The following is a 144,179-nucleotide window of genomic DNA, read 5'->3' as shown; positions in this document are numbered from 1 at the left end:
TCAGCCTTGTTGCTAAGTGTGGTACGAACATTTCCTAGTAATTTAATGAATGACCTTAACTGAGTACTGTCCTGCAGCGTGGAACATCCAAGATCACTGATGCCTTCTTATGTTCTTTGGACAGATCGTCTTGGTCACTGATAGTGAATAGGAGATTTAAAAAATTCGCACTTCTCTTTCTTGACCCTGATATTAGGTAACCGTAGCCTTGCAAGAGTAACTTCTAAGTTCTTGACATGCTCTACATCATTCGAATCTGTAATAAAAATGTCACCCAGGTAGCTTTGCACACCCGACATCCCACTCAAGATCTGATCCATAGATTGTTAAAAGAGAGCCGGTGCTGACAGTATCCCGAATTAAAGTCTCCGATACCGAAACAGATCCTTGTGTTACTATGTTCAGTAATGGTCGAGACTCATTAGCTACATTCATTTGCAGATAGGCTTGGGAGAGATCAATTCTGCCAAATTATTGACCTCCTGCGAGGCCTGCAAAGATATCTTTGGTAAGTGGTAGAGGGTACTGGTCAACACATAATACTGGGTTTATGGTCATTTTAAAATCCTTGCATATTCGTACTGAACCACCCTTCTTTAAGACTGGAATGATTGGGGTTACCCAGTCACTGGTGGTAACAGGTTCACTGGCTCCTGTCTTCAGTAACCGCTCGAGGTCTTTTTCTACTTTAGAGCAAATAGCATAGAGTATGACACCCACTTTTTAATACTTAGAAACGCTGTCTGCCTTTACCTTGAGTTTCACTTTGACCCCAGTCATGGATCTGAGTGGCACCTCTCATATCTTTGCATACTGTCAGGTGGATGTACCTTTAAGAAATGGGTGTTTATCAAATAGCTGCAGTGATGTCAGTGTGTGGGTGGAGCTGGGCTCTGCTCCGCTTTTTACTTCCGTTTTGTGCTGAAAGCTGGTTTTGGCTCTGTGTTTAGTTTCGCTTTCAGTTGGAGATCTGCATGTGAGCCAAGCAGATGTGTGTGTTGATCTTCCTCTCTGCAATCTAAAGATCACTTGATGATTTCAGAGTAATACCTGTTTCTGTAGAGAATTTAAACCTGCTGTCTTTATTTAAAAAGGGTTTAACTTATGGATGTTGTTAGGGAAGTTACTAAGGGTTACTTATAGAGTACTGTATCTATTTGGGGGGTTATCAGGGTTGGTAGTTGATAAACTGTTTACTGTGTGTTTATAAAATGTTAACTAGATTCATAGAATAAACATTGTTTTTGTTTAAAAATACTTTTAGTTCTCTGTTGCATCACACCTGTAAAGTGGGCCCTTGTGCTCCCCATAATCAAAATCTATTAAAAGTTGTGGGTCAGGTGAACTCCATGATACACTTTGGAGTTTTTTAAACCCTGGTCCATAACAATACCTTCTCAGAGATGATGGAAGATCATTTGTAGAATCAACAAGTTGGTTCACGACAGCCCAATTTAGCTTAATCTTCCTTGACCAAGATCTCCTAAACAATGGCGGAAAGATTCCATGAACAAAGGGAAGAGACAACTCCACTTTCTGCTCAATAATCTCTACAGTCACATTGATGAAGCCCTTCAGCAACACAACACTTTTCCACATTGTATTCCATCTGCCACTTCTTTGCCTACTCTCCTAGTCCCAAGTCCTTCCGTAGCCCGCCTGCTTCCTCAATACTACCTGTCCCTCTACAGATCTTTGTATCATCTGCAAACTTAGCAACAGTGCCTTCAGTTCCTTCTTCCAGATCATTAATATATATTGTGAAAAGTTGTGATCCTAGCAAAGAACCCTGAGGCATACCACTAGTCACCGGTTGCCATCCTGAAAAAGACCCCTTTATCCCCACTGGCCTTCTGCCAGTCAGCTAATCCTCTAATCCATGCAGGATCTTAACTTATTTAACAGTCTTCTGTGTGGCACCTTGTCGAAGGCCTTCTGGAAATCTAAATAAATCACGTCCACTGGTTCTCCTTTGTCTAACTTCCTTGTTACTTCCTCAAAGAACTCTAACAGATTTGTCAGACATGACTTCCCTTTGACGAAGTTTGCTGACTCAGTCCTATTTTATCAGTCCAAAGATGTGCAGGTTAGGTGGATTGGCCATGCTAAATTGTCCTTAGCGTCCAAAATTGCCCTTAGTGTTGGGTGGGGTTGCTGGGTTATGGGGATAGGATGGCGGTGTTGACCTTGGGTAGGGTGCTCTTTCCAAGAGCCGGTGCAGACTCGATGGGCCGAATGGCCTCCTTCTGCACTGTAAATTCTATGATAATCTATGATGATAATCATGCACTCCCAAGTACTCCGTGATTTCATCTTTAATAATGGACTCTAAAATCTTATCAATGATCGAAGTCAGGCTAACCGGCTTATCATTTCCCATCTTCTACCTCCCTCCCTTCTTAAACCGCGGTGTTACATTAGCTACTTTCCAGTCCTCTGGGACCCTTCCTGCCTCCAGTGATTCCTGAAAGATCACCACCAATGCCTCCACAATCTCCTCAGCAATCCCTTTTAGGACCCTGGGGTGTAGTCCATCTGGTTCAGGTGATTTAGCCACCTTCAGACCTTTCAGTTTCCCAAGAACCTTCTCCTTAGTGATGGCCACTACACAGGTCACCCATTTAAAACAGAGATGAGGAGGAATTTCTTCTCTTAGAAGTTGGTGAATCAGTGAAATTATTTCCTGCAGAGAGCTGGAGAGGCTGGGTTACATATGTTCATGACTGAGATAGCCCGATTTTTAATCAGTAAAGGATACAAGGGTTATGGGGATATGGCGCAAAAGTAGAGTTGAGGATGATATTATCAAGTCAGTCATGATCTCATTGATTGACGGAGCAAACTCGATGGCTCGAATAGCTGACTTCAGCTCCCACATCTCGTGGTCTTATGTTCTAACAGTGAACAATGAATTGAACAGGCTACTCTTTAATTTCCCAAATTTTCTGTAATGTCAAGGAAACAATAGTGGCATGTTCAAATCAATAAAAAATTCAGAAGAAACTTCCTTAGCCAATGAACAATAAAAATGTTAAACAGACCACCAGAAGGAGTGGTTGAAGTGAATGGTAGAGTTGAATTTAAGTGGAAGTAAGACAAATATGTGAGGAAGAAGGGATAGGGGGTGGAGATTTAGAGGAAGAAAGACGGGAGAAGGCTCAAATGGAGCAGAAAAACTGGCATGGACTGGTTGGGCCGAGTGGTCTGTTTCTGTGTTGTATATCTATTGTAATCCTATGTAGTTTTGATTAGATGCAACCATAGTGAAACCTGACCTACTTTCAGATCACAAAAATCCAAAAGCATCCTGGAGAACGGTGGAAAACAGATGGTCGGACTTGTCAGCAATGGCCACAGGATGAATGCAAACCAATTGTAAAAGCAGGGGGAATAATTGTACCTGATCAGCGTGGGCTAACTGCATTGAAGAAAAAAATGTTAGTTTGAGCTGGACAGAATGTAGGTTCCTGCAATAAAATGCAATTGGATAAAAGATCATTGACTGAGTTTCATGCACTGAAGCTCATATTTACTCCTGAAGCCCTAAGACTCTATTTTGGTGAAGAAAGTTTAATCAGCACATCCTGTCACTTCATTCATGGGGTTGATTTAATTTAATTGTGGCTGAGTTGATTCTTTTCAACACCGTGGTAATCTTTACCTGCTCTGTTTTTGAGTTACTCATGTGTACTGTCGTTACCCATGAACATACAGGCGAATGTCAACCTGACCAAGTTGATATCCGTTCTTTGTGTACTTATGTGCTCCAAATGGCACCAGTAGTGGAGACCTTCCTCTCTCAACCTCTTTTCTTTGTGTTCCATACCAGCGAAAGGCTCCCCACTGTCTGGCAACAGACCATCGGTCACTTGACTTCTGGCAGTCCAGACCCAGCTCTTTTCAAATACGAGTTCGAGGCACAGCACCATTTTTTATTCTGCTGCAGTATTTTACCCCTGTTGCGGATTCCAACAAACTTATCTTGTATCTTCTAAGCCACTCATGCACATCCTGGCCCCAATTATTAATCAACATTTATCCATCTACAAGCTCATTACTGCTTATCTGATTCAAACATGAAAAATTAAACTAATTTCCCCAGAGGAAATGAGTCGGTTTGGTTCACTTGAATATTCTGCTGACGGTGTGCTGTATTTGTCACAGGGTGATTCTTCAATCATTATGAAAGAGCTGTTTTAGCAATAATGAACAAAAGGATCTCTCTTTATGTGGTAGATAACATAAACTAGAATTCCTTGTAGCTCAAAATGAATTGAACTGCCTGATAGCTTTCTGTAGCCTGAGGTCATTTCCATCATTAATTTTGTGTTAAACTTTTAATGATATTATAACAGTGAAATCAAATTGTTTTGTTAGGAAATGTTAAATGTGCCTATTAAGTGACAGAGTTTAAATTGGTGTGAAGTGGGTTCAACTTCACATTGCTACATGCCATGTCATTTGTTGGGGGGGCGCGGGGGGGGGGGGGGGGGGGGGGGGCGGTGAGCGTGTGAAATTCATTTTGAATAAGTTACAATAATGGCAAAGTTTAGATATTTTTTAATATTCACAAGGTTTGTGAAACCACCAGTAGGAGGTGGTCTCACACTTTTATAGCTGCTGCAGTACAATTGCAGCCAATGTGGAGACAGTTATAAAAAGTAAACATTTGGCTCCTTAGCTAGAAAACAATGTGGCACCAGCAGCATAGTTTATGTCTCCCAACCCTTTGTCACCATCAACAAGTACCAACCTTAAACTAGCACTGAGGGGAACAGCAAAAGGGAGCCGCTGGAAAATTTCCAACTGCAGTTTCCCAGTCCAAGATGACTGCTCTCAATAACTTGTTCACCAGAACAAGCTTTTACAGGAATCAAGTAGTCACGGTCTGCTATCTCAACTGGCGCGATTCGTTTTCTTTTTGTGGTTTTCTTGAAATAGGCATTCTTTGTTCTCTGTTGAGCCGATAAGCGGTACATGGCTAACAGAAATGTTTTCATTCTGCCCTGTGAGCTATTGTTCTTTGGTCTAACTGTACAAATTAACTCTTTGATTCCGGCAGGAGATCTCAACTCATGGCCAGAGCGCAACGATCAAATATTTCACAACAAGCGTCAGTTATCTCAGAAATATGAATTTAACAATTGTCATTAAGAAGAGTAATACTTACCTAAAAATGACACCCAGAGAGGAAGAAAGTAATTTCAGGTGGTGGCGCCAAACTGGCATTGGATCAGCCGCACATTATTTAGAGTTTTTGACATTCATTCCATTGCAGTCACTAAGTTTAAGTATTAGATGCTGTGTACAATTTGGTGCAGCTCATTTTTCTCCACCACCAGTGAAAAATTTGTGCCCCAGGCCATATTATTGCTAGAACAGTGAAATAAAACAAGTTGCCAATGAAATTCAGTTAATAAGTTCCAAATCCCCTTGGCCGTAGAGGGGTGGCGGTGGGCGGGGAGGTTGTTCCGTTGAACACTTTCTGTAACTCTGGCTGAAATCCAGTAGAACCCATCAGAAAATAGCAGGAATCTGGTTGCACTGGGTCCTTTCCATTTCCAGGGTTTTCTGGTCAATCTTACTGGGCAAGGCCTGTAAATCCTGTACACCAGGAGTTTCCACCTCCCTAGCTCAATGCAATGGAAGGAAATGCAGCAATCGCAATGAGGTGGATCGACCTCAAGATGGGTGGAACTGAACACCCACCAGTTGGGTGGAAGACAGGTTGACAGGTTTGTAGTAAATGCGAGCAATGACCAGTATGGTGTGGGTTGGTAATCTCTGGCTGGGAGCTCCTTGATAAAGTGGAACCCTTTGCCTTTCCTGGAGATATTTGTATCATAGTCAAGTTCCCAATGGCAGCACCAATCACTTCTGTACTTTCAGAAATTGGACAGTATGGTCTTATACTGGAGCTGTAGCATGCTGCTATTAAACTGAAATAAAAGTTGGTTCTGCTGAATAAATCTGACACCCTCGATTGGATATTTATCAATAATGAAGATATTCACAATTTTATCCTCAAAGGAACCTCAAGCATAAAGCCCACGGTTACTGTAATAACCAACAAAGGACTTACGGTGTGGAGATGATTGTTTTCCTGTGCTCCTTGAGGAGTACGGGTTTCCCCACTAGGGACGGGGCAGCTTACCCGTACTTGCACAAAAGGTCGACCAGTGTGGAACCGACCGATAGGAGAGAGAGTACCCGGTGAGGTTCTACTGGTACTCATGTAAATAATTGTTGTAAAATAAATGTTGTTTACTTTTACTCACTTTGAACTCCCCGAGCCTTACTAAAGTTACCTTGCTGTACCATCCTTATGTTCGAGGTTATCTGCAGATGTGAAACCTTTTCTCCATAACTATCCCTCTGCTAAATCAAAGTCTCCAGATATGGTGCTTCGTAAGATGACAGGGAATCAATAAAGTAAAATCACCATCATAAATTGCTTCCTTCCAGCTCAAAAATGGCAATAGTGTAATACTTTGAATCAAAAATTATTTTCGGCATATATCTATGATATTGAAGTTCTACTAGTGCTGTTCACTAATTGTTAGTCTTTCCAATAGTAATAACCACATTTCTTACCAAAGGAGCGATTATAACATTCAGAACAACAAAAGTTTCATTCAAGCTGTCACATGCCCCAAGATTTCTTTACTCAGAACTAAACGATCTTCATTTGCAATTGCTGCAATACATTTGTCAGCTGCCACACTGATGCCAACTCTGGGTAGCCATCAGCAGCCAGTATTTTCCATACATTATTTAGGAACATACAGCTCGGAATTCTCCGACAGTTAGGATTCCCTTTACCGGTGGTATGGGGTGACTTCAATGGGAAATTGACAAGCAGCGGGAGTAGAGAATCCCACTGCCAGCGAACAGTCCACAGTATTGATTCTACAAAACATTCCAGAAACTGAATTGGAAGGCGGTAATCCCATCTCAAATGACATTTCCTCGCTGTTCAAAGCTTCATGTTAACAGTTTAGATGCTACCTGAAACCCTCATGGAGTTTGTGGTTTCTGCTGAACTTTTATTGCTAATTTTGCTTTTTATGTTATTAATTGAATATGACTAGTGTTCCGAAACCAGTGAAATGAATAATGGCAGTCAGCTGGGTTGCAGCCTTGGATCCATCACAATTAAAGCAATGCTTAACTGGTGACAGATCCAAATAAAAATATTCAATGCCAATTTGACCCTTCAAAAACACACACCTCCATTTAAAGGAATTTAAATGGTTTATGTAGATTTGCAGAAAATACAACACTGAGTCACGCCTGGGATTCCAGTGAAATCCCAGTGTTAAGAGTTTGTGCTACAGTATAAAAATGTGTGAATAATATACCCTCACATTTTGATGTCACACTTTGGTCATCGCCAATGCACATACCAGAGATTTATTTTGTCACATTTGCACCTAATTGGTTCAAGTGTTGCATTTATAAAGCAGCAGCAAACCATAATTGATGACTTGAAAAACATGCAGAACATAACAAATAACTGGCAAAGGAAAATGTAAACTGTAATGTTCTTGTCGAATGGCCTGATCTATATTTCAAGAACACTTGTAACTAAAGCTATAAACGATTTATTAACAGTAACTGCAGGTCAAATATATACAAAACAACAGATGAATAACAGTATGAACATACACAAGCAACCTCTCTCCCAGCTCCCTCGTCAGTGTGAGGTCACCTGACTCTAACATTCACTTATATACTAATGAGACTCCTAGTGGTCAGTCAGTGAATTACAACACAACCATGATATCACTACATAAACAATGAATGCAGCACCAACAGTCAGTAAAATTGATCAAAGAAAGGAGTTCAAATCGCATTTAAAATATTTTTGAAATCTCCGCTGCCAATTTATTTATTTTTATTAAGGTGAGAGGTTTTGCACTGGAAATAAGCTTAGTAGTTTATTAAAGACATAAAAAGTACAATATCTGGAAGAAAATCATAAACTTACCTATACTGCAGCATCTGTGTGCAGTATTTGTAATGTTTTAAATTATATTTTTCATTAGAGGCCTGGGCTACTCTATCTGGTGCCTTGAATTTATTTTGATATTCCAGAACTATCTTTCCTAGTTTTTATTTAAATATTTTTATTCTCCTTTTCCACATTTTCTCCCAAAATTACACCCAACAAAAAACAACAATCAGTACCGAATGCAATGTCAATCCCCATAACAATAACAACGATCCCATCCCCCCACCAAACCCCCAAACTTTAGCCCGTATGTTAACATAAACAAATGACAAAAAGGAATCAGGAATCACCCATAGTCACCATTAACACATACGGTCCCCCTCCCCCCAACCCTTCCAGCTCCCCCCCCCCTAATATTCGATGTAATCCAATTCTTGAAAGTGCATAATGAATAACGCCCATGAATTGTAGAAGCCCTCCATCGTTCCCCTCAGTTCAAATTTGACTTTCTCAAGAGTCAAGAATTCCAGCAGGTCCCCCCGCCACGCCAGGGCACAGGGTGGAGAGGTTGATCACCATCCTAACAGGATACGCCTTCGGGCGATCAACGATGCGGAGGCTACAATATCTGCCTCCACACCCATTTCCAACCCCGGCTGGTCCGACACCCTGAATATGGCCTCCCGAGGGCCTGGGTCCAGTTTCACATGCACCACTTTAGAAATTACCCAAAACACCTCTTTCCAGTAATCCCCCAGCTTTGGACAGGACCAAAACATATGAACGTGGTTTGCGAGGGCCCCCCCCCTGCAACGTTCACACACATCTTCTACCCCCTCAAAGAGCTGGCTCATCCTCATCCTTGTGAGGTGTGCTTAATTTACCACCTTCAGCTGTATCAGCCTCAACCTCGCACACGAGGTGGAGGTTTTTACTCTCTGGAGCACCTCACACCAGAGCCCCTCCTCCATACCCTCTCCCCACTCTTCCTGCCACTTTGCCTTGATCCCTTCCAGCGGTGCCTTCTCCTCTTCCAAAATAGCCCCGCAAACCGCCGATACTACCCCCTTCTCCAGTCCCCCTGTCGTCAGTACCTCCTCCAGCAATGTGGAAGCCGGCTCTACTGGGAAGCTCTGTATCTCCTTTCTGGCAAAGTCTCGAACCTGCATGTATCTAAATATTTCCCCCTGCTCCAGCCCATACTTCGCTCCCAGCTCCTTCAATCCTGCAAACAGACCCCCAAGAAACAAATCTTTTGGTGTCCTAATTCCTTTCTCCTCCCATCTCTGAAAATTTCCATTCCACTTCCCTGGCTCAAACCTATGGTTTCCACGAATCGGCATTTCCCTTGACCCAGCCCCCAACCCAAAGTGCTGGCGAAACCGCCTCCAAATCCTTAACAAAGGTCTTACTAACGGACTCCCTGAGTATCTCCCCGGGACCGTCGGGAGTGGCGCTGTTGTTAGCGCCTTCAATCCCGACCCCCTACACAAACTCTCCTCCATTCTGACCCATTGGGAGTCAACCCATTTGACCCAGCTCCGGGATTGAAGGCACTAGCAACAGCACCATTCACGATGGCCCTGGGGAGATACTCAGGGAGTCCGGTAGTAAGAGCTTCATTGAGGATTTGGAGGCAGTTTCGCCACCTCCGTACCTTCTCCACATTCGCCACCCAGTGATAATACATCAGGTGCGGAAGACCCAAACCCCTGCCTGCCTTTCCCTCTGTAGCAGCATCTTTCTAATTCTGGCACCTTCCCTCCCCATATGAACGAGGTAATCATCCCTTCAATCATTCTAAAAAATGCCTTTGGCAGGAAAATCGGCAGGCATTGGAAAATAAACAGGAATCGCGGCAACGCATTAATTTTAACCGCCTGTACCCGAGCCGCCAGTGACAGAGGGAGACCATCCCACCTTGCCAGATCAGCATTCACTCTCCCCACCAAATTAGAAATGTTGTACCTGCAGAGACCCCTCCCACTCCCGGGCAATCTGCATCCCCAGGTATCTAAAGTGAGTCCCTGCCCTACGGAATGGCAGCCCCTCCACCCCTGCCCCCACCCACGGTCGAGACACCACAAAATATTCACTCTTGTCTAGATTTAATTTGTACCCCGAGAAGGACCCAAACACCCGAAGCAGCTCCAGTATTCCCCCTCTTGACTCACTCGGATCCGACATGTATAATAACAAATCATCGGCATATAAGGACAACTTATGCACAACGCCCCCCCCCCCCCCCCCCCCCCGCACTATCCCTTTCCATATCCCCAAACTTCTCAATGCGATGTACAATGGCTCAATCATGAGTGCAAACAGCAGGGGGGACGTGGGACATCCCTGCCTAGTCCCACGGTGGGGAGGAAAGTATTCCGAGCTGATGCTACTTGTGCGGACACTTGCCCTCAGCTCCTTATATAGTAGCTTTACTCAGTCCACAAATCTTGGTCCAATCCCAAACCACTCCAGAACTGTCATCAAGTACCCCCATTCTACCCGGTCAAACGCTTTCACGGCATCCAATGCCACAACTACCTCTGTTTCCTTCCCCTCCGCCAGTGCCATAACCACGTTCAATGCCCTCCTACTGTTCGAAAAGAGCTGCCTCCCTCTCGCAAACCCCATCTTATCTTCACCTATCAACTTCGGGAGGAAGCCTTATCTTTCCTAGTTAAAGAAACTCTTCCAGGTAACAAACTACAGCTATGATGGTGCATCTGTTACTATGACTCTGAGACTTGTTAATATTTGCACCAAGATCGGCTGGCCACACAAAATGGCAGAATTTGCTTGCACTCCCTCTTGCTAAATGCTCGCAGCAGGGAAGCCATCTTTGGGTGTGGTGGAAGTGACCAGAATTTGGGTTTGCTTTGTATAAAATGAAGTAATCCATTAACATTTTTGGGAAGTTCTTTCCTATATCACACTTGAAGCTCCAATTTTAAAGTTTATGCCCCTTTGCTCTGCGGGGAGGGGGTGGGGGTGTCTCAGGACATTAGAGATCCCCCCACCGGTGGTCATGCTCTGGGCAGGGTGGCAGCCAGGCACCTTTTTTAAAAAATGTATCTTGGGCGAAATTCTCCCGAAACGGCGCGATGTCCGCCGACTGGCGCCCAAAACGGCGCCAATCAGACGGGCATCGTGCCGCCCCAAAGGTGCGGAATGCTCCGCATCTTTGGGGGCCGAGCCCCAACATTGAGGGGCTAGGCCAACGCCGGAGGAATTTCCGCCCCACCAGCTGGCGGAAACGGCCTTTGTTGCCCCGCCAGCTGGCGCGGAAATGACAATCCCGGGCGGCGCATGCGCAGGAGCGTCAGCGGCCGCTGACAGTTTCCCACGCATGCGCAGTGGAGGGAGTCCCTTCCGCCTCCGCCATGTGGAGACAGTGGCAGAGGCGAAAGGGAAAGAGTGCCCCCACGGCACAGGCCCGCCCGCGGATCGGTGGGCCCCGATCGCAGGCCAGGCCACTGTGGGGGCACACCCCGGGGCCAGATCGCCCCGCGCCCCCCCCCAGGACTCCAGAGCCCGCCCACGCCACCTTGTCCCGCCGTTCAAAAGGTGGTTTAATCCACGCCGGCGGGACAGGCAATTTATCGGCGGGACTTCGGCCCATCCGGGCCAGAGAATCCAGCGGGGGGGGGGCCCGCCAACCGGCGCAACCCGATTCCCGCCCCCGCCGAATATCCGGTACCGGAGACTTCGGCAACCGGCGGGGGCGGGATTCACGGCAGCCCCCGGCAATTCTCCAACCCGGCAGGGTGTCGGAGAATGACGCCCCTTATTCCAAACATGTGTTAAAAACCAGCAGCTTACACAAAATCACACTCCACTGTAGTGATCTCTATATGTGCATGTACACAAGGGGTTAATGTGTAATCAGTAGCACCACATGATCACTAGAGGGCCGGACCAACAGGGGTATAAAAGGCAACCACATTGGGTCTCGGGTCTCTCTTGGGTGCACTGTGACCAGGGCAATAGCAGAGTAGTTCAGATGGCTAGTGGAGTTACGTATAGTTACCGTAGTTAGATCTTGTTAACCTTATCACTAGTATCAAAGTTAAAGTAAAGAACTCATGCAATTATTGTTTTAGTTCCTCAAGAAACCTTTTGTTACTACTGGACGAGTTCAAATCTTCTTCATCGAGATTCAGAAGACCTCATCACTAACCAAGGTTTGAGTAGCACATATTACCTACCATGCGGTAGCAAAACATCCACAAACTTACAGTCCTCAGTGTTGACAATTTTTCACTTACTCCCCCCTCCCCTCCCCCCATTCCCCCTCCCCCCTACCACCCCTGCGATGAACAGTTCCTCAAACATTGTCATGAACAACCCCCACCGTATATCAAAGCCCTCCGCTGGCCCCCTCAACTCAAATTTAAGCTTTTCCAACCGGAGAAAATCTTACAAGTCCCCCAGCCAGCCCACAACCCCCAGCGGCGTATCCGACCTCCAATTTAGCAAGATCCTTCATCGGGCAATTCGAGAGGCAAAGGCCCCTTCCAGCAGCTCCGGCATTTCCGATACGCCATAGACCGCCACCATTGGGTCCGGCCTGATCTCCACCGCTACAATCTTAGATAGCCTCCCAATCACTGCTCCCCAGTATTTCTGCAGCTTCTCGCAACCCCAGAACATGTACGCACGATTCGCCGGCCTCCGCCCACACTTCTTGCACTCATCGGCCACCCCCTGGAAGAACCTACTCATCCTCACCTGGGTCATATGCACCCTATGCACCATCTTAAATTGGATCAAGCTCATCCTTGCACAGAAGGAGGTTGAATTTACCCTCGCAACTTAGTCCCCAAACTATTTTCCCCTCAACTCCTCTCTAGTTGGCCGCCCGCCCCGCCGCATTCACCGGAAACACCTCACTCTTCCCGCCATTTAACGTATACCCAATATTCCCATGATCCTACCCATACTCTCCAGCATGTCCAACACAAACAACAACAGGTCATCCGCTTACAATGACACCCGTTGCTCCCAGCTCCCTGTCATAATCCTCTCAGCCCATGACCACGCTCAGTCTCCAACTCTGTCATGTCGTAATCCCCCCTCCTCCGTCCCCGCACGTCCCCCTCCCCCTCACACCTGGCCTCTGTTCACCAGCATTACCTGCCAATGTGGCAGCTCACACTCGAAGGCCCATCTGCACACCCCTCTGCACCCCCCCCCAACAGTACCCCCTACCCAACTGAATGCCACGGAGCCTGGGTGGCACTGCCAGGCTGACAGGGGCACTTCCAGGCTGCCAGGCTAGCCATGCCAAAGTGCCCAGGTGCCAGTTTACTCATACCAGGGATGAGCCCGGCGTGTGCCTTGCCCTTAAGACTGGGTGGTTTTAGGATCCCGTAAGAGGCAGGCTGGATGCAGTGAGGAGGATGGTGGGGCGGTCCAGAGGTCACGGTGGGGTGGCTGAGCAGGGTCATAAGATCGGGCAGCATTTAAAAATTGCTCCCCGATCCGTGAGTTGTCTTCCTGCACTGGCAAGGTGAACGCGTCAGGCTGGATCTTAGGTAAGTGCAGCCTCAGTGAGGCATTCGTCACTGAGGCCAAAAAACCACCAAGTCTTGTTAAATAGCGGTGTCATTAAACGCGCACAAAAGGGGCTCTGTTTTTGTCCCGTTAAATCGCGCCCAACATGGTACATTTGTTACAAATTAAATACTTCACTTTGGATTGTTGCCAATATTTAATTTATTTTTATATTTTACCCTGTATTATGAATGATTATAGAAGCCTGATTATTTTGTTTGGTCTATCAAGAGGGTTCAAAAGCATTCAGTTAAAACAAACAGTAAATTCTGGAAGGACTTTACCATTATTCAAACATGGGTTGAAATATATGGCCATATACCGGTGGGGGAGGGGCCCTAAAATGCAGCAAGCCGTTTAAAACTGCATGGACTTCGGCGTGACTGGAAGATCCCGCCAGAGGGAGCGGCTGTAAAATTCCGCCAGTGACTTTTTAAATACTTAACCCGAACAGTAATGCTAAGTACGTTTGCCAAGGCGTTTGCTAAAGGAGGGAAGGTATGAATTAATGTTATTTTTCTCTAAATTCTATGTAGTCCTTGGCCTTCATTATAAAACCTTACATTTTTGACAGGCGCATAGTATAAATAACTCAATACTCTCATTTTACATACAGAGCTTATTTACCTAACTTGTAAGTGATAAAAATAAATGCATTTATTCATTTACTTGCAATGGGTAAGGAAAACACTGTACCCCAGAAAATAAATAATCAAAAAGTATCCATTTTACTTCCTCTCAGTTTATATGTTACAGACTCTTTCCAAATCCTAATAGTAAAATTGTTCACTACCAGACTCAAAATCATCCCCTGCAACAACTTAGCTTCTGATTCACCTGAAACACCAAAAGATCTGTTGGTGTTTTTTTTTTAATTTACAATGCCAGGTGTGATGAATGTAAGAATTTCAGATATAATATACTGTAGGTATTTGGTGCAGTAAGGATTAAAAGCTTGGGTTAGGAGTGTTTTAAAAAAATCCTGGGTAGAATGATTTTGGGAACCAGGGGTGCAATTAAAGCATCATAAAAGCTTGGGCTAATGGAATGTTGATTGGATTAAGGAGATTCCCTGTGGAGTTAATTAGATTTCAACTTGGTAAGATAATGTAATTCCTGGGCGGAGCCAAGGTATCAGGCATTTTGCAGAAAATCAATTTTAGTTGAATGTTAGCTGGAGATGTGAGCAGAAATTAAGCATCTCAGTTCAGTTAAAATAGATGTCTGTAGCTCGATTAACTGTTTCTTTCCAAGCAGTTCAGGAGAGTGGTTAGAAAGTGAGCGGAAACAAGGTGAAGCAGCTTCTGAAGAAATACAGCCAGGGTTTCTGCATGGTTCTGACAGAATTCAGATCATTCCTTTAAATCAGTGTTGAAAGATATATTTTTCTCAAAGTAGAGAATCCAGATATCTCTGTGAAGTAGATATTCCTGATTACTAATTGTATTTAACAGTGGATTAAGAGCTGAGACGGGATATTCTTTGCTGTTTGAGTGGGAATAGAGACAGCAGTTAGGGGTTACTGTATTCACTGTATTGATTAACATTGTTTAAGGGGTAATTGTAAGCTATTTTCTGGTGTGGTATTAAAGATATGTGAATACTATGTTAGTAATAAAGTTTGTTTTAATATACCAAACCCCTATTTCTTTGTGAAATCACTCCTGGAGTGAGGTATCCTTTCCATACAATCTTAAAGAACTAAAGTATAATATTGGGGTTTCTGTCCAGTATCCCAGCCACTGTTGGAGTCCGGTCCTGGATCGTAATACCAAGACACATTAAATATAAGTTTCTGACTTTGTATCATTGACAGGATGCCTCCTGCATTGGATGCAGTCATCTTACTTTGTGCACCTGTATTCCTGATGCGGCTTCCACAATATCTCCCAATGGTTTAAGATTAGAAAATTATCCCTTTAAAGTGAGTTCAAAAGCTGAACATTGAATATGGTTGAATTTTAGTGCTAGTTAATGAATGGTTACTGCCTAAATGTAGAAGACTGAAACGTAGTCCTGATGTCGAGAATCAAAAGAATAATGTTGGTGGGCGATTAAATAAAATATATCTGTAGAATTAGGTATGTTTGGTGAAATGGATAAAAGGCCCCAGGGCCCCTTTATAGGTGAGTTGGAGCTTTGGGGAGGTTCCGGGGGTCGCGTCGGGCAGGGGGAGGGTCGAGAGATCGGGCGTCATTTTTAAATGCTGCCTCGAATCCCCTCAGTGCAGGAAACGGGACTAAGTGTGGCCTCACCGGGGCTTTCCCTGCTGAGGCCCCGGATTGCAACAAAGTCCTGTTAGATAGCGTGGTGTTACTCGGTGCTGCGAGCGCTGGGATGCACCCGGCTAAACAGAGACGACACGGGACCCTGTTGCAATTTGGTTAGATCGCGCCCATTAACTTTGTTTTTCTGTCCACAGATGCTGCATGACCTGCTGAGTATTTCCAGTATTATTTTGTCTTTATTACACTTTTTAATTGTTCTTTTTCATATATTTATAATTTCTTTTTAAAACCAGTAAGGATTCTTCCACGGCCATGATTTATGGTAGGCTGAGCCCTAACAACACTGTGTGTGAAATAAAAAATCCATTTAACCTCAGTTGATGATGGTCTTAACATATCACCTTTAGTTACTAACTCTCTGGATTGTGACATAGGCTTTTTTCCTATTGATATTATCAAAGCCTCACATATTTTGGAACACCTCAGTATACCTTCTTCTAACTGCCTTTGTGCCAATGTAAACAGCCTCAGTTTCTCTCGTCTCTGCTTAACATTTGAGTGATTTTCTTTTGTACCTTTTTCGTGACCTTCACATCATTCAAACATTTAGGTGTCCAGATTGGGACAAAGAACTGTGGCCTAGCCATGAAGGACTGCCTCTTTTTTTTGTATGATGTACCCTCATTCAATAATAATAATAATAATCTTTATTGTCACAAGTAGGTTTATATCAACACTGCAAGGAAGTTACTGTGCAAATCCCCTAGTCGCCACATTCCGGCGCCTGTTCAGGTACACAGAGGGAGAATTCAGAATATCCAATTCACCTAACAGCACGTCTTTTGGGACTTGTGGGAGGAAACCGGAGCACCCGGAGGAAACCCACGCAGACACAAGGAGAACGTGCAGACTCCGCACAGACAGTGACCCAAGCCGGGAATCGAACCTGGGACCCTGGAGCTGTGAAGCAACAGTGGTACCCACTGTGCTACCATGCCGCCCACGGAACTACTTTGGAACTTTCTGTTTGTACTTTAGTATTTTATTTTTGTCAATAGCGTTATTATTGGTTTTGAGACCATCTGCATCCAGAACGATTTTGCATCAAAATAAAATCAGTCATATAATTGGCCCATGAAGTGTTCCTGTGGGCAGATCCAATTTATAAATAATTTGCCATTATTAATAGCACATGGAAGCATTCATAGAGGCACTATATTTATATGGTGGCAGAAATTGTGTGTTGCTCTACTTCACACAATTTCCTGTCCGTGCTGATCTCTGGGATTAACGTTCAATTCCATGCAGTCGGTAGCTTTGCCAAAATGTTTTGATTTTCTCCTGCCTGTAAGCAGCAATGGATGGGAGTCAGTAATGGGTCTGTGTTGGCTCAGTCGAACTGCTGATCCATTATTCAATTTCCTGCTGCCAAAGACCATATGGAGGCTGCAGCGGTAAGACTTGATTGAAGTTAAGTCTTTTGCCAGAGCAGAAGACAGTCAGTATTGCTGATATTGGAACATTGAAGCAAGAATGGCTAGACGTTGGGTAATGAGAGTTTCAGGTGATAGTTATGGCCACTTGCTTATTTCTTGATTAAGACTTGTACATTTAGAAGCAAAGAGGTCAGAATACTCAGCAAAATAAAATAATTTTTAAAAATGTATCAGTTATAATAACAGAAAGAAATGTGGTTCATAAAAGTGATGAGGTTGAATCATTACTGCCCCTTGCTTGTTTAGTGATTCCTGCGGCTGGATTCTCCATCCCTGTGACTAAGTGTTGACGCCGGGGCAGGATTCATGGACTTCCACGACAGCAAAACTGGCACCGCACCTGAACTGATTCAGCGACAGTTAAGGGACTAGCAGCAGCACTATGCGGAACACAATCGATTCCAATAAGAAATAATGCCGGATTTGCCGGATTCACCGGATTTGCGATTGACACTTGAGACCAACAAGCATATGCAGCTGCATATACACACTTCACTCCGCACACCCACCCTAATCTCAACCAATAACTGGTTATGCTAGAGCGCGCCCATTTGGCTGATAGGTTGGCTGGGGCCACAGGGTGCCTAGGGGGGGTGGCCTGAGGGACACCCCTATGACCCGTGGCCCTAAGGTCACAGTAACCCCACAGCCCACCTCCTGGCCACCTCCCAATACTCCCCCCAACCTTGGCAGAACGCCCCCCCCCCCCCCCCCCCCCCCCGGCCAGCGGCACAACAGTCAGCAAACTATAGCGATGTTGGACACTTTCCGTATCCCCTCTCTTCCCTCAGGAACCATGACACCAGTTTCACAATTTTTAAAAGCACAAGTGAACCTTGCCATTGGGAACTCGGCCATCGGAGGCGGAGCATCGCAGAGGCCACGGAGAATGCCGGGTTGGGTCCGCTAATGACAAGCAAACGGTGTTTACAGTACGTGCGTTCCGGAACGCATTGACACCGCTGTCGAGGTGGCGGAGAATTGTGATTTGGCGTCAAATCGGCTCCCGCTGTGATTTTAGCGTCTGAACCAATTTGCCCAATCGCGTTTCACGATTTCGGCATCAGCCAACGGAGAATCCCGCCCCAGGGTGTCAGTGTAGAAACTCATCAAGTTTTTGGCCATAGTGCTCTCACCAATGTAAGTGTTAGAGGCATTTTTAAGTGACCTTCGTTGATTGGAAATTTTGCCCTTATTATCAGGGAAAGATTTCACCCAGTCAAAGGACCAAAGGAAGCATTTATTTACATCCTTATATCTGTAACATGCTGCAAGGCTTCAGGCAGCTGTGAGCATTCTTTGTCGATCACAATGTAACATAAATTGATCACAGGGGCAGGGATTTAAAGATATTGTGAGAGTTATTAACAGAGACAGGTATTTCCTATTCTCAGCATGTGCAATTTCATTCCTCAGAGGCCACTCCATCTTCCTGTTTGAATGTCAAGCAAAAAGTAATTGAATTAAACCACTGGGACTTCGACAAACCAAAACAAGAATTGGACAGAATAGAAAAACAAGATACTGTAACGAGGCAGTTTATGATATTATTACAAAACATTTGATTGTGTTACTTCCTGCTTTCTCCTTCCTATCTTTGTTCCAGATGTTATTTTCCCATTTTTTCTTTTCTTCTCAAAGTCATTTTCTCCTAGAGGAAGGTGCATTTCATTGGGAGTCACGCACAATATTAGTTTTCATTGGGAATGCTGTGATGAACAAGACTGCCTGGTTTGTAAGGAAATTTGAGAAGAACCACAATATTTTGCTAACAAGGACAAACTTCAGTGAAGCTATTTTCAAAATGAAGCAAAACAGATTTCAACTGACTACATAGTTTTATCTGGTATAAAGTGACCTTCACAAATAGTACAAATAACCTAAAGGGCTAAAGGAGAAATGGTCTCTTCACCACAGAAATACCAAAACAAAATACACACTTCAAATCAACATTGTTCACTTTAAGGCCCCAGAGAGCGATTTCACTTTTTGATTGAAAACATACATCATAACTTGTATACACTGACCATCTCCAACAAGAGAGAATCTCAACATCTCCTTGACATTTAATAGCACTAGCATCACTACATCCCACCATCAACATCCTTTGGGGCTTAGCATTGGTCAGAAGCTATATGAGATAAGCCATATAAATACTGCAGCTGCAGGGCAGTTCAGAGGCTAGCAATTCTGTGGTGGGTAACTCACTTCCGGACTCCCCGAAGTCTCTCCACCATCTACAAGGTCCAAATCAGGAGCATGATGGAATACTCTCCATTTGAATTAATGATGCAGCTCCAACAACATTCAAGACATTCAACACCAGGACAAATCAGCCGTTTGATTGACACCCAATCCACCAGAGTCTCATGGGCAACTGGAGATGGGCAAAAATAGTGGCCTTGCCAGCAGTGCTCACACCTCATGAGAAAGTTTTAAAAGGACCCTGGTTGGAGGAAATGATGGTAAAGTTTAACTTGGGCTGGACACATGGGGATGGATTCTCTGCCGCCCGCTGCCGGGAGCGGGGTTCCCAATGCAGCAGAGAATCGAGCGCCAGGAGTAAAAACAGGATAGGCACGTGATGCTCCTGCCTCCCCCGCTGGTGGCAGAATGGGGGTTCCCACCCGTGTGCCAGTGGGATGATGCAAATGGGTCTTAATGGCCTATTTGCCTCCGCTTAGTGGGCTGGGCACCAGAATATCTGGGTCCGCGTGATTCTCCGGTCCTCTGGGCTGGGAATCACGTGGACGCGGATTACAACAGGTGACATGAAATGAAATGAAAATTGCTTATTGTCACGAGTAGGCTTCAATGAAGTTACTGTGAAAAGCCCCTAGTCGCCACATTCCGGCGCCTGTTCGGGGAGGCTGGTGCGGGAATTGAACTGTGCTGCTGGCCTGCCTTGGTCTGCTTTAAAAGCCAGCGATTTAGCCCAGTGTGCTAAGCCAGCCCCCAGGTGTGGATAAACATGGCCCTGACGTGGTAGACATCGGCATGGGCTAAGGGGGTAACTTCCCCCAAAGTCCACCTGAGGGCCACCCTCCTCTCCACAATGCCAGGCATGCTCACCTGCCACCACCAGAATCCCCCTACACCCCCCCCCCCAAACAAAGAGACCCCACATGGAGACTGCCTAAATAAGGGGACCTCACAGAGCCCCCAAAATAAAGTGACTCCCCCAGAGACCCCTTAATTAAAGTGACCCCCCCCGAGACCCCTTAACTAAAGTGACCCCCCTCCACCAGCGACCCCTTAACTAAAGGGACCCCTCCAGAGATCCCCTTCCTAAAGTAACCCCCCCCCCCCAGAGACCTCTTAACTAAGGGGATCCAAGAGGGTCCCTAACTATAGGGATCCCCTTAGGGACCCCTTAACTAAAGGGAACCCCCCACTGGGACCCCCCCCTAACTAGAGGGATCCCCGCAGGTACCCCCCCCCCCCCCCCACAGGTACCCTCCAGAAAATAGATCCTTGTCCGGAAGCTAGAGAGCTCCAGACAGGGGCAGTGAAATAACTCACAGTTGAGTATCTGGGTCCGCACGACGTGTCCATTCCTGGAAAGAGAACAGCTGTGACCTGTGCTTAAACCCCTTAGATCCATTAACTGCAAACTATTCATTCATTTCTCGTAGTGGACTGTGATTGACAGCTTCCACAAAACAACCTTACTTCATTCATCTTCTTCACTCCAAGTGCTGTAACCACAATGTTTACAAACATCAACCACATCAAAGAGAGTTAAGTGCTGTCAATTTCCAGCTCAGCACTTCAAAATCACTCAAGCGTGAAGGGGCGTGATTGGAATGCACTTAACTCTGATGTAGTGCGGGTGGGGGGGGGGGAGGTGGTGGTAGCCAGCCAAGGGACTTTGCTATCGGGCCAACTGCTCAAAATGGCGGCTGAATAGCAAGAGTCCCAAGGGAATCCCTCGTATTCCTTGCCATGCATAAATTTGCATGGTGAGGGAACTGAATTGCTTCCTGATCTGTACTCCCAGAGGGAGGGCAAATCAGTAGCAATTCTCCTCTGGTGGGAGTACATTGGGCAGGATTCTCTGTCCCGCCACACCCATTTTCTGGTGTGGCACACCCTTGCTGGCAGCGGGATTCTCCGTCCTGGCAGCCAGCCAATGGGGTTTCCCATTGTGGGCACCTCCACACCGTCAGGAGCTCCGTGGACGTGAGTGCGTTGCCGACGAAACGGAGCATCCTGCCGATGGAGAATCCAGCCCATAGTTTCTCAAATGGAGAATCCTGCCCTTGTTCAACAACTCCTCAACTGTGAATTCAGAGTGGCAGCTAATATTCTCCAGGCTATCGCTGAGTACCCAATGGAGAATCCATGGATGAACTACCATCAAAGGGAGAGTTGCTACAAGTAATCAAATGTATGGGAAAAACAAAACCTATGGCCCTGATGGTATTGCAGCTGTGGTCTTCAAAACTGATAGGCTTTTTCTCACATTATGACTCCATTCACTTGTTCTATGAATTTAGATGAAAAAAGAACACCCCCCCTCCCCCCCCCCCCTCCCTCAACTTCAGGAATATGATAGTTGTAACTATCGTCAAGAAGGGAGAGAAATCATGTTGAAGAAACTATCCAGGTAATTCACTCTTGTCCATAGCAGGGAAAATCCTGACACGCAATTCCCTGAATGACCTACTTCCTGCGGCTGAGGAAATCCTCTCCGTGACATAATGTGGATGTAGCCCTTCCAGAGCAAGCTCAACATGGACTTTGTTGCCGGACAAATCCTCGAAACATATCGAGAACAACACCACAAAATCTTCATTCTGTTCATCGACCTGATGAGAGCATTCACCTCAGTAAATTGTGAAGCTCTGTGGATTGTGCTCCAAAGATTTGGGCGTCCAAGCAACTTCACCACAATCCTGCAATTGCTTCATGATGATATGACTGCAGATGTATTGAATGAGAGATCTGAAATAGATGCCTTTTAAATCTGGATCAGGGTCAAGTCAAGCATGTGATAGCTCTCATACGATTTACAATCTGCGTGACAGTGACTATTCACATCAAAGATCAACCGACTTCTGGTGTGAGTATTAAATACCTCAATGGAAAGCTATTTAACATCAGTCACCACCATGTCAAAACTAAAGTGACCACATAGGCATACATGATCTTCAGTTTGTGGATGGCTGCAATGTTGATGCTCATCCTGCACCAGATTAGCAAACCCCTCTCGCTCTTTTCAATTCTGGAGATAAAAAACTTGTCCTGTCCTTGAATGTTGCCAAATCAAACTGATATATATCAACCCACATCCAGTCATCCTTACATTCCACATCCCTTATCTGTTGAAGGAGATACTCTGGAATATGTTGAGCATTTCCCATACCTTGGAAGACACTTCTCTCAAAAGACCATCATTAATGTGGAAATCCAACACCGGATCAACCTTCTACAAACCACTGCAGTGAGCTTTTGACAACTATGACCTCTGCAAAGTCAATAAAGGTCTAACTCGAAAGAGCAGTCATCATCATCACAATCCTGTACTGTGGTGAGACATGGACTGTGTATCCAGGGCAGATAAGAGGGCCAGAGAAACTCCAGAGGCATTTCCTCTGCTTTATCTTGTGGATTCAATGGGAGGACAGTTGAACAAATGCTTGTGTACTTAATGAAGTCAGCTCCACAGGCATTCAGGCAAAACTCATGCTGGACTGGACGTGAAGTGTTGAGCTGCAAATTGATGGCTATTTAGAGGAGGACACCCACTCCCAGTGGCTGTCAAGGTGATGGTTGCCCTGAACTTTTATGTCTCTGGGTCTTTCCAGGGGCCGAACGGGAACCTGTCTGGGATCTCTCAGATGCATTTGTGCTGTTACGGGTGCCCTATGTGCCTGGGCAGTGGTCCATATAAACTTCAATCTGAACCAGGCACACCAGGATGCCCGTGCAGCAGGATTCACCACCATCGCTGGCATACCCCAGGTCCAGGGGGTGATCGATGGCATGTATGTCAACCTTTGAGAAACAGCTCATCAGGTGGTGCCCTTCATCAATCGGAAGGGGTTCCACTCCCTGAATATGCAGTTTGTGTGTGACCACCAGCTGCACACCATGCACCTCTGTGCCCAATACCCAGGTAGTGTGCACGACACATACATCCTTTCGAGCTTGTCGGTTCCAGCACCTTCGAGGTGTACCTTTGGGTGAGCGGTTTGCTCTTGGGCAACAAGATGTCCCACTGAGGTCTTGACTAATGACGCTTATCCGCAGGCCCCAGACTGAAGTGGAGACCTGTTATAATGACGCCCATGCAGCAACCAGGAGCATCATTGAGCGGTGCATCAGTGTCCACAAGATGCCTGGACCACTCTGGTGGCACGGTCTAATGTAGACCCAGAAGGGTCTTTAACATCGTGCTGGCCTCCTGTACTTGCACAATATCGCGCAGCAGAGGGGGGACATGCTGGAGGAGGGGGAAGAACAGCGGTTCTCGTCTGATGAGGAGGATGAGGGGAATACATATAACTCCAGGTCCACAGCAATGTGGGTGACGCTTAAATGCCCTCAGGGTTGGGCAATAAGTACTGGAACAGCGAACACCACTCACATCTCATGAACGAATAAAAGAAAATCCTCCCCGTCCCTCCTCCCTTCCCTGTCCCTCCTCCCTTCACTACACCTCCCCGTCCCTCCTCCCTTCACTCCACCTCCCCTGTCCCTCCTCCCTTCAATCCACCTCCTCTGTCCCTCCCCCATTCACTGCACCTCCCCTGCCCACCTCCCTTCACTCCACCTCCTCTGTCCCTCCTCCATTCGCTGCACCTCCCCTGCCCACCCCCTTCACTCCACCTCCTCTGTCCCTCCTCCATTCGCTGCACCTCCCCTGCCCACCCCCTTCACTGCACCCCCTGTCTCTCCTCCCTTCACTGCACCTCCCCTGCCAACCTCCCTTCACTCCACCTCCTCTGTCCCTCCCCCATTCACTGCACCTCCCCTGCCCACCTCCCTTCACTCCACCTCCCCTGTCTCTCCTCCCTTCACTCCACCTCCGCTGTCCCTCCCCCATTCACTGCACCCTCCTGTCTCTCCTCCCTTCACAGCGCCTCCCCTGTCCCTTCTCCCTTCACTGCACCCTCCATCTCTCCTCCCTTCACAGCGCCTCCCCCGTCCCTCCTCCCTTCATCCACCTCCCCTGTCCCTCCTCCCTTCACTCCACCTCCCCCGTCCCTCCTCCCTTCATCCACCTCCTCTGTCCCTCCCCCATTCACTCCATCTCCCCTGTCCCTCCCCCATTCACTCCATCTCCCCTGTCCCTCCCCATTCACTGCACCTCCCCTGTCCCTCCTCCCTTCACTGCACCCCCCTGTCTCTCCTCCCTTCACTCCATCTCCCCTGTCCCTCCTCCCTTCACTCCATCTCCCCTGTCCCTCCTCCCTTCACTCCACCTCCCTGTCCCTCCCCCATTCACTGCACCTCCCCTGTCGCTCCTCCCTTCACTCCACCTCCCCGTCCCTCCTCACTTCACTCCACCTCCTCTGTCCCTCCGCCATTCACTGCACCTCCCCGTCCCTCCTCCCTTCACTCCACCTCCCCGTCCCTCCTCCCTACACTCCACCTCCTCTGTCCCTCCCCCATTCACTGCACCTCTCCTGTCCTCCTCCCATCACTCCATCACCCCTGTCCCTCCCCCATTCACTGCACCCTCCTGTCTCTCCTCCCTTCACTGCACCTCCCCTGTCCCTTCTCCCTTCACTGCACCCTCCATCTCTCCTCCCTTCACAGCGCCTCCCCCGTCCCTCCTCCCTTCACTCCATCTCCCCTGTCCCTCCTCCCTTCACTCCATCACCCCTGTCCCTCCCCCATTCACTGCACCTTCCCCGACCCTCCTCCCTTCACTCCACCTCCCCGTCCCTCCTCCCTTCACTCCATCTCCCCTGTCCCTCCTCCCTTCACTACACCTCCCCTGCCCACCTCCCTTCACTCCACCTCCCCTGTCTCTCCTCCCTTCACTCCACCTCCGCTGTCCCTCCCCCATTCACTGCACCCTCCTGTCTCTCCTCCCTTCACTGCACCTCCCCTGTCCCTTCTCCCTTCACTGCACCCTCCATCTCTCCTCCCTTCACAGCGCCTCCCCCGTCCCTCCTCCCTTCACTCCACCTCCCCTGTCCCTCCTCCCTTCACTCCACCTCCCCTGTCCCTCCTCCCTTCACTCCACCTCCTCTGTCCCTCCCCCATTCACTGCACCTCCCCTGTCCCTCCTCCCTTCACTGCACCCCCCTGTCTCTCCTCCCTTCACTCCATCTCCCCTGTCCCTCCTCCCTTCACTCCACCTCCCTGTCCCTCCCCCATTCACTGCACCTCCCCTGTCGCTCCTCCCTTCACTCCACCTCCCTGTCCCTCCTCCCTTCACTCCACCTCCTCTGTTCCTCCGCCATTCACTGCACCTCCCCGTCCCTCCTCCCTTCACTCCACCTCCCCGTCCCTCCTCCCTACACTCCACCTCCCCTGTTTCTCCTCCCTTCACTGCACCTCCCCTGCCCACCTCCCTTCACTCCACCTCCTCTGTCCCTCCCCCATTCACTGCACCTCTCCTGTCCTCCTCCCATCACTCCATCACCCCTGTCCCTCCCCTATTCACTGCACCTTCCCCGACCCTCCTCCCTTCACTCCATCTCCCCGTCCCTCCTCCCTTCACTCCACCTCCCCGTCCCTCCTCCCTTCACTCCATCTCCCCTGTCCCTCCTCCCTTCACTCCACCTCCTCTGTCCCTCCCCCATTCACTGCACCTCTCCTGTCCTCCCCCCTTCACTCCATCACCCCTGTCCCTCCCCCATTCACTGCACCTTACCCGTCCCTCCTCCCTTCACTCCATCTCCCCTGTCCCTCCTCCCTTCACTCCACCTCCCCGTCCCTCCTCCTGTCCCTCCCCCATTCACTGCACCTCCCCTGTTCCTCCTCCCTTCACTGCACCCCCCTGTCTCTCCTCCCTTCACTCCATCTCCCCTGTCCTTCCTCCCTTCACTCCATCTCCCCTGTCCCTCCTCCCTTCACTCCATCTCCCCTGTCCCTCCTCCCTTCACTCCATCTCCCCTGTCCTTCCTCCCTTCACTCCATCTCCCCTGTCCCTCCTCCCTTCACTCCATCTCCCCTGTCCCTCCTCCCTTCACTCCATCTCCTCTGTCCCTCGTCCCTTCACTCCACCTTCCCTGTCCCTCCTTCCTTCACTCCATCTCCGCTGTACCTCCTTTTACTCCACCTCCTCTGTCCCTCACCCCTTCACTCCATCTCCCCTGTCCCTCCTTCCTTCACTCCACCTCCTCTGTCCCTCGCCCCTTCACTCCATCTCCCCTGTCCCTCCTCCCTTCACTCCACCTTCCCTGTCCCTCCTTCCTTCACTCCACTTTCCCTGTCCCTCCTCCCTTCACGCCATCTCCCCTGTCCCTCATTCCTTCACTCCACGTCCTCTGTCCCTCGTCCCTTCACTCCACCTTCCCTGTCCCTCCTCCCTTCACCTTCTCTGTCCCTCCTCCCTTCACCCCACCTCCCTGTCTCTTCTCCCTTCACTGTACCAACACCATCCCTTCTCCTTTCACTGCATCTCCCCGTCCCTCCTCCCTTCAATGAATCCCACCCCCAGCTCTGCCTCCCCCACTCCGAGGGTCCTACCAGCATCACGACAGGATGTTGGCCCTGGCTTGGTAGTATCAATTGGTCTTGTCCACAGGATGGAGGAGGATGACGACTCGCTGTGAGATGAGCTCTGGTGCTCCTCATCATTTGACAAAGTCTGTCTCCTGCCTTCAGGATCACATTTCACTCAGGGTAGCATGGTTGTGCAGTGGTTAGGACTGCTGCCTCACGGCGCCGAGGATCTGGGTTTGATCCCAGCCACGAGTACTGTCTAAGTGGAGTTTACACATTTTCCCTGTGTCTGCTTGGGTCTCATCCACACATCCCAAAGATGTGCAGGTTTGGTGAATTGGTCACACTAAATTTCCCTTAATTGGAAAAATATAATTAAAGAACAAAGAACAATACAGCACAGGAACAGGCCCTACAGCCCACCAAGCCTGTACTGGTCATGATACCAACCTTTGCCAAAACCCTCAGCACTTCCTTGTGCCGTATCCCTCTATACCCATTCTATCCACATGTTTGTCAAGATGCCTTTTAAACACAGTGAATGTATCTGCTTCCACAACCTCCCCTGGCAAGGCGTTCCAGGCATTCACCACCCTCTGCGTAAAAAACATCTCCTCTATAATTTGCAGACCTTAAACCTATGCCCCCTGGTGACTGACACTTCCTCCCTGTGAAAAAGTGCCTGCCCATCCACTCTATCCATGCCCCTCACAATGTTGTAGACCTCTATCAGGTCACCCCTCAACCTCCGTCGTTGGAATGAAAACAGTCCAAGTCTACTCAGCCCCTCCACATAGCTAACACCCTCCCAACCAGGCAACATCCTGGTCAACCTCCTCTGCACCCTCTCCAAAGCCTCCACATCCTTCTGGTAGTGTGGCGACCAGAATTGTGCGCAATATTCCAAGGTTCGACACAACTATAGCATGACTTGCCAGTTTTTGTACTTGATGCCTCATCCAATGAATGCAAGCATTCCGTATGCTTTCTTGACTACCTTGTCCACTTGTGTCACCACCTCCAAACATCTGTGGACATGCACGCCCATATCTCTGTGACTTTCTGTATTCCTAAGAGTTTTGCCATATACGGGGTATATTTCCCCTCTATGTTAGACCTACCAAAATGCATTACCTCACATCTGTCCGGATTAAACTTCATTTGCCATTTCTCTGCCCAAGTCTTCAACCTATCTATGTCCTGCTGTTTCTTCTGACAATACACAACACTATCTGATACTCCACTAACCTTGGTGTCATCCATGAACTTACTAATCAGACCGGCTCCATTTTCCTCCAAATCGTTTATATGTACTCGAAAAAAATGTTTTATATAAAGATCACGTTCCACTCTCCGCCCTGGTGTTCCCTTCACGTGTGTCGGCAATTCCATCTCATGTGCTCATATATCTTTTGGGGGAGGTGGGGGGGGGGGGGGGCTGCAGTTATGGGGATGGTGAGTGGTGAAGGGTCACTCACTGGGTAATCTGTCTAACAAGGCAGCCTCACGTTTCTAGCCCAATTCCACTGTCAGTGTCAGAGGTCAGTGCCTTTCCTGGAGTGGTGCTGCTGGGAATTTGGCTGGGGTGAGGTACCCCAGACGGGGTGGCTGATCCTGCAAGACAAAAGACAAGGCACATGGTGAGATCTTGGGAAGGAGTGGTCTGGGGGAGAAGGATGACTCACTTGCTATAGTGTCATGTGAGAGTACTTTTAAGACATGGATGTTTAAGCAATGTACCTTTAAGAAAACAGTGATGTCAGAGAGTGGTTGGGGCTGAGGTCAGGTCGGCCATTTTGAAGTTTAGTTTTGCAGGTTTTTAGTTTCAGTTTTGAAAAGAGCTGGGTGTGTGTCTGTGTTTTGCAGTGAACTGGATATCTGCCATGAAAGACTATCTCTGGATCATTTTGGTGATTTCAACTTATAATAGTGAAGCCTTTAACCTGATGTGATTTTGTTTAAAGGTGTTAAGTCTCTTGGAAGTTTGAAGGAACATTTTAAGGAATTATTTACTGTTGCAATATTTTCTGAGTTATCTTTGAAGTAAGGGGTGTTAAGAGAGCCAATGTTTATTTAAGATGTTAAGTTGAGTTCATGGAATAAACAGTGTTTTGTGTTTAAAAACCCACGTGTCCATAATTGTAATCCCACACCTGGGGAAAAGCCGTGTGCTTGGAAAAGCAACAAATCCATTAAAGGGAGAGGTTGGTTGAACTCCATGATACATTTTGGGGTTCTGAAAATGCCTCGCCCATAATAATTGGGGGCTCGTCCGGGATAAAAGTCTATCTATTGGATTGGCTTTTGTGAATTTAAAGACAGTGAAGGATTGTTGCTTTTCCGGTGTGGTATTTTAGTTTAAGTGGGGAGAGTGTTGTGAACAATGGCTCTTTCAGAGGCTCAGAGGTTTTTGGGGGTGGAGAATGTTACACGTATTACTTTACGGACAGAAACGAAAAGCAGACTGTTAGATTTGGCAAGAACATTGCAGTTAATATTACCTGACAAAATGGGAAAGGTGAGGTAATTATGGTGGTGGTTAAGCATTTAAAGTTTCCTGAGATAGAGTTTGACTCATTGGAAATGGCAAAAATTCAGTTGCAAATTAAACAAATGGAACATGAGAAAGAATTAAAGCGGCTGGAATACGAGAGTGAGAGAGAGGAGAAAGAAAGAGAGAGAGGAAAAAGAAAGAGAAAGAGAGAGAGAGGAAAAAGAAAGAGAAAGAGAGAGAAAAAAGAAAGAGAAAGAGAGAGAGGAAAAAGAAAAGGAGAGAGAAAAAAGTAGAAAAGAAAGAATAACCCCAGCAGAACAAAAAGAAAAAGAAAGGGAGATACAGATCAGGGAAAATGATAAAGAGAGGGAGTTTGAACTTCAGAAAATGGCCATGAAACATGACAATCAGTTAAAATTGGCAGACGTAAAGGGAAACGTACAGTTGGATGATAGTGATGAGGACAGTGAGAAAGAGCATCATAGTCGAAGGCTTGGTGGGAATCTATTTAAATATGTTCAAGCATTGCCAAGGTTTGACGAGAAGGAAGTTGAAGCCTTTTTCATTTCATTTGAGAAGGTAGCTAAACAAGTGAAATGGCCACAGGACATGTGGGTGTTACTGATTCAAACAAAGCTGGTAGGAGGAGCTAGTGAAGTGTTTGCATCACTACCGGAGGAGGTATCTGGAATGTATGAGGAGGTGAAGAAATCCATCTTAAGTGCATGTGAGCTAGTGCCTGAAGCTTACAGACAAAGGTTTAGAAATTTAAGGAAATAATTTGGTCAAACATACATGGAGTTTGAAAGGCTCAAACAGAGTAATTTTGATAGGTGGATAAGGGCTTTGAAAATAGACCAAATGTATGAAGCTCTCAGAGAAATTATACTTTTGGAGGAGTTTAAAAATTCAATTCCTGAAGTAGTGAGAACTAATGTGGAAGATCAGAGGGTTAAAACTGCGAGATTAGCAGCGGAAATGGCAGATGATTATGAATTAGTTCATAAATCAAAGATTTAAACATCCAGAGATTCACAACCTATCGAAAAGACAGAGAGGTGGGCAGAGGGGGCGGGGTTGCCTTGTTAATTAGGAATGAAATTAAATCAATAGCACTAAACGACATGGGGTCGGATGATGTGGAGTCTGTGTGGGTAGAGTTGAGGAACCACAAAGGCAAAAAAAACATAATGGGAGTTATGTACAGGTCTCCTAACAGTGGTCAGGACCAGGGGCACAAGATGCACCACGAAATAGAAAGTGCATGTCAGAAAGGCAAGGTCACAGTGATCATGGGGGACTTTAATATGCAGGTGGACTGGGTAAATAATACTGCCAGTGGACCCAAGGAAAGGGAATTCATTGAATGTTTACAGGAGGGTTTTTTGGAACAGCTTGTGATGGAGCCCACGAGGGGAGAGGCCATTCTGGACTTAGTGTTATGTAATGAGCCAGACTTGATTAAAGATCTTAAAGTAAGGGAGCACTTAGGGGGCAGTGATCATAATATGGTCGAATTCAATCTCCAATTTGAAAGAAAGAAGGTAGAATCAGATGTAAAGGTGTTACAGTTAAATAAAGGTAACTACAGGGGCATGAGGGAGGAACTGAAGAAAATCGACTGGGAGCAGAGCCTAGTGGGAAAGACAGTAGAACAGCAATGGCAGGAGTTTCTGGGAGTAATTGAGGACACAGTACAGAGGTTCATCCCAAAGAAAAGAAAGGTTATCAGAGGGGGGATTAGGCAGCCATGGCTGACAAAGGAAGTTAGGGAATGCATCAAAGCAAAAGAGAAAGCCTATAATGTGGCAAAGAGTAGTGGGAAGTCAGAAGATTGGGAAGGCTACAAAAACAAACAAAGGATAACAAAGGGAGAGATAAGGAAAGAGAGGATCAAATTTGAAGGTAGGCTTGCCAGTAACATTAGGAATGATAGTAAAAGTTTCTTTAAATACATTAAAAACAAACGGGAGGCAAAAGTTGACATTGGGCCGCTCCAAAATGACGCTGGTAATTTTGTGATGGGAGACAAGGAAATAGCCGAGGAACTAAATACGTACTTTGCGTCAGTCTTCACAGTCGAAGACATGAGTAATATCCCAACAATTCCGGAGAGTCAGGGGACAGAGTTGAATATGGTAGCCATCACAAAGGAGAAAGTGCTAGAGAAACTAAGAGATCTAAAAATTGATAAATCCCGGGGCCCAGATGGGCTACATCCTAGAGTTCTAAAGGAGATAGCTGAAGAAATAGTGGAGGCGTTGGTGATGATGTTTCAAAAGTCACTGGAGTCAGGGAATGTACCAGAGGATTGGAAAATCGCTGTTGTAACCCCCCTGTTCAAGAAGGGAACAAGGAAAAAGATGGAAAATTATAGGCCAATTAGCCTAACCTCAGTTGTTGGCAAGATTCTAGAATCCATTGTTAAGGATGAGATTTCTAAATTCTTGGAAGTGCAGGGTCGGATTAGGACAAGTCAGCATGGATTTAGTAAGGGGAGGTCTTGCCTGACAAACCTGTTAGAGTTCTTTGAAGAGATAACAAATAGGTTAGACCAAGGAGAGCCAATGGATGTTATCTATCTTGACTTCCAAAAGGCCTTTGATAAGGTGCCTCACGGGAGACTGCTGAGTAAAATAAGGGCCCATGGTATTCAAGGCAAGGTACTAACATGGATTGATGACTGGCTGTCAGGCAGAAGGCAGAGAGTTGGGATAAAAGGTTCTTTTTTGGAATGGCAACCGGTGACTAGTGGTGTCCCGCAGGGTTCAGTGTTGGGGCCACAGCTGTTCTCTTTATATATTAACGATCTAGATGACGGGACTGAGGGCATTCTGGCTAAGTTTGTCGATGATACAAAGATAGGTGGAGGGGCAGGTAGTATGGAGGAGGTGGGGAGGCTGCAGAAAGATTTAGACAGTTTAGGAGAGTGGTCCAAGAAATGGCTGATGAAATTCAACGTGGGCAAGTGCGAGGTCTTGCACTTTGGAAAAAAGAATAGAGGCGTGGACTATTTTCTAAACGGTGACAAAATTCATAATGCTCAAGTGCAAAGGGACTTGGGAGTCCTAGTCCAGGATTCTCTAAAGGTAAACTTGCAGGTTGAGTCCGTAATTAAGAAAGCAAATGCAATGTTGTCATTCATCTCAAGAGGCTTGGAATATAAAAGCAGGGATGTACTTCTGAAGCTTTATAAAGCATTAGTTAGGCCCCATTTAGAATACTGTGAGCAATTTTGGGCCCCACACCTCAGGAAGGACATACTGGCACTGGAGCGGGTCCAGCGGAGATTCACACGGATGATCCCAGGAATGGTAGGCCTAACATACGATGGACGTCTGAGGATCCTGGGATTATATTCATTGGAGTTTAGGAGGTTGAGGGGAGATCTAATAGAAACTTACAAGATAATGAATGGCTTAGATAGGGTGGACGTAGGGAAGTTGTTTCCATTAACAGGGGAGACTAGGACCCGGGGGCACAGCCTTAGAATAAAAGGGAGTCACTTTAGAACAGAGATGAGGAGAAATTTCTTCAGCCAGAGAGTGGTGGGTCTGTGGAATTCATTGCCACAGAGGGCGGTGGAGGCCGGGACGTTGAGTGTCTTTAAGACAGAAGTTGATAAATTCTTGATTTCTCGAGGAATTAAGGGCTATGGAGAGAGAGCGGGTAAATGGAGTTGAAATCAGCCATGATTGAATGGTGGAGTGGACTCGATGGGCCGAATGGCCTTACTTCCACTCCTATGTCTTATGGTCTTATTGGTTTCCGACATCAGTTTCGGCCGGTGAGGGATAGAAACTGGGGACATGAAAAATACTCAAGGGGTAAAGGTAAAGGTGATCTGATGGGAGACAGCAAAGAGAGTGTACCTCAGATTAAAAAAGAAATCCAGGAGGGTGGAAAAGAAATGAAAAGTTTCAAATGTTTTCACTGTAATAAACTAGGCCATGTAAAGTCACAGTGTTGGTGGTTGAAGAAAAGCACTGGGAAGGCTAATGTGGTAAAACAGGATGAGAGAGTGGGGTTTGTTAGAGTGGTAAAGGAAAGCCCAAGGGAAGCGAAGGAGGTGCAATCGATTGTACAGCCTATTCAAGAAGTAATTGTTGAGAAGGTGCCAGATGTCTTTAAAGAATTTACTTGTGTGGGTAAAGTTTACTCATGTATCAGGAGGAGCAGGTAAAGAAGTCACAATTTTAAGAGATACAGGGGCTAGTCAATCTTTAATGGTAAGAGATGAGGAATTATGTAGTTTGGGAAGAATGTTGCCAGAAAAGGTGGTGATATGTGGAATTCAGGGTGAGAGGAGTAGCGTTCCATTATATAAGGTAAGGTTGGAAAGTCCAGTGAAGAGTGGTGAAGTGGTAGTAGGAGTAATAGATAAACTATCTTGTCAAGGAATACAGTTTATCTTGGGTAATGATATAGCTGGATCGCAGGTGGGAGTGATGCCTACTGTGGTTGATAAGTCAGTGGAAAATCAGTCAACTGAAGTGTTGAAGGACGAATATCCTGGGATTTTTCCGGATTGTGTAGTAACAAGTTCGCAAAGTCACAGGTTAAGACAAGAGGAGAAATCAAAGAGTGAAGATGAAGTTGAAGTGCAATTATCAGAAACGATTTTTGATCAGATGGTTGAAAAAGAACAAGAACAGGTGGAGGATGAGGCGGATATTTTTAGTTCAGGAAAATTGGCGGAATTACAACAGAAAGATGTAGAAATAAAACGGATATATCAGAAAGCATATAGGGAAGAGGAATCTGAGAGTATACCAGAGTGTTATTACTGTAAAAATGATGTCTTGATGAGAAAATGGAGACCTGTACATATGCAGGCGGATGAAAAGTGGGCAGAAGTTCATCAAGTAGTATTGCCGGTAGGGTATAGAAAGGAGGTGTTGTGAGTTGCACATGAGGTGCCAGTGGGAGGTCATTTGGAAATAAGGAAAACTCAAGTTAAAATCCAGAAACATTTTTAATGGCCTGGACTACATAAAGATGTAGTTACATTTTGTCAATCATGTCACACATGTCAAGTGATAGGGAAACCTCAAGCAGTGATAAAACCAGCGCCATTAATACCCATTCCAGCATTTGAGGAACCTTTTACAAGGGTCCTAATCGATTGTGTAGGACCGCTTCCTAAAACAAAAAGTGGGAATCAATATCTTTTGACTGTAATGGATGTGTCTACTAAGTTTCCAGAGGCCATTCCAGTACGTAATATTACAACTAAAAGGATTGTGGAGGAGTTACTTAAATTCTTTACTAGATATGGATTACCCACAGAAATTCAATCGGATCAAGGATCAAATTTTACTTCAAAGTTATTCAAAGAAGTTATGGATAGTTTAGGAATAAAACAATTTAAATCAACTGCGTACCATCCAGAATCGCAGGGACCGTTAGAAAGGTGGCATCAGACATTAAAGACAATGTTGAGGGTGTATTGTCAAGATTATCCAGAGGATTGGGAAAAAGGAACTCCATTTGTATTGTTTGCAATTAGGGATGCACCTAATGAGTCTACCAAATTTAGTCCTTTTGAACTAATTTTTGGTCATGAGGTAAGAGCACCACTTAAATTGATTAAGGAAAAATTGGTGGGTGAGAAATCGGAAATTACACTATTGGATTACGTGTCAAATTTTAGAGAATGATTAAATAGAGCAGGTGAATTGGCTAGACAACATTTGAAAGTTGCACAAAATGTGATGAAACGGGTAGCGGACAAGAAATCCAAAGTTCGTAGTTTTGCAAGTGGGGATAAAGTTTTAGTGTTGTTACCAGTGGTAGGGCAGCCTTTAAAAGCTAGGTTTTGTGAACCATATCAGATTGAAAGGAAATTAAGTGAGGTGAATTATGTGGTAAAAACACCAGATAGAAGGAAGACTCACCGAGTGTGTCATGTGAATATGCTTAAAAGGTACTTTGAAAGGGAAGGAGAGAAAAAGGAGGTTTTAATGATTCTAACTCAAAGTGACGAACCAAATCCAGATGACTGTGAATCTGCCAATTAAATTGGAAAATGAGGATGTTCTTAAAAATTGGGATGAATTGTTAAGTTACCTTCCAGAGGAAAAACAAACTGACCTGAAAGAGTTATTGATGTCACATGGGCAAGTTTGTAGAGATAAATTGGGAAGTATGAAAATGGCTATACATGATGTAGATGTGGGCAATGCTGTTCCTATCAAACAACATCCATATAGACTTAATCTTTTAAAATTGGCACAGGTTAACAGAGAGATTGAGAGTATGCTGAAGAGTAGCATAATTGAAGTGGGTTGCAGCCAATGGAGCTCACCCATAGTGATGGTACCTAAACCAGACGGTACCCAACGGTTGTGTGTGGACTATCGAAAGGTGAATACAGTTACAAGAATGGACTCTTATCCTATCCCACATTTGAAGGATAGCATTGAGAAAGTGGGACAATCTGCTTTTATTTACAACTTCCAGACATGGAAAGAACATTTAAAGCATCGTATGGAGTTCTTCGATCGACTTCAGGTGGCGGGTTTGGTGATGAACCTAGCCGAAAGTGAATTTGGAGAAGCCCGAATCACTTTTCTTGCGGAGTTTCCGTTATCCTCAAGACAAAGGGAAATAATGCGATTTCTTAGCATGAATGGCTTTGATCGAACCTTTGTGCAAAAGTTTTGTGGCGTGATTATTCCACTGTTGGATTTGCTAAAGAAACCTAAAAAATTTCAGTGGACAGCGAACTTTCAACAGGCATTTGACTGCCTGAAAGCTGTGATCACCAATGCTCCTGTATTGGAGAACTGCAAGGGGCTCTGTGGTCAGATTGAACTAAAGTATCTGATTCCAAAGAGAAATGCCGAGGAGTAGAGGAATGGATGGATCGTGCAGAGACTTTGTTCAAAGAAACTGTCAATCGGGAAGGATTTCGGTTGGAGGAAGAAGAACAAATAAAAATGGACTATATTATTATACCTGTTTGCATGTGTTGTTTTTTTTTAAAACAAAAAGGTATATTTACTGTGTACATTTCTTAGTGGATGGTGCAAAAGTGAAGAATGAAACCATCTTGAAGTTGATGGTTTGGTTTTTTTTCTTGGGGGGAGGTGTCATGTGAAAGTACTTTTAAGACATGGATGTTTACGCAATGTACATTTAAGAAAACAGTGATAGAACAAAGAAAAATACAGCACAGAACAGGCCCTTCGGCCCACGATGTTGTGCCAAACCTTTGTCCTAGATTAATCATAGATTATCATTGAATTTACAGTGCAGAAGGAGGCCATTCGGCCCATTGAGTCTGCACTGGCTCTTGGAAAGAGCACCCTACCCATAGTCAACACCTCCACCCAACACTAAGGGTAATTTTGGACACTAAGGGCAATTTATCATGGCCAATCCACCTAACCTGCACATCTTTGGACTGTGGGAGGAAACCGGAGCACCCGGAGGAAACCCACGCAGACACGGGGAGGATGTGCAGACTCCACACAGATAGTGACCCAAGCCGGAATCGAACCTGGGACCCTGGAGTTGTGAAGCAATTGTGCTATCCACAATGCTACCGTGCTGCCCTTAAGAACAAATAAATCTACACTATATCATTTTACCGTAATCCATGTACCTATCCAATAGCTGCTTGAAGGTCCCTAATGTTTCCGACTCAACTACTTCCACAGGCAGTGCATTCCATGCCCCCACTACTCACTGGGTAAAGAACCTACCACTGACATCCCCCCTATATCTTCCACCATTCATCTTAAATTTATATCCCCTTGTAATGGTTTGTTCCACCCAGGGAAAAAGTCTCTGACTGTCTACTCTATCTATTCCCTTGATCATCTTATAAACCTCTATCAAGTCGCCCCTCATCCTTCTCCATTCTAATGAGAAAAGGCCTAGCACCCTCAACCTTTCCTCGTAAGACCGACTCTCCATTCCAGGCAACATCCTGGTAAATCTCCTTTGCACCTTTTCCAAAGCTTCCACATTCTTCCTAAAATTAGGCGACCAGAACTGTACACAGTACTCCAAATGTGGCCTTACCAATGTTTTGTACAGCTGCATCATCACCTCTCGGCTCTTAAATTCAATCCCTCTGTTAATGAACACTAGCACACCATAGGCCTTCTTTACAGCTCTATCCACTTGAGTGGCAACTTTCAAAGATGTATGAACATAGACTCCAAGACCTCTCTGCTCCTCCACATTGCCAAGAACTCTACCGTTAACCCTGTATTCTGCATTCATATTTGTCCTTCCAAAATGGACAACCTCACACTTTTCAGGGTTAAACTCCATCTGTCACTTCTCAGCCCAGCTCTGTATCCTATCTATGTCTCTTTGCAGCTGACAACAGCCCTCCTCACTATCCACAACTCCACCAATCTTCGTATCATCTGCAAATTTACTGACCCACCCTTCAACTCCCTCATCCAAGTCATTAATGAAAATCACAAACAGCAGAGGACCCAGAACTGATCCCTGCGGTACGCCACTGGTAACTGGGATCCAGGCTGAATATTCGCCATCTACCACCACTCTCTGACTTCTATCAGTTAGCCAGTTCGTTATCCAACTGGCCAAATTTCCCACTATCCCATGCCTCCTTACTTTCTGCAGAAGTCTACCATGGGGAACCTTATCAAATGCCTTACTAAAATCCATGTACACTACATCCACTGCTTTACCTTCATCCACATGCTTGGTCACCTCCTCAAAGAATTCAATAAGACTTGTAAGGCAAGACCTACCCCTCACAAATCCGTGCTGACTATCCCTAATCAAGCAGTGTCTTTCCAGATGCTCAGAAATCCTATCCTTCAGTACCCTTTCCATGACTTTGCCTACCACCGAAGTAAGACTAACTGGCCTGTAATTCCCAGGGTTATCCCTAGTCCCTTTTTTGAACAGGGGCACGACATTCGCCACTCTCTAATCCCCTGGTACCACCCCTGTTGACAGTGAGGACGAAAAGATCATTGCCAACGGCTCTGCAATTTCACCTCTTGCTTCCCATAGAATCCTTGGATATATCCCGTCAGGCCCGGGGGAGTTGTCTATCCTCAAGTTTTTCAAAATGCCCAACACATCTTCCTTCCTAACAAGTATTTCCTCAAGCTTACCAGTCTGTTTCACACTGTCCTCTCCAACAATATGGCCCCTCTCATTTGTAAATACAGAAGAAAAGTACTCGTTCAAGATCTCTCCTATCTCTTCAGACTCCATACACAATCTCCCGCTACTGTCCTTGATCGGACCTACCCTCGCTCTAGTCATTCTCATAGTTCTCACATACGTGTAAAAGGTTTTTTACAAAGATTGTTCATGCCCTCTCTTAGCTATCCTAATCCCTTTCTTCAGTTCCCTCCTGGCTATCTTGTATCCCTCCAACGCACTGTCTGAACCTTGTTTCCTCAGCCTTACATAAGTCTCCTTTTTCCTCTGAACAAGACATTCAACCTCTCTTGTCAACCATGGTTCCCTCACTCGACCATCTCTTCCCTGCCTGACAGGGACATACATATCAAGGACACGTAGTACCTGTCAGAGAGTGGGTGGAGCTGAGGTCAAGTCAGCCATTTTGCACTTTAGTTTTGCAGGTTTTTAGTTTCAGTCTTGAAAAGAGCTGGGTGTGTGTCTGTGTTATGCAGTGAACTGGATATCTGCCATGAAAGACTATCTCTGGATCATTTAGGTGATTTAAACTTATAATAGTGAAGCCTTTAACCTGATGTGATTTTGTTTAAAGGTGTTAAGTCTCTTGGAAGTTTGAAGGAACATTTTAAGGAATTCTTTGCTGTTGCAATATTTTCTGAGTTATCTTTGAAGTAAGGGGTGTTAAGAGATCCAATGTGTATTTAAGATGTTAAGTTGAGTTCATGGAATAAACAGTGTTTTGTGTTTAAAAACCCACGTGTCCATAATTGTAATCCCACACCTGGGGAAAAGCCGTGTGCTTGGAAAAGCAACAAATCCATTAAAGGGAGAGGTTGGTTGAACTCCATGATACATTTTGGGGTTCTGAAAATGCCTCGCCCATAACAACAGGGACATCCTTTTGCATTGGAAACTCACTTGGTTGACACATGTGACCTCCGGAATTGAGATGACCCTCTTCTGCACCTCCCTGACTAGCTCCAGCATCCTCTGCTCCACGCAGGTGAGAGCCCGGAGGTCCGGGATGCTCCCTCTGGTCTTCTCCCACTCTCTCCTATTATGGGCTGCATTTCCCAGGGGACACATAAAGGACATGGTGAAACGCATGGAGATGAGTTACACCGGGAGGGGTCTGTAGCTAGTGGCATGTGTACAAAGCACCAGGCCAAGGAGGACAATACCGGTGTTGGGGTTTGGTGCAGGATGGGAAGCAAGGGAGATGCAGGCAGGTGGGTTTTGATTGGCCTTTGAAGAGTGGGGTGGGATGTGAGGAGTGAGGGACAGGAGGCATGCCAGCGTAACAGAGGTGGTGACTCGCCCAAGCTGACCTAAGGATGTCATTTATCTTCTTCCTGCACTGCTTGCTAGTCCGCCTGGTCAGGCTGGCACGCTCACCACCTCTGCCACCTCCTCCCAGACACAGCATGCAATAACGGTCTGGAGACTCCTGCCCATCCTGGGGAAGAGGGTGCCTCACCTCTCCTCCACTGCATCAAGCATCCTGCCAAGGTCCGGGTCCAGGAACTGGGGGACCAATTTACATCCTGCCATCTTCTTGGCTGGAATCAGAGTGTGTGGGGAGTGGAGTACTTATAAACAGCTCCAGCTTGTCAAGCTGTTTTGGTGAATTGGACATTCTGAATTCTCCCTCCGTGTACCCGAACAGGCGCCGGAGTGTGGGGACTAGGGGATTTTCACAGTATGTTCCCTGCAGTGTTGATGTAAGCCTACTTGTGACACTAATAAAGTTTATTATCAGCCACGACTGCAGTGCATAACCCCTGTCACCCAGGAGCCAGCCCCCCAGCCGGGGGTGCTCCTCAAAGATGCCGGGAATCGTTGAGTGTGCCAGGATGTAGGCGTCGTGCACACTGCCTGGGTATCGGGCGCAGACGTGCATGGTTCACATCTGATGGTCACAGATCAGTTGCACGTTCATCGGGGGAATCCCTTATGATTTGTGCAGAGTGGCCTGGCATCTGCAGGTGCTTGTAGGGTGATATGCATCCCATAGATCACTCCTGCACCCAGGACATCCTACCGATGGCAACAAACTCCGCTGCCTCGGCATCCTGGTGGACTTAGTCCGCATTTAAATGGATGTTGTTGCTGACTGGGCATATATGGCCACCATGACGGCGCGGATTCACCTGTACACTGAGCTCTGTGAGATCCCGGACAGGTCCCCATTCGGCACAGGAAGGAGCCTATGGTGTAAAAGTTCAGGGCTATCGCCGCCTTGACGGCCACTAGGAACGGGTGTCCTCCCCCATTCCCAGGCGGTGCCATGTGCGCCAGGATCTGGCAGATATGTCGCACTGTCTCCCTGCTCAGCCGGAGTCTTCGACGGCATGCCCGTTCCGGCAGACCCTCGAATGACAGGGGGTACCAGTACACACGAGGCCTCATGTGGCGCCACCTTTGCAGCTCCCCCACCTCCTCAGCCTGTTGGGTGACTGGCTCTCCATTCTCAGAGGCTGGCTCCTTTTCCGCTGCTGCAGGCTCTGCTGCTGCAGCTTCCTCCTCCTCCTCGAGCAGCTCCAGCTCGTACAGCCGCTGTGCACCCCCAGGATTGTGGCGACTAGGAGGAAGGCCACCATTGCTGGTTGTATTCCAATATCCGTTTCCTGCAGGGGGTGAAAGGCCAATATGTTAGCATGGTGTGTACCCCCATGCCCAACCAGGTCCAACAGCCTATACGGTGCTCCCGGTTGGTATTGTGGACTGTCCCCCCGCATGTTCCTCGCCCCCCCCCCTCTCCACAACGGGCCCTGTCAGTGGCCGGAGCCATGGGAGCCTCTGGCCCTGCCACCCGTCCCTGCTGTGAGGGATACAGTCGGCTGGCGCTGCCCTTGCCAGTGGTACATTGCAGTCCCCATCCGTCACCCCACCTCAGGGGCTAATGCCCCGCCGGCGGATGGTAGCTGGTTGGGAGGGAGGTGGTATGGCGGAGGGGGGTGCAGGATGGTGGGGTGGAGGGTGGGGTCTGGGGTGCGTGGTGGGGGCACCCATACAGCCGGTGTCACTCTGTAGAACAAGGGGACCAAGGTTGGTGGTCAGTGGGGTGCACAGTAATATGGCAGCTGAGAAAGTGATGGCGTGCTGCCTTAAAACCATCAAACCATAGGAATGATACAACTCAGAAGCAGGCAATTCGGTCCATCTTGTCCATACCGACCCAAAGACACCCAAGTGCCCTTTCTAATCCCATCTTTCTGCCTTGCAGCTTACTGCACTTAAGGTGCAGATCCAGGTACTTGCTAAAAGGGTTTAGAGTCTCTGCCTCCACCATCAACTCAGGCAGTGAATTCCAAGCACTCACCACCTCCGCGTAAAAAGGTTTTTCCTCATGTCCTCTCTAATCCTTCTGACACTTAGTTTGAATCCATGATCCCTGGTTTTTGAACTCTCTGCCAAAGGAAGCAGATTCCTCCTTTCTACTCTTAATCTCTACCCCTCACAATTTTGTATACCTCAATCATATCATCCCTCAACCTTCTCTACTCCAAGGGAAACAACCCGATCTCTCCAATCTCTCTTCGTAGCTTCAATTCTCCAGCCCTGGCAACATTCTAGTAAATCTTCTCTGCACTCTCTCCAGGGCAATTGCATCCTTCCTGTAAAATCGTGATCAGAACTTCACACAATACTCCAATTGTTGCTCCATCAGTGTCTGATACAGTTTGATCATTATATCCCTACTTTTATATTCTTTATCTTTGCCAATGAAGGCGAGCATTCCATATGCCTTCTTTATAACTGCATGCCAAGATCTCTGACTTCATACCTCTTTCAGTATATTCCTGTTTACTGTGTATTCCCTTTCACTGTTTGACCTCCCTAAATGCATTACCTCAAACTTACCAGAGTAGAACTCCATCTACCACTTTCCTGCCCACTCCACCAACCCATCTATATCATTTTTGAACTTACAGCTATCCTCTACACTATCATCTGCATCATTTGTGTCATCTGCAAATCTCTCAACTGTACTCCCCACATTCGAGTCCCAGTCGTTAATATATAAAACAAACAGCAGGGGTCCCAACTCCAAGCTCTGCGGAACTCCACTTGAAACAGCGTTCCATTCATAAGGGCAGCCATCAACTATTACCCTGTGTTTCCTGTTAGTAAGCCAACTTTGCATCCAATTCACCACATTACCCCGTGTCCCATGTGCTTTCACTTTTTTGACCAGTTTTCCATGTGGGACCTTGTCAAATGCCTTACTACAATCCATGTAGACAACATCCACTGCCTTACTTTCATCAACCCTTCTTGTCACTTCCCCAAATAATTCAATCAACTATGTAAGGCATGGTCTTCCCTTAACAAAACTATGCTGACTATCCATGACTAGTCCATGCCTTTCTAATTTATCTGATCTCTCAGGGTTGATTCCAACAATTTTTTCATCACTGAAGCAAGATTAACCGGCCTGTAATTGTTTGGCATTTCCTTCATAACTTTCTTAAATAATGGAACCACATTTGCATTCCGCCAGTCCTCCAGCACCTCCCCTATGCCTAGTGAAGATTGAAAAATAATCCTCAGAGCACCTGCTATTTCTCCCCTGACCTCCTTCAACATGCGAGGAAACAATCCATTCGGCCCTGGCGACTTAGTCACTTTCAAGGATTCCAATACCTCTAACACTTCCTCTCTCATTATGATTATTTGATACAATATTTCACACTGCTCCTCTTGTACTATTATATCCAATTTATCCCTTTCCTTTGTAAATATGGAGATTTAAAAAATTATGTAAAACTCTTCCCATTCTGTCCGCACCTTCACACACATTTCCTCTTTCATCTCTGATAGGTCCATCCTTTCCCTGAACTATCCTTTTGCTTTTTCTAAACTGGTAAAACATCTTTGGGCTTTTCTACATCTTGCTTGCTAATATACTTTTAGCCCACTCTTTCACTTTCTTATTTCTTTTTTAACTTGATCCCTGTACTTTCTGTACTCCACTAGGCTATCTGCAGTGTTGAGTTTATTGTGACTATCGTAAGCTTCCTTTTTCACTTTTATCTTCCGCTATACACTTCTAGACAACCATGGGGGTCTAGATTGGACAGTACCATTCTTATTTTTGAAGGGGGCATGTCTGCTTTGTATCCTACTGATCTCACTTCTTAGTGCTTCCCACTGGTTTATCAGTGATTTATCCTTTAGCAGTCCACCTCAGCCAAATCCCACTTCTCAGTTTAGCAAAATTTACCACCCCCCAGTTTAAAATTTTTACTCCTGATTTATCTGTGTCCTTTTCCATAATGTAGCGCACAAAGACTCACGAGAGACGAATAGAGATGAAGTCGATGAGGCTTTATTAAGCGTGACTTGTTCCCCGCAGTTCAGCAACAGACTGGCCTGCGGGGGAGAACTCTTGGTTCTTATACTCCGCCTTCAGGGCGGAGCGAGAGATCAACAGCCAACCAGGACCCGGGATCTGTCAGCCAATGACATCACGGCTTCACAGTCCCACATGACCCCTAATGCATACTACCACATTCACCCCTTGTTAAAAATGAACCCGGCAGGGTGGTGCTTCGCATGGTGGTAGGGGTTTACAAGGCTGGTCCTGGGAGGAAAAAAACTTCTGCATGTCATCACAGTGCCCTACACTGGGCTATGTACAGGGTTTTTTGTTTTGAACTATTTACAGTATTCGTAAGAGGGAAAAAGAAAAAAATTCTCGTTAAAGTCCATAACATTGTAGTGTTACATCGATGCCACGAGTCGGGCGGGCGGTCTGGTCGTCCTTGTTGATCGCCTCAGCCCCGGTGGTGGTGGTGCTTGTTCCAGTGTTGTCGCCTCCGGGAGCTTTACGGTTTCTGCTTCAGCTCCACTTCTGGTCGGACCTGGGAGGAGGACCGATCCTCCCGGGAAGGGGACTGTCGCGGGGTGCGCCGGTGGCAGGGAGGGGGTAATTGGTGTCGAGGGGGTGTGCGTGTTGCCGGCGGGCGCCAGATCTCGCAGGGAGACCGTGTCCTGTCGGCCGTCGGGGTACTCCACGTAGGCGTACTGCGGGTTCGCGTGGAGGAGGTGAACCCTCTCGACCAACGGGTCCGACTTGTGCGCCCGCACATGTTTCCGGAGCAAGATGGGTCCTGGGGCCGCCAGCCAGGTCGGCAGCGACGTTCCAGAGGAGGACTTCCTGGGGAAGACAAGGAGGCGCTCATGAGGCGTTTGGTTAGTGGTGGTACACAGTAGCGACCGGATGGAGTGGAGGGCGTCCGGGAGGACCTCCTGCCACCGTGAAACTGGGAGATCCCTGGACCGTAGGGCCAGTAGGACGGTCTTCCAGACCGTGCCGTTCTCCCTCTCTACTTGCCCGTTCCCCCGGGGGTTGTAGCTGGTCGTCCTGCTCGAGGCTATACCCTTGCTGAGCAGGAACTGGCGCAGCTCGTCACTCATGAAGGAGGAACCCCTGTCGCTATGGATGTATGCGGGGCAACCGAACAGTGTGAATATGGTGTTAAGGGCTTTAATGACTGTGGCCGCTGTCATGTCAGGGCAGGGGATGGCGAAGGGGAAATGGGAGTACTCGTCCACCACGTTCAGGAAGTATGTGTTACGGTCGGTGGAGGGGAGGGGCCTTTGAAATCCAGACTGAGGCGTTCAAAGGGACGGGAGGCCTTGATCAGGTGCGCACTATCCGGCCTGAAAAAATGCGGTTTGCACTCTGCGCAGATGTGGCAGCTCCTGGTGACTGTACGGACCTCCTCCACGGAGTAGGGGAGGTTGCGGGACTTTATAAAATGGTAGAACCGAGTGACCCCCGGGTGGCAGAGGTCCTCGTGGAGGGTTTGGAGACGGTTAATTTGTGCGTTGGCACATGTGCCGCGGGATAGGGCATCGGACGGCTCGTTCAGCTTTCCGGGACGGTACAAGATCTCATAGTTGAAGGTGGAGAGCTCGATCCTCCACCTTAAGATCTTGTCATTTTTAATTTTGCCCCGCTGTGCATTATCGAACATGAAAGCTACTGACCGTTGGTCGGTGAGGAGAGTGAATCTCCTGCCGGCCAGGTAATGCCTCCAATGTCGCACAGCTTCCACTATGGCTTGGGCTTCCTTTTCCACTGAGGAGTGGCGGATTTCTGAGGCGTGGAGGGTTCGGGAGAAAAAGGCCACGGGTCTGCCCGCTTGGTTAAGGGTGGCCGCTAGAGTTACATCGGAGGTGTCGCTCTCAACCTGGAAGGGGAGGGACTCGTCGATGGCGCGCATCGTGGCCTTTGCAATATCCGCTTTGATGCGGCTGAAGGCCTGGCAAGCCTCTGTCGACAGAGGGAAGGTCGTGGTCTGTATTAGGGGGCGGGCCTTGTCTGCGTACTGGGGGACCCACTGGGCGTAATATGAAAAGAACCCCAGGCAGCGTTTTAGGGCTTTTGAGCAGTGAGGGAGGGGAAATTCCATGAGGGGGCGCATACGTTCGGGGTCGGGGCCTATTATCCCATTGCGCAATACATATCCCAAGATGGCTAGCCGGTTTGTGCTAAAAACGCACTTGTCCTCGTTGTATGTGAGGTTCAAGGCTTTAGCGGTCTGGAGGAATTTTTGGAGGTTGGCGTCGTGGTCCTGCTGATCGTGGCCGCAGATGGTTACGTTGTCGAGATACGGGAACGTGGCCTGCAACCCGTGTTGGTCAACCATTCGGTCCATCTCTCGTTGGAAGACCGAGACCCCGTTTGTGACGCCAAATGGGACCCTTAGGAAGTGGTATAATCGCCCGTCTGCCTCGAAGGCTGTGTACTTGCGGTCACTTGGGCGGATGGGGAGCTGATGGTAGGCGGACTTGAGGTCCACGGTGGAGAAGACCTTATATTGGGCAATCCGATTGACCATGTCGGATATGCGGGGGAGAGGGTACGTATCTAGCTGTGTGTATCTGTTGATGGTCTGGCTATAGTCTATGACCATCCTTTGCTTCTCCCCTGTCTTTACTACTACCACCTGTGCTCTCCAGGGACTATTGCTGGCCTGGATAATGCCTTCCTTCAGTAGCCGCTGGACTTCGGACCGAATGAATGTCCAGTCCTGGGCGCTGTTCCGTCTGCTCCTAGTGGCGACGGGTTTGCAATCCGGGGTGAGGTTTGCAAACAAGGATGGGGGCTCAACCTTGAGGGTTGCGAGACCGCAGATAGTGAGTGGGGGTATTGGGCCGCCGAATTGGAAAGTTAGGCTCTGCAGATTGCACTGGAAGTCTAATCCCAGTAATGTGGCCGCGCAGAGTTGGGGAAGGACGTAGAGCCTGTAGTTTTTAAACTCCCTCCCTTGCACCATTAGGGTCACTATGCAGAAGCCTTTGATCTGTACGGAGTGGGATCCTGCAGCTACGGAAATCTTTTGCGCACTGGGACGGATGGTCAAAAAAGAGCGTCTTACCGTGTCGGGGTGGATGAAGCTTTCTGTGCTCCCGGAGTCGACCAAGCATGGTGTCTCGTGCCCGTTGATCAGCACCGTTGTTGTCGTCGTCTGGAGCGTCCGGGGCCGTGCTTGGTCCAGCGTCATTGAGGCCAGACGTGGTCGTAGTGCTTCAGCGTCTTCCTCGAACCCCGTGGAGCCGTCGATGCTGGGGTCCATTGTTGCCGTCCAAGATGGCGGCGGGGGTGAACAAAATGGCCGCCCCCATGCATCGCACATGGCAGGGGGGTCACAAGATGGCGGCGTGGGTGGACAAAATGGCCGCCCCCATGCGTCGCACAGGGCTGGGGGTCCCAAGATGGCGGCGCCCCTCCTCCCCTCGTGGTGGCCGGGACCCAAAATGGCGGCGCCTGCGGGTCGCACATGGGGCGCTGGGGAGCGTTTGAAACGCGCAGGACTCCTTGTTCTCCGGGGACAGCGGTGGCCGGGACCCAAAATGGCTGCGCCAGCGGGTCGTACATGGGGCGCTGGGGGGACTGGGGAGCGTTAGAAACGCGCAGGACTCCTTCTTCTCCGGGGACAGCGGCGACCTCCCGGGACCGGCACACAGCCGCGAAATGGCCCTTTTTCCCGCAGCTCTTGCAAATCGCTGCGCGGGCCGGGCAACGCTGCCGGGGGTGTTTCACCTGGCCGCAGAAATAGCAGCGGGCTCTCCCGGGACGACTTGGCGTCTGAACCGCGCAAGCCTGTTGGGTGGGGGGGGGTTTGTCGCGACGGGGGTCCACGGAGCCCAAGGGACTGATGCGCGGTCGGGGCCATACGCGCGGGCGTTTCGCGCGGCCACATCTAGTGAGGCTGCAAGGGCCCGTGCCTCTGAGAGTCCTAGCGACTCTTTTTCTAAAAGTCTTTGGCGGATTTGGGGAGAGTTCATACCAGCCACGAACGCATCGCGAATTAACATGTCCGTGTGTTCAATCGCATTTACCGGCGGGCAGCTGCAGGCCCGTCCCAAAATTAGCAGCGCGGCGTAGAATATGTCCAGCGATTCTCCGGGACTTTGCCGTCTCGTTGCGAGTTGGTAGCGTGCGTAGATCTGGTTCACTGGGCGAACATAGATGCTTTTTAGTGCTGCGAACGCCGTCTGGAAATCCTCTGCGTCTTCTATGAGAGGGAAAATTTCCGGGCTTACCCTCGAGTGCAGGACCTGTAGTTTCTGGTCTTCTGTGACCCGGCCGGGGGCCGTTCGGAGGTATGCTTCGAAACAAGTCTGCCAGTGTTTAAAAACTGCTGCTGAGTTCACTGCGTGGGGGCTGATCCTCAGGCATTCCGGGATGATCCTGAGCTCCATAGTCCTTTAAGCACGCTTAATAAATTGTAGCACACAAAGACTCACGAGAGACGAATAGAGATGAAGTCGATGAGGCTTTATTAAGCGTGACTTGTTCCCCGCAGTTCAGCAACAGACTGGCCTGCGGGGGAGAACTCTTGGTTCTTATACTCCGCCTTCAGGGCGGAGCTAGAGATCAACAGCCAACCAGGACCCGGGATCTGTCAGCCAATGACATCACGGCTTCACAGTCCCACATGACCCCTAATGCATACTACCACACATAATAATACTAAATCTAACTGAATTGTGTTCACTATTCCCGATATGATCGCCCACTGTCACTTCACCCACTTGCCCATCTTCATTTCCCAAGACTAAATCCAGAATTGCATCTCCTCTCGTTGATCTTGTCACGTATTTTTTAAACACAATTTCCTGGACACAGTACATGAACTTTTTCACCCTCAATGCCCCTTATATTGTTTGTTACCCTGTTGATATTGGAATAGTAAAAGTCTCTGACTATCATTGCCCTCTTATTCCTACAGGCAGAAAGTTGTCTACATTCATCTTCTTCTATCTCCCGCTCACTATTTGGAGGTCTGGCGTACACTCCTAGAAGTGGAACTGCCCTTTTTCTATCCCAACAATGCAACCCCCCCCCTCCCCTCCTTTATTGCCACTCACTCAATCCTGCCTGAAAACTCTACATTCAGGGACATTGAGCTGCCAATTTTGCCCCTTCTTTAGCCTGCTTTCCATTATAGCAACAACATCCTGCTGTGATTGTCTATCTGCATCCTTAGTTCATCTGCCTTGTTTGCAATACTCCTTGCATTGAAATATAAACAGTTCAACTCGATCAATTTCCTTTGCTGGATGTTTTTTAACCCTTGTTTCTTTTGTCGTTCTGAGTCACTGACTGCATGATTCACTAATATTCTATCCTGTTTCTTGATCTGAATCTGACCCATGTTAGCCTACATTTGGGTTTCCATCCCCCTGCCACACTAGTTTAGAACCTCCCCAACAGGGCGCAGCATGGTAACATAGTGGTTAGCACAGTTGCTTCACAGCTCCAGGGCCCCAGGTTCGATTCACGGCTTGGGTCACTGTCTGTCTGTGTGGAGACTGCTCATTCTCCCCATGTGTGCGGGTGTTTCCTCCGGGTGCTCCAGTTTCCTCCCACAGTCCAAAGTGCGGGTTAGGTGGATTGGCCATGGTAAATTGCCCTTAGTGTCCAAAAAGGTTAATTGGGGTTACTGGGATAAGGGGAGAGGGTGGAGGAGGCATGGGCTTGAGTAGGGTGCTCTTTCCGAGGGCCGGTGCAGACTCGATGGGCCGAATGGCCTCCTTCTGCACTGTAAATCCGACGTAACAGTATTGGTCCCAGCTCTGCCCGGGTGTAACCTGTCCAGCTTGTACAGGTCCCACTTCCCCAGAACAAGTCCCAATGCCTCAAGAATCTAAATCCCTACCTGGCACATCATTTCTCCATTTCCACATTCATCTGAACTATCCGCCTATTCCTGCTGTCACTAGTGTGTTGTGGTAACCGTCGGACATGGCCTAGTTTTAGGCCCGATTAAATTGGATGTTTTAAATTAAAGAATTGGGCACTTTAATTCAAACTGACGTCCAACCTCAGGCAGGATGATGGGGATTCAGACTTGACCAAAGTCAAATACACAACTTGCAGACAAGCTGCCAAAAGATGTCTGGGCCTGCCCCATCAATCATCAATCAGCTGACCATCGCACCCTATTGATATGCACCGATCTATTATCACTAGCCCAGATTGAGCCCCACTCTACGGGCGCCCAGAGTTCCTGCCGTTAACTTATATGGCAATGAGTTACTGCCCAAGTTTTGACGAGAAGAAGTGGTATGGCAATGAGACCACACCACCGGAGATGGACACATGAGGCAGGGTCAGGTGTCCTGTCAAACAGCCATCAGCTGGACCATTGGGTGTTGGGACCCCGCCTGAGCCCTCATTGGCAGAAAGCCAGAGGAACATCCAAAAGGGCACGAAGGGGAGATAATAAAAGACACCTAAGATACACGTAACAGCGAAGACTCGATGTGGGAGATGACCTTGACCATCCGGAAGACTGACCAGCGAAGGAAGGAAGGAAGAAGCTGCCAGCGAGACCAACTTTCATGACGACGGACCAGAGAGACTTAAGAATCAGACCCAAAGTTCAACCAAGGTAGTCGAACCAAATCTTGGGTGTTTCTTGTATTTTATGTGGGTAATATTGAGGTAATATTGTTGTTTAATATAAATTGATTGAATTTATACTAGTGTTTGTCCTTTGTTCTCCTCGCTATTAAAGGCACTTGGGTAAAACCTTTGGATAAATAAAATGGGCGAAGTACCTGAATTGGGCAGATGCAACAGCGTGGCACTGGAGTAATCCTACGGTTACTACATTTGAGGTCCTGCATTTTAATTTATCTCCTAACTTCCTACATTCAGTTGCAGATCCTCATACCTTTGTTATTGGTACCTATATGTACCACTGGCTTTTGACCCTCCATCTCCAGAATGCCTTACAGAAAGCCTCTCCATGATATCCCTGACATCAGGCAGGAAAGATATCATTCTGGATTCACTTCTGTGACCACAGAAGTACCTGTCTGTACCCTTACTATTGAATCTCCCATCACTATAGCCCTGCCGTTCGTTTTCCTCTCCTGTGCAGCAGAGCCACCTGTGGGGTCATGAACTTGGCTGTTACTGCTTTCCCCTGAGAGGCCATTTCACCCCCCAGGATTTTGACCCAGCAACAATGAAGGAACCGTGATATAATTCCAAGTCAGCATGGTATGTGGCTTGCAGGTGACGGTGTTCCCGTGCATCTGGTGCCCTTGTTCTTCTAGCTGGTAGAGATCGCAGGTTTGGAAGGCTTTGTTGAAGGAACCTTGATGAGTTGCTGCTGTGCACCTAGTAGATTGTACACACTGTTGTGTTATGCTTCTTCATGCAGCATAAGCTGCTTCCTTGATGTATACTCTGACAAAGGAATGTTCAGACTTGGAGATAGGTTTAACACATTTATTGAACAGTTAACAATTCTCCTACTTGAGTTCGACTCTCCTGCTAATCTTAGTATAGTAACTCTATCTAACTAACCAGTCTGCTCTAAACCATGCGGTGGATGTGATGCTTCTGATCTGCCCCTGTGCCTCTCTCTGAGTGTCGCCTGTGGAAAAGAGAAAGAGCATGTGTGCCCTGTCCTTTTATATGGGTTGCCCCCTTGTGGTAGTGTCACCTCTGGGTGTCTTGGCTGCCCATTGGTCGTGTCCTATTCTATGCGTTCATTAGCTGTATGTCTGCATGTCATGATGTCTCTGGTGCTCCCTCTAGTGTTCACTCAGTCCTAGTGTATCTACATTAACCCCTTGTGTATTTATAGTGATGCATATCACCACACACACTGCTGCCACTGTGTGTCGGTGGTGGAGGGAGTGAATATTTATTGCGATGGATGGGGTGCCAATCAAGCAGGATGTTTTGTCCTGGATGAAGTTAAGCTTCTTCAGGATGTGTTGGCTACAATGACGTTTAACGGGCAGGATGCAGAACAGGTTTCCAGTCCACTGTCCCTTGTCTTCTTGCATAGCCCAAGTTAAAACTTGCTTCCACTATTTTAACACGTCAGAGATAGATATGTCAGGACCTGCCCAAGTTTTGACGAGAAGAAGTGAATAAATAACAAGAACAAACCCAATATTCACAACTACAATTCACATTACAAAGAGGCATCTTAGGTTTTAATAGTAGGATAATGTGTTTGCATTTATTTAAAGGTTTACTTTCATTTGGGTTTTATTACAACGTTCAGATTATAAAGTCCTTTCACTTGACCTTTAATAAACCAGAAATGTGCCAAAACATTGCATGATGGTCTGAGTAATACACTGGTTTAGCACACTGTCTTTTCAACTCTTATGATGTCGCATTGCTGGATTGAAATTTGCTTTTCTACTGGAACTGCATGAAATAAGGCACAGTAGTTTCAACCGAGTTCCACATGAAATATGTTTGGAAGTATCTCAACCCAGTTCCTACTGAGTGCAGATGCAAAACAGAAATGTGCACAGAATTTGACAGGCATGACACAGTACGGTTGATCCAAGAACAATTGCATAACATTACACTTCCTTCAATTACCCCCTTTCAGCACTTTCTAATCTAACTTGTGTTGCAGAAAAGCTTGTTGTCTATTATTTTGCCCAGAAGCGCATTCAGAAAGGAAATGTTTTATATTAATTTTGGTTTATTTCTTGGATGGCCATGAGCTAGATAGAATGTTACATCACCGATTGCATGTTTCTGATGTTCTTCAGTTATGTGAAACAGCCTCATGTCTCAGCTGGATTTGCAGCACTTGTGAGTTTTTTGATTCAAATGTATTCTTGAATTGAGCCATTAGAATCATACACTGTGGATAGCTTGTTACAACGTTGATTTTTTTTCTACTGCTGGCCGGTACAAACATTCATGCTCCGAAACATAAATGTAAATTATTAATCGATATTTCCTTTTCGAATGGCCTATTGGGCAAATAGAGATTCAAACTTCTCTCCAAGAGACGAATTGGAGAAATGAACTTTCCTCGGAATGACAATCAATATGAGATGAGTGTATTTTTATATCTCCTCATGTCGTCGTGTGAATGGCCGAATGGATCAACGTGGAGATTGCAGGTTACGTAACTTTATAGACCATCTGTAAAAATCTGGAGCTAATAAATACTTATTTCTGTTGAGAAACTGTATGTTAGTCAGATTTTAATTGTGGATAGAATGCCTGGTGACCTTGTTAATAATGGATCACTATTGCAACACCTGTTCCACCTTTAAGCATTCACTCATTCCATCACCGAGCCACAATGGCAGCATGATGTACCATCTACAAGATGTACTGTAGAAACGCAAAAAATCTCCTTAAATTGCACCTTCCAAACCCATAACCACTACCATCTAGAAGGATAAGGGCAGCAGACAGGTGAAAACAACATCTGGAAGCTCCCCTCTGATTTGTTATGTTGTAGGTGTAACATATGCGGCTTCCTTGTGGTGGACTTGACAAAGGAAGGTTCAGACGTGGCGATAACTTCAACACGTTTATTAAACTATTTACACTTCTATTACTCGGGTTCGGCACTACCGCTAATCCTACTGTAGCTACCCAGACTGACTAACCAGCTGCTGCAATCCACGTGGTGGGTCTAATATTGAATCAACCCTGTGTCTGTACTCACTGACTGTCTCCACTGGAAAGAGGCAGATCATGTGTGTGGTGTCCTTTATATATGGGTTGGTGTAATGCCCCCCTGTGGTCATGTCACCTCCTTGTGTATCGTGAATGTCTATTAGTCGTATCCTATCTACTTGATCAATTGGTTGAGCGTGTGTGTGTGATGTTTCTGGTGCTCCCTCTAGTGTCTAGCTAGCCTACATGTATTTACATTGATGTACATCACCACACCCTCCAAGCCACACACGATCCTGACTTATAACTGTATCGCCGTTCCTTCACTTTCATTGGATCAAAATCCTGGAACTCTCTCCCGAACAACACTGTGGGTGTACCTAGATCACATGGACTGCCGCTGCTCGAGAAGGCAGCTCACCACCATCTTCTCAAGGGCAATTAAGAATGGGCAGTAAATACTGGCATAGCCAGCGACGGCACACCCCAAGAATAAATAAAATAAAATAAATTAGATTCAGCTGTGTAATACAGAGATTGATTTTGTGTTTTCAGGGACTAACTTCAGGGACTAACCAATGTAACCCCCATTTTCTCTACATTTATCCAATCAAAACATTTCATAATCTTAAAGATCTTTATTAGGCCACCCCTGAGCTTTCTTTTTTCTCAAGAAAAGAGCCCAGCCCATTCAGCCTTTTCTGATCAGCATGCCTCTCAGTTCTGCTCAATCTTGTGACCGTTTTTGCAGCTTCCTCATGGTTTGGATATCAAGGGCGGGATTCTCCGACCCCCCCGCCGGGTCGGAGAATCGGCAGGGGGCGGCGTGAATCCCGCCCCCGCCGGCCGCCGAATTCTCCGGCATGACAATTCGGCGGGGGTGGGAATTGCACCGCACCGGTCGACGGGCCCCCACCCCCCCAGAGATTCTCCGACCTGCGGTGGGCTGAAGTTCCGCTGCTGTCATGCCAGTCCCGCCGGTAAGGTAGGTGGTTTGATTCACGCCGACGGGCTCCGGCGTCCTGGGGGGGGGGGGTGGGGGTGCGGGGCGATCTGGCCTCGGGGGGTGCCCCCACGGTGGCCTGGCCCGCGATCGAGGCCCACCGATCCATGGGTGGGCCTGTGTCGTGGGGGCATTCTTTTCCTTCCACCTCGGCCATAGCCTCCACGATGGCCGATGCGGAAGTGAACCCCCCTCCCTGCACATGCGCGGGGATGACGTCAGCAGCCACTGACGCTCCCGCGCGTGCGTGGTCTTCCGCCGGCCGGTGAAGATCCTTCGGCCCCGGCTGCCGTGGCGCCAAAGCCTTTCCTGCCGGCTGGTGTGGCACCAATGGCCTTTCCCGCCGGCCGGCGGCGCGCCAACCACTCCGGCGCGGGCCTAGCCCCTCTGCACCTTTGGGGCGGCCCGACGCCGGAGTGGTTCCTGCCACTCAATCCCGCCGGGACCGCCCGCCCCGCCGGGTAGGGGAGAATCCCGGCCCCTGTTTCCTCGCAATTGAGGCCAGTGGTCAGATTTTCAGTACTTGGTTGGGTACCTGGCTGACCATGGTTCAGTTCCAGATCCCAACCCTTCCTCACTGATGTGAAACAATTTTTAAATATAAATGGACTGAATGGCCCAGGGAAGTGCTCATCGGCCAATCAGCAGTGCTAAAAATAAGCTGGAGGCAGCACCGTCATTGATTTGATTTGATTTAGTATTGTCACATGTATTAGTATACAGTGAAAAGTATTGTCTCTTAGGCAGCACGGTGGCGCAATGGGTTAGCCCGATTGCCACACAGCGCCGAGGTCCCAGGTTCGATCCCGGCTCTGGGTCAATTTCCGTGTGGAGTTTGCAGCTTCTCCCCGCGTTTGTGTGGGTTTCACCCCACAACCTAAAGATGTGCAGATAGGTGGATTGGCCACGCTAAATTGCCCCTTAATTGGAAAAAATGAATTGGGTATAAAAAAAAGAATACCCAATTAAAAAAAAAGTATTGTTTCTTGCATGCTATACAGACAACGCACACAGTACATAGAGAAGGAAGGAGAGACTGCAGAATATAATGTTACAGTCATAGCTAGGGTGCAGAGAAAAGATCAACTTAATACGAGGTAGATCCATTCAAAAGTCTAATGGCAGTAAGGAAGAAGTTGTTCTTGAGTCGGTTGGTACGTGACCTTAAACTTTAGTATCTTTTTCCTGACGGAAGAAGGTGGAAGAGAGTATGTCCGGGGTGCATGGGGCCCTTAATTATGCTGGCTGCCTTTCCGAGGCAGCGGGAATTGTAGACAGAGTCAATGGATGGGAGACTGGTTTGCCTGATGGACTGGGCTACATTCAGATCCAGCAGAGGGCAGTAGAGCGGAGCTGCTGATTGGCTGTTGCGGGGAAAATTTGCATAAGTGCCTAGCGGTCACTGCATCCAGAAAGTGTCCCTGAGCAAGACACCCTAGGTGTTCAAGTCAAGGCAAGCATCCAGCAGAGGACAGTAGAGCGAAGATGCTGATTGGCTGTTGCGGGGAAAATTTGCATAAGTGCCTTGCGGTCACTGCATCCAGAAAGTGTACCTGAGCAAGACACCCTAGGTGTTCAAGTCAAGGCAAGCATCCAGCAGAGGGCAGTAGAGCGGAGCTGCTGATTGGCTGTTGCGTGGAAAATTTGCATCAGTGCATTGCGGACACCGTATCTTGAAAGTGGTTTGTGGAGGAGCTGTTGTCAATTGACAGTTAAACCCGAAAGACTTCAGTGTTTCCCTCTCTACCTCCTCCTCTAACCCCCAAAAAAAGACAATCACTGTAAGGGTCCCAGCCGAGTAAAGATCAAGAGGGAGACTCGAGGGCAGGTAGAAGTGGAAAGAAGTTGAACCGTGACGTCACATCTTGCAGTGAAAGAGCGCGACAAGAGCGGCGGAGACTCAGTGAAAGAGCGCGCGGAGAGCGGCGGGGACACAGGACAAAAGAACGCGAGGAGAGCGGCGGAGACTCAGTGAAAGAGCGCGAGGAGAGCGGCGGGGACACAGGATAAAAGAGCGCGTGGAGAGCGGCGGGGACACAGTGAAAGAGCGCGAGGAGAGCGGCAGGAACACAGGATCAAAGAGCACGAGGAGAGCAGCGGGGACATAGTGAACGAGCGCGAGGAGAGCGGCGGAGACTCAGTGAAAGAGCGTGAGGAGAGCGGCGGGGACACAGGATAAAAGAGTGCGAGGAGAGCGGCGGGGACACAGTGAAAGAGCGCGAGGAGAGCGGCAGGGACACAGGATAAACGGGCACGAGGAGAGCAGCGGGGACACAGGATAAAAGAGCGCGAGGTGAGCGGTGGGGACACAGCTGCCGGAGAAGCGGCCTTCAGATTTTTGGCGGGAGCAGTGGCCAGGGGTCTGTCGGGAAGGTAAGTTTTCCTCTTTAAAAACTTACCTTGAAGAGTGACATCACAGCAAAGCAGTGACCTGATTGGCTGGTAAGGAAAGTGCTCCAATTAGCAGTAGCTGGGAGAAATTTAATTCTTCGTGTGTTGGTAAGTATTGTGATTGGTAAGTAAAATCTTTATTCCTTTCACTTATTCATTATTTGATATTATATTTGTAATCAGTTAAGGTAAAGTGTAAACATGGCAGGAGATCCCAGACCCATGTTATGCTCCTCGTGCTCAATATGGGAGCTCAGGGACACGGCCGGTGCCCCTGACTCCTTCATGTGTGGGAAGTGTGTCCAGCTGCAGCTCCTGTTAGACCGCATCACGGCTCTGGAGCTGCGGATGGACTCACGTTAGAGCATCCGCGATGCTGAGGAAGTCGTGGATAGCACGTTCAGTGAGTTGGTCACACCGCAGATTAGGATTGGTGAGGGAGACAGGGAATGGGTGACCAAAAGGCAGAGAAAGAGCAGGAAGGCAGTGCAGGTGTCCCCTGCGGTCATCTCCCTCCAAAACAGGTATACCGTTTTGGATACTGTTGGGGGAGATGACTCACCAGGGGAAGGCAGTAGTAGCCAGGCTCATGGCACCATGGCTGGCTCTGCTGCACAGAAGGGCGGGAAAAAGACTGGCAGGGCTATAGTCATTGGGGATTCAAACGTAAGGGGAGTAGACAGGCGTTTCTATGGTCGAAAACGAGACTCCCGAATGGTATGTTGCCTCCCGGGTGCACGGGTCAGGGATGTCTCAGATCGGCTGCACGACATACTGAAGGGGGAGGGTGAACAGCCAGTTGTCGTGGTGCATATAGGCACCAACGATATAGGTAAAAAACGGGATGAGGTCCTACAATCAGAATTTAGGGAGTTAGGAGATAAGTTAAAAAGTAGGACCTCAAAGGTAGTAATCTCAGGATTGCTTACCAGTGCCACGAGACAGTCAGAGTAGAAATTCAAGAATAGTCAGAATGAATACGTGGCTTGAGAGATGGTGCAGGAGGGAGGGGGGGTTCAGATTTTTGGGACATTGGAACCGGTTCTGGGGGTGGTGGGATCATTACAAATCGAATGGTCTACACCTGGGCAGGACTGGAACCAATGTCCTAGGGGGTGCTTTTGCCAACACTGTTGGGGAGGTTTTAACCTAATGTGGCAGGGGGGGGTGGGAACCAGATTAGGAAGTTAGAGGTCAGTAAAGAGGCAGCAACTAAAGCCAGTAAGGTACTAGATAATAAACTCAATGTGACTAAGGGGAAGAGTAGACAGGGAAGAGATGATGAACGCAAAGGGACAGGTGGTCTGAGGTGCATTTGTTTCAATGCGAGAAGTGTAGCAGGTAAGGCAGATGAACGTAGGGCTTGGATTAGCACCTGGGAATATGATATTATTGATATTACTGAGACTTGGTTGAGGGAAGGGCAAGACTGGCAACTAAATATCCCAGGGTGTAGCTGCTTCAGGAGGGATAGAGAGGGAGGTAAAAGGGGTGGAGGAGTTGCATTACTGGTCAGAGATGATACCACAGCTGTGATTAAGGAGGGCACAATGGAGGATTCGAGCACTGAGGCAATATGGGTAGAGCTAAGAAATAGGAAGGGTACAGTAGCATTGTCTGGACGTTACTACAGGCCTCCTAAAAGCGAGCGTGAAGTAAAGGCACAAATATGTAGAAAGATTATAGAAAATTGTAGGAGCAATAGGGCGGTCGTGATGGGAGATTTTAACTTCCCCAACATTGAATGGGACTCATGTAGTGTTGGAGGCGTAGATGGAGCAGAATTTGTAAGGAGCATCCAGGAGAGTTTTTTAGAGCAGTAAGTAAATAGTCCAACTCGGGAAAGGGCCATACTGGACCTGGTATTGGGGAATGGTCCCGGCCAGGTGGTTGAAGTTTCAGTCGGTGAATACTTTGGGAATAGCGATCACAATTCCGTAAGTTTTAGAATACTCATGGACAAAGGCGAGAGTGGTCCTAAAGGAAGAGTACTAAATTGGGGAAAGGCCAAGTATAACAAAATTCGGCAGGAGCTAGGGAATGTGGATTGGGAGCAGCTGCTTAAGTTTAAATCCACATTGAAATGTGGAAGTCTTTTAAGGAAAGGTTGATTAGAGTGCAGGACAGACATATCCCTGTGAAAATGAGGGATAGAAATGGCAAGATTAGGGAACCATGGATGACGGGTGGAATTGTGAGACTGGCTAAGATGAAAAAGGAAGCATACATAAGATCTAGGCGACTTAAAACTGATGAAGCTTTGGAGGAATATCGGGAAACTAGGACAAATCTCAAACGCGCAATAAAGAGGGCTAAAAGGGGTCATGAAATATCTTTGGCTAACAGGGTTAAGGAAAATCCCAAAGCCATTTATTCGTATATAAGGAGCAAGAGGGTAACTAGAGAAAGGTTTGGCCCACTCAAAGACAAAAGAGGGAATTTATGCGTGGAGTCAGAGGAAATGGGTGAGATTCTTAATGAGTACTTTGCATCGGTATTCACCAAGGAGACGGACATGACGGATGTTGAGGCTAGGGATGGATGTTTAGATACTCTAGGTCAAGTCGGCATAAGGAAGGGGGAGGTTTGGGGTATTCTAAAAGGCATTAAGGTGGCCAAGTCCCCAGGTCCGGATGGGATTTATCCCAGGTTACTGAGGGAAACGAGGGACGAAATAGCTGGGGCCTTAACAGATACCTTTGCAGCATCCTTGAGCACGGGTGAGGTCCCGGAGGACTGGAGAATTGCTAATGTTGTCCCTTTGTTTAAGAAGGGTAGCAGGGATAATCCAGGGAATTATAGACCTGTGAGCTTGACGTCAGTGGTAGGCAAACTGTTGGAGAATATACTGAGGGATAGGATCTATTCACATTTGGAAGAAAATAGACTTATCAGTGATAGGCAACATGGTTTTGTGCAGGGAAGGTCATGTCTTACAAACCTAATAGAATTCTTTGAGGAAGTGACAAAGTTAATTGATGAGTGAAGGGCTGTAGATGTCATATACATGGACTTCAGTAAGGCATTTGATAAAGTTTCCCATGGCAGGTTGATGGAAAAAGTGAAGTTGTATGGGGTTCAGGGTGTACTAGCTAGATGGATAAAGAACTGGCTGGGCAACAGGAGACAGAGAGTAGTGGTGGAAGGGAGTGTCTCAAAATGGAGAAAGGTGACTAGTGGTGTTCCACAGGGATCCGTGCTCGCACCACTGTTGTTTGTGATATACATAAATGATCTAGACGAAGGTATAGGTGGTCTGATTAGCAAGTTTGCAGATGATACTAAGATTGGTGGAGTTGCAGATAGCGAGGAGGACTGTCACAGAATACAGCAAAATATAGATAGATTGGAGAGTTGGGCAGAGAAATGGCAGATGGAGTTCAATCCAGGCAAATGCGAGGTGATGCATTTTGGAAGATCTAATTCAAGAGCGGACTATACGGTCAATGGAAGAGCCCTGGGGAGAGAGATCTGGGAGTTCAGGTCCATTGTACCCTGAAGGTGGCAACGCAGGTCGATAGAGTGGTCAAGAAGGTATACAGCATGCTTGCCTTCATCGGACGGGGTTTTGAGTACAAGAGTCAGCAGGTCATGTTACAGTTGTGTAGGACTTTGGTTAGGCCACATTTGGAATACTGCATGCAGTTCTGGTCGCCACATTACCAGAAGGATGTGGATGCTTTAGAGAGGTGCAGAGGAGGTTCACCAGGATGTTGCCTGGTATGGAGGGTGCTAGCTATGAAGTGCATGAACTTTGCAATTTTGCCCCTCTAGAAATGAAACCCAACTTTGATAAACGTAACATTTTATTATCAACAGTTCAATTCCAATCTGTATCTGCCACTAGTATATGGACATTGGCTTAACTTAAGAATAAAACCACAATAAGGTTGAGAAAGCAATTTGGATTGATATGAGTTGATAGTAAATAGATTGCACTGTATTGCCACTTAATTTGTGCAGAGGTTTAAATTAATCTTTCAAAAGAATTTTTTGTGATAACTTTATTATTAAAATTAGCTCAAAGTTATTTATACCTGTCAGCTAATATTGCTTTTATGTTTAATACAGAATGAAGAGGAGGTCTTTTACTGCCGCTTCTCAACTGAAGAAGGCACGCTATTTTAATCTGAACCCTGCTTATTGAACCTATTTTTAGTCACAGAATGGTTACACTAGCATGTGAAACCTCATTCAAGGAATTTTCCTGCAGCTCCCCTCAATTTATTAGCCACATTATGCCAAGTACATGGGATGAATGCTTGGAATAAATTGCAGCACCATATATTGGAGAGTAAATTTGAGTGGTTGGGGAGATGGGAAAAGAGTGGTGAATCTCCATTGATGTTCTCATGCTTATCTATGATAACTTTGGTAGAAATTGCATTCACAAAGCTGATGTAAATGTAAAACCTTTTGTTCCAGTGTTTCTCCATCCCTTTACCCACAGTTGCAATCTGCAAGAAAGAACAACATTTACTCAACAGGGATGAGGAACATGGGGAGTCATCTGGTTAGGGCTGAGAGCCAGCGTAAGTGGAAATGTTGGATCTTGTTATGTTGGAAGGCAGACGTTCTCAGCCAAGCAGGGAGGGAAGGAACAAGGCCAGGAATGGAATGAATGAATAGGATTATTGTCAAATTACGTCAGTTGATAGAACCACTGCTTCTGAGTCAGAAGGATGTGGGTTGAAGCCACACACAGGCCTTGAACGGTAATCTCGGCCGACAGTTCAGCGCAATACTGAAAAAAACGTCCTTTGGTTCTGTACAAAGCAGATCAGGAATTCTCCTGGTATTCCACCGAAAATTCCTTCCACAGCCATTACCACTGCCAGAAAAACAGATGGAACGGTCAGTCATGTTATTTGTGGGGTCTTTCTGTGCGGAACATGGCAGCTGTGTTTACTCACATAGCAACAATGGCTGCGTCTTTCATTAAATGGATGTGAAATGTTTTGAGATACCCTCAGGGATGCAATAAGGCACTACAACAGCATAATTTATTTTTTAAAGACATTTGAACTAGAATTTGTTGGTGAAGACAGCTGCTCTGTTTCTAATCGTCACACTTTCCTCCGATTGGATTACAATCCCCACTCTACCATGTGATAGTGGCATACACTTTGTGTTGAAAGACCAAGGATTAAGGATTGGCCTTCAGCCCTTGTTGCTTGCTCAGATGTACAATACGAGTTAACATGTTAAAATAAACATCCCACGACTAATTGCAAACATATTTAAGTAGACTGCATTACACAAGGGATTGTTTTTCCAGACTGTTGCTAAATTGCAGAGAATGTTAGCCACATCCAGATTAAATAGAGATATTATTTTCTGAAACATTAATAGAAAAACGAGATGAAAGTTGCACTTTTAATTCCTGCCCATTGGAAACATTGATCCATTCACTAGATATGGCACAGTACAGGAAAAGTACATTAGTCGAATGGTATTGATGCTTAGTTAAATTTTAAAGAACAGGCATAGCAAATTTATTCAAATATAATGAAGCCTGATCTCTCCGTTCCTACACTTGTCCAACTGTTTAACACCTGGCATAGCTCAGTATGACTTTAGCAATAAATGATACAGATTAATCTGTTGTTACAAGCCAGAGCCTGGCTGTGCTACTCAAACATTGTGGCTGAAATAACTTGTATGAATGCCTCAGTTCTTAATTAAATAACAGTTGAGGATCTTTTGTTTTAATACTTCCATGGAATCTGAGCGTCATTGATAAGGCGTTTGTTGCCCATCCCTGATTGCTATTGAGAAGGAGCTGGTGATGTACATTTTTTTAAATGTATTCTTTGATAGGCCGTGAACGTCGCTGAGAAGACCAGCATTTGTTTTCCAGCCCGAACTGGCCTTGAACTGTGAGGCTTGTTCAGACATTTGAGAGGGCAGTCACATTGTTGTGGAACTGGAGTCACATGTAGGCCGGACCAGGTAAAGGTGGCAGATTTTCTTCCCTGAAGGACATTGGTGAACCAAATGGGTTTACGCAACAATTAATGATAGTTTCATAGTCATCAAAAGGGAGACTAACTTTCATTACCAAATATTTATGTTGTGTAATTGGGGATTTGAACCCACAGCCCGAGAATATCAGCCCGAGTCACTGGGTTACTAGTCTATAACATTGCCACAACACCACCATTTTCCCCTACTTTCTTGGGGCCCCGCAGTACAGCTTTGTTTATTTTTTAAAATTCATTTTTATGGGATGTGGGCGTCGCTGGCTAGGCCTGTATTTGTTGCCCATCCCTAGTTGCCCTTCAGAAGGTGGTGGTGAGCTGCCTTCTTGAACCGCTGCACTCCCTGAGGTGTAGGTACACCCACAGTGCTGTTAAGGATGTGTTCCAAGCTTTTGACCCAGCAACAGTGGAGGAACAGCGATACCTTTCCAAGTCAGGGTGGTGAGTGACTTGGAGGGGAACTTCCAGGTGGTGGGGTTCCCAGGTATCTGCTGCACTTGTCCTTCTAGATGGTAGCGGTCGTGGGTTTGGTAGGTGCTACCTAAGGAATCTTGACAAGTTATTGCACTGCATGTTGAAGTACACACGCCTGCCACTGTTTGTCAGTGATGGAGGGATTGAATGTTTGGATTGTCGGTACACTCACAGTGCTGTTAGGGAGGGAGTTCCAGGATTTAGGTCCAGCGACAGTGAAGGAATGGTGATATATTTCCAAGTCAGCATGGTGTGTGACGTGAGGTAGAATTTTACACTCTCTCTAAGTGGCAGGAATCAGGGCAGGCCGGAGCACCCACTTTGGTGTGGATGAAATCGTCAGTTTCCCACTCTTGGAAAACTAGCCTGGAATTCTTTTCTCCTGATTTGATGGCTGGTTAAAGGTGAGTCAAGTTTCTCTCTCGGCTAGTCGTCACCCACAGTTGCATATGTTTGTATCTCATGAGTGCTCATTAAAAGGCAAACTTTCCAGAATTAGTCCCCCCTCCAAATTAAGTGCCCGACAGCAGATAATTAGAACAGTCTGCTTTATAGTCAGACTGTATATAAGTGGCACGCACTTGGCGAACTTCAGTTCGTCCGCAACTTGCAGGTAAGTGGACGCTGCTTTCATCTTTCTCGAGAACCATAAAATACCAGGGGTGAGATTGCCATTGCCCCCTTGGCCCACCGCGAGGTCCGCCACACCAGGGCCACACCAGGGCCATGATTGTAGAGACCACCTGAGGCCACCATTCCCCCCCCCCCCCCTCGTCCACCCGCACCACAAATCAGCCGGGGCCTCCCACCCCCACACACACACACACACACAGCAGCAGCTCCCAGACCCCGGATTGCCTGGGTGCCCCCCTCCACCCCCAAGTATGGTGGTGACCCCCCCCCCCAGGGACCCCTGTAATAAGATGACCCTCCACAGGAACCATCGGGTAGTAGGTCATAAAAGAGGAAGCACTTTAAAGCCTATGCCCTCCAAAATGGGGAAAGCACGGAAACTGTCATTTTGAAATGTCTTCAACGTAATGGGAACAAATCATACAAACGAGAAGAATGTCCAGCAGGCAGGGCCACAGGAAATCAACTGCAGACAAAAAAATGTCACTTCAAAACCATTTGTCACTCGAAAATGCTGACAACCCGTAAAAAAATGGGATAAAATTTCAAAACAGAGTCACATGCAAGAAGTAGAAGAATCACAAGCAAAGGAAGAAACCTTCCGAGCTCAAGACATTTTTCTTATTCATTCATGGGATGTGGGTGGTGCTGGTTAGGCCAGCATTTATTGCCCATTCCTAAATGCCCTTGAGAAGGTGATGGCGAGCTGTCTCCTTGAGCCACTGCAGTCACTGTGATGTAGATGCACCCTCTGCTTTTAGGAAGGGAATGACAGTGAAGGAATACTTCCAAGTCAGGACGGTTCATGGTTTGGCAGGAACTGGTGGTCCCAAATGATATTGAAAACACTACCTGGAGTATTAAACTCAAAGTGGATGTTTACCCCACAGAGTTTAAACTAGACACAGGAGCGGGTGTTTCTGTTTTAACTGGTGAAGTCTAAATGGCTCAAGCAAATTACATTACAACCCACATCTATCAAATTATAAGGATCTGGTATGACCATTTTAAAAGTGAATCACCAATTCATGGCAAAGCTGAAATATACAGACGGAGAAATCCTTGAACTTCTCTATGTCATTCAAAGTCAAGAGTGCCCCTTACTAAGCAAAGCACCATGCCTAAAACTGAAACTATACTATAAAGTGGCTGACGTTTCTGAGGAGAACTACAGCAGTACATTGCAAAATGAAATTCCAAAACTGTTTACAGGACTCGGGAATTATAAGACTATGTATCATATAACTCTATGAGCTGATGCTATTTGGATCTATCCACTCCGGAAAGTCCCTTATCCACAAAGATAAGGGTTAAATTGAAAAGATGAAGCAGCAAGGGATTACCATGTCAATGAAACTGTGTTCAGGAATGGTTATGGTCCCAAAGTCAAACGGCTCCATAAGAATTTGCATGGATTTAACTCAATTAAACAAATCAGTCGAACATGAGATCCACCCGATGATCTCAATGGATGAGAGCCATGCCAAAATAACCATCAGTACTTTATTTACAAAATTGAATGCGAACAATAGATGTTGGCAGGTGCGTCAGGACAAAGAATCCAGATTGTTGACTACATTTACAATGTCCTTTGTCGTTATTGTTTCAATTGATTGCCCTTTGGCATCGCATCTGCTGCAGATATTTTCCAGAGAACAATATTTCACAATTTAGAAGGCATGGAATAAGCAATATGCCATGTGGACATAGCTCCATAAGAACAGAGCATGACCACAGAATCAGAGCTGCGCTGAGGGTCTGACAGGATGCAGCCATAACATTGAATGAAAAGTGTGGGTTCGCCAAATCATATCGTAGAATCATAGAATTTACACGGCTTAAGGAGGCCATTTGGCCCATCGGGTCTGCACCAGCCCTTGGAAAGAGCACCCTGCTTAAGCCCACGCCTTCATCCTATCCCCGTAACCCGACCTAACCTTTTAGACACGAAGGGGCAATTTAGCATGGCCAATTCACCTAACCTGCATATCTTTGGACCCTGAGAGGAAACCGGAGCACCCAGAGGAAACCCATGCAGCCACGGGGAGAAAGTGCAAACTCCACACGGACAGTCACCCGAGACTGGACTTGAACCCAGGTCCCTGGAGCTGTGATGCAGCAGTGCTAACCACTGTGCCACTGTGCCGACCAATGATCAAACCTATGATCAGGTTTCTAGGTCACATAATACAAGCCACTGGAATCCCAGTTGATTCACAAAAAATGATAATGATCAGAGAATTTCCACAACCCAGGAACGTAACTGAGCTTTAAAGATTCCCTTGTTTAGTCAACCAGGTAGGTAAGTTCCGACCACATTTAGCAGAAGTCAATGAACCCTTATGACAGCCGTTGACATAGGGTCAACAGTGGTGTTGGAATGTGGACCAACATAATGCTTTCCAAACTTTCCCATCCATAACATCCTGCCTAAGATTACGCATAACATGGTGCAAGAGCAGAGAACGGGTGACGGCATTACAACTGCATCTCCAATATTCTTTGTAGGAGATGATGCTCCAAATTATTGGGCTGGCTATATTTCAGGTTGTTGAAGCTGGTGTCGCTGAAAACAGTCTGCATGACGGTATGCATAATCTTATGCATCTTCACAAATCACATTTCACCCTCATGCTGCTATCCACCAGGAAGTGCAAAACTGCAGATGGATCTGTTGCTTTCCACCCAACCCCTTTCCCTCAGCCCACCACTTCCATTCTTCATTTGTGCTTTCGGATACCCAAGCATTTCTGCCAGTCCAGCCAGCCCAGCCTCACAATGAAGAGTGTGAGCAAGAGCGCAGGTCCCATGAAGAGGCCCCATCATTTGACCTGACACTTGCAGCACCAGATCAGATGCTGACACACCTTGAAATTTAGTGGGCAGTATAGGAAGCAGGATCAGCATGTAGTATGTCACCAAGCATAGGTGGACTTCAGCCAGACCAGGGGGAAAGGATAGCACTGTGTTGTGAGGGTGGATGTTATTTTAAAAATATATTTTTAGGTAATATTGTGTTATTCTGTAAAGAAGGCAGTGTGCATGTGTGTAAGTGACTCAGTTTAGCTGGGCAAAGGTTAATAGAGACAACTTGTCTTGGCGAGTTGAGTAATAAAAGGGTGTAAAGGTGCAAAATGCATATATTTGTAATAAGGCCATGGTGAAGTGGATTTATAATTAAATAGGTTAAATTTACAAATTGCATTCGGAGGTAGAGAAGGACTTGGCTTGTCAAATGATAAATTTCAAAGGAGAGTGAGGAACCTTTACAACTTGCAACGGTCTCATAAGTAAATAAGGGAAGGTTATTACATTTAATTTGACCCAAAAGGGCAGACGGTAAGAAGACATGAAAGGTTTTTACTTGTATTTTCTGACTAAATGGGTGTTTTGGGGGGATGTTTTGTAAGACCGTTTTAACTGCATAACTTTAATGTTGCCTACTTAAGTTTTCTTTTCTATTTGGTAATAAATCTTTTCTTTTAATCCTAGAATTCTATGCTTCTATGAAAAAAAGGTTATGATCATGAGACAGGTTTCCCTCTGGAAGTTTGCTTGCTCAGCAAATAACATCAGCTATAGTCGTAACAGTCTGGAAGCTCCCCGGAGAACGGGGTCACAAATGAGATCTGATGCTGAAGGTGCAGCTTGCAGGTAAAGACTTATGGTACTTGACAGACCTGCCATAGAACATGGCCGGGATTCTCCGACCCGACGCGAGAATTGCGGCATGCCGCCCCGACGCCGGCTCGCCGATTTTCCGGCACCGATTTTCGGGTACCCGCGGGATCGCCGCCGCGCTGGTCGGGGGGCCGTTGAAAGCGCCCCCCCCAGCGATTCTCCAGGCCTGGACGGGCCGGGTGCCCGCCGAGATCGGCTGAGTCCCGCCGGCATGGGTTACGTATGATCCCAACCGGCGGGGCCTTGGGGTTCTGTCTGCGGGGGCCATCCTGGTGGGGGGGGGGGGGGGGGCGGGGGGGATCCGACCCCAGGGGGGCCTCCACAGTGGCCTGGCCCACGATCGGGGTCTACCGATCGGCGGGCGGGCTAGTTCCGTGGGGGCCTATGTTCCTCCATGCTGGGCTCCTGTAGGGCTCCCCCATACTGCCCGGGGGCCGGCGCGGAGTTGGGAACCCATGTGCATGCGCAAAATCGCGCAGGCTGTGGCGCGTCCGCTTTCGGGCGCCGGGGCTGCGGACACCACTCCGGCGCCGTACTAGCCCCCTAGGAAGGGGTGGATAGCTGCCAGTTGAGGCCCATTGACGCCGGAGTAGCTCACGCCACTTTTCAATTCAGGCCTCAGAATTTGGCCACAGGATTGGTGAATCCCGGCCAATGTTCTCATTGCCAAGGAGCATCATAGAATCCCTGCAGTGCCGAAGAAGGCCATTCGGCCCATTGAGTCTGCACTGACCCTTTGCATGACCCCCTGCCGAGACCCACCCAACCCTTTGGACACTTAGGAGCATTTGGCATGGCCAATCCACACAACCTGCACATCTATTGACCGTGGGAGGAAACAGAAGCATAGAATTCTAGGATTAAAAGAAAAGATTTATTACCAAATAGAAAAGAAAACTTAAGTAGGCAACATTAAAGTTATGCAGTTAAAACGGTCTTACAAAACATCCCCCCCAAAACACCCATTTAGTCAGAAAATACAAGTAAAAACCTTTCATGTCTCTTACCGTCTGCCCTTTTGGGTCAAATTAAATGTAATAACCTTCCTTGTTTACTTATGAGACCGTTGCAAGTTGTAAAGGTTCCTCACTCTCCTTTGAAATTTATTATTTGACAAGCCAAGTCCGTCTCTACCTCCGAATGCAATTTGTAAATTTAACCTATTTAATTCCCAACTGGAATTTGCAGTAGGTTTCTAGGTTGCCGGAGACATCGGAGAACAGTTTAGTGTTGCAAGTAGTCTTCATCTGCAGTCACAGGCCATCGTGTAATGATGCTCATTTCCGCAATGGTGGTCTGGCTACAAAGGATACTCTCTCTCTCTTGCCCTGAGAAGGCAGCCTGCTGCTTCTTCCATGCTGGAGGGCCTCCTATTAGCCCTCCGCCTTCGAGAGACCGCCATTAAGTGGCCAATTCGGGGAAAATCTCTGCCAAAACGACTGTCCCCCACACAGTGTAGGCCGATTGACCTCAATTTGACCCTGGTGTCAGTATACCAAAGCCACAGGGAAAATCCTATCCATGGCCTCTGAATTAAGTGTGCTTGATGGACTGAATGGCCTTCTTCTCGAGGGTTTGAGGAGTCCAGAATTGCAGGTTCCATGCTGTAATGAGAGAATTGTAGAGAAACAGGTCTCCTGACTGCGTACTAGACAGGATGGGGATCTCATCCTAAATTTCAGGGAGTTATTTTGAAAGTTAAGGTGAACAGCACAGAGAGGTATAACATTGTCACTTGCCTGCTGCCCTTGTGGTGCTCATGCACATACTGAAGACCAGAATGGAGCAAGGAAAGTCACTAACTGGTTCTTATAATGCTCTGCAAGATAAATAGGCATCTAATTGAAGATAATCAATTTGACAAGGCAGTCAAATCTTCTCTTGGTTGTCACAGGAATTTCTCAGGCTTAATAAGAGCCAGAACGTAGCTGGTTTGGGTGGGCAGACTTACAGGATAGATCACATTGTGAGCTGCGAATGCAGCATACTAAATTAAAAGAAGTGCACCTAAATCACTCTTTCACCAGGAAGGAGTGTTCTGAGCCTTGGATGATGGAGAGGGAGGAGGTAAATGGGCAGATGTTGCAAATTCTGCCCTTGTTTGGAAAGGTATCGCAGGAAGGGGACAGGAGGTTGGGGGAATGATCTCTTCTGTGGTGAAATGCATGTGAATTGTATTGTATGTAGTTAGCACTATCATCTCCAACCAGATGGTGGGCGTCAGACGTCAGTCATGTGACGTGGGACACTCGTCAGTTGGTAGTAAGGCGTACAACAGGACAGTCACAGGACAGTTCCAGGAGAGTTCTCGAAACTCAAATAGTAACACGGGCGGGATTCTCCGATAACTGGCGCGATGTCCGGGACCCGGCGCCAAAATGGCGCGGATCACTCCGGCGTCGGGCCCCCCCTAACAACGCAAATTCTCCGGCCTAGAATGGGCTAGCAGCGGCGTGACGCCATTCGCGATGGCGTCATTGATGCCGCATGGCATGACGGCTCAAAAGATGCGCCCCCCCCACCCCAGAAGACCCAACAAGATGGCCGCCCACTGCGCAGCCCCGAGGTTCCAGGACCGCGCGACATCGAGGCACTCCTGGACGCAGTGGAGGAGAAGAGGGAGTCCCCTGTACCCTGGACACGCAGGGTCGCCGCACGCCTCAGCCGGCGTCTGTGGAGGGAGGTGGCAGGGGCTGTCAGCGCTGTGGCTCTGACACCACGGACAGGCACCCAGTGCCACAAGAAGGTGAACGACCTCGTCAGGGCAGCCAGGGTGAGTCCCCGCCCCCCCTGCCTAATGTGCGGCACACCCCCAGGTGAAACCAACCCTAACCCTAACCTCTGCACGATACGCGCAACCGATGGCGTGCATTCATATGCCTGTCTAACACTGTTGCCTTTTACCCCTGCCACCCACCGCCCCCCCCCCCCCCCCCACAGGAGAAGCGTGCACACAACAATAGGGAGCATGAGCGGACTGTAGGGGGCCCAGATAATGAGAGGCCACTCACCGTACATAAGGAAAGGGCCTCGAACTGGCTGGCGGACCTGAGGACCGGGAGGTTGCCGATGCAGAGGTCGGGGGCCCACAAGCAAGTGAGCCACCGACAGCCTGTCCCCATATCCCCTCTCCCCCAGATCCCCCCTCCCCCCATATCCCCCCCATATCCACCCTCCCCCATTATCCCCCACCCCCATATCCCACATATCCCCCCTCCCCCGTAGTCCCCATATCCCCCCCATATCCCCCATATCCCCCTCCCTCATATCCTCTTGCCCATATCCCCCTCCCCATATCCCCCCTCCCCATATCCCCTCCCCATATCCCCCTCCCCCGATCCCCCATATCCCCCTCCCCATGTCCCCCTTCCCCATATCCCCCTCCCCATATCCCCCTCCCCGTATCCCCATATCCCCCCTCCCCCGTATCCCCCATATCCCCCCTCCCCATGTCCCCCCTTCCCCATATCCCACTCCCCATATCCCCCCTCCCCGTATCCCCCATATCCCCCTCCCTCATATCCCTCTCCCCATATCCCCCTCCCCATATCCCCCATATACCACCTCCCCCGTATCCCCATCCCCTAACCCCCTCCCCGTATCCCCCATATCCCCCTCCCCCATATCCCCCATACACCCCTCCCCATATCCCCCCTCCCCATATCCCCCTCCCCATATCCCCCCATATCCCCCTCCCCCATAACACCCTCCCCATAGCCCCCTCCCCCATATCCCCCGTATCCCCATATCCCCCCTCCCCCTAGTCCCCCCTTCCCCATATCCCCCTCCCCATATCCCCCCTCCCCATATCCCCCATATCCGCCCTCCCTGTATCCCCCATATCCCCACTCCCCATATCCCCCTCCCCAGATCCCCTCCCCCATATCCCCCTCCCCATATTCCACCTCCCCGTATCCCCATATCCCCTCCCCCATATTCCCATATCCCCCCTCCCCGTATCCCCCATATCCCCCTCCCCATATCCCCCATATACCCCTCCCCATATCCCCCCCACCCCATATCCCCATATCCCCCCTCCCCATATCCCCCTCCCCCATATCCCCCCTCCCCGTGTCCCCCCTTCCCCATATCCCCCCTCCCCATATCCCCCCTCCCCATATCCCCATCCCCGTATCCCCCATATCCCCCTCCCCATATCCCCCTCCTCCATATCCCCCTCCCCCATATCCCCCATATACCACCTCCCCCGTATCCCCATATCCCCCTCCCCATATCCCCCTCATCCCCCTCCCCGTATCCCCCATATCCCCCCTCCCCCGTATCCCCCTCCTCCATATCCCCCTCCCCATATCCCCCATATACCACCTCCCCCGTATCCCCATATACCCCTCCCCATATCCCCCCTCACCATATCCCCCGTATCCCCCCTCCCCCATATCCCCCAAATCCTCACTCCCCATATCCCTCAAATCCCCCATCCCCCATATCCCCCCTCCCCCATATCCCCCTCCCCCATATCACCTGATCACCGTCTGCGTGTCTAACCATGCATGCTTCATTGTGTATCGCAGGAGCAAACGTCGAGGTATCCATCCCCACAGATGCCGACCGCCCGCAGGATGCCCCAGGGCGACCATGGGATACGGTGAGACCCGGACCCTCTGGCACGCGATGCCCGCAGGATGCCCCAGGGCGACCACGGGATATGGAGAAACCCGGACCCTCTGGCACGCGCCGCCCGCAGGATGCCCAGCTGTTCTCCGCATCATTCTGTGGCTTCCGTATAGGCGTCATCAGCCACGACCGCAACGGGTAACCCCTGTCGCCCAGCAACCAGACCCTCAGCCGGGGGTGGCGTCCCTCGTACATGCCGGGGATATAAGACCGCGACAACACGTATGAGTCATGTACACTTCCCGGGTACCGGGCGCAGATGTGCAGGATAATCATGCGGTGATCGCAGACCACCTGGATGTTCATGGAATAGGTCCCCTTCCTATTGGTGAACACGGCCCTGTTATCTGCAGCTGGCCGCACGGCGACGTGCATCCCATCGATCGCGCCCTGGACCATGGGAAACCCAGCCACGGCAGAGAAGCCCACGGCCCGGGCATCCTGGCTGGCCCAGTCCACAGGGAAGCGGATGTAGCGATCCGCAATGGCATATAGGGCATCTGTCACTGCCCTGATGCACCGGTGCACCAATGTCTGCGAGATGCCGGACAGGTCCCCACCTGGCGTCTGGAATGACCCTGTGGCATAAAAGTTCTGGGCCACCGTAACCTTGATGGACACGGGGAAAGGGTGACCCCACCCCAGTGCCACGCGGTGCCAGGTGTGCCAGCAGGAGGCAGATGTGTGCCACGGTTTGCTGGCTCATCCGGAGTCTCCTCCTGCATTCCCGGTCTGTGAGTCCTGGTACGACAGCCGGGGCCGGTACACACGGGGCCTCCTCGGGTGCCTCCATTGCCGTGGCGCCGCAACGTCCTCCTCCCCCTCCTCGTGTTCCTCCTCCACTACGTGCTCCCCCTGCTCCTCCTCCTCCTCGTCCTGTCGGGCGCGTGTACCTCCAGCCTGGCCGGCTGCCGCCTGCCCCTCTGCAGCATGCTCCTCTGCGGCAGCCTGCGCGGCCTCTCTGGCACGCTCCTCCTCTTCCTCCAGTGATATATGGAGAATAGCAGCTGCCGCCACTGCGGCCAACATCGCTGGCTGATCAGAAAACATGACGGCCTGCCCGGGTTGGGGGGGGGAGGGGTGTGGAATAGCGACATGTCATCATTGCCTATATCCCCCCTCCCCCCAGACAGGTGGCATGGGCTGCATGGGCGTGACTGTTGGAGGATGGCACCTGGCCAGGCGGACAAACTCCCTTGCCCTCGCACCCCCATCCCCGGCACTCATCCCCCCGTACCCGGCACTCATCCCCCCGTACCCGGCACTCATCCCCCCCTGCCCGGCACTCATCCCCCCCTTCCCCCTCGCCGGCACTCACCCCCCCTCCCCGGCACTTACCCCGCCGTCCCCGGCACTCACCCCCCCCCCATCCCCGGCACTCATCCCCCCGTACCCGGCACTCATCCCCCTACACCCGGCACTCATCCCCCCCCCCTGTCCCCGGCACTCATCCCCCCGTACCCGGCACTCATCCCCCTGCACCCAGCACTCACTCCCCCCCATCCCTGGCACTCATCCCCCCTCCACGGCACTCATCCCCCCCCGTCCCCCTCGCCGGCACTCACCACCCCCTTCCCCGGCACTCCCCCGAAGCCCACCCCACCACACCCCCCCCCCCCCCCCCCGCCGCGCACACACCCACACACACCTCGCCCCCACACACACAGACTGCGACCACGCCATCATCTCTCCTGCGGCCACCCCCCAGGCTGTGACCTACCTCCACGCTGGACAGAGTCAACCATCAGCACTGGTTGACGCCATTAAAAAGGTATTTTGATTTACGCCGACGTGTCCCATGGTCATGTCCGCAAAACTTTGGCCCATCCGGCCGGGAAAATAAAGGCAGCCCCGGAGTCCATTGTCTCGCGCCTGCCCCTGCCATTATCCGAGGCGGGCGGCGCGATTGACGCCCCGCTGACTTTTCACCCTTCGGAGAATTCGGCGGGCGGCGGGGTAGGATTTACGCCGCCCCCCCCAGCGATTCTCCGAGCCGGTGGGGGGTCGGAGAATCCCGCCCCTAGTCTGTATAGTATTCTGTTTGTTATCTTTCCACATGTTCATCAGTAAATCGTCATTGTAGTAAAGCCACCAGGTGTTCTGATTTTAGCATTGCAACGGCACGGTCATAGAACCTTCGGAAAGGCTGAAAGAGGTGAACAGGGGAAGACAGTGTCATCACGCTGGAGGTGATGGAAATGGCTGAGGGTGATGGGTAGCATGAAGAGGCTGGCACAGTGGAAGGTGAGGATAAGGGGAAGGCTATCATGCCTCTGGGAGGGAAAGGAAGGATGAAAGTAAAAGTGTGGGAATTGGAATGGACACGGTCCGTCCAGGATTAATCAAGTACCAGAATCATTGCCTGAGTTTTTCAGACTCTCCACATGCTAAGGTATATTTCCACCAGAAAAAACAAAAAAATGTCAGTGAGATATACAGTCAAATACAGCACATTTTTATGTGATTTAGTAATAGATTTTTTAAAACTCAGAACAGATTACGGTATTTACACTTGATTTGTTTAGTATGTCACTGACATTAATAAAAAGTGAGTTAATATTTAAAAAATCATTTATTGAAAAATGCTTTCTATATTCGACTAAGCAGTAATAAAGGTTACTTGAAAAGAATTAACTATTAATTTATTGCTGTCAGTAAGCTAAAAGGTCACTGTTGTTTAAGTTGGTTGTTTTTTTTGTCAATAGAGGAAATCTGTCATTAATAATGAATTGCTACAGTTCATTCTGCTCTCTGTAATAAAAGAACTGTTTTCCCCAGGATTTATTGCGAATGGGTATGTATAGTTGGTTAAATGTTCTGTTGTAACAAATGCTTCTTATTTGTGATGGTTTTTTTATGTTGCAAAACGAGAGATTATTGGAAGGTTCTTCTCTTACAAAGAGGTCCACGTGTGAAATGGTTTTTTGTGAATGTTATATTGATCTAAGATTTTTTTTTTAAATGTAAGAGTCATCGACCCCCTTCATTTTAACCTAAATTAGGAGAAATGGGGCTGGAATTTTCCAACCCATCCCTCCACGTGTCGTGCGAAGTGTTTTCTGACAGTAGAGGTGATGCACCATTGCCTGGCGGCCAGATCTTCCGTTCCCGCGGATGTATACAGCAATTGTGTGACTCACCTGTCCTGCTGCCAGGAAACACCGGGGAGGGGCCACCTTCGGTGGGACCAAAAGATTGCACCTGGCAGGAAAGGGCAGAAAATCCCATTCGCCGTCCAAGACATAATAATCTTATAAACCTCATAATTGTAACACTGTGGAATTGAACATTATACGCACAAAGCCTTTTGTATGGTTGCATTTCCCAGCAGTAAGAAAGAAAACCCTCAGTGCTCTTACAATTTCTGTGCTTGACAACATTTCTCTGTTCCCCCCAGACTTTGGATAGCAGAAGAGTAAGCATTCTATCAATCCATGTGACTGTAGCTTCAAATCATGAATTAGGTGCATTAAAAGTAAAAGTTAAACACAGGTATTAAAAAAAATCAAAACAGTAGATACTGAATGCAGAAAACTTAAATTACAGCCTCCCAGATATGGAAGAATAAGTATGTGATCTTTTACTGACTCTCTTAAAAATACTAACTCTGAATCAGTTCCTGCATCATAAAACTTATACATTAAATGTAATCTATCACTGCAATGCCTTGGGGTATTTGTCCTGGTCTCAGTGAACTTAGACGAACTGAGGTATTGGCACACAGTTGGACATATCTGAACCAGAAAAAGAAGCATATCTGTTTCTATGCTCAGACAAATAACATCCCCCATTATATCAAACAGGTTACCTGACTACAGATTTAATAGAAACCTGCCTGGCTTTAACTATACAGCTCATAATAAATCAGACTCAAATGCTCATCTAACTGGAAGCTTTTTTTTCTGAATCAATTAACATCAGGAAAAGCCAATCAGTTGGTCTCAAAAGAATCCAAGGATGGGGCTTGTTCTAATAACAAATCTTCAGACGGTTACTTGGGCAAGATTCCAACAGGATTGAATGTCTATTCCATTTGCAGAAAATGTTTCAAATGGAAAGAGTGTAAATTTTCATGTGATGGGTTTTACCCCTATTATGCCAACAGGAAAAGATGGTCAGTCATCCAGAATAGGGGGCAGTTTGGTGGTTAGCACTGCTGCCTCACAGCACCAGGGACGCAGGTACAATTCTGGCCTTGTGTGGAGTTTGCACTTTCTCCCCGTGTCTGCGTGGGTTTCCTCCTGGGTACTCCGGTTTCCTCCCACAACCCAAAGGTGTGCGGGTTAGGTGGATTGGCCATGCTGAACTGCCCTTTAGTGTCCAAAGATGTGCAGGTTAGATGCGGGTTATGAGGAAAGGGTGGGGGAGCAAACCTAGGTAGAGTGCTCTTTCAGAGGGTCGGTGCAGACTTTTTATTTATAAATTTAGAGTACCCAATTCATTTTTTTTTCCAGTTAAGGGCAATTTAGAGTGGTCAATCCTCCTGCCCTGCACATCCTTGGGTTGTGGGGGTGAGACCCAAGAAAACATAGAGAGAATGTGCAAACTCCACATGGACAGTGACCCAGGGCTGGGATCAAACCCGGGTCCTCGGCGCCGTGAGGCAGCAGCACTAATCACTGCGCCATCGTGCCGCCATAAGGGGTCGGTGCAGACTTGATGGGTCAAATGGCCTCTTTCTGCACTTTATGGGTTCTATGGTTGGTCATAGTTCTGAAGGTTTGATCACATGACTGCTAGCAGCCCCCCTGGTCAAACATCCTTTTCACCCAACCTCCAATATTTTTCTAACTAATAATCAGGGGCGAGATTCTCCGACCCCCCCAGCTGGTCGGAGAATGGCCGTTGGCCGCCGTGAATTCCGCCCCCGCCGAAGTCTCCGAAGGGAGAAAAGTCGGCGGGGCGTCAATGGCGCCGCAGACCTCGGAGAATGGCACGGGTGGGCGCAAGGCAATCGATTTTGGGCCTGCCGATATTCTCCCGTCCGGATGGGCCGAAGTCCCGTCAACGTGATGACGGGTCACGTCAGCGTAAATCAAACCTCCTTTTAATTGGCGTCAACCAGTGCTCAAGGTTTACGCCGACCAGCGTGGAGCCGGCCTGGGGGGTTGGCCGCTGGACAGGCGATGGCGTGGCCGCAGTCTGAATGTGTGGGGGAGAGGTGTGTCTAGGGTTTTGTGTGTGTGTGTGCGGCGGGGGGGGGTTAGAGTGGGCTGGGCTCCGGGGGAGTGCCGGGAGGGGGGTTGAGTGCCGGGGACAGGAGGATGAGTGCCGGGGAGGGGGGATGGGGGGGTCCGTGCCAGGAAGTAGGATGGGGGGGTCCGTGCCGGGGAGGGGGAATGGGGGGGTCCGTGTCGGGGAGGGGGGATGGGGGGGTCCGTGCCGGGGAGGAGGATAGGGTCCGTGCCGGGGAGGAGGATGGGGGGTCCGTGCCGGGGAGGGGTGATGGGGGGGTCCGTGCCGGGGAGGGGGGATGGGGGGGTCCGTGCCGGGGAAGAGGATGGGGTCCGTGCCGGGGAGGGGGGAGGGGTCCGTGCTGGGGAGGAGGATGGGAAGGTCCGTGCCGGGGAGGGGGATGGGTGGTCCGTGCAGGGGAGGGGGATGGGGGGACGGGGTCCATGCCGGGGAGGGGGGATGGGGGGGTCCGTGCCGGGGAGGAGGATGGGGTCCGTGCCGGGGAGGAGGATGGGGGGGTCCGTGCCGGGGAGGAGGATGGGGGGGTCCGTGCCGGGGAGGGGGATGGGGGGGTCCGTGCCAGGGAGGGGGATGGGTGGACGGTGTCCGTGCTGGGAGGAGGATCGGGTCCGTGCCGGGGAGGAGGATGGGGGGGTCCGTGCCGGGGAGGAGGATGGGGGGGGGTCCGTGCCGGGGAGGGGGGGTCCGTGCCGGGGAGGGGGGCTGCGAGGGCAAGTGAGTTGGTCCACCTGGCCAGGTGCCAGCCTCCAACAGTTGGACACATGCGGTCCATGCCACCTGGCTGGGGGGAGGAGGGGGTATGGGCAATGATGACATGTCGTCGTTCCCCCCCCCGCCCCCACTAGGCCGTCATGTTTTCCGATCAGCCAGCGATGTTGGCAGCCGTGGCGGCAGCCGCTAATGTCTATGTTGCCCTGGATGAGGAGGAGGAGGAGGAGGAGGAGGAGCGTGCCAGAGAGGCGGCGCAGGCTGCCGCAGAGGGGCAGACGGCAGCCGCCCAGGCTGGAGGGACACCTGACCGACAGGACGAGGAGGGGGAGGAGGACGTCGCGGCCCCATGGCAACGGAGGCACCCGAGGGCGCCCCGTGTGTACCGGCCCCGGCAATCATACCAGGACCTCACGGACCGGGAATGCAGGAGGAGACTCCGGATGAGCCGGGAAACCGTGGCACACATCTGCCACCTGCTGACACACCTGTCACCGGGTGGCACTGGCGGGGGACACCCTCTCCCCGTGTCCGTCCAAGTTACGGTGGCCCTGAACTTTTATGCAACGGGGTCATTCCAGGCACCGAGTGGGGACCTGTCCGGCATATCGCAGACATCGGTGCACCAGTGCATCCGCACAGTGACAGACACCCTATATGCCATGGCGCACCGCTACATCCGCTACCCTGTGGACCGGGCCAGCCAAGATGCCCGAGCCGTGGGCTTCTCTGCCGTGGCCGGGTTCCCCATGGTCCAGGGCGCGATCGATGGGATGCACGTCGCTGTGCGGCCACCTGCAGATAACAGGGCCGTGTTCACCAATAGGAAGGGGACCTATTCGATGAACATACAGGTGGTCTGTGACCACCGCATGATGATCCTGCACGTCTGCGCCCGTTACCCGGGCAGTGTACACGACTCATACGTGTTGTCGCGGTCATCCATCACCGGCATGTACGAGGGACGCCATCCCCGGCTGAGGGGCTGGTTGCTGGGCGACAGGGGCTACCCATTGCGATCGTGGCTGATGACGCCTGTACGGAGGCCATGCAATGAGGCGGAGAACCGCTACAATGATGCCCATGTAGCGACAAGGGGAGTGATAGAGAGGTGCTTTGGCGTGCTGAAGATGCGTTTCAGGTGCCTGGACCGCTCTGAGGGCGCCCTCCAGTATCGGTTAGATAGGGCGGTCGCATCATTGTGGTGTGCTGCGTCCTGCACAATTTAGCCCAGCAGAGGGGCGATGTGCCGCAGGCAGAGGAGGGCGGAGTGAAGGAGCAGCAGGAACAGGCGCAGTCCTCCCCAGATGAGGGGGATGGGGGCAATGGTCAGGGCAGACGGGCTAGACACAGGCGGGTGGCTGTCCACCGTTACCGGCTGGGCCAGCGGGCACGGGACAGGCTGATAGACGCCCGCTTCACTGACTAGATGGGCATGGGAATCGGGTAGTATGGCCACAGACCGCACACCATGGCAACAGCCGACCACCCACACCCTCCACCCATCCACCCACCCAGCACCCTCACCCCCCTCCCCAACCCCACCCACGCCACCCGCATGCACACCACCCCCCCCCATTGCCGATCCACCTGCGGCACAACGGCCGGGCTCACACAGTTGCCGGTGGACGCGTGTCTATCGCAAGCCGTGGAGGATGATGACAACCCGCCCTGCGATGAGCTCCTGGCTCCACATCGTTGGACTATGTCTGACCCATGGCCACAGTACCACCATCCACCCGGACCATCCCTGCATGCGGCTGTGACACTGCAGCGCACGGTCCCGTCCTCTGCCCGGGGGGATGTTGATGGCGGCCCAGGGGGAAGGGGGCAGACTCACCTGGGGCTGAGGTAAGACCACCCCTCACACACACACACATGCGCTCAACGTACATGACACCCCCGCACGCTTTGGACAGAGCACAAAGGCAGCTTCTGTAGGTGTAACATTGACTTTAATAACCAAAGGAGTTCATACACGTGCCCTAGCACCTAAAACTCATCTGTGCCCTGCACCCGTGCCAACTTACTCAGTGTCTAATTGTTTGGCCTTACGGGCCCTTTGACTACGTCTACGTGGTTCCCCAGACGGCACAGCAGAACTGGAGGTGGACTCCTGTGATTCCTGCCCTCTGACACGGGATCCCTTTGGCGGCCGTTTCCTGGGGCGTCCTGGCCTAGATGGGCCAGGCTGCGGCCCGGGTGACTGGGATGGCGAGCTGCCAGCCTGTCCTGCCCGTTGCCCACCCGATGCACCTGGGACGGAAGGGGGGGAGTCCGAGGTGTCGCGGTGTTCCGGGACCTCCCCTACAGGGGGACCCGGGACGGACCACAGCACCTCCTCCTCCCTCGGGGTGCCCGATGGCCCCCAGGCCTCTACATGGGTGGGGGATGCGAACAGACTGGCCATCCGACGCCCCCCCCCCGACATCTGGCGCTGCCAGTCCTGGAGGCCCGTGCTGGTATCGACAGGGGTCTGCAGGTTTGCAGCCTTGGAGCTCAGGGGATTGGCAAACCCTGTCTGTGACTGTGCGACGCCGGCTCGCACATGGCCAATGGCGCCGATGCCCTCAGCGATGGCCTGCTGAGACTGGACCATGGCCTGCTGAGACTGGGCCATGGCCTGCTGAGACTGGGCCATGGCCTGCAGAGACTGGGCTATGGACTGCTGAGACTGGGCCATGGCGTTGAGCGCCTCTGCCATCTGGCGCTGGCACTGGCTCATGGCCTCCTGTGAGAGGGCAGACATGTCCTGGGCCACAGACGCCGCCTGCACGGAAAGCCCCAGGCCTCGCAAACCGTTCCCCATGTCTGACACCGTCGCACCCATTGCCTCCACCGCGGACGCCACCCGTGCGGTGTCGGCCTGGGTGGCACGCATGACCGGCACCACTCCCAGCTCCTGGACGCGGGTGGACTCCTCCACCTGCGACTGCAGCCGCCGCAAGCCGGCCGTCACCCTTTTCGCTCGTCTCCGGTTCGGTGGTTGCATCGGATCTATGGGTGGGTGTGGTAACTCCAGGAACCCGGGATCCATCTGGGCGGCAGATGTTCGCTTGGGCTGGGCTACCCTCCAACCGCCCGGCCCCTCTGCTGCTCCTACCTCCACCTGCTGTACCGGGACGGCTGTGTTGTGCGCACCAGTGAGTGTATCAGACGCCTCATCACTAAAGTGCCCAACCGAGGTGAGCGTCTCTGCGATGGTGGAGGGTGTTGATGACAGCAGTGGCGTTGTGTCGTGCGCATCGTCCCACTCTGAGTCCATGGCACTTTGGGGTGGCAGTTCGTCTCCGCCCATCCAATCTGTGTCACTGTCCTATATTTCGTTTTCCTGGTTGGTGCTGTCCCGGGTAGGGGTGTCCTGGGTAGTGGTGTCCTGGGTAGTGGTGTCCTGGGGAGTGGTGTCCTGGCTCGGCTGTGACGGGGGCCTGTGGCTGCCCCTCTCGTCGCTGGGTGGCACACGCCTGCGTCGTCACACCCACACGAGACGGGGGCGTCGTCTCCCTGTTGCTCCAGGTCTCTCCGTCTCCAGTGGTCTCCAAGGGACATCCTGCGGGTGTCGCATGCCGGAGGGTCCGGGTCTCTCCGTCTCCCGTGGCCTACGAGGGGCATCCTGCGGGCGTCGCATGCCGGAGGGTTCGGGTCTCTCCGTCTCCCGTGGCCTCCGAGAGGCATCCTGCGGGCGTCGCATGCCGGAGGGTCCGGGTCTCTCCGTCTCCCGTGGTCTCCGAGGGGCATCATGCGGGCGGTCTGCATCTGCAGGGATGGGTGCCTGGACGTTTGGTCCTGCGATACACAATGAAGCATGCATGGTTAGACACGCAGGCAGTGATCAGGTGATATGGGGGAGGGGGATATTGGGGAGGGGGGATATGGGGACGGGCTGTCGGTGGCTCACTTGCTAGTATGCCCCCGACCTCTGCATCAGCAACCTCCCGGTCCTCAGGTCCGCCAGCCAGTTCCAGGGCCCTTTCCTCGTGTTCGGTCAGTGGCCTCTCATCAGCGGGGCCTCCTCCAGTCCTCACATGCTCCCTGGTGTTGTGTGCGCGTTTCTCCTGTTGAGGGGGGGGGTGGCAGGGGTAAAAGGCAACAGTGTTAGACAGGTATATGAATGCATGCCATCGGTTGCGCGTGTATTGCAGAGGTTAAGGTTAGGGCTGAATTCACTTGGGGAAATGGGGGAAGGCGGATATGGGGGAGGGGGGATATGGGGGATATGGGGGAGGGGGGATATGGGGGATATGGGGGAGGGGGATATGGGGGAGGGGGGATATGGGGGATATGGGGGATGGGGGATATGGATATCGGGCAGGGGGGGGGCAGGCTCACCCTGGCTGACTGGGTGCCTGTCCGTGATGTCAGGGCCACAGCGGTGACGGCCTCTGCCACCTCCCTCCACAGACGCCGGCTGTGGCGTGGGGCAACTCTGCGGCTGTGTCCGGGATACAGGGCCTCCCTCCTCTGCTCCACTGCGTCCAGGAGCGCCTCCACATCCCGTGACTGGAACCTCGGGCCTGAGCGGCGGGCGGCCATCCGGTCGGGTGGGGGGGAGCAGCGCGTCCTGATGAGCCATCACGCCGTGCGGCGTGTATGACGCCGCATGGCGTGAAGCACGTGAGCAAGCGCGGATCCCGTCACGTCGGTGCTAGCCCATTCTGGGCCGGAGACTTTGAGACGTTTGGGCGGCGTGATGAAAGTCGGATTTGCGCCGTTTTTGGCACCGATCGGCGGACTTTGCGCCGAAAACGGAGAATTTCGCCCCAGATGTTTTCAAAGAAAGTGAAAGAAAAAATCCTTAATGCCACAATTAAATTTCTACAGCACTGCTCAAAGCAGTGTCCAGGAGATTAAACTTAAATTCTTGGAGACTCCAGAACAATCTTGAAGAGGTACTCACATCAGGATTTCCTGGGTCAACTCAGTTGCATCCCATTGGTGCAGTGGTTGGGGTAAATCCGGTGCAAAATGAGGGCGAAGAGGCAGACTGCCCCAAATCTGGGCAGGAGCCATTCAGCAACTGATGAAGGAGGAACAAGCAGGGTGGGGAGGGGGCGGTGGACAAGCAGGAAGGAAGCACAAGAGTAAAATATTGCAGACTTTGGAAATCTGAGAGAGAAACAGAAAATGCTAGAGTTAACCAGTAGCCTCACTGATCCAGCCCAAAGATGCTGGCAAATCCTCGTTCAGTTCTCAAAGAATTGAAACAAGTCATTGTGTTGCTATGCCACTTGAATCTGGCTGACCTTTAGTGGTTCTATGAATATTTATGATTTATTTCACCATACATCTACTCCAATTTGAAGTAATTTCATTAAAAATAAATCATACTGAAATTAACTGGTGAGCTGATCTTTGTCTTTTTTGCAAAGTTTCAGGATAGTTTATTTTTATCTGAAGCCTTTTATATCCAGGTCATTTCTCACAGTTCTGCTAATTAGGTGGCACTTCATAATGTATAACATTTTAAAAAGGATTTTATGATGTCAGATGGGCTTGCAACTATAGCTTTAGGGCTGCACCACTCCCTCACCTCTCCCACAGGAAGAAAAGTTGTTTCCAAACCTACTGACTTGAGGTAAAGCCACTCCACAGTGACAACATGTGCCTGGCGGCCGAAATAAGCTGAGGATTGGAATTCTACCTCTCCGTGGGAGGAACTTCAGCCCTCGAGAACTGTTGGCCAATCTGAATAGAGGACAGGCGGGAAGGGAACATCTTAAGGAGGATGCCCCCAATGCACACAGTGATCCCCTGGAATAATGTACCCCTTTATCTTCCTGCTTCAACAAATTAGTTTTTAAAAATAGCCTTCTTGGTTCACACTTGTTCATCTTCCACTTCCCAGCATATTATGGCAGTGAAGGTGAATTGAGGGCCTGAAGAGGGCAATAATTGGCCACTGAATATACCATGTGGGGGGGAGATTTTCCACGCCTCTCTCGCAGTCTGTATCTCAGCAGCGGGAGGAGGCCTGAAATTTGTCGCCAACAGGATCTTCTGGCCTGACTGCTGTTAATGGGATTTCCATTGAATCCACCCCCAGCCATAGGCAAGTGGGACCAGAAGATCCTGCTGGTGAGAGCAGTCACCTTTTCACTCACAAACACTTCCATTTTAATCAGTTAAATTGCCTTTGCCCTGACCCTCTCAAAGGGAAGGTAACAGCTGATCATGCAATCAACATTTAGTCAACTGATCATTATTGTTCAAGATTAGAATTCAGATTAAATTGTCCGGCTAGTGAAACACTTGCTAACTGTGCAATCAGCTATTACAGCCAGAAATTCTCTTTAGTTTTCAGTCATTTGAATGAAAGAATGTCACTGTTAGAAAATGGATAAGCTGGAAATACTCTGCAAATCAGGCAGCCTCTGTAATTAAGCCAAAGTTAATGTTTCAGGTCAAGTCTTACCTCAAACTTGGAAGATGGGTAGCATTTTTCAAAGAAAGAGCAGGGGATAAGGGGGAAAAAGCACAGACAGAAAGAAAACTGACAAAGAATAAAGAACAATACAGCACAGGAACAGGTCCTTCGGCCCTCCAAGACTGTACCGGTCATGATACCAACCTTTACCGAAACCCACATCACTTCCTTGTGCTGTATCCCTCTATACCCATCCTATCCATGTGTTTGTCAAAATGCATTTTGAATGTTGTTAATGTATCTGCTTCCACAACCTCCCCTGGCAACGCGTTCCAGGCACTCACCATCCACTGCATAAAAAACCTGCCTCGCACATCTCCTCTAAACTTTGCCCCACGGACCTTAAGCCTATGCCCCAGGTGACTGACCTCGCCATCCTGGGAAATAGTGCTTGCCCATCCACTCTATCCATGCCCCTCATAATCTTGTAGACCTCTGTCAGGTCACCTCAACCTCCATCTTTCTAATGAAAACAGTCCGAGTCTATACAGCCTCTCCACACCCTCCAGACCAGGCAACATCCTGGTCAACCTCCTCTGCACCCTCTCCTAAGTCTCCACATCCTTCTGGTAGTGTAGCGACCAGAATTGTGCACAATATTCCAAGTGCGGCCTTACCAAGGTTCTATACAACTGTAGCATGAATTGCCAGTTTTTAATACTCAATGCCCCATCCAATGAAGGCAAGCATTCCCTACGCTTTCTTGACTACCTTGTCCATTTGTGTTGCCACCTTCATGTGAACCTGCACGCCCAGATCTCTCTTACTTTCTATATTCCTAAGAGTTTTGCCATTTACGGTATATTTCCCCTCTATGTTAGACCTACTCTGCATTACCTCACATTTGTCAGGATTAAATTCCATTTGCCATTTCTCAGCCCAAGTCTCCAACCTATCTATGTCCTGCTGTATCTTCTGACAACACTATCTGCCACTCCACCAACCTTGGTGTCATCCACAAACTTATTAACCAGACCGGCTACATTTTCCTCCAAATCGTTTATGTAGACTACAAACAACAGAGGCCCAAGCACCGATCACTGTAGTCACAATCTTCCATTCAGAAAAACACCCTTCTACTGCTACCCTTTGCCTTCTGTGACCGAGCCAGTTCTGTGTCCATCTTACCACCTTACCTGTGATCCCATGTGACTTCACCTTTTGTGCCAGTCTGCCATGAGGAACCTTGTCAAAGGCTTTACTAAAGTCCATGTAAACAACATCCACCGCCCTCCCCTCATCAATCATCTTTGTCACCTCCTCAAAAAACCCGATCAAGTTAGTGAGTTTGACCTTTGAAATGATGTAGCGAATAGGAAATGTTTCATCGAATTACAGAATCCTACAATGCAGAAGGGGGGCATTCGGCCTATCGAGTCTGCACCGATCCTTCGAAAGAGCACTCTACCTAGGCTCAATTCCCCCACCCTATTGCTGCAACCCCATCCTAAGAAACAATTTATAATGGCCAATCCACCTAACCCGCACACGTTTGGATGGGAAGGGAAATATTTTCAGGAGATGAAGGGAGGCATATGACGGAAATATCAGGGAAATAAAAATGCAAAGCAGGCAGGCATGGACAATGTCTGCATATATATGGGAAAGGCAGAAAGGCAAACTGGCCTGGGCAAGGCAGTGGCAAAACTTGGGTAAATTTTCACCTTCACCACCTGGACAACAATCTGATAGGGTGGATCGTTTGGCCTGATTTTAACTTAATTGAAGTTGGGCAGAAAATGAGGAGGATTTTTCAATGGGCAGGAAATTTGCTCTGCCTGATTACTATTCAACTGATGGAGATGACAATTGCTCCTCTTAGCTTGCTCTCTTTCCCTGAGTGCATTAGGTGTTGTATCAGCTTTGGTGTTACTGAGAACCATTTCCAGCTTTTTAACAGAATGGGGGAAATTCTGTACCTTGTTGTCCAATGGGAGCAGCGTTGGAGAATAAGAGTTTTCTACTTCTCTCACTAACCAAATATTCAAAAGTAAATCCCTGCCAGCATGGTCGATAAAGGCTGGGAGACCACACTCCCGGGATCTACCCGATCTCACAAGATGTTGTGGTGTAAATCCCGCCCATTATGGGATCACCTTTTCCCAAATCTGCATGTTAGAGTGAGACAGCTATTCTCAGTCTAATGTGCAGATTCCCGAGGTACCCGAGGCTTTGGAGGCCTCGGGCAAGCGGCATTCAGCACTGGTCCCCACAAAGGGAGACCAGATGGAACGGCATTCATGGGGATATCCCAGGGGATCAGAGGCACCCAGCTGCAGGGTGGTGTCCTGGCACTTCTGGTGCCACCTGGGTGCCAGCTGGCACTGTCAAGGTGCCCAGATGACACTGCCAACTAGCATGGGCACTGTCAGGGTGCGAGGTTGACACTGCCAAGCTGGCATTTTTTGCGCATGTGCGATTGCACCGGGGGGTGCCATGCATGGGGGGCGGGGACTGTCCCATAGTGTGTTCAGGCTGGGGGGAGGGCAGGGGTCGCTTCAGGGGCATCGGAGATCAGGATGCCATTTTAAAATAGCGCCCTGACCTCTCTCCGCTACACTGGGGAGTTCCAGCAAACAGAGCTCCCCAGTGTACAAAATGTGTCTTTGCGTGGCCTCTGCGAGTCGCGTTGCATAGCCTTGTGTTTTTTGGCACTGTGAGCATCAGGAAACATAAAGCTAAACGCGCTCGCTATGTTCCCAATTGCCCAGGGTGTCTGTGTTCTATGGATTATGTGAATAAACCTTTGTTAAAGAAAGACTGGCACCAGATTCCCTCTTTGCTCAGTGAATGAGCAGCGCATTATAACAGATGGAAAAGCAGAGTTGATATCGCAACCAGATCAACCACGATCTTATTAAAAGGCAAATCAGGCTAGAAGGGCCTACTCCTACCCCAAAGCCCTCTGCTTCCTATGTTATCCTCCGTCTACTCCCATGGCGCCGGCTTTTGTAGCCCTGCTCCTATCAACAAAAAACATACCACATGGAGGTTTCCATAAAAAATGTTAGTTTGTTTTTATATTTCCCAGCTACCATCTTGTCCATTGTGAGGATTAACAGAACAGACGAAATGGAAAAACATTAGAAGAAATAATATTCTGTCGGCACAAAGAATATTCACAAAGCTCCAAAACAGATGTAATGAAGTAATTATGGTCTGTAGCTGAATCTGGATGCACTATGTTCATTCGTTTAAATAATTTAGCCAGGAATGGCCATTTAGACTTAATTAGATGTTTAATCGATTGAGTTAATAAACTCAACCAAAGACATCCTGTTATAAATAGGATACAGCGCACAAAGTTATAAAATCTCACTTTTGATCACATTTTCCAACAAATCTGATCCAACTCTGGAACTTACTGTTGGTGTGAATAATCCGTATCTGCATCATAATACTAGATAGTGGAATATCATATATAAACATTAGAAACTATTTGATCTAATGCCACAACCCTAATTTATAAGTTCCTGGGGGAAAATGTGACCTTTTTGCAAATTTTTAAACAACTGACCATCCATACAAGAAGCTTGAATCTGCTTTAACATGAATTATAAAATTGGCCATGGATACATAGGCAAAATTTTGAAAAGTTAAGGAAAATACATAGGGCTGGGTTTTCCAGCTCCCTGCATGGCGCGGCGCTGGAGGTGGCTCGTCATTGGTAGCCAGCGGGGTCTTCCAACCCGCTGACATCTACGGCACTTTGTGTGGCTCGCCTTTCATGCCGCCGGGGAACCTACCGGGGAACCCCTTCGGCAAGACCAGAAGATCTCGCTGGTGGGAAAGCCTGGAAAATCCCACCCATAGCTTCAACTTTAACATTGCTGAGTTTCACTTTTATGCTTTTGCTGTTTTGTTTTGTTCAGCACACCAAGGGAATGAATGAAGGCGTCACAGCAAGGAACAATAGTAGACAAATGCTGAGCTTGCCAACATGAACTGAATGACATCAGAATAACTGATGGACCCTACTTAATAACCATGCTCTAAATTCCCACGCAGTCTGGGATGTACTCGAGGTATTAATCAGCCGGGAGTGCAGTGGAACTGATCAGGAAGTAGCAGGTTGCTGCCCCAACTAGAATTGCCATGGCTTCTGCCTCCACTTTGGACACTGTAAATAAAATTATGTTGAAGCCGTCAGTGTAGGTGTGGGAATAGAAACCCGCAGAATCTCCAGGCCAGGATGCAAGCTTGAAAATGTCCAAAATCGGAGCTCGGGTGACCTGCATCATCATGCTTTTCAATAAGCACCCGTCACCCACATCTCACACATGTATCAAGTACCCCTCATCTGACCCTACTGGGTGCCTTTCACCATTAAATCACCCACCTGGAGATCTGCATTAATGGCCCAAGGTGTTCAAACCCAAATATCTTGAATAATTTTATACAGGGATTAGCTGTGCTTCCAAATACATTTTTATGTAGGGTTCTGCCCCTTGCTTAATACTATTTTTAGATTGGAGTTTAGAGTGACTCACTCTATGTTCGTGCATCGGCCCTGCTTACATTGTTTCAGACTTTTTGTAATTAAGTATGCAATTGGGAGTCGGTGGGATAACATATGTAACCACTATTTGGGAAGGCCAGAATAGTTGCAACTGAGTCGTGTCCCCAGAGTGTTACAGGCAGTTGTTTACAATGCATAAATACAAGTTTCATAAGGTTCACTGTCAGAGGGCAAGAACATTCATAGCATTGGGGACTGGCCATAAAACAAGGTACAAATATATCATGCATATGGTTGTGATTTACAGTGACAACAGCCCTTCATCCTCAATGTCTAAAGATAACAGTGTTGTCACATTTTTTATTTCTATCATCAATAATATTGGAACGCTGCAGGATGGGGGTTACCTCCGATTGTCATTGTTGCTGTCATTGACTGTTCTTTACAACCATGCTTAAGATTTCATTGCACAGAGAGGAAACCATTCCTTGGTTCATATACTCCGAGCCTAATGCTGCAATCCAGACACAGCATTTCCATGTTAACACAGAAACAACTTGCAGTTATATAGTTCCTTCATTCGTAGAATCATATCCTGATGAGCTTTGCAGAGATGCAATCAGGAGGAAGTCGATGCAGTCAAAGGAGATATTAGGAGGGGTGGCCAAAAGCTTGGTTAAGGGAGGTCCTATAGGCGGAGAGGGAGTGGAGAGACAGAGGAATTTTGACACTGTCAAAATTCCAAATCAACTGGCCTAGATGGCCGAATATACTCTTACCAATGGTGGGTGAAGGGTGGGAGGAATGCACAATAGGGAATAATCATTGGAAAAAGTGCTAAGCAGCTACTTTGAAAAATGCCTGTATGCGGTTTTATTACATGACTGGAAGATTCGCTCCCACTACAGCCTTTAAATCCATGACTATGGTTACTCATCCAATATTAGGTAATAAAAATAAAATTGGCATCAAATAAAATCTAACTATTAAAAAGGTGACATGTCCTCATTTCTTTTGTTCAAATAAGATTTTAATTTGACTAAGATAAATCAGCCAGCTCTGTGATAGTAAAGGAAGGTGAAAATAGCAGGGGCAGAATCTCACACCCAATGTGTGCGCTTGGCGAGCAGAACAGGAAGCGGCCACGATTCTCAGGTAGCCAGTGTAAATCGCAGCCACATTGGGCCAGAGGGGTGGTGGGGGGTGCGTGCACGCAGCGGGTGCTGTATCCAATGGTGACCCGCTGCAAATATTAAAAGCGGCATGCAGAGGCCGTTGAGGCATCACTGCCTGCAGAATGGCCGGTGCTGGCAGACACAGCAGGCGAGAGGGGAGTTCCAGGGCCCAGCAATAGGACAGCAATGTCCTGAGAGCTCCACACTGTGCTGAGCCCAACACAGCAAACACTGTCAAAAACCCAAAGCACCACCACTACGCGCTCCCTGAAACTCCCAACTCCTCATCCAGCATTTGCTCCATTACCCTTTTACCAAACCCCTGATTCCAAAAAGTAATAAATATGAATAATCTTTATTATTGTCACAAGTAAGCATACATTAACACTGCAATGTAGTTATTGTGAAAATCCCCTCATCGCCCACCTGTTCGGGTACACTGAGGGAGAATTGAGAATGTCCAATTCACCTGATGAGCATGTCTTTCGGGACATGCGGGAGGAAACTCCGGAGCACCCGGAGGAAACCCACGCAGACACGAGGAGAACGTGCAGATTCCGCATAGACAGTGACCCAAGCCGGAATCGAACCTGGGATCCTGGTGCTGTGAAGCAACAGTGCCAGCCACTGTGCTACCATGCCGCCCTGGTCTGCCTGCCCGTGTTTCCCATGTGCTAAGCTTGAAATTGCACGGGCGCGTAAAATGTTGGTCAATGGGGATATAATCCCTTCATCAAACAGCATAATTGTCTGCAGGCACGTTGCTGATCCGCGCCTTCGCCCACCAACTGAAATATTGCGCGAGTGCACAATGATGTCGGGATACACACCCAATGTCATTGCGCACTAGTTACTGTGCTTTTGGGCCAGATGTGCGCCTGTCCAGCAGACGTATAATTCTACTCCAGGAGTTTGAGGGATACAGGTAATTAATCTGGAGATGTTTGCGTGGATGCTGGGAGCATCCTGGCCCATTAATAATTGGGATGCTAAACTAGAAGCAGAGACTATAGGACATTTAAAGAAGTCTATCTTCGCCTCTGTACAAATTAAGCTGCGACAATAGAGGGTCCAAATTTGCCTCACAGCACAGAGCATAAGTTTGACCAGAGCTTGTGAAAAAAATACTTTGAGGAACTTTGCAAATTCACTCATTCTGATATCCATTGAGCAGCAAGTCCATTTGAGCTTGTCATATGACCATTATGTTTCATTTAATGAAAACAAGGTTAGGTTCTGTAGGATTCAATCATAAAAATAAAATAACATGATTTCGGAGAATTGAAAAGTAGAGCATTTAGTTTTTGGACCTTTATGAATAATACCTCCAGCAACCCTCAGGCAAATCTTTGTTCTGTGTTCTGCTAAAAGTCGAGGTCAGTTAGTGATTGGTAGAAGTTCAATAACAAAATCTGTATTGACGTCATTGTTTCACATAAGTTAGTGAATTTGAATGTCAGGGTTAGGAATCTGTGATACTTTTGTTTCCTACTGAAAGTTCTAAGGTGGAATTATGCCCAGTGTAAGGTACTAAAGGTACCTTTATGTGTTAAAGGACACAGTGTTCTTGGCAGCCCCGGATTTTAGAACAGTGTGCAAACCTCTACAACATAAACAAATTCCATCTTTATCCATCCTGGCTATAACCGATCCGATCTAACAGCAGACTGAACATACCACACAGCGCACAAGCATCTAATAATAACTTATTGTCACAAGTAGGCGTCAATGAAGTTACTGTGAAAAGCCCCTAGTTGCCACATTCCAGCGCCTGTTCGGGAAGGCTGGAACGGGAATTGAACCCACACTGTTGGTCTTGTTCTGCATTACAAGCCAGCTGTCTTAGCCCACTGTGCTAAACCAGCCCCTATATTTCCCCTATATCTCCATGGGATCAGATATGTTTGGTTCCCAATGATGTTGAACATACCAACAATGTACGAATTCAAATATAATATTAAAATATCGTTTTCGATGTAACCTCCCCACCGCCTCCGACTAATTAGTCGCTTACCCATCTTTTACTTCACTTTGCAATATTTACATTTCGTCAGCTGTAATTGTGGACAAATGCTGGGGTAGGATTTGCCCTGCAGGCTCCATTAGGATCAATGGAGGTCAGAAGCCCACACTGTGAGAGAAGCAGTCACTCGTCAGTTTTCTCCCATGCTGCCAATTAGTGGCCGGAGGCAGACTTGCAACCTAATCAAGAACAGCAGATGGCCTTTTCAAGCTGGAGGACAATAGCAGGCCATCAACTTGGACCAGAATCTGGATGGCATGGCAGCTAAATGAGAGAGAGGGGGGGAACCTCAAGATGGAGGGATTTTTAAAAATATATCTAAATTGAAAGGAGTAGTTTATCCTCCATTGAAGAGAGGGAGAGCCAAGGGTGGCCTGTGGCTATAGCTGAACTTGCACTGTGAACTCAGACAGCCTGGGGAAGCTTGTAGTCTCCTGCTGGGCGGCTACCCACGGGTAGCTGCACTGTCCCCTGATGCATGTGGGGACCTCGAGGCTGACTGGCAAATCCTAGTCGGCCCCTGGTAATGAGCTTTATGAGGTCTTTAAGTGCCTCAATTTGCTACCTGCCTCCTGCAAGCGGGCAGCCCGATCCCGTCCCCCCAATCTTATCTCCACAAAATTGACCCAGGAATGGGAAGCAGCCAGGAAATTGGCACGCCGACCGGGCAGTGAGAAATTATGCCCTCACCCACCTCAAGGCAAACCCTATTGGGCTGAAAAATACAACTCGGTCAATGTTGCTGTACACCCAGCAGCTGAGAGTGCTTGACCTACCTTTTCGCCCTGTACAGATCCACTTGCTCCTGTTCAGTGCTTCCTCCAATGATGCAACAAGCTTGTTAAATCAGAAATTGTACATGAGCACCTGGGTCTTTCACTCCACTTTATGTGAGCACATGATTCCATCGGGCAAACATGGTACCCTGAGTGTTGTGTGTGTGATGTAAGCCTTGTTCCTGAAGGATTTGAAAGAGGGGAAAGGCACTTAGTGGAGAGAAGCGGTTTAGGCGAATCATACCGAGGTGTGAAGTCAAAATGACTGAAGGTTCAGCAACAGAAATGTGGAGCAGAGCGAGAAGGGGAAATTTAAAATAAGGCAGAGCAAGAGTGGAGATGGTGCAGTGGTAGGGCAAAGTGCAGCAATGAAGAGGCTTGTTGGTTTGGTCCAAAGGGACTGCATACCAAGCAAGATAGACTGTAGTGAGAGAGGCAGAGAGCAAGAGAGACAGCTAGATGTTGACTAGGGGTGCCTTTGTCCACTGGATCCACAGAGGGAGGGTCACAGTTAGGCCTGTTTAGGCCATGGGCTTTGCTTTCTGATTGTACCAATAAAATACGACTTTGGTGATTTTGATTAACAGTGTTAGTGCGATGGACAATGTGGAAAACAGACTAATAGGATTCAGTGTTTATGTCCAGATAAACTGTTTTGGTATTTAGTTGAGGAATAACCAGTGGCCAGGACACCGCGGTTAACTTCTTCGACCTCTGAACAACAGATTGGGGGGGTACACCAAAGATGCGCTGGGGAATCCCTCTCGGAACTTCACAGTGCAAACTTTCTCTGGGCAATAGCGTTGCACTGAGAACCATCCCAAAATGTGATTTAATTTTCAAACTTCTGATGCTTTCAGCAGAGTTACACCAATAGTCACCCAGAAGAGGTTAGCAGAATTAAAAGCTCTTCTAACTTCGAGGGAACTATTGTAAAGACCCAGACTGATGCCCCCCCTCCACCCCACCCCCGCCCAAAGGGGCCACTCCCCACACACCTCGTGCCCCAGGGAAGACCAGCCACCCCGCCTCCCCCCACCCGGGAGATTCATCTGACCAACATGGCCCGCATTTCGAGATTCGACTGGAACTGATCCATGGATTGACATGCCTCCTTGTGGTAGTCTGTGTAGAGGTATTACGGTACCTGGTAATGCTGGAACACCATTGGTAGATATTGTATGTTTCCTATTGGTCAAGCTGTATGGTAGCTCCGCCCTGCAAGGCGGGGTATAAGAGCCCGTGCCACCCCAGCAGCCTTCTTTCTGTACCTGAGCTGCTGGGGGAAACATCTAGCTTATTAAAGCCTTCAGTTGGACTACAACCTCGCTTTAGTGGTCATTGATCGTGCATCAATTTAATAAGCTAGATTTAAAAGGATGGAGCTCCGAATCAAGCCGGAGTGTCTGCAACTCAGCCCCCATGCGGCGAACTCAGCGGCAACCTTCAAGCACTGGCTGGCGTGTTTTAAAGGATATCTCGGAACGGCCGAAAACACACCCACGGGAGAACAGAAATTGCAAGTCCTGCACTCAAGGGTGAGCCCGGAAATTTACACCCTCATCGAGGATGCGGACGACTTTGATGCAGCAATGGAGCTGCTAAAAGGACATTATATTCGCCCAGTAAACCAGGTCTACGCCCGACATCTGCTAGCAACGAGGCAACAAATCCCTGGGGAATCGCTGGAAGAATTCTACCGTGCGCTCCTGGTGTTGGGGAAAAACTGCAGCTGCCCGCAAGTTTCGGCGAGCGACCACACAGAACTCTTGATCCGGGACTCTTTTGTGGCAGGTATGCTGTCCTCCCAAATCCGCCAGCTATTGCTGGAAAAAGACACCCTAGGCCTCAAGGAGGCACGGGCCCTTGCAGGCTTCCTGGATGTGGCCTCCAGAAACGCCCGCGCTTACGTTCCCGACCGCGCGGCAGCCCCCTGGGCAGCGTGGAACCCCTCCGCAGCCGACCCTGAGACGTCCCCCATCTCCCCACAAGCTTGTGCTGCAAGGCGGCCTAGCAACCCCGGGGGGCCCCGCTGCTACTTTTGCGGGCAGGCCAAGCACCCCCGGCAGCGCTGCCCGGTCCGCGCATCCGCCTGCAAGAGATGCGGTAAAAAGGGCCACTCCGTGGTGGTATGGGTGATGGTATGCCAGGCCCGTGTGGTCGCCGCGGTCTCCGGTGGCGAATGCGGACCGCCACCACAAACCTCTCCACAGTCCCCCTGTGGCCAGCTGGCGCCACCATCTTCCTCCGCCAGGGCCACGTGCAGCCCCCGGGCGCCGCCATCTTGTCCCGTGGACGCCACGTTCGAGGGATGGGCATTTTGTGCACCCCCAGCCATGTGCGACCAATGGGAGCCGCCAACTTGGATGGACTCCCAGGACCCCAACTCGGCTGATCGCACACCGCCCGAAGAGAACACTCAACTGCTGCGATTAGCCTCGGTGACCCTGGATCAGTCCCGGCCTCGAACACTCTCAACTGCTACAACAGTACTAATCAAAGTGCACGTGACCTCCCGCTTAATCGACTCTGGGAGCACGGCGAGCTTCACACACCCCGACACGGTAAGGCGCTGTTCTGTCCTCGTCCACCCCGCTAGTCAAAAAATCTCCCTGGCCTCCGGTTCCCACTCAGTAGAGATAAAGGGGTTTTGTGTAGCAAACCTCACAGTCCAGGGAAGGGAGTTTAAAAATTACCGGCTCTACGTCCTTCCCCACCTCTCCGCGGCCACACTCCTAGGTTTAGACATCTAGTGTAATCTTCAAAGTCTAACTTTCAAATTTGGTGGCCCTATACCCCCCCCCCCCTCACTGTCTGCGGCCTCACGACCTTCAAAGTCGATCCACCTTCCCTGTTTGCGAACCTCACCCCGGATTGCAAACCTATCGCCACGAGGAGCAGATGGTACAGTGCCCAGGATCGGATCTTTATTAGGTCAGAGGTCCAAAGGCTACTGAGGGAAGGAGTCATTGAAGCTAGCAACAGTCCCTGGAGAGCTCAAGTAGTGGTGGTAAAGACCGGGGAGAAGCATAGGATGGTCATCGACTACAGTCAGACCATCAACAGGTTTACACAGCTGGACGCGTCCCCTCTCCCCCGCATATCCGACCTGGTAAACAGGATCCCGCATTACAAGGTCTTCTCCACGGTGGATCTTACGTCCGCCTACCACCAGCTCCCCATCCGCACTAGTGACCGCAAATACACTGCCTTCGAGGCAGATGGGCGGCTCTATCACTTCTTAAGGGTTCCCTTCGCTGTCACCAACGGGGTCTCGGTCTTCCAGCGCGAGATGGACCGAATGTTTGACCGGTACGGTTTACGGGCAACATTTTCGTATCTCAATAGTGTCACCATCTGCGGCCACGACCAGCAGGACTACGACACCAACCTCCGAAAATTCTTCCAGACCTCAAAGATCCTTAATCTTACATATAACAAGGATAAATGTGTGTTTGGCACCGACCGCCTAGCCATCCTCGGCTACGTAGTGCGAAATGGAGTTATAGGCCCCGACCCTGAACGCATGCGTCCCCTTATGGAGTTCTTACTCCCTCACTGCTCCAAAGCCCTGAAGCGCTGCCTCGGGTTTTTCTCTTACTATGCCCAGGTGGTCCCCAACTATGCGGACAAGGCCCGTCTCCTGATCCAATCCACAGCTTTTCCCCTGTCGATAGAGGCCCGCCAGGCCTTCAGCCTCATCAAAGCAGACATTGCGAAGGCCACGATGCACGCCATCGACGAGTCCCTCCCCTTCCAGGTCGAGAGCGATGTGTCTGACGTAGGTCTGGCGGCCACCCTTAATCAAGTGGGCAGACCCGTGGCCTTCTTCTCACGTACCCTCCATGCTTCCGAAATTCGCCACTCCTCAACGGTCGGTTGCTTTCATGTTCGATAATGCACAGCGGGGCAAGATAAAAAACGATAAGATCTTGCGGTGGAGGATCGAACTCTCCACCTACAACTATGAGATCTTGTATCGTCCCGGGAAGCTAAACGAGCCTCCTGATGCCCTGTCCCGCGGCACATGTGTCAACGCACAAGTAGACCGCCTCCGAGCCCTCCACGAAGACCTCTGCCACCCAGGAGTCACTCGCTTTTTCCATTTTATCAAGACCCGCAACCTGCCCTACTCCATCGAGGAGGTCAGGACAGCCACCAGGGACTGCCAAATCTTTTTTTTTTAAAATATTTTTTATTAAGGTTTTTTAACAACACAATTTTTCCCCTTACAAACAGTAACCCCACCCCCGTAACAAAATAATGCAAAATCCCCCTGAGCAAGATATATACATGGCAAGATGGTATATTTACATAGCTTTATACACTGGCTCTTGGCCGCACGTACCATTTCCCCCCCACCCTCCATGCTATCTCCCGCTCGTCCATCCCCTCATCCCCTCAAACAATCTCTCGTTCTCCCCCCCCCCCCCCCCCCCCCCCCCCCCCCCAGGTTGCTGCTGCTACTGATCGACCTTCTTCTAACACTCCGCGAGATATTCTAGGAACGGTTGCCACCGCCTGTAAAACCCCTGTGCAGACCCTCTCAAAGCAAACTTAATTCTCTCCAATTTTATGAACCCCGCCATGTCGTTAATCCAGGCCTCCAGGCTAGGGGGCTTCGCCTCCTTCCACAATAGCAAGACCCTTCGCCAGGCTACTAGGGACGCAAAGGCCAGAATTCCGGCCTCTTTCGCCTCCTGCACTCCCGGCTCATCCACTACTCCAAATATTGCTAGTCCCCAGCTTGGCTTGACCCGGACTTTCACCACCTGAGATATTGCTCCCGCCACACCTCTCCAGAACCCCTCCAATGTCGGGCATGACCAAAACATATGGACATGGTTCGCCGGGCTCCCTGAACATCTTTCACATCTATCCTCTACCCCAAAGAACCTACTCAGCCTCGCCCTCGTCAAATGCGCTCTGTGAACCACCTTAAATTGTATCAGACTGAGCCTGACACACGAGGAAGAGGTATTAACCCTACCCAGGGCATCCGCCCATAGCCCTTCCTCAATCTCCTCCCCCAGCTCCTCCTCCCATTTACCTTTCAATTCTTCTACTAGCGCTTACCCCTCTTCTTTCATCTCTTGGTATATTTCCGACACCTTGCCCTCCCCGACCCATGCCCCCGAGATCACCCTATCTTGAACTTCTTGTGCCGGGAGCAACGGAAATTCCCTCACCTGTCGCCTCACAAAAGCCCTCACCTGCATATATCTAAATGCATTTCCCGGGGGTAACTCAAATTTCTCCTCCAGTGCCCCTAGGCTCGCAAATGTCCCGTCAATGAACAGGTCCCCCATTCTTCTTATCCCCGCCCGATGCCAGCCTTGGAACCCCCCGTCCATCTTCCCCGGGACAAACCGGTGGTTACCCCTGATCGGGAACCACACCGATGCTCCCACTGCACCCCTGTGCCATCTCCACTGGCCCCAGATCCTTAGTGTTGCCGCCACCACCGGGCTTGTGGTGTATTTTGTCGGTGAGAGCGGCAGCGGTGCCGTTACCAATGCCCCCAGGCTCGTTCCTTTACAGGACGCCATCTCCATCCTCTTCCATGCCGCCCCCTCTCCCTCCATAACCCGCTTGCGGATCATCGCCACGTTTGCTGCCCAGTAGTAACTCTCTAGGTTTGGCAAAGCCAACCCTCCTCGGTCCCTGTTGTGTTCCAAGAACCCTCTCCTAACCCTCGGGGTCATATTTGCCCACACATACCCCATAATACTCCTACCTACTCTCTTGAAAAAGCCCTTGGTGATCACGATGGGGAGGGACTGAAACACGAACAAAAACCTCGGAAGGACCACCATTTTGACCGACTGCACCCTACCCGCCAACGAGAGCGGGAGCATGTCCCATCTTTTAAAATCCTCCTCCATTTGCTCCACCACCCTCGTCAAATTCAGTTTATGTAGGGCCCCCCAGCCTCTGGATATCTGGATCCCCAGATACCGAAAACTCCTCTCCGCCCTCCTCAGAGGTAGGTCCCCTATCCCTCTTTCTTGATCCCCTGCCTGTAATACAAAAAGCTCACTCTTCTCTACATTAAGCTTGTAGCCCGAGAACTCTCCAAACTTCTTCAGAGTCTGCATGACCTCCACCATCCCCTCCATTGGGTCCGCCACGTATAGCAGCAGGTCATCCGCATATAGCAATACCCGATGCTCCTCTCCCCCGCGGACTATCCCCCTCCATTTCTGAGACTCCCTAAGTGATATGGCCACGGGTTCGATCGCCAATGCAAACAACAGGGGGGACAGGGGGCACCCCTGTCTCGTCCCTCGGTACAGCCGAAAGTACTCCGACCTCCGCCGGTTCGTCACTACGCTCGCCACCGGGGCGCTGTAAAGGAGCTTAACCCATCTAATAAACCCTCCCCCGAACCCAAACCTGCGCAATACCTCCCAGAGGTACTCCCACTCTACTCGGTCAAAGGCGTTTTCCGCGTCCATAGCTGCCACTATCTCCGCCTCTCCCTCCTCCGATGTCATCGTTATCACGTTTAAGAGCCGCCGCACATTGGTATTTAACTGCCTGCCCTTTACGAATCCCGTTTGGTCCTCGTGAATCACCCCCGGGACACAGTCCTCAATCCTAGCGGCCAGTACCTTCGCCAATAGCTTAGCATCCACATTGGGGAGCGAAATCGGCCTGTACGATCCACATTGCAGTGGATCCTTGTCTCGCTTTAGAATCAAGGAGATTGTCGCCTTCGACATTATCTGGGGCAGGGTTCCCTCCTCTCTTGCCTCGTTGAAGGTCCTCACTAGTAGCGGGGCCAGCAGGTCCACATATTTTGGATAGAATTCCACCGGGAACCCATCTGGCCCCGGGGCCTTCCCCGCCTGCATGCTCCCCAAACCCTAATTCAACTCCTCCAACCCAATTGGTGCCCCCAAACCAACCGCCTCCTGCTCCCCCACCCTCGGGAACCCCAGCTGGTCCAGGAATCGCCTCATCCCCCCTTCCCCCCCCGGGGGCTGGGATCTGTACAGCTCTTCATAGAAGTCCTAGAGTACCTTATTTATTTTCGTTGCACTTCGAACCGTGGCTCCCCTTCCATCTTTGATTCCCCCTATTTCCCTCGCTGCTGCCCTCTTACGGAGCTGGTGCGCCAGCATCCGACTAGCCTTTTCCCCACACTCGTAAGTCGCCCCTTGCGCCTTCCTCCACTGTGCCTCCACCTTGCCCGTGGTCAGCAGGTCAACTCCGTCTGGAGCCGTCGCCATTCCCCAAGTAATCTTTCCTCCGGGGCCTCTGCGTATCTCCTGTCCACTCGCAAGATCTCCCCCACTAACCTCTCCCTTTCCATTCCCTCTATCTTCTCCCTATGAGCCCTGATGGAGATCAGCTCTCCCCTGATCACCGCCTTCAACGCCTCCCAAACCACCCCCACTCGCACCTCCCCGTTGTTGTTGGCCTCCAAGTACCTTTCAATACACCCCCTCACCTTCCCACACACCACCTCATCGGCCAGCAGTCCCACATCCAGCCGCCACAGCGGGCGTTGGTCCCTCTCCTCTACTAACTCCAGTTCCACCCAGTGCGGGGCATGGTCCGAAACGGCTATGGCCGAATACTCCGTCCCCTCCACTCTCGGGGTGAGCGCCCTGCCCAGAACAAAGAAATCTATCCGGGAGTAAGCCTTATGCACGTGGGAGAAAAAAGAAAATTCCCTGGCCTGCGGTCTTGCAAACCTCCATGGGTCCACTCCCCCCATCTGATCCATAAACCCCCTAAGTACCTTGGCCGCCGCCGGCCTCCTTCCCGTCCTTGATCTGGAGCGGTCCAGTGCTGGGTCCAGCACCGTATTGAATTCTCCTCCCATTATCAGTCCTCCTACCTCCAGGTCCGGAATGCGCCCCAACATGCGCTTCATAAATCCCGCATCATCCCAGTTCGGGGCGTATACATTTACCAACACCACCCACGTCCCTTGCAACCCACCACTCACCATCACATATCTCCCTCCATTATCCGCTACGATAGTCTTGGCCTCAAATGACACATGCTTTCCCACCAGAATTGCCACCCCTCTATTTTTTGCGTCCAATCCCGAGTGAAATACCTGTCCTACCCATCCCTTTCTTAACCTGACCTGGTCCGCCACCTTCAGGTGCGTCTCTTGGAGCATTGCCACGTCTGCCTTCAGTCCCTTCAAGTGCGCCAACACTCGAGCCCGCTTCACCGGCCCATTCAGGCCCCTCACGTTCCACGTTATCAGCCGGATTGGAGGGACTCTCACCCCCCCCCCCCCCCCCCCGCCGACTAGCCATCTCCTTTTCTGGGCCAGTCCCTTGACCGCATCTCCCTCACTCTCCAGTCCCCCAGCCGGGGGAACCCCATCCCAGCCACCTCTTCTGTGTCCCGTTCTCTTTCGGCCAGTGCAGCAGCAACCCTTCCCCCCCCCCCCCCCCCCCCCCGCTAGATCCCCGTCTAGCTTTTTTGCTCCCCCCATATCCCTCCCGTAAGTCAACTGACACCTGCTGACCTCGGCTTCCCCCGCCATCCCTTTAACCCCCCCGTGTGGGAATCTCCCAATCAATGTACATTCCTTTGTTCCCTTTCCCGCCTTTTTTGCGGCGGGCGGGAAAGACAACCCCGCGCTTTCCAAAGCCTGCCCCGCCCCCCATGGCGCAGCTCCTGTCGTGGCCTTGTCCTTCTCCCCCAGCCCATATAACATTTCCTGTGCGTGATTGACCCCCTATGTACAACAACCATCATACTTCAACCCTCAAACACCCCCCTCCCAAACAAACCCTCAATTAGAGTCCAATTTTTCAGCTAGTATAAAGGTCCACGCCTCTTCGGGCGTTTCGAAGTAGTGGTGTTGGCCATTATGTGTAACCCACAGTCGCGCTGGCTGCAACATTCCAAATTTCACTCCTTTCCGATGGAGCACCGCTTTGGCCCGGTTGAAACCCGCTCTCCGCTTAGCGACCTCCGCGCTCCAGTCCGGGTATATTCTGATCTCCGCATTGTCCCACTTGCTGCTCCGTTCCTTCTTGGCCCATTTCAGGACCCTCTCTCTGTCCGTAAACCGGTGAAATCTCACCACCATCGCCCTTGGCGGCTCTTTTGCCTTGGGCTTCCTCACTAGCACTCGGTGCGCCCCATCCAGCTCCAGCAATCCCGGGGAGCCTCCGCACCCATCAGCGTCCCGATCATTGTGCCCGCATATGCCGCAGCATCGGCCCCCTCCATTCCTTCTGGGAGACCCAGGATCCTCAAGTTGTTTCTCCTTGATCTGTTCTCCAGGTCTTCGAGTCTTCCCGCCCATGTCTTGTGCAGCGCCTCGTGCCGCTCCACTCTCACCGCCAGGCCCACAAGCTCGTTGTCGTTCTCACTCACTTTTTCCTGGATCTCCTGGATCTTCACCTCTTGGGCTTTCTGGGTTGCTCCAAGTCTTTCAACCATTGCCAGTATAGGCGCCACCATCTCCTTACGCAGCTCCTCGAAGCAGCACTTGATGAACTCTTTCATCTCCTCTCTGTCCGTGGGCGCCGCCATTTTGTTTTTTCCTTCTTTTTCTTCTTTCTTCTCCCGCTGCTCCAGGGCCGCTTTTTTCGCCGTTTCGCTGCAGGTCCGATCCATGCAGGTCTTTAGGGGACTTTCTCCTTCCTTCCCCACGGGTTGGTTTTTTTTTCAAGTGCCGTTGGGGCTCCGTTAGCGGGCCCAAAAGCCCGTTTTCGCGGGAGCTGCCAAATCACGCGGCTTAGCTCCGCATCGCCGCAACCCGGAAGTGGGGACTGCCAAATCTGCGCGGAGTGCAAACCGCACTTCTACCGGCCAGAGAAAGCGCACCTGATAAAGGCTTCCCATCCTTTTGAACGCCTCAGCATGGACTTCAAAGGCCCCCTCCCCTCCACCGACCGCAACACGTACTTCCTGAACGTGATTGACGAGTACTGCCTGTTCCCATTCGCCATCCCCTGCCCCGACATGACCGCAACCACCGTCATCAAGGCCCTCCATAGCATCTTTGCACTGTTCGGGTTCCCCGCTTACATACATAGCGATAGGGGGTCCCCCTTTTTTGAGCGCCGAACTGCATCAATTCCTGCTCAGCAAGGGCATCGCCTCGAGCAGGACGACCAGTTACAACCCCCGGGGTAACGGACAGGTAGAGAGGGAGAATGGAACAGTCTGGAAGACCGTCCTACTGGCCCTCCGGTCCAGGAATCGCCCAGTCTCCCGCTGGGTCCTCCCGGATGCCCTACACTCCATCCGGTCACTGCTTTGTACCACGACCAACCAAACACCTCACGAACGTCTCCTTGTCTTCCCCAGGAAGTCCTCCTCTGGGACCTCGCTCCCGACCTGGCTGGCAGCTCCCGGACCCATCCTTCTCCGAAAACACGTGCGGGCGCACAAGTCGGACCCGTTGGTCGAGAGGGTCCATCTTTTCCATGCTAACCCCCAGTACGCCTACGTGGCATACCCTGACGGCCGACGATATACGGTCTCCCTACGAGACCTGGCGCCCGCCGGATCCCCATGCACACCCCAGCCACCAGTCCCACCCTCCCTCCCACCAGTGCACCTTACAGGAGGATCGGTCCTTCCGCAGGCCCGTCTAGGCCCCCCCCACCCACCGACGCACCCTGCAGACGCTCCCTTCCCAGGTCAACCGTTTTCCCCACCAGCGCCGTCTAGGGGTGTTGAAGCTGCCACAGAGATCGAGGCCACGCTCCCGGAGTCACAGATGCCCGAGCCTCCACCAGAGTCACCACCGAAGCTTCGACGATCACAGAGAATGACCAGGGCCCCCGATCGACTGATTGCTTAATTTTAAAGTGTATAGTTAATTATGAATCTGTAAATAGTTACAAAACGCTGTACGGAGGTATTACGGTACCTCCATAACTATAATTTCTACCACGTTACCATGTTGTAATATCAAGCCACCACCCCTGCTGGACTCTTTTTTAACAGGGGATGAATGTGGTAGTCTGTGTAGAGGTATTACGGTACCTGGTAATGCTCGAACACCATTGGTAGATATTGTATGTTTCCTATTGGTCAAGCTGTATGGTAGCTCCGCCCTGCAAGGCGGGGGATAAGAGCCCGTGCCGCCCCAGCAGCCTTCTTTCTGTACCTGAGCTGCTGGGGGAAACATCTAGCTTATTAAAGCCTTCAGTTGGACTACAACCTCGCTTTAATGGTCATTGATCATGCATCGCTCCTCAAACCCTCTCTGGGGCCAGAACCCCACCCCTCCAACCTCCGATTCCTCTGACCGTCGATTCCCCCCCCCCCCCCTCCTGTCTTCTGACTTCCCCGCCACCCTACAATCCACCAGACCTCCGATCCCGCCTCTGACCCTTTAATCCCCCATCCCACCCACTGATTCCCCTTGACCTCCAACCCTGACCTCAATTGCCCCCTCCACGTCCAATCCCATCTCTGACTTCCGATCCCCCCCCCAACCTCCAATTCTGTCGCAAACTCAGCCCTCCCCGACTTCCAATCCTAATCTCCAATCCCTCCTCATGTCCACCCGACGTCTGATTCCCCCCCCCCGACCTCTGATCCCGTCTCCGATCTCTGGTCCCATCTCCGACTTCTGACTCCCCCTCTAAGACCTCCGAATCCCTCCGACCTCTGACTTCGACCCCAACTTACCCCCAAACCTTTGCTTTCGTCCCGACCTCCGGCTTCTCTTCCGGACATCTGGGGCGAAATTCTCCCCCAACGGCGCGATGTCCGCCGACTGGCGCCCAAAACGTCGCCAATCAGACGGGCATCGCGCCGCCCCAAATATGCGGAATGCTCCGCATCTTTGGGGGCCGAGCCCCAACATTGAGGGGCAAGGCCGGCGCCGGAGGGATTTCCGCCCCGCCAGCTGGAGGAAATGGCGTTTGTTGCCCCGCCAGCTGGCGCGGAAATGACATTCGGGGCGGCGCATGCGCGGGAGCGTCAGCGGCCGCTGACAGTTTCCCACGCATGCGCAGTGGGGAGAGTCACTTCCGCCTCCGCCATGGTGGAGGCCGTGGCGGAGGCGGAAGGGAAAGAGTGCCCCCACGGCATAGGCCCGCCCGCGGATCGGTGGGCCCCGATCGCGGGCCAGGCCACTGTGGGGGCACCCCCCCGGGGTCAGATCGCCCCGCGCCCCCCCCCCCAGGACCCCGGAGCCCACCCACGCCGCCTTGTCCCGCCGGTAAATACCTACTTTAATTTACGCCGGCGGGACAGGCAATTTCTTGGCGGGACTTCGGCCCATCCGGGCCGGAGAATTGAGCGGGGGGGCCCGCCAACCGGCGCGGCCCAATTCCCGCCCCCGCCCAATCTCTGGTACCGGAGACTTCGGCGGGGGTGGGGGCGGGATTCACGGCGGCCAACGGCCATTCTCTGACCCGGCGGGGGGGGTCGGAGAATGACGCCCCTGATTCTCCCCGACCTCCGATTCCCCCCCACCTCCAATCCCTCCTTCTCAAGCTCTGATTTCATCCAACCTCTGATACTCTCTCCACCTCTGAGCCCCCATCCCAACTTCTGATCCTCCTCCCGAACTCCTATCCCCCATCCTTTTTTTTAAAATATTTGAATTCAACATTTTCATTTTATACAATACAAAATAACAAGAACATAAACCCCCTCTAACATACCACAATCCATCGCACAACCTAACCCCTCCCACATCCCCTCTCCCCATCCCCTCATCCACCTCCCTCTTTAACAACTAACGGTGACCAATTCCTTGAAATAAACAATAAACAGCTTCCATCTCAGATAGAACCTGTCGATTGTTCCCCTCATGGTGCACCTGACTTTCTCGAGGTACAGGAACTATCAGGTCTCTCAGTCGCACTGAGGCACTGGGTGGGGACACCGATCTTCATCCCAACAGTACTGGCCTCCAGGCAATCAGCGAGTCAAAGGCCAGAACATCGGCCCCCGTGCCCATCTTCAGCTCCAGCAGGTTTGACACCCCGAATATGGCCACTAAAGGACAGGGCTCCAGTTCAATCTTCAGAATCGGCGACATGGTGCTAAAGAAGGAGACCCACAAACCCACGGGCTTGGGACTGGACTCGAAATGTGTGTGTGGTCAGCCAGGCCTGTTTAGCAGGGCTCGCACCTGTCCTCCAGCCTCACCAAAAAGCAACTCATTCTGGACTTCATAGAATTTTTAACAGTGCAGAAGGAGGCCATTCGGCCCATCGAGTGTGCACTGGCTCTTGGAAAGAGCACCCTACCCAAGGTCAACACCTCCACCCTATTGCCATAACCCAGAAACCCCACCCAACACTAAGGGCAATTTTGGACACTAAGGGCAATTTATCATGGCCAATCCACCTAACCTGCACATCTTTGGACTGTGGGAGGAAACCGGAGCACCCAGAGGAAACCCACGCACACACGGGGACGACGTGCAGACTCCGCACAGACAGTGACCCAAGCCGGAATCAAACCTGGGACCCTGGAGCTGTGAAGCAATTGTGCTATCCACAATGCTACCGTCAGGTGCACCCTAAAAATGACCTTTAGTTGGGTCGAACAATGCCTTGCGGACGAGGAAATGAGGTTCACCCTCCGAAGGGCCTCACTCCACGCCTTGTCATGCAGTACGGACCCCCACTTCTCTTCCCACTGAGCCTTAACCCCCCCCCCCCAACTGAAACCGAATCTCCTGACAAAATCCATGCATAAATATTGGAAGTGCTCCCTTCCTCCGACCCTGCGAGCGAACAACCCCTCTCCATTAGAGAGGTTGGCGGCACCATGGGGAATGATGGGAAAATTTGTTTTGCAAAGTTGCGAACTTGAAGATATTTAAATAAATCTGAACCCGAGATCCCAAATCTTTCCGTCAATTCCTCCAGACGGCAAACCGCCCCCCTAGGAGCAAATCAGCCACTCTCTCCAGCCCCTTCCCTTTTCCTCCCCCCCCCAATGAGGCATCCAATCTCGCTGGCTCGAACAGGTGGTTAGCACGGATGGGAGCCAGCTTCGACACTGACCCCAATTTAAAATGTTCGTGAAATTGTCTCCATGTCTTCTAAGTGGAGACTAGCATTGCATTTGACGAATTCTTTGTCGATGAGAACTGGAGCAAGGCCGTCACTAATGCCCCCAGGCAAGGCCCCCTACATGGTTCTACCTGTACCCACGTAGCCCCAGATCACTACACCAGCCCAACACCTTCTCTGCAATAGCTACCCAGTAATAAAATATCAGGTTCAATAATGTCAGGCCCCTGGACTGTCTATCCCTTTTGAAGGACTGCCCTGTGAATCCTCAAGGTCTTGCCCGCTCATATAAAAAATATAATCAATTTCTCGACCCTCCCAAAAAAAGATTTAGGAAGGAAAACTGGCAGATACTGGAACAGAATAAAAATGTTCATCTTGATCGACTCCACCCTGCCTGCCAAGGACAGGGAAAAGTATTCCTACCTTTGCAAATCGGTCTTGACTCTACTTACAAAACTAGTATAATTCAGTCTATGAGGTCGGGCCCAATCCCAAGACACTTGGACCCCCAGGTATCTAAAGCTGGAACCAGCCATGCAAAATGGTAGGGCCCCCAGATAATCTCCCCTCTATGGGAGGTTCACCAGAAAACACTTACTCTTTTCCACGTTCAGCTTATATCCTGAAAAGGAACCAAAGTACCTCAGTGGTTCCGTTATATCACCCAGGAGCTCTAGGGTTGGGTCATTCGAATACCTGCGGTCTACTTCCAAAATGTCATCCACCAACCTTTGGCGTTCCGATCCCCATCATGACCTCCGATTCCCCCGACCTCCGATCCCCCCTGCTGACCTCTGATTTCCCCGGACCTCTGATTCTCTCCTGACCTCTGAACCCACACCCAATCTCGAATGTCTTCCCCCTGACCTCGGTGCCCCACCCCACCCCAAATCCGTATCCACTTATCTTGGACACTTCACTTCTCCCTGGCCTGCCAATTTCACTGGACCTTTCAATTTACCTGTTTACAGCAATTAGTACTGTAAAAAAAGGGGCGTGTCTCTTTGCTCTGACTCTCCTAGAAGCTGGGCCTTGAGGAAGCACTGCTCACCCTGGATCGGCCTGAGTCAGAAGGTCTGGCGAGGCAGGTTGGGAAAAGAATCATGTAAGTACATAGAACATAGAAAATACAGCACAGAACAGGCCCTTCGGCCCACGATGTTGTGCCGAACCTTTGTCCTAGATTAATCATAGATTATCATTGAATTTACAGTGCAGAAGGAGACCATTCGGCCCTTTGAGTCTGCACCGGCTCTTGGAAAGAGCTCCATACCCAAACTTAACACCTCCACCCAACACCAAGGGCAATTTGGACATTAAGGGCAATTTATCATTGGCCAATTCACCTAACCCGCACATCTTTGGACTGTGGGAGGAAACCGGAGCACCCGGAGGAAACCCACGCAGACACGGGGAGGACGTGCAGACTCCGCACAGACAATGACCCAAGCCGGAATCGAACCTGGGACCATGGAGCTGTGAAGCAATTGTGCTATCCACAATGCTACCGTGCTGCCCTTAAGAACAAATAAATCTACACTATATCATTTTACCGTCATCCATGTACCTATCCAATAGCTGCTTGAAGGTCCCTAATGTTTCCGACTCAACTACTTCCACAGGCAGTGCATTCCATGCCCCCACTACTCTCTGGGTAAAGAACCTACCTCTGATATCCCTCCTATATCTTCCACCTTTCACCTTAAATTTATGTCCCCTTGTAATGGTGTGTTCCACCCGGGGAAAAAGTCTCTGACTGTCTACTCTACCTATTCCCCTGATCATCTTATAAACCTCTATCAAGTCGCCCCTCATCCTTCTCCGCTCTAATGAGAAAAGGCCTAGCACCCTCAACCTTTCCTCGTAAGACCTACTCTCCATTCCAGGCAACATCCTGGTAAATCTTCTTTGCACCTTTTCCAGAGCTTCCACATCCTTCCTAAAATGAGGCGACCAGAACTGTACACAGTACTCCAAATGTGGCCTTACCAAAGTTTTGTACAGCTGCATCATCACCTCACGGCTCTTAAATTCAATCCCTCTGTTAATGAACGCGAGCACACCATAGGCCTTCTTCACAGCTCTATCCACTTGAGTGGCAACTTTCAAAGATGTATGAACATAGACCCCAAGATCTCTCTGCTCCTCCACATTGCCAAGAACTCTACCGTTAACCCTATATTCCGCATTCATATTTGTCCTTCCAAAATGGACAACCTCACACTTTTCAGGGTTAAACTCCATCTGCCACTTCTCAGCCCAGCTCTGCATCCTATCTATGTCTCTTTGCAGCCGACAACAGCCCTCCTTACTATCCACAACTCCACCAATCTTCGTATCGTCTGCAAATTTACTGACCCACCCTTCAACTCCCTCATCCAAGTCATTAATGAAAATCACAAACAGCAGAGGACCCAGAACTGATCCCTGCGGTACGCCACTGGGAACTGGGATCCAGGCTGAATATTTGCCATCCACCACCACTCTCTGACTTCTATCGGTTAGCCAGTTCGTTATCCAACTGGCCAAATTTCCCACTATCCCATGCCTCCTTACTTTCTGCATAAGCCTACCATGGGGAACTTTATCAAATGCCTTACTAAAATCCATGTACACTACATCCACTGCTTTACCTTCATCCACATGCTTGGTCACCTCCTCAAAGAATTCAATAAGATTTGTAAGGCAAGACCTACCCCTCACAAATCCGTGCTGACTATCCCTAATCAAGCAGTGTCTTTCCAGATGCTCAGAAATCCTATCCTTCAGTACCCTTTCCATTACTTTGCCTACCACCGAAGTAAGACTAACTGGCCTGTAATTCCCAGGGTTATCCCTAGTTCCTTTTTTGAACAGGGGCACGACATTCGCCACTCTCCAATCCCCTGGTACCACCCCTGTTGACAGTGAGGACGAAAAGATCATTGCCAACGGCTCTGCAATTTCATCTCTTGCTTCCCATAGAATCCTTGGATATATCCCGTCAGGCCCGGGGGACTTGTCTATCCTCAAGTTTTTCAAAATGCCCAACACATCTTCCTTCCTGACAAGTATTTCCTCGAGCTTACACATCTGTTTCACACTGTCCTCTCCAACAATATCGCCCCTCTCATTTGTAAATACAGAAGAAAAATACTCATTCAAGACCTCTCCTATCTCTTCAGACTCAACACACAATCTCCCGCTACTGTCCTTGATCGGACCTACCCTCGCTCTAGTCATTCTCATATTTCTCACATATGTGTAAAAGGCCTTGGGGTTTTCCTTGATCCTACCCGCCAAAGATTGTTCATGCCCTCTCTTAGCTCTCCGAATCCTTTCTTCAGTTCCCTCCTGGCTATCTTGTATCCCTCCAATGCCCTGTCTGAACCTTGTTTCCTCAGCCTTACATAAGTCACCTTTTTCCTCTTAACAAGACATTCAACCTCTCTTGTCAACCATGGTTCCCTCACTCGACCATCTCTTCCCTGCCTGACAAGGACATACATATCAAGGACACGTAGCACCTGTTCCTTGAACAAGTTCCACATTTCACTTGTGTCCTTCCCTGCCAGCCTATGTTCCCAACTTATGCACTTCAATTCTTGTCTGACAACATCATATTTACCCTTCCCCCAATTGTAAACCTTGCCCTGTTGCACGTACCTATCCCTCTCCATTACTAAAGTGAAAGTCACAGAATTGTGGTCACTATCTCCAAAATGCTCCCCCACTAACAAATCTATCACTTGCCCTGGTTCATTACCCAGTACTAAATCCAATATTGCCCCTCCTCTGGTCGGACAATCTACATACTGTGTTAGAAAAGCTTCCTGGACACACTGCACAAACACCACCCCATCCAAACTATTTGATCTAAAGAGTTTCCACTCAATATTTGGGAAGTTAAAGTCGCCCATGACTACTACCCTATGACTTCTGCACCTTTCCAAAATCTGTTTCCCAATCTGTTCCTCCACATCTCTGTTACTATTGGGGGGCCTATAGAAAACTCCTAACAAGGTGACTGCTCCTTTCCTATTTCTGACTTCAACCCATACTACCTCAATAGGGTGATACTCCTCGAACTGCCTTTCTGCAGCTGTTATACTATCTCTAATTAATAATGCCACCCCCCCACCTCTTTTACCACCCTCCCTAATCTTATTGAAACATCTATAACCAGGGACCTCCAACAACCATTTCTGCCCCTCTTCTATCCAAGTTTCCGTGATGGCCACCACATCGTAGTCCCAAGTACCGATCCATGCCTTAAGTTCACCCACCTTATTCTTGATGCTTCTTGCGTTGAAGTAATGGGCACGGAGAGACAGTCCGACGCTCTTGTCACTCCGAGGAAGTTCAGGCCAGATTACAACCACCCATTCATTTCATTGCGGATTTCACACGGACAACTGGTGCTCAGTGGCCGGTGTGTCTTTTCTATATTATAGGTCAATGCACATCAGGTCAATGCATAGTTATGTGAAGCACTTTGAAATATTTCTCTTCGTGTACATAATACAACTTCCAATGTTTATGCATGTGACCTCGTGGCTAATGATAAAATATTGGCACAGACAATGCAGTTTCAGCCCCTCTTTTGACCCACTTTCAATTTTATCTCCTCAATGCCACTGCTATAAACATCACAGTAGAATCAATAACTGATGGCTGTAAGGCTGAATGCCTCTGACTTGGCACAGGGAGCAAGGACACCTTTGTAAGATTAGACAGCCTGTTTTAAAGGAATAATTATATAGTTACTGCAGAAATGGGGATTGCAATTACTATTTTAATGATAAATCTAAGAATGCCTGTTCTTTGTCATAATTAATGACTTTATAACAGAATTATGGGAATCTTGGCTTAGAAATGAGTGGTTTCCAAGAATGTGATTTCATTATTGAGTCAATAATTACGAAGACACACAGGCATTCTCAAGTTCGTTGTTAAGGGGGAAATTTCATCATCATGTTAACTGTGCCTTTCCCAACTGCAACATTTGATAAGCAATAATATTGTGTTGTGGCAAACATGAGCTGCCTATAAAAAATGAAAATAATATTTCTCGGTCCCAAATTTAGTCGCAGAATTCATGTCTCAACACACTTTACAATGTATGATGTGAAAGAGAAACAGCTTGCAACCAATTTTCATGTTCATGTTATAATAACATTTTCTCAGAAGTGCTCTGAAGTTCTAACAACACACCATCTGTTCCATCTGAAGCTTTAATTGCCAGAGCTATAGTTCAATGTGTGTTTTGCATATCAAAGCTAGTTTTCCTAGAAAGCTGTGCAGTTCCTCCGGGAAATCATTCAGGCTGCTCATTTCACAGAACCTCTCCACTGTTGAATTTTAATGCATAATAAATTATTTATCCTCCTGCTTGACGAATGTTCCTCGGACTGGTCAAAATATGCACGTTTTGAAAAATTCTGTTCTGCTAGCTGATAGTCAGTTTGCATAATGCCACAGTAAATATGACAGCCTGAATTATGAAAATGTGTGGATTTTGCAACATTTTAATATTCACTCATGAAAGAAAACAAAAAATATTTCTTCTGAAAATCGAAATGGAAATTCAGTGAATTTTTCAAATTAATTTACTAATTTAATCTTTTGCAATCATTAGGTCTTACCTCATTTCTTTCTTAAAGCAATTTCTGCATGATTTGCTTTTCCATTATGTTCTACATCATGACATTATTTAATTATTATTACACTGGTAATAGGATATACACGCTAATAAGCATTAATAGTAACCATCACAGTGAGGACAGCTGCATGATTCATGAAGCTTTTTATTGCCATGGCTACCTTTAGATGCAGCAAGCAATAACAAGCCACATTATCATAATGTTTATCATGGCTTTTAATCCCTTGGAAATGCTTAAGCAAAATGAGAGCTTCTAAGGATCCAATTTTTTTTTGTACAAGAGAATCTGATCACTTTGCCTTTCTTGGAGGGGAAAGCTGGAGGGGCCATCCTGTAGGATATGTTTACATCTTACCCTCTTTTCCCTTTTCAAATCGATCTTATCTTACACACTCAGCATGACATAATTTCAGTTGACACCAGCAGCCAAACATCTCTCCCTCATTTGACTCTAAAGTTAACCATTGTCCCTTGTTAGGATCCATGATGAGCCCCCAATTTTATTACAATACAATCAGGACTAGTAACTTTTGTTGTAAGGTAGAAAAATTTTAATTCCCCAATATTTACTAAGAGAATAAGGCCTCAAGATTCATGGTTTTAAAGAAATGGATAAATAATATTATACAAGAATCAACAAAGAAACCAGTCACTGCCATCTATCTTATACCCTAACATCCAGAATTAACATGAGGCAAACATGGGGCTAGGAGGGAGGGGCTAGGGTGCTAGGGGGGGGAGGGGCTGGGGGGAGGGTCTGGGGAGGAGAGCAGGGGTGCGGGGAGGGCGAGTGATGGAGAGGGTGCGTGCCGGGGAGGAGGGGGGGCCACGTAGGGCGAGTGATGGAGAGGGTGCGTGCCGGGGAGGCGAGCGGGGGGGCCGTGGAGGGCGGGTGCATGCCGGGCAGGAGAGGGGGGGGGGGGGTGCCGTGGAGGGCGAGTGATGGAGAGGGTGCGTGCCGGGGAGGAGAGGGGAGGGGGGGGTGTTGGGGAGGGTGCATGCCAGGGAGGAGGGAGGGGGCGCGGGGAGGGCGCGTGATGGAGAGGGTGCGTGCCAAGGAGGAGAGCGGGGGGGGCCGGGGAGGGCGAGTGATTGAATGGGTGTGTGCCGGGGAGGGGGGGGTGGTCTGCCTGGGAATGTGCCAGCTGGCAACAGTCGCGACCATGCGGCCCATGGCACCTGGCTGCGGGGGGGGGTGTGGGAGGCGGTGGGTGGGGGGGTTGGTATGGACGTTGATGTCATGTCGTCTATCCCCCCACCCCCCACAGGCCATTATGTTTGGTCATCAACCAGCGATGTTGGCCGCCGTGGTGGGAGCCGCACTTCTACATGTTGCCCTTGGGGAGCTGGAGCAGGAGCGTGCCAGGGAGGCGGCGGAGTCTGCCACAGAGGAGCGTGCCGCAGGGAGACAGGTGGCAGCTGCCCAGGCTGGAGAGCCGCCCGCACGATAGGACGAGGAAGAGGAGGAGGAGGTGATGGTGGTGCCACGGCGACGGAGATGCCCGATGAGGCCCCGTGCGTACCGGCCCCGCTCGTCGTGCCAGGACCTCCTGGACCGGGCATGCAGGAGGGGACTCCGGATGAGTCGGGAAACAGTCGCCCATATCTGCCACCTGATGGCATACCTGGCACCACATGGCACTGGGGGACGACACCCTCTCCCTATGGCCGTCAAGGTTACGGTGACCCTGAACTTTCATGCCAAGGGGTCATTCCAGGCACCGAGTGGGGACCTGTCCGGCATCTCGCAGGCGTTGATGCACCGGTGCATCTGTGCAGTGACGGACGCCCTGTATGCCATTGCGGACTGCTACATCCAGTTCCCTGTGCACCGGGGCCAGCCACGGTGCCTGGGCAGCGGGCTTCGCTGCCATGGCCAGGATGCCCATTGTCCAGGGGGCGATCGATGGGATGCACATCGCCATGCAGCCACCAGCGGATAACAGGGCCCTGTTCACGAATCGGAAGGGGACCTATTCCATGAACGTGCAGGTGGTCTGTGACCACCGCATGAGGATCCTGCACGTGGTCTGCGCCCACTACCCGGGCAGTGTACATGACTCATCCATATTGGCGCAATCTTTCATCCCCACCATGTTCGAGGGACGCCCCCCCCCCCCCCCCCCCCCCCCACCCGGGCTGAGGGGCTGGTTGCTGGGCGACACCGGTTACCCGTTGCAGTTGTGGCTGATGACACCTATACGGAGGCCACAGACTGACGCGGAGAACCGCTACAACGATGCCCATGCAGCGACCAGGGGTGTGATAGAGAGGTGCTTTCGGCTGCTGAAGATGTGCTTCAAGTGCCTGGACCGCTCTGGAGAGGTTCTCCAGTACCCGTCAGATAGGGTCGGCTGCATCGTTGTGGTCTGCTGCGTCCTGCACAATATAGCCCAGCAGAGGGGCGATGTGCTGCAGGCAGAGGAGGGGGAAGGGGAGGAGCAGCAAGACAAGGCGCAGACCTCCCCAGATGAGGAGGATGGGAGCAATGTGTTAGGGTCCTGTGTGTCATTGTCCTGTGTGTCAGTGTCCTGTGCATCAGTGTCTTGTGTGCCAGTGTCCTGTGTGTTAGGCTCCTGTGTGTTAGGGTCCTGTATGTTAGGGCCCTGTGTGTTAGGGTCCTGTGTGTCAGTGCCCTGTGCATCAGTGTCCTATGTGTTAGGGTCCTGTGTGTCAGTGTCCTGTGTGTCAGTGTCCTGTGTGTCAATGTCCTGTGTGTTAGGGTCCTGTGTATTAGGGTCCTGTGTGTTAGGGTCCTGTGAGTCAGTGTCCTGTGTGTTAGGGTCCTGTGTGTTAGGGTCCTGTGTGTTAGGGTCCTGTGTGTCAGTGTCCTGTGTGTTAGGGTCTTGTGTGTTAGGGTCCTGTGTGTCAGTGTCCTGTGTGTCAGTGCCCTGTGTGTCAATGTCCTGTGTGTTAGGGTCCTGTATGTTAGGGTCCTGTGTGTCAGTGTCCTGTGCGCCAGTGTCCTGTGTGTTAGGACCCTGTGTGTTAGGGTCCTGTGTGTTAGGGTCCTGTGTGTCAGTGCCCTGTGCATCAGTGTCCTATGTGTTAGGGTCCTGTGTGTCAGTGTCCTGTGTGTCAGTGTCCTGTGTGTCAATGTCCTGTGTGTTAGGGTCCTGTGTATTAGGGTCCTGTGTGTTAGGGTCCTGTGAGTCAGTGTCCTGTGTGTTAGGGTCCTGTGTGTTAGGGTCCTGTGTGTTAGGGTCCTGTGTGTCAGTGTCCTGTGTGTTAGGGTCTTGTGTGTCAGTGTCCTGTGTGTCAGTGTCCTGTGTGTCAATGTCCTGTGTGTTAGGGTCCTGTATGTTAGGGTCCTGTGTGTCAGTGTCCTGTGCGCCAGTGTCCTGTGTGTTAGGACCCTGTGTGTTAGGGTCCTGTGTGTTAGGGTCCTGTGTGTTAGGGTCCTGTGTGTCAGTGTCCTGTGCGCCAGTGTCCTGTGTGTTAGGGCCCTGTGTGTTAGGGTCCTGTGTTTTAGGGTCCTGTGTGTCAGTGTCCTGTGCATCCGTGTCCTGTGTGTTAGGGCCATGTGTGTTCGGGTCCTGTGTGTCAGTGTCCTATGTGTTGGTGGCCTGTGTGTCAGTGTCCTGTGCGTCAGTGTCCTGTGCGTCAGTGTCCTGTGCGTCAGTGTCCTGGGTCGGCTGCGACGGGGGCCTGTTGCTGTGACTGCCCTCCTCGTCACTGGGTGTGGCCCGCTGGCGTCGCCACACTCGCACTAGATGTGGGCGGCGTGTGCCTTGTACTCTGGGTCTGTCCCTGGCTCGTGGCCACCCTGGAACATCCTGTGGGCGGCGTCCGCCTGGTGCTGCGGGTCTGTCCCTGGCTCGTGGCCGCCCTGAAACGTCCTGGGGGTATCGTATGCCTGATGGGCCGGGTCTGTCCCCCCTTCCCCCATATCGCCCCTTTCCCCATATCACCACTTCCCCCATATCCCCCTTCCCCCAATAAGCCCCTTCCCCCATATCCCCCCTCCCCATATCCCCCATATCCCCCCTTCCCCCATATACCTCCTTCCCCCATATCCCCTTCCCCCATATCCCCCCTTCCCCCATATCCCCTTCCCCCATATCCCCCCATATGGGGAAGGGGGATATGGGGGAAGGGGGATATGGGGGAAGGGGGGATATGGGGGAAGGGAGGATATGGGGAAGGGGGGATATGGGGGAAGGGGGGATATGGGGGGACGGGGATATGGGGAAGTGGGCATATGGGAAAGGTGATATGGGGGAGGGGGGATATGGGGGATATGGGGGAAGGGGGTTATGGGGGATATGGGGAAGGGGATATGGGGGAAGGCAGATATGGGGGAAGGGGGGATATGGGGGATATGGGGAAGTGGGTTATGGTGGAAGGGGGTTATGGGGGAAGGGGGATATGGGGGAAGGGGGGATATGGGGAAGGGGGATATGGGGGAAGGGATATGGGGAAGGGGGGATATGGGGTGATGTGTTGGGTGTTCTGGATCACATACAGGTCACCAATACTTGAAATAGTGCAACACTATTTTATTGAATCATTAACTGTTTAAACATACTCAGACTGTGGGTGAATACGATACTAGCTTTAACTAAAGACCTTTGTCTTGTCCTAACCAGTCGATGCACTCAGCACATGGTGAATGTCTGTGTTACAGGCTGTGAGCTCTGTCCTCCTGGCTAGCTGCAACTTGAATAAGCGGGAACTCTGATGCCCCCTGTCTTTATAGTGCATGTGCTTTCACTGGTGATTGGCTGCGGTGTTGTGTGTGTTGATTGGTCCCACTGTGTGTCCATTAGTGTGTGGCTGCACCATGATATACTGGTGTATATTATGATATCCCCCTTTTATAAAAAATGTACCTGCGTGGCAATAAATAGTGTATGGTGAATGTCCCTGACTACGTGTGTGCGAAATATTTACAGGACTATGTACATAAAACTAAGCTATTTACATGGGAAGGTGCCTGGTGCAGAAAAACAGTGTGTCACAAGAATAACGAGATGAGCACTATATACAAACCACTTGAACGATTAAACAGAAGAACAGAACAAATCAGAAAGTGCATAAGTCCACAAAGTTCACAAATTAAGTCTCTGAGGTGGGCGACGAATTCTGGTTGACCGCCTCAAGGGTGGGTTGGGAGCGGCCGGCTGAGGAGCGGGCTGGACTGTGTCAGAGTGAGGAGGATGCAGAGTGACCGGAATCTCTGCATAGTCCATGTCAGGGTCAACAGAAGGGCATGGCAATAGTGGAGGATCACGTAGCGAGCGCTGGACGAGACGAAGGGCACGTCGATTGCGGCGCAGAATGGAGCCATCCGCTAGACGAACCAGGAATGAGCGGGGAGCCACCTGCCGAAGGACAACAGCGGTTGCAGACCAGCCACCATCCGGAAGATGGATGCGGACATTGTCATCTGGAGCCAGAGCAGGGAGATCAGCTGCACGGGAGTCATGAGCCGCCTTGTGCTGTGCACGAGACAGCTGCATTCGTTGAAGGACCGGAACGTGGTCAAGGTCAGGGACGTGAATGGACAGCACCGTCGTCCTCAGGGTGCGACCCATGAGCAGCTGGGCTGGCGACAGGCCAGTGGACAGTGGGGCCGAGCGATACGCCAGCAAGGCGAGGTAGAAATCAGACCCAGCATCGGCAGCCTTGCAGAGGAGCCGTTTGACTATGTGGACGCCCTTCTCCGCTTTGCCGTTGGATTGGGGGTACAGGAGACTGGACATCACATGCACAAAGTTGTACCTCCTGGCAAAGTTGGACCATTCCTGGCTTGCGAAGCAGGGGCCATTGTCCGACATCACAGTGAGTGGGATGCCGTGTCGAGCAAAGGTGTCCTTACAGGCACGGATGACTGCAGACGATGTGATGTCATGTAAACGTACCACCTCTGGGTAGTTTGAAAAGTAGTCTACAATCAGGACATAGTCCCTGCTCAGTGCGTGGAACAGGTCGATGCCCACCTTGGTCCAAGGGGACGTGACCAACTCATGGGGCTATAGGGTCTCACGTGGTTGGGCCGGCTGGAAGCGCTGACAAGTGGGGCAGTTGAGCACTGTGTTGGCGATGTCGTCATTGATGCCAGGCCAGTACGCTGCCTCTCGGGCCCGTCGGTAGCACTTTTCCACGCCAAGGTGGCCCTCGTGTAGCTGTTCCAAGATGAGCTGGCGCATGCTATGCGGGATGACAATGCGGTCCAGTTTCAGGAGAACACCATCTACTACCGCCAGATCATCTCTGGCGTTATAGAACTGCGGGCATTGGCCCTTGAGTCACCCGTCTGTTAGGTGGCGCATGACACGTTGTAGCAAAGGGTCAGCCGCCGTCTCGCGGCGAATTTGGATGAGGCGTTCATCCGTGGCAGGTAGATTGGAGGCTACGAAGGCCACATGGGCGTCAATCTGGCAGATGATTCCCGCTGGGTCACACAGAGTGTTGACAGCCCTGGAGAGAGCGTCGGCAATGATGAGGTCTTTGCCCGGGGTGTATACCAGCTGGAAGTCGTATTGCTGGAGCTTGAGAAGAATACGCTGGAGGCGAGGCGTCATGTCGTTCAAGTCTTTCTGTATTATATTGACCAGCGGGTGATGGTCGGTCTCGACGGTGAATTGAGGAAGGCCGTACACATAACTGTGAAACTTGACGACACCGGTCAGAAGACCAGGGACTCCTTTTCTATCTGCACGTAGCGCTGTTCCGTCGGGATCATGGCGCATGACGCATATGCAACAGGGGCCCGTGATGAGGCCACATTGCGTTGCAGGAGCACTGGCCCAATGCCGTATTGGCTGGCATCGGTCGAAATGTTGGTCTCTTTTGCTGGATCAAAGAAAGCGAAGACCGGGGCCATGGTGAGTTTGGTTTTGAATTCTCTCCATTCGCGCTTGTGGGCAGGAAGCCATTGGAAGTCTGTCGTCTTCCTGGCCAGTTTCCTGAGAGCCGTGGTATGAGAGGCGAGGTTAGGGATGAACGTCCCTAAAAAGTTGACCATGCCGAGAAATCGGAGATCCGCCTTCTTGTTCTCTGGCATTTTCACCTTGTCCGCATCCGGCCGCACACCCAACTGGGAGATGTGGTCCCCTAGGAACTTGAGTTCCGTCTGACCGAAGGATCATTTGGCTCTGTTGAGGCATAGGCCATGCTCCCGCATGCATTTGAACACGCGCTGGAGGCGAATGACATGCTCCTGTGGGGTGGTGGACCAAATGATCTCGCATGTGATCTCTTCGCGCTTGGGAATTGGATAATGCTCCCTCAAGATATTGCGATTCAGATCCTTGGGATCAATGCAAATTCTCAGCTCGCCGGAAAGCTTTTTTACACACACCATGGAACTGACCCAGACGGTTGGTTCCTTAACTCTGGAGATCACTCCTTGGTCCTGGAGGTCCTGCAGCTGCTGCTTGAGGTGGTCCTTAAGGGGTGCTGGGACCCTGCGAGGTGCATGCACCACAGGCGTGGCGTTCTGTTTGAGTAGGCTCTTGTAAGTATATGGGAGCGTGCCCATGCCTTCGAAGACGTCGCGGTGCTGGTCGATGATGGCGCCGAGTTGCGCCCTGAAGTCAGCGTCCTGGAAGGCAGACGTGTCATCAGGAGAGAGAGTACACTCTCTGAACGAGATTCAACAGCTTGCATGCCTGTGCGCCAAGCAGGGAGTCTTTCGCGGAGCCCACGATCTCGAAAGGAAGGATGGCTTTGCGTGACCTATGCATCACTTCAAGTTGGCACGAGCCGCTAGCAGGAATGACGTTGCCATTATAATCCAATAGCTGGCAGGCTGATGGAAGGATGGCTGGTTTGACACGAAGGCTTTGGAAGTCAGACCACGCCATGAGATTGGCGGAGGCACCAGTGTCCAGGTAGAATCGTATTTGGGACCAGTTGACCGTCAGGGTGGCACACCACTCATCGTCTGGATCGATGCTGTCTACCGACAGCGGCTGGTGTCTTTGCTTCGGGGACAGCCTGTTTTTCGTTACGACACTGACTCAAAAAGGCGCCTTCGGGTCCTCGGTGTCACTGCTGTGCGGGAGGTCCGCATCGGACTCGGTGACCGTGGGTTGAATTGCCCGAACATTCCTGCGAAGTGGCAGGCTGAGCTGCTCGGCAGAAGGCAGCATAGTGGTCAAGTCTGCCACATCGTAGGCATTGTCGAGATTTTGCAGGGCATTGCCACTTTAAATGGGCGGAGCCATAGTTGCCGCATGTCATGACGTCAGCACGTTCGCTGAGCCACCGCGCATGTGCGGTGTGGTCGTGCGTGGTGCGCGCCTGCGCATTACGTTCCTCCATGTCGCCGTCCCCTCGTTTGGTGCGTACAAGCGCGGGAGTCCGCGAAAAGCGCGCAAAATGGCCGCCCTCATCCAGGCTGAGGCCCTGGAGGTGCTCAATCACTTGGACCCGTTCCGCCTCGTGAGGACCTTGCCGCGCCTTTTCAGCCGCTTGCATATGGGAAAACCGACTCGTGGCGTTTTCATGTAGGACACAGGTCTCGATGGCGGTCGCTAGGTTGAGTTGCTTTACTTTGAGGAGCTGCTGACGTAGGGGGTCCGACTGAACACCGAAAACGATCTGGTCGCGTATCATGGAGTCAGAGGTGGGCCCGTAGCTGCAAGACTGCGCAAGGATGCAGTGGTGCGTGAGAAAGGATTGGATAGGTTCATCCTTACTCTGCAAACGCTGCTGGAACACGTAGCGCTCAAAACTTTCATTCACCTCTACGCTGCAGTGAGTGTCAAACTTGAGGAGGACCGTCTTGAACTTTGTTTTATCTTCATCATCCGCAAAGGTGAGAGAATTGAAAATGTGGATGGCATGGTCCCCGACCGTGGAGAGAAGAGCAATCTTTCTGGTATCCGAGGTACCCTCCCTGTCTGTGGCTTCGAGGAAGAGCTGGAAGTGCTGTTTGAAAATCTTCCAGTTGGCCCCGAGGTTGCCAGCGATGCGGAGCGGTGGCGGCGGACTGATGTTGTCCATGTTGCAGGATGACAGAATGCTGGCGGAAGGCAGATCACTTGCAGGTATGTCTAAGAAGTGCTAATATCCCTCAACTCCAGGTATCATGATGTGTTGGGTGTTCTGGATCACATACAGGTCACCAACACTTGAAATAGTGCAACACTATTTTATTGAATCATTAACTGTTGTAACATACTCTGACTGTGGGTTAACACAATACTAGCTTTAACTAAAGACCTTTGCCTTGTCCTAACCAGTCGATGCACTCAGCACATGGTGAATGTCTGTGTTACAGGCTGTGAGCTCTGTCCTCCTAGCTAGCTGCTACTCGAATGAGCGGGAACTCTGATGCTCCCGTCTTTATAGTGTGTGTGCTCTCACTGGTGATTGGCTGCGGTGTTGTGTGTGTTGATTGGTCCCACTGTGTGTCCATCAGTGTGTGTCTGCACCATGATATACTGGTGTATATTATGATATGGGGGAAGAGGGATATGGGAGAAGGGGGATATGGGGGAAGGGGGGATATGGGGGCATATGGGGGAAGGGGGATATAGGGGAAGGGGGCATATGGAGGAAGGGGGGATAAGGGGGAACAGGGATATGGGGAAGGGGGGATATGGGGAAGGCTATATGGGGGATATGGGGGGGATATGGGGGAAGGGGGATATGGGAGAAGGGGGGATATGGGGGAACAGGGATATGGGGAAGGGGGGATATGGAGGAAGGCTATATGGGGGATATGGGGGAGGGGGGATATGGGGGAAGGGGGATATGGAGGAAGGGAGGATATGGGGGAACAGGGATATGGGGAAGGGGGAATATGGGGGAAGGGGATATGGGGGATATGGCGTAAGGGGGATATGGGGAAGGGGATGGGGAAGGGGGAAAGGGGCAGGCCGTGGGGGGTCTCATTTGGCGCTGCGCGGTGGGCGGCCATTTTGCTGGGTCTCCAGGGGGAGGGGGCTGTCTTTTGTGCAATGACGCTGCGCGGCGTCAATGACGGTGCACGCGACCGTGACGGGTGACGTCATCGCGAATGGCATCATGCCGCTACTGTCCCATTCCCAGCCGGAGAATTCGCGACATTTCGGGGCCCGACGGTGGAGTGATTTGCGCCGTTTTTGGCGCTGGGTTTGGGCCATTGCGGCGATTCACGGAGAATCCCGCCCTATGTCTTCCTCGCAAGGATTTTCAACTCCTTTCCTTCAAAGAGCTATTCTGATCCCCAGGTGACAGCAGTTCTACTCCACCCAAGTTCTATGGGTACAATCCCCACCAAAGGTACACTGTTCCAGATCTCTCTCAGATCTTCTCGCAGATCCAGCCTCTTGATCTCCTTCTCCAGCTGAGCTGGTCAGCTTCTGAGACTGCATCTTGCTGTGTTGGTCACACTACTGTTGATCTCTCTGTAAGCTGCTGTTTTCTGCCATATTCTTTTTAGATTAACCCTTTCATAGGTATCACTCTACACACCGGGGTCTAAATACAGCTGTGGTCCCAGGTCCATGCTTCTGCCAACAACTCCTTGAGCTGACACTAATTCAGCTTCACTGAGCCTCCCTGCTCTACATTGGCAGTTTGAACTGATGCTGTGCTTCTGAAACCCAACTCCCCCCACCGGGGGCTCCACTGACCTCCGGTTGCATGCAGTTAATGATCTTCTGCTGCCTTTGCATCTCTGGGCTAAACTTACCACGTGGGCTCATTCTTTTTTCATGCCACAACAGGTCCCATAGTCATTGTTCTGTGCCACACTACTATGCAGAAGCAGTGCCTGGTGTGTCTCCCCCTCAGGGCATTGTTAATGAAGAAATTTACTACTCGCATTAAGCACGTCCCACTTTGCAGACAGGGCACCGTCCACTTGCTTAACTAGGATCATTTTGCTTTCTGGCTGCTGAACAAACTCCTTCAATTGCACTGCTGTAGCCAAACTGGGAAACCAAGCATGAGCAGCCTGTCTCCCTGCTGGGCTTTACGCTTGAGCTGGAGAACAGAATTTAAATATAAATAGTTCTTTACCCCGCCCTTCTGTTGAAAGTGTCTATATCGTCCTGTAATCTAAAGTTTTCCTCCTTCCTATTTACCACACCGCCAATTTTTGTCTCATTTGTGTGTCATCGCCACTCACAAGTGCATGAGCTCGGGAAGGGGTGCAGGACGGCACAGAGAGTAATTTGTCAGATGTACCTTGCATCCCAAATCTTCAAGTGTCGAATTACAGAAGTGAGCTGATGGTTGTACTGTGATGCCACTGAGCTATTGCCCAGAGGTACACAGTATGGACATGTGTATCTCACCTCCTGTTGCGGCTTCATGGAAACCAACACTACCATTCAGGTAACCACAGAGTAAGTGGTTAGATCCAAGTATATTACAATGGGGCCCACTATGCTAAAGCCTCTTGGTGGCAATGGCCTGCTGCCACACTGCTGCTATTTTGGTTCCAGGTTCCTGAGTGGAGAGGAGCATCACCTCACTCCTGCACTCGTTTGGCACTCTTCATGGGAGTGATATTGGGATCTGCTGCTGTTTCTTGCACTGACTCCATGGGCGAGATCCTCTGTTTCCCGAAGCCGATTTCGTAATCGGCGATTGAGCGGAGAATCTCTCTTTGCGCTGGAATCGGGGGTGGCGCCTGTTTTACGCAGTTTTTGCATGCTCCGTCCCCTCCGAAATAGCTCTGGTCCCAGCCTTGCAGGAACCCGGCTTGGTGGCTGCAGATCGTGTCCAGCTCCGCCACAGTCGGGCGGGAGCCGTGCTGCTGGCTGGGGAGGGCTTCAGTGAGGGCTGGTGGGGGTGGCCGGGGGGTTGCGAGATGGTGTCCAGGCGGGCTGTATCTGGCAGGTCGGGTCCGTGCACGGCCGGCTCCATGTCATACGGTTCGACCGCGACAGGTTGTCGCCCTACGCAGCAATTATCCGACCATCCACCCTGGCTTAGCACAGTGGGCTAAACAGCTGGCGTGTAAAGCAGAACAAAGCCAGCAGCGCGGGTTCAATTCCCGTACCAGCCTCCCCGAACAGGTGCCGGAATGTGGCGACTAGGGGCTTTTCACAGTAACTTCATTTGAAACCTATTTGTGACAATAAACGATTTTCATTTTCAATTATTTCGTGGAGGCCGGGCGTTTTACATGGCACGGCTGCTGCCCCCTCACCAGTTGCAGCATCGGTGAGGGGATGGGCCAATTTTTTCCACGTAAAACGCCACGGATCCTCCGCACTTAGCCTCAGAATCGGAGAATCTGGCCCAATGTCTCTTCCTCACCAACTTCCCTCCAGGTGCCTTTGTTAGTGTCACACAACCAACTGTGACAGACAGCCCCACCCATACCAAAATGTTCCACTCTGCAGCTGGAGTCTCCAGGGCGGCTGAAGTTTGCCCACCACTACAAGCTGGAGTGTCCTCAAAGGATGCTCAACGGCCTTCCACCTCCCAAGTTGCAGTTACGGCGGATGTACTTCCAAAGAGCACCACGATAGATAAGCAAGCACACAAAATAGGCAATTGAGGTTGAGCAAAGCTGAAGTACCCCAGAGCAGTGCTGCAGCAGAATCTTTGAGTGATCCAATGGACCGTTCTATGCTTCTTGTGGCAAAACTGCACTGATTATAAGCCAGCACCATGCCTGTCTGGATCCTGACGATAGCATGAGCCATGTGTTCAGGGATTATCCCTTACTTGCAAGTAGCAAGCCTCTGCCAGGAAAGCAGGCAGAGACTTGCATTACCTACGGACCGGCTTCTCAAATGAACTAGACATTGAACGACTGGTCTGGCTTTGTATTCTTCTAGAGGCCAGGTTTCTCATTGGAACATGCAGGGTGCACTGTCTCAACTCCTGCATGCTTGGGAAAGCTGCAATCTGTGTGAAACCTGCTGCTCTCTCATCCCGCTCCATTTAATCCATAGGGAAAGAGATTTAGCTCTCTCTTCTGGATGATATAATTTCAGTCATATCCCTCATGCAGCAATAGACAGTGAATTTGGAAATGTCTCCTTAAGACACAGATAGATAGGTTTGTGATTAATAAGGGGATCAGGGGTAATGGGGAGAAGGCAGGAGAATGGGGATGAGAAACATATCAGTCATGATTGAATGGCCTAATTTTGCTCCTATATCTTAAGGTCTTAAATGCCCCGGATGGTACCTGTCAAGAATCACAGTGACCCATTCAACTACAGCCCTTATCCTGGCTTGGAGCCCAAGCTGAGGCTGAAGCACAGTTCAGTTAGAACCTGGAGAAGCACATTGCTGATACTTTGGGTGTAACCTTCCAGACCCAACACTGGTGGGCTTCAATGCCCAATTCCGGGAGGAATTTTAGAGAAATACATGTCAGGGTTTCTCTGAAGCCCGGTCAGCACTAACACTAACCCCTCGCTGACCACAATTGGGGCCATCAGTGGGTCACAGCTGCTGCTGCCCACAATCTATTGAGGGGTTTCCAAGGAGTGGGTTCACATCCGTGGCCAGTAGTTATTTTATGAAAATGAAAACATCTTCAGACAGCACTTCAAGTTGGAGGTGCCGCTGTGATGTCAATCTGACAGAGGCAACACCCACCTCTTGTGCATATTTAAATGAGCATAAATATCCTGACACCGATTTCGCCCTGCGACCCGGAATCAACAGCCGCACCATCGAAACCTCGACCGGGCGCCATTTAGCACTGGTTTCCACATATGTGGATCAGGCTTGACGGCATCTCGGGGAGTTTCGCAGGCCATAAGAGAACCGCGTGTGGTTGGGGACAGGGCAGGGTAGTACCCTGGCAGCTCAGGCACCCGGGCTCCTTGGCACTGCTTGCCTGGCACCCTGGCAATGCTACCCAGGTACCCTGACAGTGCCAGGGTGCCTGGATGGCACTTCTGGGGTTGAAGGTTAATCTGGGGCACTGACAGGGTGCCTGGGTGGCAGTGCCAAGGTGCCTGAGTCCCAGTTTGGCACTGCCAGGGGTCAGGCCCGGGGGTGGGGGGTGAGAGGGTGGGTTCCAGGATCCTCAAGAAGGTTGGAAGTGAAGGGGGGCCAATAAAGCAGGGGCCCTGAAAGGGAGGGGTGCAGATGAGCTGCGAGAGGCAGTTCCTGCTGGCGAGCTGAGCTGATCGACTAAAGTGTGGCCTCAGCAGGAAGTACCTCCCAAGGCCCAAAATAACGGCAAAGTGCCGGTGAATAGCGTGCTGAATCTCGGCACTTCAGCCATTGACAAACACCCCGTCAAACGAACCGGAAAGCGGACTTAGACTTATTTCCGCTGATTCGGACTCCAAGTATCTGTCTATCACCTTTAAATAGATTCAATGATGCCATATCCTCAACTCGCTGTGGTACAGATTCCAAAGATTCTCAACCCTTTGAGTGAAGGAATTTCTCTTCATCTCAGTTCTAAGTAATCAGCCCCGTATCCTGAAAATGGGCCCCCCTGTTCTAAATTTCCCAGACTGTTATGGATCCTGCCAACCCCCTTGATAATCTTGAATGTTTTAATGAGATCACCGCTCATTTTTCCAAACTGCAGAGAATAAAGACTCTGCCTCTCATCATAGAGAAACTCTCACATCCTGGGAAGCAACCTTCAAAGCACTGCCTCCAATGCAAGTATATCCTTCCCCAAATATGGGGAGCAAAAGTGAACATCGTATTCCAGCCGTGGTCTCACCAATTCCTCATACAATTGCAGTAAGACGTATTTATTCTTGTGCCCCAGTCCCTTCGCAACAACGGTCAACAAGCCATTTGCTTTCTTAACTGCTTGTCATACCTCCATGTCAGCATTTGTGTTACTTGTATGAGTACACACAAAGTCTCCCTGAATATCATCATTTACAAGTTTCAGCATTTGAAAAAATATTGGCCCCCCCTCCCCCAAAGCCCGGAAGATCTCCGAGGCAGTTACCCTGACAACCAGAGCAGAGTCAGGACCTGGAATTGTTCCCCATTAAAGCTTAAAACGTAAGAGTTGATGATTCTTCCCATTACTCCATCATCGAGTTCAGATAATAGAACTGATTTCTGATGATACGGGCTGGGTTAGGTGCCCTACACAACGCGTCCCCTCTGTCTACTCCTGCCACCTCCTTTGTTGTTGCTGTTCCCCACCCTGTTCCAGGTCCAAAGGCAGGTTCAGCAGACACCCATGAGATAAATCGTTGCGATGAAAACAACCATTTTTGCATCTCAAAGTTGTCCCCACAATTCAGTTTTCCAACAGACAAAATCATCAGCAAAAAGCTGAGAGGCCAACCGGAGCAAGGCAGAACAAATCAGAGACTTGTATAGGATAAATGGGCCGGAATTCTCCGGCCCCTGCGATTCACTTTTCCCGTGGGCAGCGCACTCCCGCCCGCGGGATTCCCAACGGCATGGGGTGCCTCCAATGGGAAATCCCATTGACAAACAGCGGGAGTATAGAATCCCGCTGCCAGCGAACGGCGCACCACCGAGAAGCACGGCTGGGGACCCGGAAAATCTGGCCCATGATCTCTTTAAACTGTGTTCCTGCAAACCTCTTTCCAACTCCAGGGGCGAAATTCTCCCCAAACGGTGCGATGTCCGCCGACTGGCGCCCAAAACGGCGCCAATCAGACGGGCATCGCGCCACCCCAAAGGTGAGGAATGCTCCTCATCTTTGGGGGCCGAGCCCCAACATTGAGGGGCTGGCTGACGCCGGAGGGACTTCCGCCCCGCCAGCTGGCGGAAACGGCCTTTGTTGCCCCGCCAGCTGGCGCGGAAATGATATATCTGGGCGGCGCATGCGCGGGAGCGTCAGCGGCCGCTGACAGTTTCCCACGCATGCGCAGTGGAGGGAGTCTCTTCCGCCTCCGCCATGGTGGAGACCGTGGCAGAGGCGGAAGGGAAAGAGTGCCCCCACGGCACAGGCCCGCCCGCGGATCGGTGGGCCCCGATCACGGGCCAGGCCACCGTGGGGGCACCCCCCGGGGCCAGATCGCCCCGCGCCCCCCCCCGGACCCCGGAGCCCGCCCACGCCGCCTTGTCCCGTCGGTAAATAGGTACTTTAATTTACGCCGGCAGGACAGGCAATTTATTGGCGGGACTTCGGCCCGTCCGGGCCGGAGAATCGAGCGGGGGGGCCCGCCAACCGGCGCGGCCCGATTCCCGCCCCCGCCGAATATCCGGTGCGGGAGACTTCGGCAACCGGCGGGGCGGGATTCACGGCAGCCCCCGGCGATTCTCCAACCCGGCAGGGGGTTGGAGAATGACGCCCCAGGCATCATCATTTGCCGAACGAGTTGATGAAATGTCTGTGATAGTCACAGTCGTAACGGCCTACGGGGTGGGGATGATTATCTTCCCCATAGTCCTTGCGGAGTACGAACTCCCCTGCAAGGCGGGGGGGGGGGGGGGAGGGCGGCGGGGGGGGGGGGGGGAATAAACCTCCGTAAAAGGTCGGCCAGTAAGGCACTGACCAAAACAAGGACACGGTAGGGATCTACCGGGCAGTGTAAATATTGTGTGTAAATAAACTACGTTTCTTTATTTTACTCAGTGTGGACTCCCTGTGTCCTTATTAAAATATTAATGAGGTGCGGGAATGTCATAATTTCATGGAAATGTCCAAGAATCATTATTGGATCCTTATTTACATCCTAAATGAGTTCAATGCATATTTCCCCTGGGCATCCTGGACAACTATAGGATGCCTGACCAGCATGATAAGTCCATTCCAGATCAGGTACATGCATGCCATACTTGACCCCGAGCAGTCTGATTCACACTTGCAAATCAAATTTCTCTGACTATGTGCCTCATACACCGTTACCATCCTTAGTGAGATATACTGTAGATTGTGCAATCTAACACTATTGCCAATTCATACAATATTTTCCTGCACTGGTTGCAACCGCAGCCGACATTTTATATGATAGCGCTTATGTGCATTAAATGCTGTGGCAAATCATTTTAAAATGTTTAGAATAGACTAACTAGAATTTGAAGACTGGGTGGAGAAATACTCTTGCTTCCACTTGATGCTTTTGCTATTGGCACAATGTTCAACATAGGGCACGATCTACCAGCCGCATTGTGCCCAAACAGCGGACCAACTGGTAGATGCTCGGAGATCCCTCTTTCAGCATCTACTTGGCTCACCATGGCTTAAGAGATCCAACGGGATCTCGCGAGATGTCATGATCTGAATCTCACCCATTGTGGGTGGGATTATTATTTGGCAAATCTGCATATTAGAGTTCAGCTTGCCTGTTCTACCGAGGCCCTGGGATCTATCCCCTCTGCCTCGGAGACCTTCGGTGAGTGCTGTTCAATGCTAGTCCCCATTGCCGGGGGGGGGTGTCTACAAAGGGATCGGGGCCCCAATGTGGTTGCCCTCTGGACAGGGTGACACCCAAGCATTGCTGGTGCCACCTGAACACATTGGCACTGGCACCTTGGCAGTGCCACCTGGGTGCCAGACTGGCATTGCCAGATGGCAGGGGCACTGGCTGGGTGCCAGGCTGGTAGTGCTAGGCTGGTATTTTTCCCACGGTGAGGATCAGGCCTGGGTTGCCCTGTCTGTGTGAGGTGGTGTGTGGGGGGCCGGGCGGCCAATGACCCCCCTTATAGGTGAGTTAGGGATTTGGGCAGGTCTAAGGGTCGGGTGGAAGGGGGAGGTCAATATATTGGGACGCCATTTAAAAATGGTGGCTCGATTATGGGACTAAGTGCGGCCTCAGCGGGATGTTCTCCTCTGAAGCCCCGGATTGCAACAAAGTCCTGTTGGATAGCTTAGTGTTCCCAGGCAATGCGAGCACTGGGAGGCACCCGGCTAAATGTGCTCGATCCAAAATTCTGTGCAATTTGGTTAGATGGTGCCCTTACTCTTGCTCAACAGGCTCCAATCTGTGAACTTTCAATAACTAGACTACTACACTGTTGCGCTGCAAACTCACCAAGATGGTAGCCATTAAACCTTTGACCTAGAAATGAGCCTCATTGCTGCAAGGTTAGGATGTTTGTAATTAGGTTCTGCTCATGTGAGCTAATCGCCTAATTCAGGATCTACTTTAATGGTGTAGGCACCCGCATTCATAATTGGATTGTGCTTACGCAAACTAATTGTGCAAATTTGGAACACGAAACAGGTGTTCTTCGTGGGAAAGTTGGAACCGAGTCGAGATAACAAGGAAATAACTATAAACAGATGCTCTTTGTTGAAGTAAATGGCAGCTTATTTGCAGCTATTTCAGATAACAGGGGAATGCAGAATTGGCAGTAGGGTATCCTTGAGCAGAGATAACCATTAGTGAAATTAGCAAGCCTGATATGAAGATGACTGAGCTAGCCACATCCGTCCTCCTGATCAGGCAAGTTGTCCTTGATCTGCGTTGAACTGTAAACACACTCATTTGACAAAATCATATGAATGCATTCATTATTGGTGCCCAACATTACTGTGCGCACAAACAAGAACTCGTGTAGAGGATGTTGATAACTGTATTTTTTTCTAGTTTATTTCTTGTCTTTCAATAAAATACAAAGCGATCTTTTCAGGGGTTTGGTTAAGAACTTTTGCTTTAGTCATGAGAGTGCAAAATAAAACTGGATAATATAAGTCAAATGGCCTGTTCCTACTTGTTAAATGTTTGATTTGTATAATTTTAGCTAATCTTCCAATAACTGGAGTAATTCAGAGATTTGAATATACATAATATAAGGCACAAAACCATGAACATGCTAGACGCTGTTAATGCCGTCATATTTATGGCCCAAATAGTCAGAATGATAGGATGGTTTTGCCCTAAATTTATAGGATAACAAAATTAAAAGGTAAAAGTTACAAGAGGAAATAAAATGTTGATCATTTTAGTTCATCTCTGTAAATCATCACTTTCAGAAAAGATACTAGCAAACTATCTGATTTTTGCTTTTGCAGGCACACGTAACACCAATCTAATAAAGATGTTTTACTCCATTGCTTCCCTGAAGAGGAACCAGATTGTCAAGTAATTTTTAATGAAGAAAATATCCCTTTGCTATAAGAATTTGGACAGTGTTTGGGGAAATGGCCTGAATTGTGCAATGGCAGGATCATAAATTGCAACTGGAATCACATCACAATTTTTAAAAATCTTTCATTCATGGGATGTGGGCATCTCTGGCTAGGCCAGCATTTATTGCCCATCCCTAATTGACCTTGAGAGGATTGTTATGAGCTGCATTCTTGAACCTCTGCAATCCATGTGGTGTAGGTACATCCACAGTGCTGTTAGGGAGGGAGTTCCAGAATTATGATCCAGTGACAGTGAAGGTATGGCGATATGTTTTCAAGTCAGGAATGTGAGTGACTTAGAAGGGAACTTGCAGGTGGTGGAGTTCCCGTGTCTGATTCCTTCTAGAGGGTAGCCGTTGTGGGTTTGGAAGGAGCTGCCCAAGGATCCTTGGTGAGTTCATGCATGTTATATTACTTGTTTGTAATATGTCATTACTCTTTGCTTTACACTTCCAAAATGGTCTGATGACTAGATTCAAAAGATTCAATCTTCAACTTAAAGCAAAGAGGTTTAATTAAATAACAAATTAAATAATGCTGAGTTGAGTTTGTTCACTCTTACAGAACTATAACTGGTGATAAAGTAATTCAAAATAAGTATTAACTATATTTAACTACACGTGCTAACTGTGCTATATCTCTCGAACACTCTGCTGTCTAGTCACTCCTGGTTCGAAGAGACCCAAGATCCTTTGAGTCCACATATATATATAAAAATGAATCTAGTGCTGCCATCTAGTGGTTGTCTTACACTATGATGTAAGACAACCCTTTATATATCTTCATATATACATATCACTACAATGCAGTGCATCTTATAAGTGGTACACATGTGAAATTTGAATGATTAAACTCTATTATTTGGACCTTAGTCCGAGAATCTGAAATAATCTATTGCATTTTTAAGAATGTGCTGTTTTTATTCTATAATTTCATGTACTGGGAAATTGGGTCACTTACTTACCTACTATATTGCATGGCTTGGAAATCTATGTGCTGTCCATGTTGTCCATGTGGGACACAGTGTTGCACCGTAGCACAATGGAATATAACCTTTTGTGGCAATGGCAAGGCAATTTTGATTATAACTGTAGGACATATTTTCTTGCCTTTGGAAAACGTCTTTTGCCCTGGTGCAAAGGCCAGGGAAAATGGCTGGAGATTTATTTGGCTGAGCCTGCCCTTGTTTTCGTTTGCCTTATTTTGGGACTTCTGGAGCAGCACGATGGCACAGTGGTTAGCACTGCTGCCTCACGGCGCCGAGGTCCCAGGTTCGACCCCGGCTCTGGGTCACTGTCCGTGTGGAGTTTGCACATTCTCCCCGTGTTCGCGTGGGTTTCGCCCCCACAACCCAAAGGTGTACAGTGCAGGTGGATCGGCCACGCTAAATTGCCCTTAATTGGAAATAATGAATTGGGTACTCTAAATTTATAATAATAAAAAAAAAAATTGGGGGGTTTCTGTGGATTTGTAGTGTGGAATTCTCCCATTTTGAGACTAGGCCCGGTAGTGGGGAGCTCTGGTGACACCTGCCCCGTCGACCAGAATGGTGGGATCCCAGGCCAGATTCAGTGCTTGGAAGCTCATTAATTATGTGCAGGTGAATTCCCCGCCAACTCTCCTGGTGGGCCGGCAGCTGATCCATCCGCCCGCCATCAGCCGACGGGTTTGAAGGTCCCGGTGCCATATTTAAATACCAGTCTAGTATATTCACTTCACTCTCTCGGGCCCACCTGTCTTCACCAGACCCTTCAGGATGTCAGCAACCCAGAGGGTTGATCTCTGCATCTCTACTTCTCACTCCTAATTTAAGATATTCCCTAAAGCCTACTCTTTGACCATGTTTTTCTTACCTCTCTTCATAACTCTTTATGTAGTTTGGTGTCAAATTGTGTTGGATATTGCTCATGTGAAGTGCCTGGGGATACTTCACCTCATTAAAGCCACCGCAAAGTTTTGTTCATTTTCCTTCACTTGCACATTTCTCCCCTCAGGGGATAGCAGGGAGGTGGTGGAAGGAGTCCCAAGCTGATTATCAGCCATTTGAAGAGCATCATAAATACACCTTCCATGGCTTGGTGTGGGATTTGATCTTAGAGACATTGGGCTGGATTCTCCATTATTGGGACTCTGTCCCCATGCCGGCGTCAAAACGGTAGAGTTTCAGACCAGAAAAACTGGCATCAAAGGGACACGAATTCCTGGCACTGCAGGGGACTAGCAGGGGCCAGGAGTAGATCTTGCAGCTTTTGCTGCAGATACAGTCCCCCACACTTCTGGGTCAGAGGCCACGCATGCGCACGGTGGCGGCCTCCAGCCTTGCTACACGGTCCGCCTTGCTACACGGTCCGCCTTGCTACACGGTCCGCCTTGCTACACGGTCCGCCTTGCTACACGGTCCGCCTTGCTACACGGTCCGCCTTGCTACACGGTCCGCCTTGCTACATGGCAGACTTGGTCCACGGAGCTGGACCCAAAAAAGAAACACCCCAATCGGCTGAGCGCCTGACCCTCAACCCCCGCACAAGCAGTTACCAGCCGCCTATAAGGCCCCCCCCCCCCCCCCCCCCCCCACCCCTGCCTCCAATCAGCCCGCCCCCAACCAGGGCGGCCGCGGACTGAGTCCACAGCCGCCATGCGAGTATCCCGACCGGCTGGAGCACATTAGTTCCACGCCGTCAGGACTTCGGCCGATCCGGGACGGAGAATGGCGGAGCGGGCCTCTGACAATGGCCCCAGATAAGGTCCCAGGCGGCGCGGGGAACCCCCCGAGTACGCCGCTTTTCGGGGCCCGCAGCATCGTGGAACCGGCGACGGTCCTGATTTCTTGCAGGAAAATGGACTCTCCACCCCCGCGCAGGCCGCGATTTCGGTGTCGGGGTGCGGGGAATCCAGCCCATTTGCTGGAATTCTCCAGCCATTGCGATTCACTTTTCCCGCTGGCGGTGCATCCCCGCCCACAGGGTTTCGGGCAACATGGGGGTGGTTTCAATGGGAAATTCCACTGACGAGCGGCGGCAAGGCAAAATCCCACCACCAACGAACGCCGCTGCCAAAATACACGCGGCTGGGGAAGCGGAGAATCCCGCACTGTTCCACAAGACCAAGTTTCATTGTTGAAAGAACCTTTGCCCTGATCACATATATTTTATATGTAGAGTTGTGTAGAATTTAACTTGGATTTAGCATTTCTCCATTGTATGATAGTATTTCAGTAATTAGGGTGTAGATACATATTGCATAAGAATTATTAGCGTACCGTAATTCATAGTGACCTTTTCACCATTAAGGAGACAAAGTACTGGCATCGTTGGTCAACTGTCAAGAATAGCAACTCTGATTGGGCAATCAGTCATTATAATGTAAATGTATGTGTTCTGAATAAGCTTTAAATGTGTACTTAGATAAATACAGAAGTATTAATTTGCTTTATCTGTATTTTTGTACTGTTGGAGGAAATGTATTTAACAGCACAACTGGGGATCTCGTAAATACATTGCAAATAAAGGCAGGTTGCTCATGGCCTCTCGTCACCACATCATTAATAACATAGTTAGTTCGCAACCTCATAATTCAGCCTCATTTTCCTGATCTGAGAGCTCAGTGTTTTGAGCAGTTTAATGAATGATAATATCGCCACCTGCTGGTGCAATATTGGTATTTTCGCCCCGAGTTGTAAGTTGCTTCAACAGCAGAAATAATTCACCAGTCTGCTTCTCTCACCTTTTTTGCCAATCTGTTCTACATATGCAGCTGTCTCAGACGAACACTAAGCGGTGCCATTATACGGATATAAGATAAAGACCAGCTGATCTATCTAGCACATCCCATCCAGATGTTGTGCTGGCTGCATCCATCAGTAACCAACTCCACTCTCCATTGTTTCTCTCAATTTCTTGACTGTCAAATTGCTTGTTCAACAAGAAGTCCAAGGTAAATCACAAATTCCACCTCCAGCTCAACGCCAAGGTGACCAAAACTGTTGACCCCAGCCGGAAACTCTGTTCTTTTGCTTCTGGTTTCATCTCCCTCCCTGGCTATTCCTTCAGGATGCACGAGGTATTTGTAACCTTGGCCACTTGTGTGACCCTCAGTTTTGGTTTACACCTCTGTACCCGACCCATCGGCATTAGTTTCACCTCTGCCCCTCCTTCAACCCATCTGCCACTGCTCCCATCTTTCTGTTTATCAGCTGTTGCTAACAATTCTGCTGTGGTCATGTAGAGCTCCTCTAAATGCATCTCTTCGTTCTTTCCTTGTCCCATTACTGTTCCCCTTTTGTCAACTGGGGCGCAATTCAAACAAAAATTTTCAAAGTGTTATTTTGGACAAGTTTGGCAGGGTGTTTTGCGTTGGCCGCATTGGCGAGACGTGGCCTGTTTTCACCCGCACTGTGTCCCAAAAATTAGCCCCTTGTGAATTTTAGCCATGCCTGGATCCCATGGCATCCGATTCGCACAACTCGTTCCTCAGCTGCTCGCTGCTGGCAAGTGGGAGCTGCTTTTAAAGGCTGCCTCACTGCCCACTCCCAGTCAAGAAACGAGGATGTCACCTCACTTTGGGGGTGCCGACCTGACCAGACTTCTTGATGCTGTCATTGAGAGGCAGGGCACACTATTCCCACACGTGGATTGGAGAACCAGCAGCAGCGTCAGCAACGCCACCTGAGAGGCGGTGGCAGCTGCAGTGAGTGGGGACAGCAGGGCGACCACTGTCCACTGTCGGAGAAGACGAATGACCTCCAAAGAGCTGCAAGGGTAAGTTACCACCTTTCTCCTGGCATCAGTCCCGCCTGACATTCCTCAATTTCCTAAAATCTCCCCCCTGCCCCCCAATCCACTGGTTGACACCTCGCAACCTCCCCACATCCAATCTTTGAGCAAGTTCCACAGAACCCCTGGCACATCCCCTTCATGTCTGGATTTGGATTTTGTTTATTGTCACGTGTACCAGTGTACAGTGAAAAGTATTTTTCTGCGGGCAGCTCAACAGATCATTAAGTACTTGAAAAGAAAAGGAAATAAAAGTAAACACTGTCATAATATACACCAGTATATCATGGTGCAGACACACACTGATGGACACACACTAGGACCAATCAACATACACAACACTGCAGCCAATCACCAGTGAGAGCACATGCACCATAAAGACAGGGGGCATCAGAGTTCCCGCTCATTCGAGTAGCAGCTAGCTAGGAGCACAGAGCTCACAGCCTGTAACACAGACATTCACCATGTGCTGAGTGCATCAACTGGTTAGGACAAGGCAAAGGTCTTTAGTTAAAGCTGGTATCGTATTTACCCACAGTTCAAGTATGTTGAAATAGTTAACCTTTTAATAAAATAGTGTTGCACTACTTTGAGTGTTGGTGACCTGTATGTGATCCAGGACACCCAACACATCAAATACATAATGGGGCAACACAAGGTACACAATTTAACTACATAACACCGGCATCGGGTGAAGCATACAGGGTGTAGTGTTAATGAGGCCAGTCCATAAGAAGGTCATTTAGGAGTCTGGTTACAGCAGGGAAGAAGCTGTTTTTGAGTCTATTCGTCCGTGTTCTCAGACTTTTGTATCTCCTGCCCGATGGAAGAAGTTGGAAGAGTGAGTAAGCCGGGTGGGAGGGGTCTTTAAGTATGCTGCCCGCTTTCCCCAGGCAGCGGGAGGTGCAGATTGGGTCAATGGATGGGAGGCAGATTTGTGTGATGGACTGGGCTGTGTTCACGACTCTCTGAAGTTTCTTGTGGTCTTGTGCCGAGCAGTTGCCATACTAGGCTGCGATGCAGCCAGGTAATGCTCGCACAAGCCACATGCCATAGACCCCCTTGACCCATCAAGTGTGCGGCTCACAATGCCCTCTCTTTGTCCCCGCAGGAGAAGATAGCCCACAATAAGAGGGAAAGTGTGAAGCCGGAGGGCAGGATGCCACAGGTCCAAGTCCACACCCCCTATGAGGAACAGACCTTCGGCATCGCGGGGTTGCATGAAGAGAGAGCAGTAATCTACAGTGAGGTCGGCCTGTGACAGAGAGGTGAGGATCCACTGTCCCTTCATCCAGATGACCTGCCTCAAGCGATTGTTCACGACAGACAAAATTATCCTTCTCTCTCACTGACCACATGTCCGTTGTCTCGCAGGATTTCCACTTAATGAGTGTGGTAAACCACTGTGTTCCTATATTAAGGGTTGTACGGTAGAACCTGCACTACAGGTTCACCTGAGCCCCTGTATGCTAGCTCCGCCCAGGAGCCGGGTTATAAATATGCGTGGCCTTCAGCTCGCAGCCATTTCGTCAGCTGCTGTAGGAGGCTACATTTCAGATACTAATAAAGCCTCGGTTTGAATTCAACTTCGTCTCCACCCAAATTGATCGTGCCTCCATTTATTAGTATCTGATTCAGAAGATGGACCTCCGGATTAAACCAGATCGACTGCAGCTGGATCCACACGCAAGCGACGCCAGAAAGGACTTTCAGCACTGGCTAGCTTGTTTTGAAGCGTATATCAACGCGGCGCCGACCCCTGTTCCAGAGGCTCAGAAGATTCAAATCTTGTACTCCAGACTCAACTCTAAAATCTTCCCGCTGAACCAGGATGCGCCCAATTACGCTGACGCTATGACTCGACTCAAAGAGAGTTATGAGCAGAAGACGAACACGCTCTTCGCCAGACACGTGCTCGCAACGTGTACTCAACTACCTGGTGAGTCAATCAAGGACTTCTGGAGGGCCCGGATCCCACTAGTTCGGGACTGTGACTGCCAGGCCGTTACAACTAAGGAGCACTCAGATCTCCTTATGAGGGATGCTTTTGTAACTGGGATTGGGTCCGATGTTATCAGGCAGCGGCTCCTAGAAGGGGCCACGCGCAGAGACTAAAACACTAGCGTTTTCCATGACGGTCGCCCTGCGCAATGTACAGTCCTACGCCCCCAACCGCGCGGCCCACTCCTCCTATGCTTCATGGGCCCCACAGGCAGCCGCCCCAGAGGGGGTGCTACCCACTCAGTACGCCTGCGCTACGCACCAGCTGGCGACCTCCGGGGGGCCCCGATGCTATTTTTGCGGCCAACAAAGACACCCCCGCCAACGCAGCCCGGCCTGCGCTGCCCTTTGTAAGGCCTGCGGGAAGAAGGGCCACTACGCAGTGGTGTGCCAGGCCCGCTCAGCGGCATCGGTCACCTCCACGCCCTCCCCGGTCACGGACAATGGGCGCCGCTATCCTCCCCTCCTCCGCAGTCAATGCGCGAGCAATGGGCACCGCCATCTTCTCCTCGCACCAGGCCCGCTCAGCGGCAGCGGTCGTCCCCACCCCTCCGGGTCACGGACAATGGGTGCCGCTATCCTCCCCTCCTTCCCAGGCCATGCGCGAGCAATGGGCACCGCCATCTTCTCCCCCGCACAACACGTGCGTTTCATGGGCGCCGCCATCTTGCTCCACCCCCGCAACATGCGTTCCATGAGCGCCGCCATTTTGTGACCCTCCAGGACCTCCGGGCACCGCCATCTTGTCCACCCTGCAGAACACGGAGACAAACGGCGTTTCAGGACCCCGACGCAGTGGCCGCCTCACTACCCGACGATCAACAATGACTCGCATCCATGGTAATCGACCAGTCCAGACCACACACTCTGACCAATGCATCCACCAGCGTGAAAGCCAATGGCCACATGACCTCCTGCCTACTGGACTCCGGGAGCACCGAGAGCTTTGTACATCCAAATACGGTAAGGCTCTGCTCCCTTAAGATACACTCTACCAATCAAAGTATCTCCCTGGCCTCCGGATCCCATCGCGTAACGATCCGGGGGTACTGCACGGTCAAGCTCATAGTCCAAGGCGTAGAGTTCCACGGTTTTCGCCTCTACGTCCTCCCTATCCTCTGTGCTGCACTTATCCTTGGCCTGGATTGGACTTCCGGTTGCGGCTAAGTTGAACATTCGGCAGCTCCCGCAAAAAACTGACTTTTGGGCTCTTTTCAGGGCCCCCAACGGCACTTATTCGACGGTTCCCGCGGTGGGAAGGAGAGTACAATAGTTCCACAACAGTAAATGGCTTTTACCAGGAGCAGGGCGACTAAAAAGGTGGTGGTGGACCTGAAGAAGGTGCGAGGGAAGAAGAACAAAATGGCGGCGGGCGGGGACCAGGCAGCGTGGATGCAGTGGGCGCAGGAGCAACAGGAGGTTATCCAGCGCTGCTTCAGGGAGAGTAAAGCAGACCTACTTGAGCCGATGAAGGCTTCCATCGATAAGCTGCTGGAGACACAGACGGCCCAGGGGGTGGCGATCCACAAGGCCCGGCAAAAGATCTCCGACAACGAGGACGAGATCTTAGGCCTGGCGGTAAAGGTGGAGGCGCACAAGGCGCTCCACAAGAAATGGCAGGAGCGGTTTGAGGAGATGGAGAATCGGTCGAGGCGGAAGAATTTGCAGATTCTGGGCCTCCCGGAGGGGTTGGAGGGGCCGGACGTGGGGGCCTATGTGGTCACCATGTTGAACTCGCTGATGGGAGCGCGGTCCTTCCAGGGGCCCCTGGAGCTGGAAGGGGCCCATAGAGTGCTGGCGAGGAGGCCCAAGGCTAACGAGCCGCCGCGGGCGGTGCTGGTGCGGTTCGCTGATCGGGAGTATGTGCTCAGGTGGACCAAAAAGGAGAGGAGCATCAGGTGGGAGAACCACGGAGGTTCGAAAATACCAGGACTGAACTGCGGAGGTGGCGAAGAGGAGGGCCGGGTACAATCGAGCGAAGGCGGTGCTGCACAGGAAGGGGGTGAAGTTTGGCATGTTGCAGCCGGCGCGACTGTGGGTTACCTACAAGGACCGGCACCATTATTTTGAGTCGCCGGAGGAGGCGTGGGCCTTTGTTCAGGCCGAGAAGTTGGACACAGATTGAGGGTCGGGATGGGGGTTTGGGGATTGCGGTTGATATGTTACTTTTTGAGGGGGGGGGGTCCTTTGCTTTTCTTTATCTTTTTCCTTTCCGGTTCGGTGAGGGTGGTTAGGACGGGTTGGGCACTGTTTGGGTTGGGTTGGTCGGGGGGGCTCTTGGAGGGGGGGTAAGCAAATGGAACAGGGGTGGATGGCCGGCAGTGAGATGGGGGAGGGAGAGGCCCGAGACGGGGGTGAGGGGACTGGGCCTGTAAAAGGAGCTGCGTCAGAGGTGGCGGGGCCGGGTAGGTGGAAAGCGTGAGTTTTTTCCCGCGCTGAAGACTGGAGGGGGCGGGGCCGGGGCGGGGAAGCGAGGGTTGTTTCCCGCGCTTGGGAGGGGAGGGGGAGAGCCTGCAGATGGGGAATGGAAGAGGATGGTGTGTCACACAATGGGAGGAGTCGAACGAGAGGCCGGGGTCAGCAGGAGTCAGCTGACTTGCGGAAGTGCAATGGGGGGAGTAAAGCAACTAGGATGGGTCCTAGCCAGGGGGTGGGGTGGGGGGGGGGGGGGGTGGAATCGAGTTGCTGCTGCTATGGTCAACGGGGAGCTGGGGCGAGTGGGGGAGGTCGAGACGGAGGTCTGCCGCCGTGGGTAACGGGCCGGGCAAGGGGTGCGGGCGCGTGGCTGGCCAAGGAGGGGTCATGGCTAGTTGGCGGGGAGGGGGGCGGGTAGCCCCCTGATCCAGCTGATAACCTGGAATGTAAGGGGACTGAACGGGCCGGTCAAGCATGCCCGTGTGTATCGTGCACCTGAAGGGGCTGAAAGCGGATGTGGTTATGCTCCAGGAGACACACCTGAAGGTGGCAGACCAGGTAAGACTGAGGAAGGCGTGGGTAGGTCAGGTATTTCATTCGGGGCTGGATGCCAAAAATCGAGGGGTGGCGAACTTGGTGGAAAAGAGGGTGTCATTCGAGGCGTCGAGCATTGTGGCAGATAATGGCGGTAGGTACGTAATGGTAAGTGGTAAGCTGCAGGGAGAGAGGGTGGTGCTGGTCAATGTGTATGCCCCGAGCTGGGACGATGCGGGTTTTATGCGGCACATGTTGGGTCGGATCCCAGACTTGGAAGTGGGGGGCCTGAAAATGGGGGGAGACTTTAACACGGTGTTGGATCCGGCACTGGATCGCTCCAGGTCCAGGACGGGTAAGAAGCCGGCGGCGGCTAAAGTGCTGAGGGGGTTTATGGACCAGATGGGAAGGGTGGACACTTGGAGATTTGTAAGGCCGGGGATTAGGTAATTTTCATTCTTCTCACCTGTCCATAAGGCTTATTCCCAGATCGACTTTTTTATTTTGAGCAGGGCGCTGATAGCGAGAGTAAAGGATACCAAGTACTCGGCGATAGTCATTTCGGATCACGCCCCGCATTGGGTGGACTTAGAGCTGGGGGAGGAGAGGGACCAGCGCTCGTTGTGGCGCTTGGGGGTGGGGCTGTTGGCGGACGAGGAGGTGAGCGAGCGGGTCCGAGGAAGTATAGAGAGGTACCTGGAGGCCAACGATAACGGGGAGGTCCGAGTGGGGATGGTATGGGAGGCGCTGAAGGCGGTGGTTAGGGGAGAGCTGATCTCCATTAGGGCCCACAAGGAGAGGAGGGAGCGGGGGGAGAGGGAGAGGCTGGTGGGGGAGATGGTGAGGGTAGACAGGAGGTATGCGGAAGAGCCTGAGGAAGGATTGTTGAGGAGGAGGCGCAGCCTCCAGGCTGAATTCGACCTGTGCAGTGGAGGAAGGCCCAGGGGGCGATTTACGAGTATGGGGAAAAGGCAAGCCGGATGCTGGCGCATCAGCTTCGGAAGCGGGACGCAGCTAGGGAGATCAGGGGAGTTAAGGACAGGGGCAGGAGTGTGGTGCGGAGTGGGGTTGGCATCAATGGGGTCTTCACGGACTTTTATGAGGAATTGTATCGGTCCGAGCCCCCACTGGAGGAAGGAGGGATGGACCGCTTTCTGGACCAACTGAGGTTTCCGAAGGTGGAGGAGGGACTGGTGGCGGGATTGGGGGCCCCGATTGGGCTGGAGGAGCTGACCAAACGGATAGGGAGCATGCAGGCGGGGAAGGCACCGGGGCCGGATGGTTTCCCGGTCGAATTCTATAAAAAATATATGGACCTGTTGGGCCCGTTGCTAGTTAGGACCTTCAATGAGGCAAGGGAGGGGGGAGCTTTGCCCCCGACGATGTCGCGGGCACTGATCTCCTTGATCCTGAAGCGGGACAAGGATCCCCTGCAATGTGGGTCTTACAGACCGATTTCGATGCTAAACGTAGATGCCAAGGTGCTGGCGAAGGTCTTAGCCATGAGGATTGAGGATTGTGTGCCGCAGGTCATCCATGAAGACCAGACGGGGTTCGTGAAGGGGGGGCAGTTGAACACGAATGTGCGGAGGCTTCTGAACGTTATCATGATGCCGGCGAGGGAGGGGAATGTGGAGATAGTGGTGGCGATGGACGCTGAGAAAGCCTTCGATAGGGTAGAGTGGGGGTACCTGTGGGAGGTGCTGAAGAGGTTTGGGTTTGGGGAGGGGTTTGTCAGGTGGGTTAGGCTGTTGTATGAGGTCCCGATGGCGAGTGTGGCCACGAACAGGAGGAGGTCTGAGTACTTTCGGTTGAACCGAGGGACGAGACAGGGGTGTCCCCTGTCCCCCCTGCTCTTCGCACAGGCGATTGAACCCCTGGCTATGGCACTGAGGGATTCGAGGAACTGGAGGGGGTTGGTGCGGGGTGGGGAGGAGCATAGGGTGTCGCTCTATGCGGACGACTTGCTGTTATATGTGGCGGACCCGGTGGGAGGAATGCCGGAGGTAATGAGGATCCTCAGGGAATTCGGAGATTTCTCAGGGTACAAGCTCAACATGGGGAAGAGCGAGTTGTTCGTGGTTCACCCAGGGGACCAGGAGAGGGGGATTGGCGAGCTCCCACTAAAAAGGGCGGAGAGGAGCTTCAGGTATTTGGCGGTCCAGGTGGCCAGGAGCTGGGGGGCCCTGCATAGGCTTAATTTCACAAGGCTGGTGGAGCAAATGGAGGAGGAGTTCAAGAGGTGGGACGTGTTGCCGCTGCCCTTGGCGGGTAGGGTGCAGTCAGTCAAAATGACGGTGCTCCCAAGGTTTTGGTTCCTGTTCCAGTGCCTCCCCGTGTTTATCCCGAATGCCTTTTTAGGCGGGTCAACAGGAGCATAATGGGGTTTGTGTGGGCGCGAGGGACTCCGAGGGTGAAAAGGGTGTTCCTGGAGCGGAGTAGAGATGGGGGGGGCTGGCGCTGCCCAACCTCTGTGGGTACTACTGGGCCACCAATGCGACGATGTGCGCAAGTGGGTGATGGAGGGGGAGGGTGCTGCATGGAGGAGGCTGGAGACGGCGTCTTGTGTTGGTACGAGTCTGGGGGCGCTGGCAACGGCGCCACTGCCGTTCCCTCCAAGGAGGTATACCACGAGCCCGGTGGCGGCGGCTGCCCTCAAAATCTGGGGGCAGTGGAGGCGGCACAGGGGGGAAATTGGGGCCTCGGTGTGAACCCCAATACGGGGTAACCACCGGTTCGTCCCGGGGAGAACAGATGGAGGGTTTTCGGGGTGGCACAGGGCAGGGATACGAAGGTTGGGGGACCTGTTTGTGGACGGGACGTTCGCGAGCCTGGGTGAGCTGGAGGAGAAGTATGGGCTCCCCCCGGGGAACACCTTCAGGTACTTACAGGTAAGGGCATTTGCCA

This window comes from Scyliorhinus torazame, chromosome 17 (assembly GCF_047496885.1).
Source record: "Scyliorhinus torazame isolate Kashiwa2021f chromosome 17, sScyTor2.1, whole genome shotgun sequence".
Taxonomy (NCBI): domain Eukaryota; kingdom Metazoa; phylum Chordata; class Chondrichthyes; order Carcharhiniformes; family Scyliorhinidae; genus Scyliorhinus; species Scyliorhinus torazame.
Note: the sequence above shows the minus strand (reverse complement) of the source record.